Source organism: Hyaena hyaena, unplaced genomic scaffold (assembly GCF_003009895.1).
Source record: "Hyaena hyaena isolate Hyena2069 unplaced genomic scaffold, ASM300989v1 scaffold_99, whole genome shotgun sequence".
Lineage (NCBI taxonomy): Eukaryota > Metazoa > Chordata > Mammalia > Carnivora > Hyaenidae > Hyaena > Hyaena hyaena.
The window spans coordinates 270646-414824 of NW_024080731.1; the positions used below are offsets into that span (position 1 = coordinate 270646).

Consider the following 144179-nt stretch of genomic DNA (forward strand, 5'->3'; position numbering starts at 1 on the left):
CTAACTTCTCCCATTTACGAGGCTCATAAAATCAGAATATTGACTCTGTGCACCTCTTTAAGTTTATTTATTTTGAGGAGGGCAGCTCACGAGCAGGGGAGAGGCAGAGAGTGAGGGAGGGAGAGAATCCCAAGAAGTCTCTGCACCGTGAGATCATGACCTGAGCTGAAATCAGGAGTCCTATGCTTAACTGACTGAGCCACCTAGGCTCCCCTCTGTGCATCTTCTAAATAGAAGTTCTGCAGCTACTATTGCATCTCTGTTACCTACTGCTTGCCTTATTCAGTGAAATCTCCCAAGAAAGGTGGTGGGAATCTTCATTAAGTACCCATACTATGGGGGCACCTGGGTGGCTGGAGTTGGTTACTTGTCCAGCTTTTGATTTTGGCTCAGGTCCTGATCTCCGGGTTTGTGAGACTGACTGCCTTGTCAGGCTCTATGCTGACAGCATGGAGCTTGTTGCTTGGGTTTCTCTCTCTCTGCCCTTACCCCTGCCCTCCCTTCTCTCTCTCTCTCTCTCTCTCTCTCTCTCTCTCTCTCTCTCTCTCTCTCTCTCTNTCCTCTCTCTCTCTCTCTCTCTCTCTCTCTCTCTCTCTCTCTCTCTCTCTCAATAAACGTAAAAAAAAGAACCTAAACTCACACGGGAATGTAGCAGACTGGAAAAAGTTTGAATCTAGCAACTCTGGGCATCTCAGGTTTTAATCTTGGTTTTCTATCAAAACAACCTTTTAAAAATCTCAGTTTCCTCATCTGTTAAGAGCGGGATAATACAAAACTTCCAGGGTTAAATTGAGAAGAGAAAAATGAAACAGTATGTTTTAAGATGCTTGCATAAAATCGGACCAACAGAAATTAGTTATCCATACTTTTTCCTGAGTGAGTGAGGGAGAAATGGGAATTTTCACATACCAAGGATTGGTAGAATGTTAACCTACAAGGATATGCTTTATAGAAGGCGGTTTCACAGTCTTTGACATAGCAGTATTGCCATTCATGTACTTGTGTAGGAGAAGAATAAATTCTTGGGATCTATGAAAAAGGGTGCTCGTGATAGCATTATTTTATTTATTTAATTAATTTTTAATGTTTTATTTACTTCTGAGAGAGAGAGAGAGAGACAGACAGACAGCGTGAGCAGGGGAGGGTCAGAGAGAGAGGGAGACACAGAATCTGAAGTAGGCTCCAGGCTCTGAGCTAGCTGTCAGCCCAGAGCCCAATGCGGGGCCTGAACCCACACACCGTGAGATCATGACCTGAGCTGAAGTCAGATACTCAAGCGACTGAGCCATCCAGGTGCCCTGATAGCATTGTTTTAGATTGCAAATCTAAAACTGTAGACAACTCAACTGCCGATACTTTAGGAATTGATTAAATTTGCAGATCCCTACAGTGAGATGGACAAACATTACAAGGAATGACAGAGACCCTTGGGAAGATGTCCAGAATCTATTAAGTGAAAAGAAATTGCAGGGTGCTGTTCCTTGTAGAAAAATTATAAAAAGAATATGCAGTTATTAAGTGGGTCACCACTGAGAAATAGAAATGGGGTCTAGAAGAGAGGAGGACTTGATTTTATCCCTTCTATACCATCTGAGATTTTTGTTATGAGCAAGCATTAGTTTTCCAAAGTATGTATGTATTTATTTATTTAAAAAATTTTTAATGTTTATTTTTGAGAGAGACAGAGTGTGAGTGTGGAAGGGGCAGAGAGAGGGAAACACAGAATCTGAAACAGGCTCCAGGCTCTGAGCTGCCAGCACAGAGCCTGATACAGGGCTCAAACTCAGGCACAGCGAGATCACAACCTAGGCTGAAGTTGGACGCTTAACCGACTGAGTCACCCAGGCGCGCCAACTTTTCCAAAGTATTTATATCAGTATTTGTGATTGGGAATGTATTGCCTTCTAGCTAAGTACTCTGTTGGATAAAAAGGCAAGCTGGGGGAGGGAGCTCAATATTATAGTGGAGTAATTTTGAAATTTTGCCGTCCAAGAACTACAAAACCAATTCAAAAGCTTGTATACTGTGTTGAATTTGATTCAGTGTGTCAGTTTGGTCTAGGGGTGATTGTTCAGGCCCTTTTACATTAAACAACCCAGTGTTCTATCTACATTGTGATTCAAGCATTTTTGTAACAACTTAACTTGGTATTTTGCAAGGATTCAAATGATTAAAGTGGATACAAAAAATGCAACCTTAAAAAGATTCCATCAATTCTGTTTCTCTTCTCCCATCAGTGTAATGTATACTAACTAGGCCTGACTTCATTTTTCTGGTGGTCAGATTCTAACTCCCTTTATTTACACTGCATAAAGAAAAATGAAAGACAAAATAAATTCAAATTGATTTATTATAGGAGGGGCATACTCTGAACTAGTTTAGCTAAGTAGATACTAAAACAAATGTGGCTTACCAAAAAATACAATAATGTAAGGATTTTTCCTAATCCTGATTAGATTTTAAATTGTCCTTTTAGTAGTTTGCATAATTATAAGGCACTGCCATACAGTGAGCAACAATAGAAAATAACTCATTAATGCCTGTTTCTCTTTGGCATCGTTCCAGGCCATGCAGCTTGATGTTTACAGAGCAGACAGTCTGTAGCATTTCCCTGTCTGATACGGAACATCAAAGATTACTTGGATTTCTCTGTACTCAGACATTCCTGATTTTGTCTGAAGTGGTAATATCCTGTAAAGCCAATAGCAGCATGAAATTTAAAGTATTTTGGCACTTCCTAGTTCTTGTATTATTTTCAAACGCAGTGATATTAGAGAAGTAGATGGGGATTTCTTGGCTTTTAAACAAAGTGAACTGTTACAAATCTAGTTTCTGAGCCCAAGGTTATAAGGTCATGACAGTGCTGGTGACCGAGCTGAATCACGTTCCAGAGCTAGGTTTTAAATATCCACCACTGACAAGCATGGTGTTTGTTTCATTAGCATTAGTGCATTTTCAGTGTTGCTGAGAAATTACCTGTGCATCTCTAATTAATAAATAATGAGATGTTGAATCTAGAGTATTGGAATTTTATTCTTCACTGTGCAATATTTTTCAATATAGCTTGTGCTTCGCCTTAGTGGATCAGGAAATAGCTGTATATAGGGTCGATGCCTTGCAAATACTTACAAAATAAGCAGTTCCTGTATTAATAGGCCTAAACTGTTGCCAGCCTCTATGGGGTTTAGACTGATCAACCCTCTTAAAAGGAGCAGAACCAGGGGTGCCTGGCTGGCTCAGTCAGAAGAGCATGTGACTCTTGATGTTAAGGTTGTGAGTTTGAGCCCCACATGGCTTGTAGAATTTACTTAAATGAATGAATAAGGATTTTTAAAAAAGTAGAATCCACTGATATATGGACATGAATCCAAATGTGGGCCCTAAAATATGTATTCTTTTTGGGACAGACTATATGGACCCAGTAAAGACACTCTTTTTCTAATAGTTCAATAATAAGATAGGGAGTAGATAGTAAGACAATCTTAACCAGTGAGACATTTAATATATAAGTTTTTATCATGTTTTTTACTGGTAAATACTTCATTTATCTGTTTGAACCACTCAAATAATTATTCCTTGGATTTCTGCCTTATTTATTTTATTTATTTTTTTGAGAGTGAGCATGCACATGGGTGTGCATGTGAGCAGGGGAAGGGCAGAGAGAGAGAGAGAGAGAGAGAGAGAGAGAGAGAGAGAGAGAGAGAGGAAGAGAGAGAATCTTAAGCAGGCTCCATGCCCAGCATGCATGTAAGGCTTGATTTCATGACCTGAGCCAAAATAATGAGTTGGATGCTTTACCTACTGAGCCACCCAAGTGCCCTGATCTCTGTAGTTTTAAAAAGTTCTTTGGTGGGTTATGTCTACTTAAAAATACATTCATGTTGTCACTATCACCCAGTGATGGTTGGGCATTCAACCAGAATTACATAGTTGTTAAGATTTTTTTAAAGTTTTCTTCTTTTATTCCAAGAGAGAGAGAGAGCATGCACATGCAAGTGGGGAAGGGGCAGAGAGAGAGGGGGGGAGAGAGAGAATTCCAAGCAGGCTCTATAAGGACAGTGTAGAGCCCGATGTGGAGCTTGAACACATGAACTGTGAGATCATGACCTGAGCCAAAATTATGAGTTAGACAGTTAACCGTCTGAGCTACCCAGGTACCCCAGAGTTGTTAGGTTTTTATGAGTGAGTAGGATATATATCATAATGAGATGTGTGTGTGTATATATATATACACACACACTCATAGGCACTTAGTACCTTTGTACAATAAATGCTATCAATATTAAATTGTTAGTCATAATAACTTAAATGTATTGGATATAGATAGCAGTTGAAACTTTTTTTTTTATTGAACTTGAAGAAAAAGGTTCATACTTTAACTTTTGACAGTGAATGCCAGGCTTAAACATTTGTACAACATCTTCTTGAGAAAATTATCCTCTCTGTTCCTCAACCAGATGTGTGCTTCCCCAGCCAGAACTGCATCCTTTCTGGGTATCACAGTTATAGGCCCTGGATAGCCATGCATATCAGGGCCCCTAGTTACTTATGTCTTCCTAAGATTGGAAGTCACCACTTCTGAGGTAGGATTAGTACAAGAAATACTCTCTTTTGATGATATCTGATTACATGGAAAGGTAACCAGATTCAAGAAGCACTCTTTCTTCTGGGCCTCTTTATTTCTGAATTGTAAAATCAACTTTTCTGTCCACACATGTGGGTCTTGGATCCATCAGCCACTATATGCTTTTCTGACTTCTGAGTAACTCTGTCTCTTAGCTCACCCTGTGAGGAATTTCATTTTGCACATTAAGAAAGTGAAAAAACTTCAATCAACACAGAGCAATATCTCTTTAAAAAATCTCTACACACTTTGGTTCAAATACATAATTGTATTACTCTTGTGACTGTATTTGTTTGGGTTTAAAACAAGCTGACCATGACCTAGAATTTCAGAAAAGGATAATTCTATCAGCATTCTACAGTAGCCACTGTGATATATGGAAAGACGTAATTCTTGTACATAAGTTTTCCAGATGTGAGAGTATCAATCATAGTAAACCCAATGAGAATTTGTGAGATCCTCTCTGTAGACTTCTTCCATTTCAGAGCAGTGCTCATCAGACATTGATAAATATATTTTCATTATTATTTCCCTTGATTATTAGGTTTTCTCCAAAGAATATGGATTTGCTAAACAAAATCTAAAATTCAACTTGTTAGGGGTGCCTGGGTAACTCAGTTGTTTGAGCTTCTGACTCTTGATTTTGGTTCAGGTTATGATTCTCATGGTCATGAGACTGAGCCCCATGTTGAGCTCTGTGCTGGGCGTGGAGACTGCTTAAGATATTTTCTCTCTCTCTCTCTCTCTCTCTCTCTCTCTCTCTCTCTTCCCCCCCCCCACCTCCATGCCCCTCTCCTCACATGTGTGCGCGCTCTCTCTCAAAAAAATTCAATTTATAAAAACAATATATAAATGATCCTGTTACGAAAGATGCTATTAAAGTAATTTATTACTGACATAGTTCATTATATCAAAGTAACATATAAGAAAAGATTAAAACCATGTAGGTGTGCCATCTGTATTAGTTTCCCAGAGCCACAGTAACAAAGTATCAAAAACAAAGTACCAAAACCAGAAATTTATTGTCTAGCAATTCTGGAGGGTAGAAGTCTGAAATGAGGGTTTTAGCAGGGCCATGCTGTCTCTGAGTGCTCCCAGGGACAATCCTTTTCTTGACTCTTCTAGCTTACAGAATTTGCCACCATCGTTGGTGTTTTTGGCTTCTAGATGCATCATTCGACTGTGGCCATCTTTTCTCTTTGAGTTTTTTTTATAAAAATTTTTTAATGTTTATTTTTCAGAGGAAGAGACAGAGTGTGAATGGGGGAGGGGCAGAGAGAGGGAGACACAGAATCCAAAGCAGGCACCCAGGACTCGAACTCAATGATCTGTGAGATCATGACCTGAGCCTAAGTCAGATGCTTAACTGACTGAGCCATCCAGGCACTGCTCTCTATGTGTTTTTATGTCCTCTTTTTGTGCGTATCTTTTTCTTTGTCCAAACTTTTTTTTTGTTTGTTTTTGTTAGCACAGCAGTCATACTGGTACATGCTAGTGACCTCATTTTAATCCTATTTCCAAATAAGGTCATGTTCTGAGGTATAGTGGGGGCGGTTAAGATTTCAGCGTACCTTTTTTTGGATGGGGGGAATGATTCAACCACCTGAGGCTGGTAATGTGGGTGGTGTTTATTCATTTAGAAACTATATACCGAAATTATATTATGGGATACACATGATAAGCCAGGTAGTTGTAAACAAACCTCTGAATAATCTCTATTACTATTCATTATTTATTCAGTTATTTAAATAAGATAGAGAAATCACATAAATTAAAGCAGGAGCAGAGTTAGCAGAAGTGTGTGTGTAACAAATACTATTGCCATGAACTGTAATCATGTGAAAAAAGGTATCAAATGAGAAAAGATGGCTAATAAATCTGTAGAATGCTGGGTTACATAGTTGACAAAGGGTTCTTTACTGAAAGACTGTTCAGAGCCTTGACTATGCTATCATGCTTTGAGAATATGCAGCAGGAGGGTACAGTGTTTCTCAAACTTGATCACATAACTCTTCATTATCAGTCATCTCAAGGAATTAAATTCCTAGAAAACATTGGAAACCAATTTAGTGTCAAACCAAAATCTAGTTTAGAGAGCAGGTCACTTGCTTTTAACTAGATTTTGGAATACATTGAATTTGTTGGATCAAACACAGAATTCTGTTCACTAGTAAGAATTTTCTTGAATCTGTCATGAAAGAAATTTGCACTCTCTTGAGAAAAATTGAGTAGATCTCCATGAGAGTTTTGTAGATTTCTGTGAAAACTTTTGGTCTGGTTTCAAGGGCTCTGGATTATATTCATAACTATTAGATTACTATACCTTTTTAGTGATGTGTGAAATATTATTCTGGGCCTTGAAAATCTGTATATCCTGTATACATTTGAGATAATACCACATTATTGTTTATATCAACGTGTGGAAACATGAAGCTATGTACTGAATTATATTAGGAAAATTATACAGCACATACACTTCTGTTAGCAGTTTAGAGCAGGAATAATATCTGAACTTCAATTCACTAGGAGAATTTTGGAAAATGAGTTGGCTAAGTGGTAGTCCTAACAGCGTTAAGAACCACAGATAGGCTGTGAGATACTTAAGTGAATAGCCTGGCTCTGCCCAATTTGGATAGGGTATAAGTTACAAATGGGATAGGATTGGAATGTTTCTAGCTCTTAGAATTGTTTTACTACTATTTTTTCTACCTTTTGGAAACCCATTTAGAGTCATGAAGGTACGGCCAATCTGAGGATTAGTGGAGACTCTTAGACCTAATTACCCTCCCAGAATATGGGAATGATAGTCAAAATTTCCTATGGCTTCCCAGGGACAGAATTCCCCAAGAATCATTAAAAAATTGCCCTGCCTGTGGTTTCTTAATTATATCTCCTGCCCTCTAATTCTTACCTTCAGTATTCTATACTTATGCAAAGAGCTAAGTGAGGCCACTTCACCTCAGTGGTTCCACAAAAATGGAGATGACATCCCTTCTCTTTAACCACAGGTCAAATAACTGTGCAGAATTAAACATGAATTCTCTTGATGTCTGAGCCCCAGAGTAAGATCTTCCAAACTTCCAGACTCCAGTATATCATTAAATGTATCTATTTTGAGTTTTGTGAATGTCGCTGTGATTAAATTAAAAAAAAATCATCCTCATTGATATTTGTTTTGTAGTCAAAACATTCTGTGTGCTGACACAGTGTTGGTTGAATTGAGTGAAAAAGTTCCTGATGTATATATGTGTATTCATAGGAAAGCTAAGTGAGTGTTCTGTAGTTTGAAAGGAGCCAGACAGCAGTTCGAAAGGTTACAATGTTCCAGAAATTGAAAGCCACTACATAGACAATGATTTCTTGGGGCTTCTATTGAGTCATCCAGCCTGTGGTGTTCTTTGGTTGCTGAGTAATTCTGGAGGCCTTGATGAGTTCTTCTGTTCCGCCTTAATAATGTCTCAGTTTCAAAAATGAATGTAGTTACTTCTGTATTTTCTAAAGAGTTTTATTTTATTTATTTTGAGAGAGAAAGTGTGAGGGAGAGAGGGAGAGACAGAATCCTATGCAAGCTCTGTGCTGTTAGCACACAGCCCCAGGTGGGGTTCGATCTCGCGAATTGCCAAAGCCTGCCCTGAGCTAAAATCAAGGTGCCCTAAGACTCCTGTTTTGTTTTTGGTTTTTTTTTTTTAATGTCTGTCTCTTCAGATTAACAGCGTAGAAATGTAAAATATTTATTATTATTATCATCTTATTCAAGCTACTCCCTGTAAAGAGAGAAAACCAAGAACTTTCTATTTATTAGAAAAGCAGAGGACATGGGTGCTGGCTTCCATCTGCAGTGACAAACCAGTATTTCCTCTCTACTGAGCTCAAGCAGCAGATTGTTCTTAATATCTGGCTTATAAATGGAAATGCAGCTCATCATCTCAGAAATGTACATTATTGACTAGTGTTCAAACAGTAGTGACTGGGTGGAACACTTTTATGAATTACAGACGTTTTCTGACATTTTGGAAGGAGAAAAGAAGGTAAATTTAGGGCTTATTGAAGAATACCATTGTGGAGTGCATTCATCTTCTGGGAGGAATGACCATGTAGTTGATTCATTCCCAAGCATGAATCCACAAGACACTGTTGTTTTTATTGAGATCATATGCATAAGTTTTTGTTTACCTAAGTTATCCTCATTTAATTGGAACAGCTGTGGAAATGTATTTCATTCACTCAGTTAAGCTTAGAGCAAACTTTTCATTAGAAATCCCATTGAGGACTGGAATTGCTCCTTTTCCCTTAAATCAGGACTTCTCATTTTGAATACAAACTATTAAACTGTGATGTCCCAAGCTTTAGGTCTTCTGTTTTGTGTGTGTAACTCATTGTGACCCAAGGCAGTTGTCATTTAAGGCAACCAGTTAAGATGCTTATTATGGGCAACTTGATGTGTTTTCTGCCCAATCTGGAATGTCTTGAAGCATTCCAAAATGACTTCTGTGGAGAGGTAGCACTCTAAGTCAAAGCAAATCGTGAGGTAGCACTTTTGTTTGTCAGGACTAAAACCATTTACACATATAGAATTTTTACCAGAAAAAAAAAATTATGTGGCCTACAAACTTATTAAGTGGCTAGAATAAAAGCTGACCATAGGACATTTAAATGATTTCTTGTCACTTAAGGACAGGGATGTCAGAGACTGCTCGTGTCGCTGACCCTAGCCATTACCTGACTCCAGTAGTGCAGGTGAAACAACATCTTCAGCAATTTTGAGGAGCTTTCTCAATAACAGTGAAATTAAGTTTTACATCTGATTCATTACAGTTTTAATTTTTTTTAATTTTTTTTTTTTTTTTTTTTTTTTTTTTAATTTCTGAGAGAGAGAGACAGACAGCGTGAGCAGGGGAGGGTCAGAGAGAGAGGGAGACACCGAATCTGAAACAGGCTCCAGGCTCTGAGCTAGCTGTCAGCACAGAGCCCGGCGTGGGCCTCGAACCCACGAACTGTGAGATCATGACCTGAGCCGAAGTTGGACGCTTAACCGACTGAGCCACCCAGGCGCCCCTGATTCATTAAAACTTTAAAACCTTAGTTACAGACTTAAAGGGTATGCATATAATTTGACTGCAATGGCTGTCACAACCCTGTGAAGGAAGAAAGATATTTTCCTCTCCGTTTTTCATAAGAGGAAAGCAACAGGAACAAAGAGGGTACGTGATATTTTCAAAGCTCAGCTAGGATCTGCCTCTAAGAATCTACCACTCCAATTGACCTCATACACTTTATGCAAAAGAATAAATGTTCCAACAGTCTTTAATTCTTTGCAGTTACCTGTGATTTATAAGAAATGAATTCTGGATGGCCTATCAGTTTTAAATGTATTAAAACTGGGTAAAGTAGAAAGATACCAAATTAGAATTTTATTAAAAAATGTTTTAGTTTTGATACGTTTATTTAATTATGTATTAGTTTAGTTAATTCTCTTGATGTTTTTGCCTGCTTGTACTTAGGAAGTATTTGGATGACAGCAGTTCTACTTCCTCTACAGAATTCAAGTAAATGAGATATAATGTATATGAAAACAGTTGGAAAAATATAAAGCATGTCATCATGGCTTATTTCTGGGTGATCGGTGCACTGATTTCTCTTACATTAGTTTTTGTGCTTTGCTGGATTTAAAGGTTTTTTTTTTCCAATTAGAAAATAACAAAATACAGCAATGTAAGTCAGTATTATTTTAAACACTGATACAGGTAAACTGTACAGCCCCTAAAACATTCATCCATTGCAGTGTACATTTCAATGCTTTTTAATAAATCTGTAGAATTGTGCTACTATCACAATTCAGTTTTAGAAAATTGCCATCAACCTCCAAATCCCTGTGGGCATTCTTGTAGTCCATCTCACTTCAGCCAATTACTGATAGATTTTCTGTCTTTATAAATTTACATTTTCTGGATATTTTGTATAAGTGTTATCATGGAATGTGTAAATCTTTTGTGCCTGGCCTCTTTCACTTAGTGCTTACCTCAGAAACATACTATCAGTAATTCATTACTATTTTATTATTATTATTTAAAACATTTTTTTAAATGTTTATTTTAGGGAGAGGGAGACAGAGACAGAATGTGATGGGGGGAGGGGCAGAGAGAGAAAGGGAGACAGAGAATCTGAAGCAGGCTCCAGGCTCTGCGCTGTCAGCACAGAGCTTGACGCGGAGCTCGAACTTGCAAACTGCGAGATCATGACGTGAGCCAAAGTCGAATGCTTAACTGACTGAGCCACCCAGCTGTCCCCCTTCCTGTTTTATTATTAAATATTGCTCCATTTTATGGATATGTCACATTCATTTACATATGAACATTTGGATTGTTTCCATTTAATGGGCTATTATGAATAATGCTGCTATGGGCATTTGTGTACAAGTCTTTGTGTGAACATGGGTTTTCACTCTTCTTAGATTCCTAGGAGTGGAGTTGTTGGATCATATGTCTGTTGCATTTTAAGGAACTGCTAGTCTATTTTCCAAAGTATTTAGATTGGTTTCCACCAGAAACATACAAGTGATCCCAGTTTTTCTACATCCTCATCAACATTTGGTATTGTCTGTCTTGGATTTTGGGTATTTCAGCTGATGTATGGTGGTGTTTCATTATGGATTTAATTTGCATTTCCTGATGAATCATGATGTTGATCACCTTTTCATATGCTTCTTAGCTATTCTTTTTTGGTCAACTATCCATTGAGTTATTTTGCCAATTTTTAAATTGTTTTGTTTGTCTACTTACTGAGTTTTAAGAGTTCTTTGTATATTCCACATACAAAGCCTTAATCAGATATGATCTAGAAATAATTTCTTATAGTCTCTGGTTTGTCTTTTCATTTTCTTACTGGTGTATTTTGAAGTGGGAAGCTTTTTAGCTTTAAGTCCGTTTTATGAATTTTTTAATTTTAGGGTTTGTGATTTTGGAATTAAAGTTATTATTAATTGGTCTTACTATATACTTTGAGTTCAGCATCCCTAGTAACTTCTGTTTAGGTAATTAAAAGATGAAAAATGATGCTTAATAAACTAGGGCATGAAAGATGTCCTGTGAGAAATTTTCTTTATAAGAAATATTAAAGGAAAGAAACCTGAACTGATCTGAAACATGATTGTGAACTCTGTGCTGACACTGGGGAATATCGGGTACCTGTGGACAGTGCTGCTGCCCAGGTACCATCCTGGTTTCATTAATGACCAAGTCCTTGTGTTGACATTGGTTTGCATGAGAAAAATGGTAAAACCTCTGTGGGAGAAATAACCACTATATGCAGCCACTCAGCATGAACACTCTTATGTCCCAGCTCTAACACATATAAGCTTACTTTCTTGTTTTTTTGAGAGAGCGGGTGCATATGTACACCTGTGGGAGTGTGGTGGAGGGGCAGAGTAAGGGGAGGAGAGAGAATCCCAGGCAGCCTCCATGCTGTCAGCACAGAGCCCCACACGGGACTTGATCTCACGAACTGTGAGGTCATGAACAGAGCCAAAATCAAGAGTTGGACACTTAACTTACTGAGCCACCCAGGTGCCCCAAACTTACTTTTATAAAGAGCAAAAATGGGGTTTAACACCTTGCAAAGATTGTTCTGCCAAGGATGTGTCTCCACGAAGTCTGTTTTAAAAGTCTTTAGGGTTTGTATTGTTTGCTTAGTAATGAAAAAGAAAAAAAAAGTAAAAGATATTAATGATTCTTGAAACTCCTTTTCGGAAGCAGCGTCTCATATGGTTTATTTTGTTGCATTTCTTACACACAGAGACGCTATACTATAGATTTTATTTTTCTCTCGCTCTTAACCAACATGCTGGTATTAATACATACCAGGATTGAGTGATGCCTGTGGCAGTCATGGCAGAGGAGCGTGCCGTTAGAGCCTGCTGTAGCAGATTCTGCTGCTGAAGAGAGATTAGCATCATGACAGAGGTAGTGCAGGGAAGAGGTCTGTCTTCTCATTGCTTTTTCTACCTTCTTCTATTAGGCCCACATCAAAACTTGTCTAACCCCTTGGTCTTTGGGTGAGGGCTTTAAGCTAACTTTGATTTGATTTCTAGCTCTTGTAGTTACTCTCTGAATGAACTTGGACAGGCTGTTGAACCTCATAGGCCTGCGATTTCATTGCTTGTAAATGGGGATTGCCATAGCTACTTGTACTGAATTATTTTAAGTAGAGAAAACACACATAGATCACCTAATGTCATGATTAGCATGTGGTAGATACTTTATTGGAAATTGTTATTACTGTTAATGTGTTATTTTCTAGATTCTTGATGATCCATAGAACTCTTACATACAGAAATATGAAAAAGGAAAAATGATCATATTGGAGGTAGAACAAATAGACTGAGCCCTATAATGAACTTTCAGTTGTTATATATATATATATAAAAAAAGAGGTGTTGCTAATTTTTCTCTATTATTCCAGATAGGAATTCATGCAATTCTTTTCTCAAGATACATATTTTTCTTTATAACCTTTAAAATTGCATCTCTAAAAAGTTTGATTTGGAGGCAAAAAGACTGTAGCATGAATGTAGCCTATACTGAGATCAGAGCCGTCTATAAAATCTGTGGAGTGTTCTGAGGTCTATGGAATTCCCATATTTGAGTCATTTATTTTTTCTATACAAAGACCCTCAGAACTTGTGAGGTCAAAGGAGCCAAGACTACAGTATTTGCTTTTCTGAAATAGCACTTCATTTCTGATACTGAGTAGGCATTTTTAAGCCTGAATGTGAAATTCTCTCTCAATTCATTATTAAAAAGGTGCTAAGATCTTGCAACTTTAACATAAAATAAAGTTAAAATTCTATTATATTGCACTAAGCAAAGTTCAAACATCATTAAATAACTTAGACATGAAGTGAATAATTTTTCTCTTGATATGTGTGTATCATTCATTATTAAAGTGAGTAATTTATTTAATTAACAGCTGCTCAGAAGATTGGTTTTTCTGTCTTTTAGATTAATTTTATCAAAAGTGTAGGAAAACTGTAAGATAAAATGACTCTGTTCTCATGCTTAAAATTCCTAATTTCTCTCTAACATATATTTTTTCCCCTCATAATTACACATCTAAAATTCTGAGCTCAAGTACAAATTTATCCATACTAATAGAAGTAAATCTTTCCTTCTGAATTATTGCCTCTTATTGAATATTGTAAGACATTTAATTAGTTCTCCTATCTACCGTTAAAAATACTGCTGAGATATCTTGACAACCATGTTATGTGTTAAAAAAATACTCCCAATTTGTATGAATTTAATGTACATGCAAGTCTTAAGTATTAAAATTAGTTATTGCAACATGTAATCCACATAAGCAGGAGCACACCTCGTATAGGCACTACTCCATAAATGGGGTGTAGACCTTGTATGGCTCCTTCAGGAGAACAAGTGTCCCCCATTAGCCAGAGGATCAAATCTTTGCTTATGCTCAGTGGCCTAAATCAGACTGTCCTTCCATTGAAGGACTTTTGTTTTTCGAAGGATACTTTTGATAGTTGATCTCTGTGTTCGTGTTTTCAATATTCAATACTCCAGACAAAAGAACTAGGCAGTCATGTCATATATATCTGCTTGTAATTGAGATGAGACAAAGACAGGAGAGACGTTGGCTGTTATAAGCGGAGTGATGGACAGTGTTCTTTCTTAATGCCTCATCAGCAGCAATTATAACAAATTACTTAATGCACTCATTAATATACTCAAAACATGAATAGTATTGCATGTCTGTTTAAACACCACCTGGTGGATATCAATAGACCACCAACGATCCTTGGACCATATTTTGATAATCACTGCTTTAGAAGTTCAGATGCTTTGGAAGTGACACAAATAATTTAATTTTAATTTAAAAATATTCTAATGAGCTTTATAACTGCCTGCTATATTTGCAAGTAGAATTACTTTCTGGGATGTTTACAGAAATAGGAAGCCATTCATATTTCATGGTTGGTGCAGAATTTTACCTTTATGATATATATATACATATATATATATATATATGTATATATATATCTTTGGAGTCTGAGCCAAAGATTTTTCTAGTTTCTTCTGAATGATCCCGTATACTTACTTTCTTCCACCTGATCAGTATCGTGTTGGTTAAATTCTCTTAAGTTGACTCCTGAGAAAATTGCAATGAGCTGAACATTTTAATGTGAATAGGAAACTGAGAAAACTATGCAGTAAATAACATTTAGGATATAATAAAATGGCTCCAAGAATGCTGTAAATGCTTTCTATTTATTTGTCCCTATGTAGCTGAGATTGAAATAGATCAAGCTCAAGCTGGCATCGCTGCTACTTTAGTCATTAAACTACAACACGTGGATGCCACTTTATTAAATGTCCTTTCAGAGAACACCTCCAAACAATTTTTGCACTATCAAACAATTTTCAGACACATTGAAGAATCAGATAACTTGAAAATATTTTTAAGATTAGGAATTTTATTAAAAATGGCCCAGTGGAGCAAATCGTAACCTTACAAATTTGGATCCACATAAAGGTGGTAGAGGTGAATAAGATAATGTTCTAAGTTGAAAAATGTCTTTGGCAAGGCAGTTGACAATGTAGATAGGCAGGTAAGTACAGCCTTTGGGGTCCTGAAAAAGAGAGTATTAGGGAACTAAAAGGATAGTATATAAGTGGGGTTTATGGTTTAATGAGCAGTTAATATTCATCTTGCTTTTAAACAGCAGAGCCTATACACTAGAATCCATGCATTAAAGTAAATTTCCTGGACATGCTCCCTATGTTTCTTCAAGCCATTTTGGGGGAAAATGTCAATGTTTTCCTGTAAAGAAAACACTATTCGCATGCGGACAGTACTTAGTAAACATCACAGGGTTAAGTAGGTAATCAGAATGACAATTCATCCCGTGAACTGTTCTCTAGACTGTATATAGGAAGAGAAAAGAAAAATCCTTTAGACACTTAAAACACAAGCTTAAACCCCATGTACTCCTCTCTCTTTCCCCAAAGGTAAGTTCCTATCAGTTTTAGATTTTTGTTTACAGCACATTATACTTTTCCAAAGGAAGAATGCTTTCAAAGGGTGTTGAGTTTCTTAACAAGGACTAGATAGGTGTAATGGATAAAGACGTAGTGATGTTGAGTTTCAACTAAAATTCACTATGGTCTAAAATACTAAGATTACACTTTTCAGTATGTGTATTGAATTTCAAAATGACCATATTTCTATTGTAAAGGGAGTTTTAATATATTATAAATTAAAATGCATGCATGAAATTTGATATACTTAAAATATAGTCTCAGAGAGTAATTCACTTACAGCACATATGTTTTAATCAAGGTATTTTTGATTCCAAGTTAATAAAAAAAAGCCCTCTCAATCTATCAGAAGAGATATTTGTTATGATGCAATCTCATGTACATCAAAGGTTTGTGAATGTAGTCCATTTGGATGATCCTGTGCCTGGCCTTGCAGACTGGGAGCTGATTGTCTCAAGTTATTTGAATAAAGGTCAGCCATTCACTTGTCATAAACATGGCTCCAGGGGTGGTAAGTTAGGGTCACCTCCAAATAAGGGAGTATGGATAGGATTGGTATTTCACAATAGAGCTGCTATGGAGCAAGACCAAAATCTACACGTGGGTCTTATCCCAAGCCAAAGCCTCTTTCCCACATACTTGTGGTAAAAGTTAAGTGATTATTCATTTGAAATACTTTGAATAATTTCATGGATGGATCCTAGAATTTTAAGTTTTGATCATCCTTTTAAATAAAATATAGGACCTAAATATTTGAAAGCTTTTAAGATTTGAGGTGTGAAAATTTGAATATGATTTATTCTTTGACTTTTCCTCTCATGAATAATATTAAAACCTGTGAAGGTTAAATAAAAACATAAGAGTAGGGAAATGGAGTCAGACTTCTTTGCTACAGTATTCTGGCTGTAGAGCGTGTGTATAAGTTGTGAAGAGGGTGAGAGAACCATGGGATGCTTGTATATTTATTAACCTCCAAAGTTTAAGCTCTGATGGAAGCATCCTGTATCAGCATAGGCTATAGTGTGCTGCACTAACAACCTTCAAATCTTAGTTCTTTACAAAAATAAAAGCTTATTTCTTACGGAAAATTTCTGTTGTGATTTGGCTATCACATGATTCTACATTTTCTTCAATTGATTCTCTGCTTGAAAGGCAGGAGAATATTGCTGGTCTTGTGGCAAGAGAAAGATTTAATGCACAGTGCACTGGTTCATAAAGCCAGAGATGGCGTCTGTCACTTCTACCTACGGTTCATTGGCTAAATCAGGTCATGTAGCTATGGGTGAGTTAAACTGGTAAACCTTCTTACAGGGAGGGGCATCATGAGGGGTGCCACAGAGTAAACATGTAGATGAACAGAAATCCCATCTGCCACAGCCCCCTTCTAACATCTTCCCTCGTTTCCCAGAATCACCAGAGGCAAGAGGGTCTTCACTGACTTTTTGTTTTTTTTGTAAAGTTAGTTAGAAAGTATATATAAAAGTTTATATACTTTTATAGCATGTATACATGTATGCATATATGTGTATGTATTCACATATGTATACACACATTTAAAAGCTACTTTTTTTGTCTTGAGATTTCTGTTTTTTACTCTTATCAAGACTCACTGCCTCTAGGGTGCCTGGGTGGCTCAGTCAGTTGGGCGGCTGACTTTGGCTCAGGTCATGATCTCATGAGCCGCATGTTGGGCTCTGTGCTGGTAGTTCGGAACCTGGAGCCTGCTTTGAATTCTGTCTCCCTCTCTTTCTGCCACCCCCTTACTTGTGCTCTGTCTCTCAAGGACTGATGGGTGTGGGGGGGAGGGGGAGGGGAGTGATGGGCATGGAGGAGGGCACTTGTGGAGATGAGCACTGGGTGTTATATGGAAACCAACTTGACAATAAACGATGAAAAAATTAAAAAAATTAAAAAAAATAAAAGAAATTTTAAAGACTTACTGTCTCTCATCATCAATATTTATTAAGCATTTGCAGTGTACTAGGCACAATAGAGCATATAGACAATAGACAATATCACCCCTGCTCTTGAGGAGCTGACATTCTTTTTTTTTAAATTTTTTTAAAATTTTTAAAATTTTTTTTTATTTTTTATTTTTTTTACAAATAGTTTATTGTCAAATTAGTTTCCACATAACACTCAGTGCTCATCCCCACAAGTGTCCTCCTCCATGCCCATCCCCCCTCCCCCCCACATCCATCAGTCCTCAGTTTTTGTCAGCATTCAAGAGTCTCTCATGGTTTGCCTCTCTCCCTTTCCCCCACCATTTCCGCCCTTCTTCTCCCCCTTGGTCCTCTGTCAAGTTCCTCCTAATCCTCCTATACGTGCAAACATATGATATTTGTCCTTCTCTGCCTGACTTATTTCGCTCAGCATAACACCCTCAAGGTCCATCCATGTCACTACACATGGCCAGATTTCATTCTTTCTCATTGCCATGTAGTATTCCATGGTATAGATAAACCACATCTTCTTGATCCATTCGTCCAGTGATGGACACTTAGGCTCTTTCCATGTTTTAGCTATTGTGGAGAGTGCTGCTATGAACATTGGGGTCCATGTGCTCCTATGCATCAGCATTTCTGTATCCTTTGGGTAAATTCCTAGCAGTGCTGTTGCTGGGTCCTAGGGGAGTTCTATTGTTAGTTTCCTGAGGAACCTCCACACTGTTTTCCAGAGGGGCTGCACCAGTTTGCATTCCCACCAACAGTGTAGGAGGGTGCCCGTTTCTCCACCTCCTCACCAGCATCTAGAGTTCTCTGATTTGCTCATTTTAGCCACTCTGACCAGCGTGAGGNTTTCATGTGTCTGTTGGCCATCTGGATGTCCTCTTTGGAGAAGTGTCTGTTCATATCTTCTGCCCATTTCTTCACTGGGTTGTTTGTTTTTCGGGTGTGGAGTTTGGTGAGTTCCTTATAGATTCTGGATATTAACCCTTTATCTGATATGTCATTTGCAACTATCTTTTCCCATTCCGTTGGTTGCCTGTTAGTTTTGTGGGTTGTTTCCTTGGCTGTGCAGAAGCTTTTAATCTTGATGAGGTTCCAATCGTTTACTTTTGCTCTTGATTCCCTTGCTTTGGGGGATGTGTCAAGTAAGAAGTTGCTGCGGTGGAGGTCAAGGAGGTTGTTTCCTGCTTTCTCCTCTAGGGTGTTGATAGTTTCCTGTCTCAGGTTCAGGTCCTTTATCCATTTTGAGTTTATTTTTGTGCATGGTATGAGAAAATGATCTAGTTTCATTCTTCTGCATGTTGCTGTCCAGTTCGAGGAGCTGACATTCTAAAAGAAAACACACACACACACACATCTTCATCTTAAAAACAGACTTTATTTTTTTGGAGAAGGTTTAGATTAACAGGAAAATTAGAGGAAGGTATAGAGATTATGCATATATCTCCTGTACCCATAAATGCATAGCCTTCTCCATCATCAACAACCCCTATCAGAGTGATACATTTATTGCAGTTGAGGAACCTAAATTGACACATCATTATCACAAAAAAATCCATAGTTTACATTAGGATTCACTATTAGTGTAGTACATTTTGTGGGTTTGGAAAAATTTATAATGACCTATATCTATGTTGTAATATTATGAAGAGCAGTTTCACTGCCCTGAAAATCTCTGTACTTATTTGTTCCTTCCTTCCCCTAATGCCTTGCAACCACTGATCTTTTTCCAGTCTTCATAGTTTTGCCTTTTCCAAAATTTCATATAGTTGGAATCCTTTAATTTATAGCCTTTTTAGATTATTTTGTTTCCTCCGTTGTCTTATTCATGGCTTTATAGCTTTGTTCTTTCAGCACTTATAAGCATTGTCCATTCACTTATTGAAGGACATCTTTGTTGCTTCTGATTTTTGGCAATTAAGACTAAAGCTTGTATGAACATCTGTGTTCAGGTTTTTGTGTGGATGTAAGTTTTCAGCTGCTTTTGGCCAATACTGAGGGAGGGTGATTGCTGGATCATATGGTTAGGGCATGTGTAGTTTTGTAGGAAACCACCATTGGGCTTCCCAAGCGGCTGTACATCCCCACCAGTGGTAGATGAGAGAGCTCTTATTGTGTCACATCCTTGCTAGCATTTGGTGTCAGTGTTCAGGATTTCGGCCATTCCAACAGGTGTGTAGTGGTGTCTTGTTGCTTTAATTTGCATTTACCTGATGACATATGATGGGGAAATTTTTTTCTTAGACTTATTTGTGATCTTTATATCTTCTTTAGTGAGGTGTCTGGTTAGGATGTTTGACCCATTTCTTAATTGGGTTTTGTTATTTTTGAGTGTTAATAGTTATAATCCTTTAGCAGATAATATCTTTTGCAGATATTTTCTCCCTGTCTGTGGGTGGTCTTTTTATTCTCTGGACAGTGACGTTTGCAAAAAAAAATTGTAATTTTCATGAAGTCCATTTTATCAATTCATTTTTTTTTCATGGATTATGCCTATGGTGGTATATTCTGAAAAGTCACTGCTAAATCCTAGATCATGTAGATTTTTTTTAATGTTATCTTCTAGGAGTTTTATAATTTTGTATATTACATTTAGGTCTGTGATCCACTTTTAATTTTTGTGATGGGTATAATATAATATCTAGATTATCTATTTTGCATGTGGATATCCAATTATTCCAGCACTGTTTTTTTGAAAAAAGAAACAAACTTTTACAATGGCATTTTTGTTAGATGTCTTCTGCAAAGTTCTGAGGAAATATTCTGGAGGGTGATCTTTGGGTATAACTTGGCCCCATCGTTTTTTAGAGAGTAGAGGAAGAAGAGGATTATTGAATGGCAATTCTGTATTAGTCATCATACTATATAGTCCATATATGTCATTTAAACTTTGTAACAACCTGAATTAAGTATTGATCTTCCCATAAACTATAAGGAGTGTCAGAGGTAGAGTTTAAATACTGCTTCCAGCCAGGTTCTCTTAGGACACACATGGCAAGAACACAGGCTCTGGGAATGAGCCTGAATCTGGATCTGAGCCTTGCCATTTTCTAGCTGTGTGGCCTGTCTGGTTGTGGAACTCTCTGTTTTCAGTTTCTTAGTATAACGTGGGTAGCAATCTTGTCTATCCTATCAGAGTTTTGTGACAATCAGTGCATGTGAAGTATGTACTGCCAGGCCTGGTGCACGGTGATTGCTCAGTAAACTAGATGTTAGCCGTCACTCACACCCAGACATGCCAATTCCATCCATCTGGTTATACTGGTCCTGAGAAGTGAAATAGCAACAGTGACATAGGCCTGGTTCTTTGGGCCAAGGAGAAGCTGCCTGTGTTCGATCACAGGAGCTGAGACCCAGGCTTTTCTACATGGAGACGTAAAATAATAAAAGTGGCATAAAAATGCAGTAGAGCACTTTTAAAACATATGTTGCCATAATGAAATAATAAGATACCATGGAAACGGTATTAAACTGTATTAAAGCTCAATGTCAGTATAAGGCAACATCTGTTAGTATTGTAGCAAAACTCTGATTAGCCTATTTTTCATAAATGAAAATGAACCCATATCTGCAGAGGATTGCCAACTGTTAATACACCACTCCTCCGAAGCGCTTTGTTTCATAATAGACTTGCGGAAGGATGTCTTCATCTGATGTTTCATTTGGGAATTTTTTTTTTGAAAGAAGACCTCAATGTAGTAGTTTTATCTGTAGTCAGTCTACATCCTCTAGGAATTCATTGTGTTCAGATAGTAGTTGTGGTAGCTCATCTTTGTGGAGTACTTACCAGGTACTGGCTTTATCAAGTATTTGCTCATTTAATCCCTTCCAACAGTCCAATGAGTTAGGTACTGCTGTCACATCATTTTACAGATTAAGGAACCGAGATACAGAGAGGTCAAGAAAGAGGTCCAAGATCATATACCTGATTGGTATGTGATTGTGGCTGACCTGAGATTCACATCCAGGTGTTTCTGCCCCCAGAGCCTGCCTTTAAGCACTCTAATGGACTGTGTAAATCCTTTTTATCCTCAAAGCTCTAAGAGAAACCATGTTTTTATCAGAGTTTCTGCTGCATATAAAACATCCTTTAGTTTGGGCAGAAGTTACAGCACATTCTTTTGAAATGCAGGGTCTAAGAGGGAAAGTAAAAAATGGGAAGAGCTCACTGAGAAACTATGAGATAAGACTAACTTTTGCAGGAGGAGGGAAGAATGGACGGGCACATGAACTGAACTCTGTGTAGGTACTGGTTTACATCAAACATGTTTTTTTTTTTTAAACTTAAAGTTTGGTTACACGTAGTCAAGGTGTGCACTTAGCATCCCACCTCATTTCCTATCCTTCCCACTTCCTCCTCATTGAGTGTGTGGTTCCTATAAGGAGAGGCTCCAAGTCAGTTTTCCAAAGTCTTTGTTGCTGTTAGGTTTTCGTTATAAATAGTACAGCATTTTTTGTGTCCTATTTTTCATTTACTGAACTTCTTGAGACAAGGTAGCTTTAACTACTATATGTAGTGTTGGTCATTGTCATTAGGAAGATGTGTTCACTGTACCTCTTTTGCATATAATGTGATTAGCTGATTAATATCTTGATCAGTTAATCAAATAATAATGGCTTGTAAGGTCTATAAAGAAAGATGGCCTATAAAAGGGGGCTAGAATTCTAACAGTTGAAGTTAGATAATTCTTAATTCTAGCAGGAAATGCTCCTGCTAGACTTTGTGCATCACCAAAGTAATTTAGTAGAATGTAAATGCAGCACTAAAATTTAAAAAGACAAAAAATAATGTTTACCATTGCATTAAAAAAAAAAACCAAAACTATAGCATGCGCTTTGACTTCTGTGTGAAAACCATGAACCTTGGGCAGCACTTAACTGCTTTCATCAAGCATTTTGAACCTTGTTGCCCATTGACGTTATCACATTCTGTGGGGAGCTAAGACTATAGATATTTATATGAAATGTGTGTTTCATTGCCATGAGTTTGGTACATAAAGAAGTTGCTGAAAAGCTCCTAATTTTCTTTATTTCTTTATTTTTAGAAAGGGGGGGAGGGGCAGGAGAGATCCCAATCTTTATTAGCACAGAGCATGATACGGGCTTTGAACTTAGGAACTGTGAGATCATGACTTGAGCTGAAATCAAGAGTTGGATGCTTAACCAACTGAGCCACCTTGGTGCCCTGGAAAACTCCTAATTTTGATTGTAAGAAATTACTTTGGTACCCTGTTTAAGCTTCAGCTTTATTGTAGAAATGTTGCTAAATTGCCTCATGGGAGATGCATTTTCAGGAAAGAGGTTGAGAAATAAATTTTACTATTTAAAATTTTTTTCTTAATGTTTGTTTATTTTTGAGAGAGAGACAGAGTATGAGCAGGGGCAGGGGAGAGGCAGAGAGAGAGAGAGAGAGAGAGAGGCAGACACAGAACTTGAAGTGGGCTCCAGGCTCCACACTGTCAGCACAGAGCCCAGTGTGGGGCTTGAACTCACAGACTCTAAGATCATGACCTGAGCCAAAGTTGGATGCTTAATCAACTGAGCCACCCAGGTATCATGCTGACCCTCAATGCATGGGGTGCATTTGAGGGGCAGCATGGTATTAAGGACATAGACTCTGTTTTTACACTGCCTGAGATTGAATCCTGGCTTGGCCACTTCCTTGCTGTTAGTCTCTGTACTTCATTTTCTTCACCTGGACAATGAAGGTAATACAGCACTTATGCAGTTGTGGTGAGGTTAACCTGGGTTTAATATATGGAATACACTTTAAACAATGCCAGGCACTCACCTATTAAGAAGACATGACTATTAGCCATTATTAACATTATTCTCACCGAGAACATCCTTGATTCTTTAATACCAGAAAAAAATAGACAACATTACAAGTATCTATACAATAGAAAATTTATTTTCAAACTCCTCGTACTGAAGAGTCATTAGGGAAGTAATCTCTGAAGTCCTTGAGAAGGAGTTTGTATTTACAAGCCCTAGTTATTTTTGAAGTTCAAGCATCTTAACGTTGAGGTCAAGGTTTTTGACTATGAAAGCATTCCTATTTATCAATTCAAGCAGTACTCACTTATGCAAATATTTTGAATGGTATAGAACTGGATTGTCATCTTATTTTTTTTGCCATAGTTTTTGGAAGTAAAATGTGATGACAAAGAACTCTATAGTTGTTGTGATAAGTGAAGGAGAAATAAATGTATAGGTTTTCATACTACACTCTTTCTGGAGCACTGATACACATTAGTTGTTCCACACTGGCACAAAGAGCTTAGCATAGGTCCAAAAAAGAATGAAACAAGTATAAATTCTGCAAGTACTCCCTTTAAAAAAAAATTTAATGTGTATTTATTAGAAGTAGAGAAACAGATCACGAATGGGGGAAAGGCAGCGAGAGAGGGAAACACAGTATCAGAAGCAGGCTCCAGGCTCTGACCTGTCAGCACACAACCTGACATGGACTCGAACTCATGAACCATGAGATCATGACCTGAGCAGAAGTCAGACACTTAACCGACTGAGCCACCCAGGGACCCCTGCAAGTGGTCACTTCTTAATGGTAATCATTGCCTAACGTTCACAGCAGTCCTGTTAGCACTCACTGTACCTGGAGTTGGTGATTGAATTTCAGACAGAATTTCAGTTTTTGGATATTGAGACACTGTGTAGGGTATGCAATTAGCTTAGGATTGGCAATAGTACCTGAGGAGTGACAATCGTCATTACACATTTATCCAAACTCTGTAGCTTCCTGTATTACCATAATTACTTTTGGGCCACAACATTGCACTATAAATTGCTCTGGTGAAGAACTCTAAATTTGGCATTTACTTTGGGTGGGAGCAATCCATGAGTCTGTGTTTTTCTCTGGGCCCAGGAGACAATGGATAGGGTGCTGTTAAATAAAATAGAAATAGAGAATACATGGGAGTTTTCTGGCTTTCTACTCAGTGGGGAAAGTAAAACAGTTCAGGCAGAAGTTAATTTGCCTATGATTCTTTTATAGCAAAAGTCTAAGTGGTCTGCATGATAGGGGGAAGAAAAAAAAGTAGCTCTGGTTTTCACCACCTCCTCCAGCAGTTCGTAGACACCTTATAGAAACAAGGTACTCATGAAATTATACTTACTGTCCTTTGCTCTCACTCCCTACTTGTCTCATTTGGGTGGAAGAGGTGAGGAAAGCCATGAAAATAACTATTATTTAAAGTTATCTTGCATTAATAAACATTTAAAATAAACTTAGAATGTTCTTTTCCTATTGATTCATATGGTTGTAATTCTCTGGGATGGACTATTAACATTGGTTTCAAGTAGATTTTCTGACTTAATGTAGCTTGTGTGAGATTGTGTCAATGTAAACTTTCACAACTTTGCACTGCTCTTCCAAAGTAGAAACTAGATTTTTTAAAAAGAGAAGTTGCTGTTTGTGCTGCAGTTATTTGCACTTCATTACCTATGAGCTTATTTTTAAATTATTTCTGGCCTTGTTTCTTCTTGAATCTAGCAAGATATTTAGAATAAACATGGTTAATGTCCTATGGGGTACATAACATGGCTATGATTTCTATTTCATTACCCACAATACCTGCAGTATTGGGCACTTAGTAGATGTTCAGTAAGTATTTAATTTATCAGTTATACTTTCTGACTTTTCCAAAGAGGAATTAGGGATAACTGTTAGTTAGATTTAATCCCAAGAGAACTAATTTCTAACTAATTTCTAAACAATGGGGTTCCCACTTGCAGCCATTGTTTGGGTATAAACCTTTTGCTTGTGATTACTAGTCTTTTCTAATTTTGAAAGGATTGAACTTTGTTCTTTCCTATGGTTATTCAGTTTCTTGTTTAAACAGAGGCAGCATACAGTAGTGGCTAAGAGCACAGGCTAATCCTGGTTCTGTCACCTAGCTGTGCAACCTTGAAGGCCTTAATAGCACTTAACCTGTTGTTGGGAGAGCTAAATAGATGTAAATAACTTAAAAACTAGATGTGAATAAACTGGAACACAGTTGTGACTGTGTATGTGTTAGCTTTTAAGAATTTTTTTTCATTTTTATTTATTTTAGAGAGTGTGTGAGCAGGGGAGAGGAGCAGAAGGAGGGAGAGAGAGAGAGAATCTCAATCAGGCTCCACCCTCAGCCTGGAGCCCTCCTCAGAGCTTGATCCTATGACACTGGGATCATGACCTGAGCCAAAATCAAGAGTTGGACACTCAACTGACTGAGCCATTCAGATGCCCCTGTGTTAGCTTTTATTAGTGACTTTTAAAAGCTGAGTTTGTAACTGTCATTTACTTATATAAACTATTGGAAAAGGTGTCTGGAAATGCAAGTGCCTATTTTCTTCAGACTAGTTTGAGTCTTTTGCATTGGGTTTATTTCCCTTGACCTTGGGTTCCTTTCTTTATCAAAAGCCTTTTTCTTTAAAGATTTAACTCCCAGGAAAGTAATAATATTTATGTCTAGAAGAGACAGGCTAAGTTACAGAATAGTCCTGATATTCGCCAGGTTTTTCCAGCACTTCACTGAATATGGGTTGATATGACCCTTAATAATACTAATATGTAACTAGTTTACACTTGAAGATTAGGAATTGTTGTTTTGATGAAAAAGGAGTTTGGGGCTTTTCTTCTTAACCGAAACAATTTATTTTATACAAGAAGAGCACTGCAACCTGCTCATTTCCTTTTTAAGCACTTTTAGGCTATTAGATCTTTCTTAATTCTTAATATTGAGGTATCGTAAAGGAACTCATTTAGCTTTAACGAATGTGATAACATTGAGCCGAGCACTGCAGAAAGCCATTAAACATTACCTTCTAAGAGTCTGTATAGACCATTAGTTGAATATTTTAAAAATTGACTTTATAGATTAAAAATGTACCTTTTTTCCCTCATTGGATCTACAGATTCAAATGACTTAGTTTTCATATCCTGATATTTTTGAAGTGAATTGATTGAGATCCATTATGAGGACTAGGGTTTGTATGGCCTCTCTCTTTAACTCCAGGGAAATTTGCCTAACCTGACAACTCATCTGCAATGCTAAGTTCTCAATTAACTGTCAAGTTTGCTGCTTTAGAAATCAAACAGACTCTAAAATCCAACTCTAAATCTCAATAGATTTCTTTTTAACCACGTCTGAATCATGGTCCACTGTTCTAAAGTGCTGAATTAAATCAACCACTGACTCTACTCCTCACTGTCAAAATGAAACTTCTATTGGATCAATTAGGAAATGCATTGATTTTTTTTTTAAAGGCTCTTATCCTAGATAGAACTTATAAACCACAAGAGTATCTCTATGTATTTATGTACAGACTTCATCTGTAACTCAGATGGTTTTCCAGCCTTTGCCAATATGATCCTAGAGTACAATTTGTAGTGAACTATGGTCTGTTTTTCCAATGGACCACCCATGAATATTCAACTGCTTAATGCAAGCAGGAAATAGGGGCACCATATTTAGATTGGGCATTTATTTTTGAAAGATACATTTCAAGATTAGAGATAGTAAAGATTTTAAAATAAATCTGCCTTGCTTATTTATAATCTGTATTGGTTCTTGTCTGAATAAATTAATTCAACAGGAATTTGAGATTACTCATAGTCCAAATTTGGAAAAGAAATCTATGTTCTGTGGTAGTATTTACTAAAAGCTTTTTCAGAAGCATCAATGACTCCATCATATTTGTGTTTAACTTAAAATATGCCTTATTCTGAAATAAACATGTATATAAAATGCAGAACACAGTTGGACTGATTCCATATCATTTTATTTATATTTCAAAGGTGATGCTTATAACTAGTTGCTTTTTCCCTTGTGGGCTCTGGATCTGTGTAATACAACTACTTTTATAATGAACTGTCAAAAACCAAGCAAATGAATATGGCTTTCAAATAATCATTATGTGGAAGGTCACACACTTTTTCAATAAATGTCGCTACTATCACAAACGTTTTCGTCACTATTTTGGAACTGCATACAGAGTTTGAGTCACACCAGTTAACTTCATAGAACTAATTAACTTTTTACTAAGCAATGGTACCAATCTCATCCATGAGCTTTTGTTTGAATGACTTGGGTGTAACCAAATATTAAATCCATTTTCAAATAAGATATTCATGCAACAGTGATATATGGATTCTACAGATAGTTCACCTTTGGAGCCATAATTATTGATGTCTCGGAGACTTTATAAACAGCTTTGCCACTGTCTAAGGAGGCCAAAACTTGGAAAGGGTGCAAGTTGGCTTTTTGTTGGATAGGATGAGAGGGGGAGATTGAATGAGCACTTGTTACCTTACTCCTGTCCTGATAATTTTCACTTTCTTTCCTTCTTTTAAATATATCTTAATGGTGTTTCCTAAATTCTCAGAATTGGCTTCAGATCTTCTAAAGAAATACCAGATTGGCTTTATTTTGGGGGGGAGAAGTGGGAATAATGGAATAGTCAAAACAGTCTTTTGTACCAAATGAACATTTTTAGGTATAATTAATGGCTGTAGGAAGATATGGAATCTAAAGGTGAATTACCTTCTCAGGCAATGGCTGTGATTAAAGAAGTAAAGTAATTAAACAATTAAAAAATATTCATTAAATGTTAAATTGTCCTGGTCATTGTTGAAAACTCAAAATCTAGGAATCCTTTGTCTTCATATAATGAAGACGTGATGGGGATGTGAATATGTAAATCACAACATAGGAACTAAATAATGAGCTATGAAAAGAGAAATAGCAGAAGGCATTTTATGATTTATTGATAATACCTTACATTTCATTTGTGTTTTATAATTATCAAATTACTTCCATGTACATCATCTTATTTGCTTCTCACAATCACTGGGCACACAGGCTAAATGTTACCATCTTCATTAGAGAATAAGTAGGTCTGAGATTAAGGAGATGCACGTGAAGTCTTAATTACTAAATGTAGTACCAGGGGTCAAATCAAGATCTTTAAAAAATAAATGCCAGTGTTCAAACTGATGTGTGCAGAAAAAACTTTTAGAAATGGGAATATAAGGTGAATCTTGAAGAAGATACAGGTAGGATATTCTGCCAAAATATGAAAATGAGAAAGTCTGAGTAATAGTCTAGAATACAGTTGAGAGTCAAGTTAGATCAGAAGCTTTATTTCAGGGCCTGTTGGGAGAAGATTCCTAGAAAGGTAGTTTGGGGCTAGATCAGTGATTTTTCAAACTGGGGGTGAAAGTTAGTGTTTGGAGAGGTTTTTGCTGTTGTAACTGGAGGAGTGAGGTGGGGCTGCTGGCATCTAGTGAGTGGGGATGAAGATGCCCCTAAAGATTGTGCAGTTTGTAGGACAGAACCACATCAAAAATGATCTACCAGCTCAGAATGTCAGTAGTGAAGCTGAGAAATGATGAACTGGATTGCAGAGGGCAAAATGTCCATTCAAGGACTTAGAAGTTACCCTGTATGCAGTAGGGGGCCATTGAATTTTTTGTAGTTTTAAAGAGGGAGTGCTGTACCCAATGGAAGTTGGTCAGAAATGGTAATCTATGAAATAGATTTGATTTTCCAAGTTGGTTTTTTTTTTTTTTTGACAGGAATGAAATTCTAAACTTCTGCCGTATGCATACAGGGCTACAAAAGAGACAACAAAATCATTTTGTGATAAGGTTTTGTAGGGAAGAGATGGGTCTTGAAAGGTACTGAAACCTTATAGGCAAATCCTTTCTAGGTGTGTGAGATAATGAGAATTCAGTTCACAGAAAGATGGGATTGAATAGCCAGTGTAGGTTTCTTTCACTGAAATGACTAGGGAGGCTACTGTCGCGCCCAGCAGAGCTGAAAGGGCACCGTCAGGCTGCTGATGCCTATAAATCACAGAGATGGTTTATAACAAGGGCAGACTGTGCTGTGATCGATGCTCTCCAAACCATCAATGGGACATTCCTCGTTGTGATGAGATGTGAATGCTGCCAGGGGTCATGAGAATCTTGGATTTATCCGACCATCCTGGATTCTGAATAGCTTCATCAAGTAAGAGTTGTCACAGTCCAAGCCCCCATTTTCAACCTTCTGCTGCATGAAATTTCACATCTATGAGCTACAACATGATGAAATGTAGAGGCGAACGTCTGCTGCTTCTGTAATCATCTTCCAGTTTCTTTTCCAGCACTTACTTTTTGCTTGCAAAACGCTAGATTTCATTCTGTCATTCAGCTTCATGCCATAAAAAACTTGTTCCTCTCTACTTGGCTGTTACAGGCATTTCTTTGTAAGACATTGTCACGGGAAAAAGTTGTATACTAACAATGTAAGGTGTCTGTTGCCTTAATGGGGGTAGTGAGAAATGAAAGATAAATGCCAGGTTATCATAGGATGCTGTGCTCGACCAGGATTAAAGAATGTGGTGCTATACCTAAGCAACTCGTTTGGGCCTGCTCTCTGGGAAGACTGTGATTTATGTGATACAAACTTCTCCCAATTTAAAACCGGTAGGTTTTCTGTTACCTAGGAGAGGCTACCATTTGCTTTAAGCAAAAGTACACATTTGCTACAGCTGTAAACTACCTTGAGGGCCCAGAAGATATCAAATCTTATAGATTGCTTTAAACTAATTTAATCCTAGAAAAAGGTCAGTCTGCAAAAATTTAATTTTTATGTTTCCAAATCAGAAGGCAGAGAACGTCTGTGTCCTGAGGCATATGCATTAGCTCTAGGGCTGGAGGAGGGTAGGCGGCGGGTAGAGTGTCATCATCTTTTATTAATACTCACAGTTTTTTGTGACTCTTTCCAGTCTGGCCAAATTCATTCTCTGGACCAATGCTCATTTGCAGGGGAATGTAAATTTATTTTTAGGTAGTTGACTTTACCCAGTCTTTAAGGGACAAGAACATGACCATTATTCAGGAAGATATTTTAAACCTTTTAGGTGGTCACTACAAAAGAAAATCACAAATGCAGGTGGAAAATGACTTAGGAAAGCATAGAGTGAAGTAGGTGACCCTCTTTGTTAGGTGCATCAACTCAAAAGAAATCTATTGTAAGTGCCCAACAAACCATGTGATAATGCAGGGTTAACACAAATTTAGCTGTTATACAAGAAGATGGTTTACTGAATTTTATCAGTTAATATTCTTATTGCATACATACCTATATTTACTAAATATCCTTTGAATATGAGTATATATTGCCAGTTGAATGTTTTCCTTAATATTATGACTATGACAGTTCTCACCTATCCTGAATATATCCTAAAACATTTTATTTTATTTATTTTTATTTTTACAAATAGTTTATTGTCAACTTAGTTTCCACATAACACCCAGTGCTCATCCCCACAAGTGCCCTCCTCCATGCCCACCTCCCCTCCCCCGCCACATCCATGAGTCCTCAGTTTTTGTCAGCATTCAAGAGTCTCTCATGGTTTGCCTCGCTCCCTTTCCCCCACCATTTCCCCCCTTCTTCTCCCCCTTGTTCCTCAGTTAAGTTCCTCGTAATCCTCCTATACGTGCAAACATATGATATTTGTCCTTCTCTGCCTGACTTATTTCGCTCAGCATCACACCCTCAAGGTCCATCCATGTCGCTACACATGGCCAGATTTCATTGTTTCTCATTGCCATGTAGTATTCCATGGTATAGATAAACCACATCTTCTTGATCCATTTGTCCGTTGATGGACACTTAGGCTCTTTCCATGTTTTGGCTATTGTTGAGAGTTATCCTAAAACATTTTAATACACCCAGCCTGTGTGGTTTATGGCGAGGTTTAAATTTTCTATTTTTATTTTCTAGCTTTCTACTTCAACAAATTTAAGTTAATGGGTTAGATAAAAAAGAAATGTAACTAGTTAAAAATTCAGTCATATAGTACTTGGAAACCTTAAGAAAGGAGTTTTTTACATTGCATAGTCAGTTTTGGGAAGACTATTCCTACTTTGAATATGCTTGAAAAAGAAGATTATTTGATTTGGAGAGTGTAGGTTTGCTCTCTGGGAATTTATAACTTAGAAGACAGCAAAATACACCCAGGAAAAGTCTTACAAATTCTTAAGAGGCATGACACATTATTTTGATGATACTTTTCAAAGTATTACTGAAGAGTCCTGTATGAATTTTATGGCGCTAGACTTGATGAGAAATAATAGAACTGTGGTTATACAGCCCCCGGGTCATATAAAATAATATATAATAGAATTGGTTACTACATTGTTTTTACTTCTGTGAATTTTGGAAATTTTTTTATGCTCTATAGCACTGAAAATGGTTAAATATAGCATTTATGGTCATTTCTATAAAAATACATTTGAATCTTGAACATAATAAATACAGTCTCCAATTACAGAGTAATCCTCATATTGCTTAAATGATTCTTAGAGATTCTTCCTTAGAAAATTAGCCAAAGGAGTACAAACCATTTATTTTTCCTTTTTCCTTTGGTTTTGGGTTCTAAAATCTAGAATCAAAGGAGAGACTAGTGTTCTTACACTGTTTGGGGTTGTATAATTGAAACTATATAGTAAGAGGATCCAGGGCTATTACGGAATGAGATTATTATGAACACAATCCTCTATGTGTCTTTTAAAATTCAGTAATGAGGGACACCCTGAGTCTCGGCTCAGTCAGTTGAGCGTCCAACTTCAGTTCAGGTCATGATCTCAAGGTTTGTGGGTTCGAGCCCCAAGTTGAACTCTCTGCTATCAGTGAAGAGCCTGCTTTAGATTCTCTGTCTCCCATTCTCTCTGTCCCTCCCTTGCTTATGCCCTCTTTCTCAAAAATGAATAAACATCAAAAAAAATCATTAAGTGAAAATAAAATTTTAGGCAATTCATACTTGTTGAGACCTAACTTAGTTATGCGTTGAAGTCCAAATTATTGTCAACATCTCATTTAGATAACACTCGTCTTCCATAAATAATATACCTAAAAATATAATCATTTGCTAAATTATATTTGTTTGCTAAAAAAGTCAGTTTGAATGATAACCTTTGCCTTTCTACTACATTGGTTTATCTCTGATATATACTTTGATACGTACATAAACACATGCTCTTCACTGAGATTTTCTCCCCACTTATTTAATTTTTAAAATCAGTTTGTATAAAGGGACCATGATGTTATCAGGCCTATTGGTGGTAATACCATAGATATTAGAAGAGTAGAGCTTTGACCTTGAATAATAGAAATCATTTATGTAAAGTTTAGTGTATTCTCTGCCAGCATGTAATAGATAATAAAAATATTTTGGTATATTCAAATTGCACTTTAGCCAAATTTAATCATCCCTGTTGCTTTCTTTTTACTTCACTGTGGGTGAGCCCATACTCAAGATGGCTCTCTCTATGGTCAATGTTGCTTTTCACAGGGATTGCTGTATTAGTTTTTATTAATGCCATACCCCATTAGCACAGATTTAGTGGCCTGAAACAGCATCCACGTATTATCTTACAGTTCTGTGTGATAGAAACCTGGTTACAATATGGCTCAGTTGGGTTCTTTGCTTACAATCTCTGATTAGCCTTGTGTGTTAGGTGGGGTATGTTTTTGTAGGTGGATGAGTCCACTTACAAACTCATTCTTGCTCTCCTTACGGTTGTAAGATAGAGGTCACTCTTTTCTTGCTGGCCATCAGCCGGGAGCCACCCTTTGCTTCTGGAGTCTGTCAGGATTCTTTCATGTGCTTTCTGGGTTCCATGTCTCCTCTTAGCAACAGTGGGTCAGGTCTGTTTTACACTTCAAATCTCTCTGACTCTAGCCAGAAAAAGTTCTGTTGTTTAAGAGCTTATGTGATTAGACTTGGCTCACCTGGATAATATAGGCTAATGTTTCTCTTTTAAAGTTTGTAACCTTTACCACATCTGCACGATCCCCTTTGCCATGTAACATATTCACATATTCCAGGGATATGTGAATGTTCTTTGAGTGTCATTCTGTCTAGTGGGATGGCAATAATAACAAACTAAAGAACTAGCTCAAGTTGTCTTTAGTCTCCTTCACTACCAGTTATATGATCGTGGTCTTTCAGTTTTGCTTATGGGTATGTTGGGCCATGAACTCTTAAAAGTCCCTTTTAGCTGTTTACACCATGAAAGCGTGGACCTAGCTCTCCACTTGCCTTCTTTCTCTCTTTATTCTTCTTTTCTCCCTCATATCATTGAGTTTTTACTCAAACCTTTTTATTTTCTCTATTATATTTGTTTTCACATTCCTTTGCCTTTATTTTCTTCATCATTTGTATGCAATTCAAGGGCCTCTTGACTGGTAAAATATTTTTTTTCATATGTCATTTAATTGTAGTATCTAACGTGAATCAGATGTGATGCTATTTTATAGCCTTTATTCCAGTTGATGTGTGTTGTATGTGTTGCTGCAGGATATTAATGTGTTTGATTATAGCATGGTACTCCAACCCTGTCCAGAGTTGTGTAATAGACAGACTGTTGTTACCATATTCCCTTCCTAATATCTGAAAACTTTTGAGTTCTGCCATAATCTGACCTCCATCATTTTGGATAATGACAGCTCATTGAGTGCAGTGGTCCTACGTTCCCACAGTATGCCAAATGGTTTTATGACCTTCTTTCTCTCTTTAGGATGCTAGGTGTCAGATGCTTGTTTAAAATGAATCAGGGAGCCTGGGTGGCTCAGCCAGTTAAGCATCTGGCTTTGGCTCAGGTCATGATCTCACCGTTCCTGATTTCGAGCCCCGCATCGAGCTCTATGCCGGCAGCTCACAGCCTGGAGCCTGCTTTGGATCCTGTGTCTCCCTCTTTCTCTGCCCCTCCCTCACTCATACTCTGTCTTTCCCTCTCTTAAAAATAAATAAAACATTAAAAAATTAGAATGAAAATGAATCATATTTGACTGTGTTTTGTTTAACATACTTCTGAAAATTGCCCACCCCCTTGTGCTAATAACACATGTTGCTTTTGAGAACTAATGTCACAGAGCCAGGCCAGAGAAATACTCCAAGAATCTGTTGCCAGAAACTATTGAGACACAAAATGTGCAATAACCATGGAGGGAGAGGACCTTTATTTTTCAGGGATATGCTTGGTTTTCAGTTAACAAGAATTTCTGGGCATTGTTCCAGAATTTAAATTTACAGCATTGATAGTAACAGGTGAATTTGAAGGTTGGAAGATTGTGCTAATCATGATGGATTCCCATAAGATGCACTGGACCTCTCCTGTGCTAGATAAAAATTGTGATGGGAAAATTTACTGTGTATATCTAGCAGCCTTGCTAATTTACTGATTTGTTTCACTTAGGATGCTGAAAATAATGCTCTACTTATCTTATTTGTTTGCATTTAGCTACTGCTAACACTTCATTTGCTTAATTTCTTCCCTTGATTTTTATTATATTTTTTATTTTTTAAAGTTTATCGGGGGGGGGGGGGGGGAGAGAGAGAATCTCAAGCAGATGAAGCTAGATGCCATGACCATGAGATCATGACCTGAGCTGAAATCAGGAGTTGGATGCTTAACCAACTGAGCCACACAGGAGCCTTTCTTGACTTAATTTTTTTTTTTTTTACAAATAGTTTATTGTCAAATTAGTTTCCATATAACACTCAGTGCTCATCCCCACAAGTGCCCTCCTCCATGCCCCTCCCCCCTCCTTCCAGCATCCATGAGTCCTCAGTTTTTGTCAGCATTCAAGAGTCTCTCATGGTTTGCCTCTCTCCCTTTCCCCCACCATTTCCCCCCTTCTTCTCCCCCTTGTTCCTCCGTCTTGACTTAATTTTTAAAAAGCTAAGAAAAGCTCATTCAAAAATAAATCCATGGCTGACTTTTAGATTGTTAACTTGCAGAAAAGTAATTGCATTTATTTTCTGACAGCGTTACACAATTAATGTTTAAGCCTAGAATCTTGTATGTTGGAACTGTTGACATAGAGTTAAATAGCTTCCCAGAGTAAGGGGTCACTGATATGTGAAAATTCCCTGCCCCACCCTTATCCTTACTGGAATTTTATCTGATAAGTTCCAGGTTAGTTTTGTTGTCTATAAATCTTAGACTCTTGTATTTCTATCACAATTTATTAGGATCTGGTCCTGAGAATGTCGCTTGGGTGCCGTGGGGTATATTCTAAAAGGATGAGAATGGACTCTGAACTTGTAGTTCCTTATTTATGATTCTCCACGACTGCTATGTTTTACTTATGGTTCTCTCTGACATTCCCTCAGAGTACTAAGGATGGGGATAGTGGTGCAGTTGCTATTGTTACTGTTTTTCTTATAACCTCGTGGACTGATTTCTGGACTGAAATAACCTCATTTAGATATCCAAGTACTCCTTTAAATGATACCTTCTGTGGCAAATGATTATTGTCTAAAATATGACTAATCATAAAGTTCTGTTACAGCAGTAATTATAAATAATTTGGTATTTTGACTTTCCTTTTCTTGGCTGACTTTTCTCTTCCATAGAAAGCAGATAGTAGGTAAAATGAAGAAATATTTTTTTCTACTTGTCTAGAACATTTTCACTTCTTTTGGGTACAGAACATTTATAGGGATTGAAATGCTGCTGTATTTGCTTAGCCATCATGAATTTATTGCCTATTAGTATTTCAGAGTGTCCTTTGAATCAAAATTATCGAATCCCTTTAAAGGTATTTATTTTTTTCACCTTCTGTATATTCAAGCTTAAGATTTTCATCTAATGATAAAAGTAGCACTTTTTTTTGTGCGAAAAACTTTATCTTTTAAGCTTCAAGATGGGTGTGTAGCACAGGTGGAAATTACAGTTCTGGTGTTCTAGAATTTGAGTGGTATTCAGATTACCAGACAATTCATTACACTTTTGATTAGATGCTTTTTCAGCTTTTGAGCATAAAGAACCACTCCTCTTTACCAGTGATTCTCATAGTTTGGTCTGAGGACCCTAGAGGCTCCCTAGATTTTTCTGAGGTCCACAAAAGCTTTCCTTTGCAACTACATAGCTACGTGAGGTTAGATTATCTTCATATACTTCAACTAAACATATATCTTGGTAGAATCCAGCTGATTTTTATGAAGTCAGACAGTAAAAAGATTTACAAAAATGGAGAACAAAGCAACTCTTCTCACTAATTATTTTTGTTTTAGAAAATGTACTTTTTCCTAAAAGATATTTATCTACATTTTAACATGCAGTGGACATAATATTATTATTTAAAGTGCATTAACAAATAATTAAATACTTCTCACTTTTAATATTTATAGGCAAATATTGATAGATATGACCCATATAAATAAAAGATCACTGTGGTCCTTAACAATTTTTAAGGGTTTACAAGGCTTCTGAGACCAAAAATTTGAGAGGGACCTGCCTTCTACACTTTTATAAGGCCTCCTAAACCTGTATTTCCTTGAATTCTTTGAGTTCGAGCACCTGGATATAGGAGGCTTTATAAATATTTTCTCTTTAGTGTCTGATACTTTTTTTTTTTTTTAATTTTTTTTTTTTAATGTTTTATTTTTTTCTAGGAGAGAGAGAGACAGCGTGAGCAGGGGAGGGTCAGAGAGGGAGGGAGTCACAGACTCTGAAACAGGCTCCAGGCTCTGAGCTGGCAGTCAGCACAGAGCCCGACGCGGGGCTCGAACCCACGAACCGCGAGATCATGACCTAAGCGAAAGTCGGACGCTTAACCGACTAAGCCACCCAGGCGCCCCTGATACTTTTATGTAGTTTTCTGATCTAAAAAAAAGATCAGAAAAGCAATGCTCTGTTTTCTGATCTCCAGGAATATTTGACTGGTTTCAGGAGTTGCAATATGCGGAGGGGAGTTAGCACAATGTCAGATCTGAAATTGTTCAAGTCAGCAATGAGTAAAGGAAAGAGAATGTCAAAAGTTTGTGTACTCACTGCTCAAGTTTACAAATCTCAACACTACTGTATTTGCTGTCTGACCCTGACTGTCCTACTTCCTTCTTGTAAGGACTCTTGTAATTACATTGGGCCATCTGGATAATCTCCCCATCTCCAATCCTTAGTCAAATCTGGAAAATCTCTTTTGCCATGTAATGTAATATATTCACAGTTTTCAGGGATTAGGAGGTAGATATCATTGGGGATGCCATTATTCTGCTTGATATCATGGGAATACATATCTTTTACTTGACTAGGTGTTAACACATTGCTCTCCAAAATTGTTTAGCTAAGTTTGTCTTCAGTGTAAAAATTGGTCACATTCCTTGTCGCCAACTGGTATTATCAGAGGTAATATTTTTATTACTTTTTGGTATAAAAGACTTTAAATTTTCTTTGTTGTTAGTGATGTATTGTGTAATCATTCTCTTATATTGTAAATCACTATCATACAAGTATACTTTGGATTATTTTGGCTAAAAAAATTTTTTTTTTTTGAGAAAGCAAGCATGAGAGGGGAGGGGCAGAGAAAGAGGGAGACCAAGAAGCCCAGGCAGGCTTCATGCTGTCAGCACAGAGCCCGACGCGGGGCTTGAACTCACGAACTATGAGATCATGAGTAGAAATCAAGAGTCAGTTAATGGACTGAGCCACTCAGGTGCCCCATATTTTGGCTAGGAATATTGGCTCACATTTCTTTGCACTCACATAGTGTTGTGCAGTCTTTTCACAGGTTATTTCTGTGATTGACAGTTTACTAGCCAGAAATACTTAGCATAATCTGCAAACAGTAAGACATTCATCAAGATGAGAAATAAAACCAATATCAGATTTAATGATAATTGAAATTAATCCAAGACTTGCCAGAAAACTACTACTTATAGAATGCTATTCTTTTCAAATGTATCCTTGGTGATTGAGTTTATATATATATATATTATATATATATATTATATATATATATATTATATATATATTTCTAGACTCATTATAATTATATACAGTATAGTAAGGACATTGCTGCTGATTGGTTTCATTCATCAGGAACTCTTTCTGTGCTATCTGACTTACATGCTGTCTGTATCCTTTCTAGCCTGGGCATTTCCCATAGTCTTCTAACTCATTTCCCTTCCTTTAGTGTCACGTACTATCTTTCTAGTGTATACACAGTCCTAGCACATTTCATAACATTTCTTAATTCATGGACCCCTTTTAGAATTTAAAGACCATTGTAGATCCTTTCCCAGTGTGTATATATATATGTGTGTGTGTGTACTCACACACACAATGTAATCATAGTCTCAGAGTGTTCAGAGGCCACATCTAGAGTCGATGTGTCCTGAATTAAAACATCTGACTTGAAGGAGAAAGACGGAACTGGTTAGCCCACAATCCTATTAGGATGCCATTTATGATCTGATCCCTAGATGCCTGCCTCTCTAGATCAATTTCCTACCACTATATCCTGCATTAACATTTTACTACTTGAAATTCCTCAAACATTCTGTGTTCTTATCAGTTGAAGCTAACTCTGAGATTTTCTTATAGGATACTGATAGCTGTTTCTGGATGTCTCATGACCATATTAATAGGTAGAAAACTGTTTATGCCTTTGCCAAATGCTTTACACAGCTTTCATTGATTTTGTTTTCTCAATCTGTACTCTTAGTAGCTATTTATCAGTATGTTAGATTTGAATAGTTTTGATGTCAGCAGCCTTAGACAATGGAAGACTCTTTCATAACATGTAAAAAACACTTTGGGATAATTATCTATTGCTCATTGCCTTCTTTCTTTTCCTCCTCCCTTCATCCTTTTCTTCCTTTCTTCTCATTTCTTGATTTCTTGTAGTGCTTCACAAGTCATAGCTTTTGGGTACTGGGAAATGGGGAAGGTGAGAGCCAGTATAGTTCACTGGTTATGAAGATGTGTTCTGGGGGCGCCTGGGTGGCTCACTTGGCTGTGTGTCTGACTCTTGATTTCAGCTCAGCTCATGATTCCAGGCTAATGGAATTGAGACCCTTGTTGGGCTCCATCATGAGTTTGGGGCCTGCTTAAGATTTTCTTTCTTTCTCTCTTTCTCTCTCCCTCTTTACCCCTACCCCACTTGCACACACCTTCTCTCTCTCAAAAAAAAAAAAAAAAATGTGTCTTAAAGCCAGAAGGACTATATGAATCAGCATCCTGAAAGTTGCAAGTTTCAGAAAATGCATTGCAGATTGGTTTAATTAAGGGCGATTGTTTTCACTCATGTAACCAAAGTCTGCTAATAACGTTCTCCTCAGGTACGGTTTGATCTCAGCTATAGGACCATTTATCTGTGATTGTCTTATCTGTGACCTTATTTTTTTAAGTGTCTTCTTTGAAATACTCTCTTTTTTTAAAAAAAAATTTTTTTTAATGTTTTACTTATTTCAAGGAGAGAGAGAGAGACACAGCGTGAGCAGGGGAGGGTCAGAGAGAGAGGGAGTCACAGACTGAAACAGGCTCCAGGCTCCGAGCCGGCAGTCAGCACAGAGCCCGACGCGGGGCTCGAACCCACGAACCGCGAGATCATGACCTAAGCGAAAGTCGGACGCTCAACCGACTAAGCCACCCAGGCGCCCCTGAAATACTCTCTTGTAGGAAAACGACTGGCCTAGATCTGGGCCTTATACCCTATATCATACAATCTGAAAAAGTACAAAATGTTCTTTTCCAACCCTAGAATGGGAGCCTTAGGATTTATTTTATTTGGAACAACTTAGGCCACGTGCCAACCCCTGTGGTTAAGGAAATCTCATGTACTAGTTGGCTTATAAAGGGATTAGTGCTCATCAATAAAACAATTGTCTTTGAATAATTAAATAAAATTAGCATACTTAACAATGAGTGGGCAAGAATCTTTGAAATCAAGCCCAGGGGCACAGATTCCCAATGCATTAGAGCTGGATGCACAACCAAAATAGCTTGATTGATCAAGAAATTAAATGCATAGTTTAAGACCCTACACTTTACTTGTTAGGTTCTAATCAGAAAAATGTCTACCTCAGATGGTTATGAGTGTTAAGAAATGTGAACAATCTGCAATTCTACCCTACTCCACAAGGAAATAAGTTAGCCTGCCACAATTCATGGCAATACATTTTGCTGGCCAAAGGCACAAGATTCCTCATTCAGATACAGAGGGTTTTATTACACCGATAACAGTGGAGGAGTTTTAGGATTTGCACGAGTTACCTCAGCCCCTATTCCCACAGGGCAGTGCAAAGAAGGCCAGATGATACCTGCACATGCAGTGGGTTGCATCATATAAAAGGGACACCCCAGCCAACATTAGGGAAACTGAACCTTTTATGATGTTCTCTAGCAAACTGCCTGACCTTTGCCTTGGACAGTCATTACCCTTATTATACTGGACAGTAATCAAACCTGCCTTTGGTTCCAGAGAGAGATGGTATTTCTGTCTCTTAAGGCTGTTTTCTACACAAGCATCCTTGAAAACATAGTCTAGAACAAAGACTGTTTTTGCCTTTGCTTGCAAGAGATGCATAAATGTAAGGGGCCTGTCTGTGGAAAATTGTTCCCCAGTAATATCTATCCCACATTTCTGCTCTCTGTCAGGTTCTGGAGACTTGACCCATGAGTATGCTGCACCATGGGCTATTCTAACCTGAACAACAGAGGTTGCTGCAAATCTGTTTAATTCTCTAATAGGGTATTTAATTAAGTCTACTCTGAACAGGATTCTAAGCAGTGTGGTGAGGCCAAACTCATCTTCCAGGGGTCCAACCATACCCTCCAGGGTCTGAAACCTAGCTAGCTGAACAAATGCCATAAAACATCCGGGTCAATGAAAACCTTCTGCTTTCTCCTTAAGTTTCTGTATTGACCTTTTCACTTGGTTTAGCATTGGTGCAGGCATAGCAGGATGTATTGGTGATTGTGTATACTGTGCCTTAGCCAAAAATGAGTAAGTCTAGGGTACCTCTGTCATCCGTGACAGCCTTGGCCAGTGAGCTGAAGCTGACTTGAATGCTTTCCAAGGCCTAGCTGGTATCATTGATCACTTTACCTCAAGTCAGAGCTCCATTTCACAGCACTTTTTCTAATTAGATGGCTCCGAGTATAGGGAAAACTGCCCTCAGAGTGTGCATAAATAGCAAGGCTGTTATGCCGCTGGGCAGCTCCCCCAGGTAATAAGGGAAACTTCATTTTCTATGGATTACAGCGATTTCCTCATAGCCGTGTGATCTAGTGGTGTACTTCTTGAGGCAGTCGTAGGGTTGCTTAAAATTTTCTGTGGCTTCCCATATTTAATAGATTCTTTGAATCCTATGGATTCTGGCCTTTGCCCAACTTACCAGCTTTACTTGTTCTAGCTTCCTTCTCCTTCTCTATTTTCTCTAATTCCCTTATGTTTGCTATGCTCTCTCAATATATAGCCCCTGTACCAGCTGGGCTTTCAATATAAAATGCTGAGTTTCTACTTACTCTCTCTGTCCCCTCCCATCCCCATTATCCTGTTGTACTAGATCTTGTACTTGTGGTGTATTATGTATGTACTGCTTCATAGTACTTAGCATGATCTCAGTTTGCATCTATTAGAGTTCTCTTAGTGTCACTTCATTGCTAAACTCTATGCTCTGTGATGGCTGGGAATACATTTATTGTTGCTTATTTTTATATTCTTGTAGCTTCCTAGCACAATCTGGGAAGTGGCCAGTATTCACTAAATATCTATTAAGTTTATTAGTATTTTTTTAAATTTATAATTAAATATTTGGAAAGGATATTGGTGTCAAGCTCTTGGGCTTCAGACCTGGCTCACCATAGTTGGCTGTAGCTTGATTGGTCAGGAAAGGAGATCTGGGTATAAGACACCCAGTAAAATACAGGATGGCATGGTTAGCCAAGAAAGCAACAATTAGGGTGGGCCAAAGAGACTTTTGCAGCACTTAGGGAAACAGGGCTTAAGCTTGAAGAGTGTAGAATTTGCTTCCTTGAACTCCACAACGGTTCCCTAAATGTGAAGGCAACAGTTAATGAAGAGGCAACCTAATATGTAACTAAATCCCAGGCTACTGGAAGTCTTAACAGAGAAGTTCTTTAAAGACATTTCTTACCGGGCATAGGAAATGGATGTTGGACGATTCTGTTCCTAAGCTGGTTGTGATCCTTAGGAGTTGGATCTGTTCCGCCAAATGAACAATAGTGATATTATTCACTCAAAGCTGCCATTACAAATTGAACTAGAAGTTCTTTTTATTTTACTTGCACTTTTAGTTTTTTACTAAGGTAGTTAATTACTAGGGGATTGATTAGGATAGTTAGTGAAAACAGTTAAAATGTTTACTTTCATTTGTGTCTCCAGTTCACTGTGAGCTCTTCCAAGTCAGGCACTCTCCTTACTCTCTGTGTCTCCATTACCTGGGACAGTGTCTAGGATGTACTGAGTAGTGACTCCATTGGCTTTTGTTCTGTAGGCTCCGGAGAGAGACTGCCTATTTTCATCCAAGCTCTGCTGCTTCTTGCTCTGTAACCATGGAAGTTGACTGAATATCTCCTGGTGTCAACTTCCCTGTAGAGATAATAAAGCTTAGAGGATTCTCAGGAGAGCTGAATATAAGAAGCATTTAAGAAGTGCCTGGTACATATTTAATGCTCAATGAACATTAGCTTTCATTTTTAGAAACAAAGCATCACACTCTCCCTACATTTGGATCAGAGTGTGGGAATCTTAAATCATTTGAAATATTAATACCATGTTAGGACAGGTAGGTAGTAGTAATTGGAAGGTGAGAGGCTTACCTGGGTTATTCTTCAGGGATGACTTGGGGAACCAGAATCTTCTCATGATTTTGTCTTCTCTCTAGAACCTCCTTGGAACTGCATCCCCCTATCCAACTGGTTAATGAGCGAAGAGAGAGAAAGTATGCAGGGTCAAGCAGGGAGATGTAGGGGCCAAGTGTAGCTGTGATAGAATTCTCTTCTACCCATGTTCTATTGGCTAGAATTCAGTTACAGAGCCCCTTGGAGATGCAAGAGGACTGGAGACTGTAATCTTACGTGCCTAGGAAATGCTAGGAGGAACTTCCTGTACATCTATTAAAGATTTCATTAATAATCATCAACTATCCATAATCAGCTTGGAATAATATCATTTGTACCTAACTTAATCTAGTTTTGTTGATGTTGCTCTTGTTGTTTTTGTTGCGTTTGTTTTCACAGATTGACTGGTATGACCATGTCCTGCCTATGGGCAGATACAGTTTGACAGCTGGAAAAACAGTAGGAAAGCAGAGAAAAGAGGGGACCTGCCTCCAAACAGGCACCATGAAATTGTTGGAGCCATGTTATGTCTTGGAAATCATAAGAACTGCAGAGATCTATCTTTATGATGTCTATTGATTTCTCATTAAATTCTCCTTTGATTTAATCATAGTCTTACATAGATCCCATTTTAGACATTGATAAACTCTAGCAGTTTCATATTTGACTTTGAGATTCTAGTTAATCTGAATCTTTATCTAGTAGGAATATATATATGGTATGTCTTATTTATTACCTATATGCTGTATTTATTTATTTATTTATTTATTTATATGCTTTAGCAGTTATTTTTCAAGAGACTTGCTCTATAGGTCAGATGCTATCTCCATTCCACCAAGTAGAGGTACTTAGTTCTTACACTAAGGTAATTGACCATGTTAATTTGACATCCACAGGCTCTTTGGGATTATTTTTAGTCATTCTTTAGTCTCTCTGTATTCTTACTGCATTTGATGAAGAGAGTTTTGGATTCCCCAAGCTAAGAAACAAAAGTGGATGAGTGTCCTCCTTATTGCTTTTAAACCTGAGGGATTATCAGATGCATTACAACTCCATAAAGCTCAAGGCAATTTAATAACTTGCACACTCCAAATCATAAGAACATATAAAACAACTAGGACAGTGACAGCTTAAGTAGGCCATTTCATTTCTAAACACTGAAAAGTAGCAGCACTAGACTGAGTCATAATGGAACTAAAACTCTACTCCTCTACCTTGAACCTTTGTAATCACTGAAACTATTTGTAGCAACTGGCTAGTGTACCTTAAGAGTCTTACTAAGTGCTTTTCTTGTATATCATCAAAAGTATATGTGATATATTGATAGACTTATATGTGGGAAAACTTAGGTCTGGGTCATAAGGTTATGCTAATACTTCTGCCTCTTAGGGACACATGTTTTTATTAACGTAATACCCTGCTGTGGGACCTCTGCTCTGGGAGCAAGAGGCACACAGAGTTGGGGTGCAAGCCTCAAGATTTCTCTTCCTAAGAATTGGCAAAGAGGAAGTCAAACTTCCACTCTTCGCAGATGACATGATACTCTACATCGAAAACCCGACAGACTGTACCAGAAGCCTACTAGAACTGATCCAAGAATTCAGCCAAGTTGCAGGGTACAAAATCAACGTACAGAAATCGGTTGCATTTTTATACACCAACAATGAAGCAACAGAAAGAGAAATCAAGAAATTGATCCCATTCACAATTGCACAAAAAACCATAAAATACCTCGGAATAAACCTAACCAAGGATACAAGAGATCTGTATGATGAAAACTATAGAAAACTTATGAAGGAAATTGAAGAAGACACAAAGAAATGGAAAAACATTCCATGCTCATGGATAGGAAGAATAAATATAGTTAAGATGTCATTACTACCTAAAGCACTCTACACATTCAATGCAATTCCAATCAAAATTGCACCAGCATACTTCTCAAAACTAGAACAAACTATCCAAAAATTTGTATGGAACCACAAAAGACCCCGAATAGCCAAAGTAATACTGAAAAATAAAACCAAAACGGGAGGTATCACCATCCCAGACTTCAGCCTCTACTACAAAGCTGTCATCCTCAAGACAGTATGGTATTGGCACAAAAACAGACACATAGACCAATGGAACAGAATTGAGAACTCAGAAGTGGACCCAAAAGTATACAGCCAACTGATCTTTGACAAAGCAGGAAAGAATATCCAATGGAAAAAAGACAGCCTTTTTAACAGATGGTGTTGGGAGAACTGGACAGCAACATGCAGAAGAATGAAACTAGATCATTTTCTCACACCATGCACAAAAATCAACTCAAAATGGATAAAGGACCTGAACGTGAGACAGGAAACTATCAACACCCTAGAGGAGAAAGCAGGAAACAACCTCCTTGACCTCCACCGCAGCAACTTCTTACTTGACACATCCCCAAAAGCAAGGGAATCAAGAGCAAAAATAAACTGTTGGGACCTCATCAAGATTAAAAGCTTCTGCACAGCCAAGGAAACAACCCAGAAAATTAATAGGCAACCAACGGAATGGGAAAAGATAGTTGCAAATGACATATCAGATAAAGGGTTAATATCCAGAATCTATAAGGAACTCACCAAACTACACGCCCGAAAAACAAACAACCCAGTGAAGAAATGGGCAGAAGACATGAACAGACACTTCTCCAAAGAGGACATCCAGATGGCCAACAGACACATGAAACGATGCTCAGCATCCCTCCTCATCAGGGAAATACAAATCAAAACCACACTGAGATACCACCTCACGCCAGTCAGAGTGGCTAAAATGAGCAAATCAGAGAACTCTAGATGCTGGCGAGGATGTGGAGAAACGGGCACCCTCCTACACTGTTGGTGGGAATGTAAACTGGTACAGCCCCTCTGGAAAACAGTGTGGAGGTTCCTCAGGAAACTAACAATAGAACTCCCTTATGACCCAGCAATAGCACTGCTAGGAATTTACCCAAGGGATACAGAAATGCTGAGGCATAGGAGCACATGTACCCCAATGTTCATAGCAGCACTCTCCACAATAGCTAAAACATGGAAAGAGCCTAAGTGTCCATCAACAGATGAATGGATCAAGAAGATGTGGTTTATCTATACCATGGAATACTACATGGCAATGAGAAACAATGAAATCTGGCCATGTGTAGCAACATGGATGGACCTTGAGGGTGTTATGCTGAGCGAAATAAGTCAGGCAGAGAAGGACAAATATCATATGTTTGCACATATAGGAGGATTAGGAGGAACTTAACAGAGGACCATGGGGCAGAAGAAGGTGGGAAATGGTGTGGGAAAGGGAGAGAGGCAAACCATGAGAGACTCTTGAATGCTGAGAAACAAAATGAGTACTGATGGATGTGGGGGGGAGGAGGGAGATGGGCATGGAGGAGGGCACTTGTGGGGATGAGCACTGGGTGTTATATGGAAACCAATTTGACAATAAACTATTTGTAAAAAAACCAAAGATTTCCTTGATTTTAGAGCGCTCTAAATTGAGATCATAAAACTGCAGTGTGCCTGGTGAATATTTTTGTGTTAGGATTCATAATATTAGGAATAAAGACTCCTATGATTGAATACATTTCCCTCTAAGCCATATTCTTTCATATTCTCTGTCCTAAGAATTCCTAAAAAATGGGCTGAAGTTGAAGTATTGCAGCTTTTATATTCATGGTATCCAAGTAGCTCTTTATTCAGCTGTATTTAGTGACCACATCGAAGAGCTGTTTCAACCAAGTGTATGTTACTAAGATTGTCTTAAAGAGGTTTCTTTATCAGCAGGAAACTTTCACTATTCAGTAAGATGTCAAAGGCATGTTTTTGTGGGTGGGACCTTTCTAGACCTTGTTTGGAACCTGAGGATTTAGAAAGAATGGCAGTGTTGTTCTTCTCTGATTTATTTTTTTCTCGACTGTTATATTTTTGTGTTTTATGTGTGCTCAGCAGCTCTGTGCAGTTTTATTGACTTCTAAACTAAGCAAATAGAATAAACTCTGGTGGTATAAAGTGTTAAGTGAGTGAGCCACAGGGAGCACATTATAAAGGCTCTTCACTCACTCGGCTCTGGCTGCCAATTTGCTTTCAAGTGCAATTCAGGAAGCCGGTTGTGCTCTACCAAACCCTAAATAATCTATGCCATGTTCACTTCAGAAATTAGCTGCTGCTTTTTATACCATCACCACAATTAATCATGGCCCATCATTTCATGTCCTATGTGGGAAGTTTCGGCAAATATTGCACTTGATGAACCCTTCCTATACCCTGCCCCCTTGTTTATAAGGAGCAGTAGTGCAGAGGAGAGGTTAAGAGTTGGTCTATTGGAGACTGGGGTTCAAAATTCAGTTTTACTGTGTAATAGCTGTGGGACGTTGATCAACATACTATGACCAATGTTACTGTTAATTTGAAGAGCAGTGTGTCAGAGACTGTTACAAGTTTTAACACATATGCTTTCAATTATCACTCCTAACCCTATCTTGTAGGCATTATTACTTTCCCCATTTTGTAGATGAGGAAACAAAAAATACTGAACCTCTGACTCTCTGATTCTGCAACTGGAAAATGAGAATAATAGTATTAATATGACAGTAATATGGCAAGGATTAAATGAGATTTTGTATATAATAGTGTTTTTCACTAAGCATGTACTCAATAAGTATTAGCTATTAATATTATGGCCACAGTTGTATTAGGTTTTCCAGATTAACGGAACTAATAGGATATATATATGTTTATCCATTTATTATAATTTATTATATATTGTAGTATAACTGATTAATATAATTAAGATGTATATATGAATATGTTATGTGTGACATAAATAAATACACGTATGCGTATATAAATTTACTGTAAGGAATTGGCTCATGTGATTATGGAGACTGGGAAGTCCCAGAAGTTCAGAGGTGGGCTGGTGGTGCGGGAGACTCAGGTAGAGGCAGTGCTCCAGTTCAAAGGCTGTCAGGTAGTAAAAGTCAATGTTGCAGATGAAGTTTGAAGGCAGTTAGCTGAATTCTCTCTTACCTAGAGGAGGGTCAGACTACAGCTACTCAGACTTTTGGCTGATTGGATGAGGCCCACTCATGTTATAGAAGAAGGCCATCTGCTTTACTCTGATTAAAAATGTTAATCTAATATAAAGGTGTTGCCATTTAAATGTTAATCTTACCCAAGAACACCCTCATAGAAATACCAAGAATAGCATTTGATCAAATATATGGGCATTTCATTGCCCAATCATGTTGAAACTTAAATTAACCACCATCACAATAGTTTATCTGATGTAATAATCAATATGATGAATACATTTTTCCATTACATAGAATCTTCTCAGGAGACTGACCGTGTCTAATGTATTTTTGATATTTTAGGGGTTTATTCTTACCTGAGATAATGTCAGGGGTGTGTGTGTGTGTATTTTCTTTTGAATCTAAAATCATCCATTTCATCCATGTGGACAATGAGTATCCTTGTAATTTTAATTTTTTTAATGTTTATTTCTGAGAGATAGACACAGAGTGAGCAAGGGTGAGTCAGAGAGAGAGGGAGACACAGAATCTGAAACAGGCCCCAGGCTCTGAGCTAGTTGTCAGCATAGAGACCAACGTGGGACTCGAACCCACGAACTGTGAGATTATGACCTGAACTGAAGTCGGACGCTTAACCGACTGAGCCACCCATCGCCTCAGTCCTTCTTAACTCCTGGATTCCTGGGAATGTGGGTATCCATGAGGGATTTTGAGCAATGACTCTATTTTTCTCCAGATGTGACTATTGTCAGGAGAGGATATACCCATCATTAGCATGAGTTTTCTAAGGCTGAGACTCAATAGAGCAAGCACTCTTAGATCAAAAATATACTTGACCAGGAGGTGGTTTTATTCATTTACCTTAATGGAAGAACTCAGTTGAAATCCACATTTTTAACTGTAGTTTGATTCCTCTGTTTTAGTTATTTTTTAAAGAGGAGAGGAAATGGCCCTATTTGTCCAGCTCTTCATGTTTTATGATGCTCTCATCACTGGAATAGCATCTAGTTATTTCAGGGCCTTGAAATGGACCCTGGAAGATGTAATTTAACTGGCTTTGTGTACAACCATGCAGCAACCATAATGAAATTGATATTTTGTCTGGTTTTCTATAATACCACAGTAACCTGTATCTTTGTATGCAATGGGAGTAATTTAAAAGAAAACACCATTTAACCAGAAGACATCTGATAATTAATCATTTCCTATATCTACATTATCCCCCTGCCCAGACTTGTTTACAAAACTCAGTTCACTTTTCCTCCATTTGGTTCATTGTTTTATAATATATTTTCAGTGCTGAAGCGGCTCTTGAACTTAATCTTTCATATAATAACATTTTTCCTCAACCTGTTTTTGGACCTTCAGAATCGTACTAATACTGGGATTGTGGATTGTAAGAGACAAGTCAGAAGCAGGGATGAAATATTGAAAATTTGATTCCATTTAGCAGGTTGGACCTCTCTATTTAAAGATAGCAATAGGATATGGTGAATGGGGATGTAACTATTTTACATTGGGGAAGCCAGGGTAGAAAAATTATAAAGAGGGACAGTAAAAACTAAAACAAAACAAACACAAAATATTAAACAAAAGGCTAATAATCCAGTCTTCTGTCAGCCTCTATTTTACGCGAAATGAATCTGCCTAATCTCCCTTAAAAATATTTTCAGTAAACAGCTGTAGGAAGGGAAAAGGACAAAAAGAACACCCTGATACAAAAGAAAGTTTCCCTGTAGCAAGTAGAATACCCAATCTTTCTTTCTTAGAAGCAATATGGTCCCCTATTGTGACTTTCTCTGTGTTATGGGATTTGTGTGTAAGGACTCCCAGTTGATTCCACTTTGTTAGTAGTTAGATTCCCAGTTCATTCTGCTTTGTCTTTGGCCGAAAAGAATGTTGCTTTCTTACTAAGAGACTGGTACAATACAGATTTATATACAGAGCCTGCTGACTCTTGAGTGGATGCATCTAATAGTTTTACATCCGGGCAGTCATTCTGTAAAGAATGTCTTTAGAATTTATCAGTGGCTCATTGTGACTCCTTAATAATGGGGACCCTCTGGTGTTTGGGTCCATAGTCTTGACTAAGGATTAATTTACCTCGTTTAAAATAATCAGGGTAGTGGGGAGGAGAAGATCAAAAGGTAGATGGAGTAGAATCTATTTCTGTTGATCTGACTTGCTTTTTTCTTCTTTTCTTTTCTTTTCTTTTCTTTTCTTTTCTTTTCTTTTCTTTTCTTTTCTTTTCTTTTCTTTTCTTTTCTTTTCTTTACTTTACTTTTCTAACTTCTCTTTCTTTCTTTTTTTCTCTTTCTTTCTGTCTCTTTCTCTCTCTCTCTCTCTCCCTCCCTCTCTCTCTCCCTCCCTCCCTCCCTCTCTCCCTCCCTCCCTCCCTCTCTCTCTCTCTCTCTCTCTCCCTCCCTCCCTCCCTCCATTCCTATTTTTACAACAGTGTCCAGATACAGTGACCCTGCAAAAATTTCACAGGTTGGCTTTTCTGTTGACCTCAGAAGTCTCCTTGACAGCCATCTTTAACAATCAACTTTGGGGAAAACTTAGTAGGTTCTATCCCATTATTTGCTTGGATAAAGTCCCAGAACAATGCTTTTCTAAACTGAAGTGTGATAGCTACATACCATAATGAGGAAAAAACCCAAAAACAAATGTTAACTATCAGCAAGGTGAGATTGTTGTGGAGCTTTGAGAGAAGAAACACACATGGTGGTTTATTTTGTACACTGCACTAAGTGATGGATGTTCTTGACTGAGACTTCCTGTTTAACATACAGCAGTGAACGGCAGAAACCTCTCCCTGAAGATTTATGTTGAATATTAACAAAATAGTTTCTATTGGTACCTACTCTTCTGTTATGATAATTCTAGGGGGGGAGGGGAAGCTATTCCAAAGGCCCCTGGGGCTCCTTTCTGCCTTAGGGCCTCACAACATAATATTCTCTTATCCAGAAGCTGCTGACCCAGATCTTCACTAGGCAGGTAGCTTTCTGCTCTTTGGAAATCAAATATTTACTTTTCAGCCTCCTTTCCTGGCCCCAAACTAAAGCAGCCTTCCATGTAACTCTGTCACTTCAGCTCCGTTTTATATAGCTTAATGTTAAAATGTAACAAAACATGTTTTAGCAGAACACTGTCACTGTTTGTGTGTCTGTTGTCTATCACTCCCCATTCCACCACTAGAATGAAAGATCTAGAATAGTTGGCGCTGCATTCCCTATATATTTGTATAGTAGGTGCTTTAAAAATACTTGTTGAATGCATTGTTGACACACAAAAAACAGAGCCACCTCAGGGTTTTCATTTGCAGCTTTTTCTTTCTTTTTTTAACATCATTTATTGTCAGATTGGCTTACATACAACACCCAGTGCTCATCCCAACAAGTACCCTCCTCAGTGCATTTTCTACTCTCCCCCAGCCCCCATCCACTCTTAGTTTGTTCTCTGTATTTAAGAGTCTCTTGTGGTTGGCTTCCCTCCCTCTCTGTAACTAATTTTTTCCCCTTCCCTTCCCGCATGGACTTCTGTTAAGTTTCTCAAGATCCACATATGAGTAAAAACATGTGATATCTGTCCTTCTCTGGCTTATTTCACTCAGCATAATACCTTCCAGTTCCATCCATGTTGCTGCAAATGACATGATTTCATTCTTATTGCCAGGTAGTATTCCATTGTAAATATAAACCACATCTTCTCTATCCATTCATCAGTTGATGGCCATTAGGCTCTTTCCATAATTTGGCTATTGTAGAAAGGGCATGTAGCTTTTTCTTTAAAGATTTTATTTTTAAGTAATCTCTGTATCTAACATGGGGCTCGTACCCATAATCCTAAAATCAAGAGTTGTGTGCTCCACTGCCTGAGCCAGCCAGGTGCCCCTTGTTTGCAGCTTTTTATGAGTAACATGAATAGCACTAGAACAAAACTCTCTGACATATTTTGACGGCAGTGCGTCAGGCATTATGCCTCAGCACAGTGCCTTACCTATATTTTCTTATGTCAACCTCAGAATAATCTGAAAGTTTAGACACTATCATTATCCCTGTTTTATAGAAGCAGAAACGGAGGTGCAGAAAGGTTCCTACCACTTGGCCAAGCTCCTGTAGCTGGTAAGCAGCAAAGCTAGGATCTGGTTAAGTCTTTGCAGCTAACTACATATTTCAGGTCCAGAGGCATATTTCTCTGGAACATGACACAGTTCATGAGCTTTGCTTTTATATGAATAATTAAGGATACTTGATGCTTGGAAGTATGATGTGCTATGATAGTTTCAGAATTTCATTCTGAGTGATACTGAATGACAGCATCTCGGACAGTGGCTCTTTTTTCCCATCGAGACACTACAGTCCATGTTGTTAACCTTTTGTAGACTGTGCAAATGGCAGTTTTTATTGTTTGAGGCATGTTACGAAGGAAATGTTTTCTGTCTTCTGTCTGCTAGCAAAATTTTTCTGCTTGTATATATCAATTATTTGTATAAGATGATTCTGTGCTTTTGGCGGCTTGTAGTAGTCTTACTGGTTAGAAGCTGCTTTTCATTTGTTACCACATTGAGTCAAATTGGGTTCAGTCAAGAGCTTTAGGAAGAGTTTACCTGTGATCTTCATATATAACCCAAACCACAGGTTATCCCGTTAAAAATCCTCAGATCTCACTGTTGAGACATTTGCCAGGTTTGTGTCAGATAGAAGTTGTAGGACCCTGCTATCCATAAGAATGATACTGTGAAATGGAAACTGTACCTTCAGTTGACCCGTAAAATCACTGCCCTAATCTTCTGTGATTAGGGTGTTGAAGGGGCGTAGCATGGCAGGTATGTGATGGATTCTTAGAAAAACATCAAAGTGCGTAGCTTCTCTGAGTCTCCCTCCATAAATGTAAAGGTAGAGAAAATACTGCATTTCTTTATATTCTGCAATGAATGGAATTCCCATTTGTGGGAAATTTAAGCTCATTTAGAAATTTCATGTGCTTTCCTTTCTCCACAGTTGTGCAGAGTTCCCAAGGTTACGCACTCCAGTAAGATAATGATGTGGGGCCTCTTGTCATTGGCGATTAGTCTAGTGGTGGTGATTAGAGGGATACCCACATTTCTAGGCAGATGTTTCCTTTGGGTCCACTCCAGTATGGACCCAACTCCATACTGTAATATGGGTCTAGGAATTGTAAGCAAAGTTGAGAGTCCAGGATCCATGTTAGCCAGGACCTCCTCTCCTTTTGTGTCCCACACAGCAGTTCCCCCGCTTGGGTCTGCCACCTCCCTAATGGAGAACAAGCTGCTGGTCACCAGACCTCTGTCCCCATCTCAGTCTCTAGAAATCTTCCTTCCCCACTGCAGGTCTTCTCACATTCACTTTCCGTGGGCCAGTCCAAATTTCCAGAATAAGGAATTACAAAGGAAGACACAGAATTTAGTATTTCAGTGGATTACTGTGTCATAGTAAACTGAACACCTTTTAGAAAAAGAATCCCAGGAAGCACTGTGTCTTATGTCCATTTACTTTATATAACAAAGATCCATTGTGGAGAGAAAGTCCAGGTCTAAGTGATATCTAGGATGGAGATTTTAGTAGATGTTTATCCCCAGTTGTTAAGGGCAGGGTTCAAGATACTGCCTTGAAAAATGCTGTTGACATAGGAACCCTGTTCTCATCATGAGTAAAGTTATTATCTTGGGTAGCACAAAACCACAAATGAACAAACCAAGGAAAGCACGTTTCTCTTACTGGGAAGGCCTTTGTGGCTCCCATCTAACTTTGGTTGATCCTCATTTCCAATTTCCATGAATGGACGGACAACTAAAGAATTCAAAATGGTAAACATCCTGTAGTAACACTGAACCACAGAGCTCGGTGACATGTATCCTAGAGCAGGTGGGTGGAAAGATGGGAGGAGAGCCCCACTTTACCCTTTCTGGTCTCCTCAGAAATAGCATTCTTTGGAAGAACACTTTCTCCCATTTAGAGGATTGAAAAGGCAAGGCTGGCAGATAGATACTTGACCATTATAATAGCATAAGCACCCTCTGGCTATAGACTAAATTGAAACAGACCTAGAAAGAGGGCTTTTTATTGGTATTCATGGACAATTGATTAGAAAATATCTCTCCCCCCACCTTTCTGCCTTTTTTTTTTTTTTTATTATTAACAGCATTCTGAATATTGTCAGATGTGTTTGGTATTTGGGTAAGAATTAGTATTGGTCACATTGTTTACTTGTGACAATTCTCTTGCCTTGCTTCCACTGTTATTTAAGCCTTATTTCTAATTTCACTTTGAAAAGCACATGATAGTGGAGTTAATTTTGCTTTGATCTAAGGCCTTCTCTGATGACTGAATACTATAATTTACCCAATGTAGTGACTTTGATATGTTTTTCTTGGTTAAGCTTACATAGGTATTACATGTCACAACTGGTAAGGCTGTAATAATTTTACTGTTCACTGAATGTCAAATTAAAAATGTATGTGAGATAGCTAAGGATCCTATCCCATTAATTATTCTCTTAGGATTTCTGAAATTCTGTGTTAATGAGCTGTAACATTCTGATGACCAAATGTCTGAATGTATTAAAAGGAAGAGTGAGAAAAATATGCAACCTGAAAAATATGCATGGAGGAGAATGAGATAAAAATAAATGTGATGCTATCATTTGACTTTTTGTTTTAATGAGGAAGTTGGTCACTTGGAAATGAAGATCACTCTTGTATTAATAAGTATAAATCTGTGACAGTGGCTGTGAAGTCCTGTGCATTATAAAAATCTATTCTCTTCATTGAAATTCAGTACATAGTGCCTGGCAGATGAATGAATGAATGAATGAATGAATGCATGAGCGAGCCAGTAGGTTTTTTATTCCGTTGTTCTCTTCATTCTAAAACTGGGGCAAGTTATTTGTTTTCCTGAACCACTATTTTCTCATTTCACAGAATAAAGAAAATGATTCCTACCTCTTAGTGGCTGAGGCCTGCATAGGTTGATTTACATATAATTGTTACATATTTTCTAAAGTGATTTTTGCAATATAGTGTTTTTACCTCCCCATTTGTGTTTGAATACTATTAAAATTTCCCAGTAGTCTATGGTCTTTCTGATTCAGCTGAAGGAACTTTGTAGAGTATGTTTATACTCTGTTTTGGTTACTCTTCTAGTTCATCGAAGGACAATCTGATAATTGCTTTTTCTATTTTTGGATAGGACTAGTTTATTGTGAAGTGTAGCTTTAGCAGTTTATTTTGGGGAATGTCATAAGAATCCTGAAGACATTATGGAAAGTTTGAGCTTGGTAGTCATGGTGATACGATTTTGCTGTAAGCAGCCAGGTGGTCCCATATGGCAAAGGACCACTCTAAATGAAAGCTTTATCTTTGAAACTGTAAAGAATCTTCATTTTTTGTCTCTCATTCATTTTCTCATGTGAGTCCCCGAAAGCTTTACCCGGAAACTTGTAGATGGTTATCCTAGCCTGGATTTCTCAATTATACGGAATTATGATATGTGGCTTTATTCTGAGAATGAATTACTGCAGAGGAGTTACATGATGTAAGCCTGTATCTACTGTTGGAGGAGCATTTTCTTGGATCTCATTTTATTTTTATGAACTCTGAAAACTAAGGGCAAAAAGAGGGTAGCAAAGTTCTACGGACTAGAAGTGATGAGGAGCCCGGGGTCAAGGCTGACAGATTCTTAGATAACTGTGCTTTCTGTAAATTGTCTTTAGATGAGACATTAAAGAATTAGACATTAAAAAAATTTAAACTTGAAGACACTTTTGTGCATAATCCAAATTACTTGGAAAGAGGAGCAAGTGCTTAGAGTTCTTTTATGTTTTGAAGATCCAATAGGGAGAATATTCTGCAGGTGTGCTAGCAGGAACTGCCTGTTAGTGGCATTGTTACATTTTTAGCTCCATTCTTGCCTCTGTAGGGATCCCTACGCCCTTACCTTTTAGCTCACATTAAATTTTATGCTGCATGGTACTCCCTCTGAACTTTCATCTTAACCAGAATATACCTGTGGTTACCGTGCAATTTCTTTTCTTTCATTTTTTAAAATGTGTCTGAAAAAGTTTTCATATTCTTAAATTTCACTGAAACTGTGCATCCATCTGAAGGCAGGTTTTCCATGAAACTACCAAAGCTTCAAAATCAGGGCCTCTCATTTTGTTGAGCCTTTACCTAGGCCTTCATAGGGGCCTACCTAATTGTGTATTGGTAATTTCTTTTTTTTTTTAAAGTTTATTTATTTATTTTGAGAGAGACAGAGACAGCTTGAGCAGGCTGGTGGGGGGGGCAGGGAGAGAACCCCAAGAAGGCTCTGCACTGCGAGCACAGACCCCATAAGGGACTCAAGCTCATGAAACCATGAGATCATGACCTGAGCCGAAATCAAGAGTCTGATGCACCCAACTGACTGAGCCACCCAGGCTCCCCCATAATTTTCTTCTTTTAAGAATTAAAAATTTTTAACATTAATTTATTTTTGAAAGACAGACAGACTATGAGCAGAGGAGGGGCAGAGAGAGAAGGAGACACAAAATCTGATGCAGGCTCCAGGCTCCCAGCTGTCAGCACTGAGCCCAATGTGGGGCTCGAATCCATGAACCATGAGATCATGACCTGAGTCAAAGTTGGATATTTAACCGACTGAGCCACCCAGGCACCCCTATAATTTTATTTTAAAGGAGACTCTAAAAGTGTTTAATATTTATGCCCCACAAGATCTGAATATGCCCCTCGTTCTATTGCCCAATACTACTGAAAGGTGGCTGCTAAAATTGTAACTGCAGGATTTAAGGTTTTGCCTAACTGGGCTTTCTTGTATTTTATACTATTTATTAATCTGTTTTTCATGCAAAGCTTTTTGCTTTGGTTTGTATTTTTCACCCAGTTAGTGTGTTTTGTTGAAAGTTCCTCCCCATCTGAGATACAGGCTGTTTTCTTATCATCTCTATTGGCATTATCCATTTCTAGTTCTCCCTTCTTATTCAGTTTATACTTTCCATCTAACACACACATTCTCAAGTCTTCAACCACCCCCAATTCTGTAGTTACAATACAGTAGCCACTAGTCACATATGGCTACTTAGCGATTGAAATATAACTAGTGCCATATGCTGAAAAAATATTTTGGATACACTGGTAAAATAAAATATAACTTTATTTGTTATAAATATGTTATAACTTTTAAATATGTAGCTACTAGAAAATTTGAAATTTCCTATGTGAGATGCGTTGTATTTCTATTTGAGAGCACAACAAGATGCTGATGGCTGCCGAGTCCCTGTCCCCAGTCCAGACCTCTCGCTGGAATTTCAAGTGTGAAATCCTGCTGGTATCGTTCTGGCCAATTTAAGAAGCCTCAGACTGAACCTCTCACCTTCTTAGTCAAATGCTCCAGTTTCCTTTATGTCACCTGGAGAAATGTACTATTCATTCACCCACACTGGAGACCTGATATTATACTTAATTCCACCTTCTTGCTCATGCCCATAACAAATCAGTCAGAAGTAGTCAGTCAGGTCTTATAATTACATTTCAAGTGTATCATTTTAATCCTCACTGTATCTAGCCTCATTTGAGCACTCATAAATTTTTACCTGAAGTATTGTAACTACCTTCCAAGTGATTTTCCCATTTGGTACTTCTCACGTATATTCTCTGGTGACTGATGGTTTGAATAGGAGAGGCAATAGAGGCCAACTGTTGAAAAAACCAAAAACCATGAGGCTTATCAGGGATTGCTGTAAGTGTGTGAGTGGAGAAGTGCATGCTTCTAATATAAGGCAGGTGCTTTATATGTGTGGAGTGGATTGCTGCATCTAGCCATTAATTGCTAGCCTCAAATTGCCAATCCAGTCACAAGATATGCAGGTTTCTCCAAATTCATGACCCAGTAAAGTGAGTATGATTGCATTTTTCTCCCCTTATAACAAAACTTAGGAACATTTTCCCCAAGACTTTGCTCTTCACTTTAGCCTGCTCACTGGCAGCTGCTCACGTATACCACAACCATTATTTTAATACCTTTCTGTTGCTCCTCTTGTACGATGTCTGGTTTGGTGACTATTTAAATTTTAATTGCCTAGAATATTGAAAGTGAATTGCTTAAACAACATGGTGTGTGTTGGAAATTAATAAATTTATGATAATGATGTCATATTAACATTAAGGCAACCACTCAGAAAAGTGAACATTAGTTTTCAAATAGTAGTAGGTACTTGGTGAGAAAACTTGAGTAACAAATTAATCAAGTATCTTCTTTTTTTCAAAATGTTTATTTAGAGTGAGAGAGTGTGCATGCATGCATGAGTTGGGGGAGAGAGCGAGGGAGAGAGAATCCCAAGCAGGCTTCTCAGCATCATCTCAGAACCCAACACAGGGCTCTTCCCTATGAACTGCGATATCATGACTTGAGCTGAAATCAAGAGTCAGAGGCTCAACTGACTGAGCCACCCAGGTGCCCCTTAACCAAGTATCCTCTAATTGTTAAGTGTTACATTAAAGTTCTCCTCTTTTTTGGCAAAGCATGAATTCATCAATACCTTCACTGACTTTTCTCCTTCTGGATCTTCACATTTTGCTGAGTAAAATTGTTACTTAGCATGTAGTGATTCAGAGTTCTTTGAGATAGAAATACTAGTGATACTACTCTGTCTTTACCTGACTTGGTGGAGGATTGCTTTATTCATAGAATATGCTCAGCCTAGTAAAACATAAAAGGAACTTTTATCTTTCGATATAGAAATAAATGATCTTGGCTATAAATCATGAATACAGTGGTACATGGTTGTAATCATGCTTTGTCTTTCAAAGGTATAAAGGATCTGTGTTCTCTAATGATGACCCTCTCCTCTGGTGTGATCCATTTCAATTTAAAATTTGTATCAAATATGCATTCAATTATTTAGATTTCAATACAACTTAATAAGTATTCTTATTAACGTTCTCTCTTGCAAACCCTTCAATTTTACTTCTGTGCTAAACCAGGCTTGTCGGGATGATTACATTAATAATACATCTCTATCCAAAACTGAAGTGCCGAGCAGAGAACATGCTAATGGGTTTCATTGATTTCAACTTGGAAATGGGTGCAGGCAATCAGAAAGCAGGTGCAAACCTCACTAGCAGTGAACTACTGGGAGAATATTGAGCCAGGATCAGTGGCAAGATTCATAGCTGTGATTTGAGTTGGAAAAATGTTAAACATAATGAAGTTAAAGCGATTAAAGCCTTCTGGGAGAAATGCGAATGCTTCATTATGCTTCTCAGATGGCAGCTTTGAGTGATGAGTTCTAAATTCTGTCTTAGTAATTTTATTAGTTTTCTTGTATTTTTTCCTTGGAGTTAGCTGCATATAGATTCACTCTTAGTTTTCTAAAAACTTGCAAGATGAGGTTAAGGACAGAGCTCCAAACTTTCAAACAGTCATACTACCCATGCACTGTTCTTTAAAATAATTTGGATTTAATTTCACTGTTTGTAAAACTGCTGTTTCATTAAGGCTAATTCTGTACTTGAGTGTATACTCCTTTGTATTTATTCCTTTATTTCTGGCCCTAAAAATTTGAAAGAATGGATGATACTATACATAAAAAGTGATTTTAGAGTAAGTTGAAGGGAAGGGCTTCTTAAAATGTAAGGCAGAAACAGTAGTAATATTCCTAGTTTCTCTTTTGTTTTCTTCAATCCTAATTTCTCTTCTTTTTGAGGCGTGCCCCTTCGGCTTCATATGCACACTTTCAGATATTGTACTTTTCTCTGGTTTTGCAGGGGTAATGATTCAAGTGATTATCATCAGAAACTGTCAATAACACATAGAAATGGACTCATTTACCGGAAATTTAGTAGGTTCATTTGGTTTATTCAGACAGCTTCTGAGAGGTGAGGAGAGGAATAGGTTAATAAGGACCAGGCCTCTGTTTCTCTACTTGAAAATAGTACATAGGATTTAGGAACTGCTCTATGGACATGGTCTTTATAATTTGGAGCACATGCAGAGAATCTGCACTACCCGGGTATTAATCTCTGCTCTAGCTACTTGCTGGCTCAGTGACTTTGTGTCTTCCTTAAGAAATGGGGCTAATATTGATACCTATTTATAGTTGTGAGAAGGAAGTGAGTCAATTCACTTAAATCTGTTGGAGCAATGCCTGGCACGTGGTAGGCACCTGTGAATGTGACCATGTGTGGTAGTAGCTGCTGGTGCTGTTACTGTTCTAATAATATAGCAATAATAATATCATATAATAATATAATAATTGTTATTACTATAAAATCCTCATACCTTCTTTCCCAAAAGTGGCCTTTTAGCAGGTGCTGTTCCATCCTGACACAGTCCCCACTGTGAATAAGTCCCCACTTATTCATTCTAGCTAAGTCTCTTTCTTTTGCACACCTGCTAAAATACAATACTACATCTACATTTCTTTTTATTCCTGAGAAATTTAAATTTGACATTTTGACACTATCTACTAAATCCTTATGAGTGGATATTGATAATGCCAGGTAATGCATTGTGTTCGCTTTATTGAATGAGAAGACTGTCTGGTGTGACCAAGGACCAAATCTACCTCAAAGCTTGATTCTTACACTGGGAATGTTGGAAATATATAAAAAAATAATTTGGGCAAGTACCTGGGTGACTCAGTCGGTGGAGCGTCCGACTTCGGCTCAGGTCATGATCTCTCGGTTCTGTGAGTTCAAGCCCCACACTGGGCTCGCTGCTGTCAGCTGAGCTGAGCCCTCTTTGGATCCTGTGTTCCTCTCTCTGCTCTTTGCCTGCTCATGCACACTCTCATTCTCTCAAAAATAAGCAAACATTAAAAAAAAGAATAATTTGTTCACAGACAGAATTATCACTGCTGACGCCGCCTTCCTGCCTGAACCTTCTCAGCTATTATTTTACTGGTATAATTTTAACTTTTGATGGTCTTTTATGTTTTGAAAGAATAGGAGATCTTTTTGGTTGTTAATGCCACATACCGTTTGTGTGGTTTTAATCAGGTACCTTAATCTCTCTCTGACTGTTTTCTAATCTATAAAATAAGGAGAAAAATAGTATCTCCTTCATAGGATTGTAGCTGGGTTTTACCGATTCAGTGAATATTATGTCCATAATACATTGTTATCCTAATAAATTGTCACTAGTTACTATCCCAGAAAGAAACATCCCTCATAATTAGATTCTTGCCAAGATTCTGCCAAATCCTTCAGGCTACAGGTCTACTCCTCACTGTAGCACTTGGTGAAGGGGCATTAGAGCCACACATGCAAAATCAATGTAGGCTCACCCCAGACTGGAGTGGGTGCACAGTGTGTTTGGTGGACCACACCTTCTTCTTTTCTGTCACCTATTCATGGCTGAGAATGGTCCTGAGCCCTTCTGATTTTTTCACACTTGATTATGAATATTAATTTGTTAATGTGTCCAATTGTAAGCATATCTTCTTGAGCCAGAGTTCAATCTTGACTTTCTTCAGAAAGGGGTACTAATATCTTAATACGTAATAACTAAAGCAAAAAAAATTGTGAAGAGTAATAGCAGATGAAGAGGTAAAAGGCAAGCAAGATACATGGTTGCCAGCATCTTTATCTGTTCCCTACAAAAAGAGTAGCAAAGCAGATTCTCCTAGATCCATATTCTTGATTAATGACCAGTTAAAGCCTAAAGCCATTCTGGTAAAACCTTTCATGTGGTTTTCCTCCTTCTGATAACTAAAATGAAAAAAAAAAAAAATAGGCCTACTTCTCTGTGTAAAACTTTCACTATAGCAAGGACAAACCCAGAAGTTCAGCCATTAGGTCATCATACTCCAATTATTCCCTTGTGAATTTTGTCTTCTATATTGGACAGTTAGTTCTTAGTGTCATTGTTAGGCATCTTACGAAACTCTGTATCATTGTCCCTCAATTTACTTGATCATAATATTCATCAGAGAGTTTGTGAGGTGTAAATGAAAGGTGAAATTATCTATAGTTAAGCTACCAACACACATGCTATGGTTTTCAATTATATAATAATTTCTCTAACTATTCATTTTAATTTGTAAAGTCAAGGGACACAAGAACACATTTTCCTTGAATGAATAAGCGCTAGGGATCATTTGAGGCCACTGCATTAAACAGGATAGTCCATCTTTCTACCAGTGCAGAGAATCCAAGAGGCTTTGGGAAATAATGGTTTCATTTTGTTATGGCTATCTGAAGAAAACAAAAAGGTTGCAGAGTTGCCACATATTTCTTTTTTTTTTAATGGTTTTTTTTTTTTTTTTTCTTATTTTATTTCTAGGAGAGAGAGAGACAGCGTGAGCAGGGGAGGGTCAGAGAGAGAGGGAGACACAGACTGAAACAGGCTCCAGACTCTGAGCTGGCAGTCAGCACAGAGCCCAACGCGGGGCTCGAACCCAAGAACCGCGAGATCATGACCAAAGCGAAAGTCGGACGCTTAACCGACTAAGCCACCCAGGCGCCCCATCCACATATTTCTTTAGCTACCTTTGAGAAAGAAATTCAACTTGGTCAGTTATGGATACATATACTCTTTTATTAGGTATTTGTAGACATATTCTTAATTTTGTAATACTACAGTACATTAAATGAAATTGTGGAGAATACCTTAGTAAGTAATACCACTGTTAGAAAAAAGATTTACTACATGATCATATACATACTCATTTCTGATTTTTCTCTTGCTGTCATGAGTGTGTGTACGTGCATGTGCACACATAGGTATGTATTTGTGCTAACTTGAGCACTTTGTCTTGGATTCCCCTCAACCACATTTCAGTTGAGGGACAATCTGTTTCTTATTGATACTTGACTATATATTTCTATTTTTGTGACCTCACTGGTGTTTGTAGTGTATCTAGAAAGCATCATATGCTAAATTTGTTTTCCTTCCAAATCATTAAATTAAAAACATGAAACAATAGACCCAAAGCTGATTTGCCCAGTGAGCTGATCACTGCTACAGGAAACAGATATTATCAAATTGACTTGATGAATTTCCCACCCTCCCAGCCTCTTCTCCCTTTTCTCATCCATTGATCTTCATTTAAGAGTATTTTTTGGGAAATTTTTACATTTCACTGTCTAGGGGCCAGTGAGAATCTATCACACAATTAATTCATAATTTTAATAAACACTATTAAAAGAAAAATCCAGGCCAAAAGTTCTTTACTTTGGCATTTATTTATCATTCATTCAACAAAGAATTACTGAATACCTAAGTTTCATATAGGAATAACATAGATAAAATCATGTTTCTGGAATGTGACTACTCGAAATTCTTTTCAGTGTCCATTCTAGATTTGTGTACAACACAGTAAACATACTTTCAGATATGTCCTATATATGAAAAAATACAGAAATTAGAATATAGACACAAAAACATAGAATACAGAAAAAAATATAATTCATGTGTATAGTAACAAGTATACTACTGTACTTTTACACTTTCTTGTCCAACAATTTTCTAATATATATATATGATATTGCTCTACACATTTCACATAGGCTTCTTATTATGTACTTTTATTTATTTTGCAATGTCTAGAGTTGTTGTTGTTGTCATTGCCTTCATTTCAATTGCTTTAGTGTTTGTGTCTTGACAACTACTGATCATTCCTGAGTACACAGATACAGATTCTATGCAGACTCTTGCTTCCAAATATACTTCCAAATGAATATAGTGCAAACAGGAGGTGATGTGTGAAATGCTGCAGCAGTATTGATTGCCCTGCCACACGAACAGGAATAAACCAAATTACTGCTATTATGCAGGCCTTTTATAATTATGGCAAAGGCCAAGCTTAAGCTGGAAAGTGAATTGCTTTCAGAATACTGTATGATATATGGATTTTTCAGAAAGGATGGAGATTGAAGACTTGGAGAGATTGTGATCTTTGCCCTGTTACATGGAACACATTTGTTGGACCCAGATTAAAAATCAGTTATAACAGGCAGACACCCCTTCTTATTAAATGCTGTCCTTTGAATTGTAAATAAGGTGGTTGAAACATCATTACCAAATAAAAATCACAAAGTTGGTGATCAATACACATGATTGACAAAAGTTTGTGAATTGACATAAGTTGACCAATTTTAAGCTAAACCAAACAAAATGCTGGGAAAATATTCTATCCGCTCAGATTGATAGCAGTTTGAACTCTGGCTTGTCTCTTTCTCAATATCAAGTAAAAAATTTCAAGTTTCCTGCTTTGAAGTTTCCTCAGAATTCTTTTAATTTCTCAGGAATCTAAATTCTACCTGCATAAACATTGCATTTTCTTGCAAGCAATAAAAAATTGTGCATTTGGGGCGCCTGGGTGGCTTAGTCGGTTAAGCGTCCGACTTTCGCTTAGGTCATGATCTCGCGGTTCGTGGGTTCGAGCCCCGCGTCGGGCTCTGTGCTGACTGCCAGCTCAGAGCCTGGAGCCTGTTTCAGTCTGTGACTCCCTCTCTCTCTGACCCTCCCCTGCTCACGCTGTCTCTCTCTCCTAGAAATAAATAAAACATTTAAAAAAAAATTGTGCATTTGTATGTGGTTATATGATACCTAAGATGATATTCAAGTCATTACTTCTAATCACCAAAATGTTAAAGTCTAATATTTTTCTTTTGTTTTTCTGTAAATGAATACTTTCCCTGTTTCTCCCCCTACATTTTAGTCAAATGTGTTGGAACAGTATAGAGATAAGCTTGTTGACTCTGGTTAGCAATGACATTTGGGATGGAGAACTTGATAGGCAAAAATTTATACTATGTTTTTAAAGGAAATCTTTATGGTCTGTGGTTATGGCCCATCCCACTAATGTCACCATTTGATTGCATTCTTCCTTTAAATTTGGTCTTATGTTTTATATTTAAATGTCTTATACATGATGGTAAAGTTCTTCAGAGCAGGGATCATAGAATATCTGAAAAATTATCAGCTTGTCTGAGGCCAGTGCTCAGTAATATAAGTTGTGTCTTGCAGAGAGAAAATAAGAAAGATTATGGGAGAACAAATAACAAGTCCATTACTGTTTTAAAAGGCCCAGAATGAAGGGGCCTTCAAGTAGGAATATTCCAGTCTCTAGTGCTGGATAGTAGTGGCAGGGGGAGTGATGGAAGAAAAGGTGACATAGATCAGGAAAACAGAAGAGGCAGCATTACTGGTAGAAATGGAGGAAGGCAGAGACAAGGCAGTAACCGTAGTTTTTCGCATCCATAGATCAGGAATGCACTCTGAGTCAGGTCTGTATTGCCTGTAAGTGAAAGATTGACAATCCAATACTATTGTAGGATTAGTTATATAATGAATAGCTATTGATTTGCGTTATCTAGACCAGCACTGTCCAGAAGAAGTATAATAGAAGTTATATATCTAATTTAAAGTCTTCTAGTAGCTATGTTTTAAAAGCAAAAAAAAAAAAAAAAAAAAAAAAAAAAAAAAAAAAAAAAAAAAAAAAAAAAAAAAAAAAAAAAAAAAAAAAAAAAAAAAAAAATTTAAAAAAAAAAAAAAAAAAAAAAAAAAAAAAAAAATACAGAGGAAACAATTTTAGTCATATAATTTACTTTATCCAGTATTTCCAAAATATCATTTCATCATCCGATTAGAAAATTAGTGAACTACTTTATATATTTTTTGTACTAAGTTTCAGAAATCTGTTCAATTAACAATGTACATCTCCTTTTAGATTAGTTGTATTCCTAGTGCTCAGTATCTCTACATGGCTAGTAGTGACTCTTGGTCAGTGAAGGTGTCTGTGTGTGTGTGTGGGGGGGGGGAGGCTTGAAATAAAATGTGTTCTTTCTTATATTCTAAAAATGGAAGTGTCCACAGTTTCTGGGCATTTCTCACATTTGTATGTTACCACTTAAAATCTAAGAAGGGTTCTTTCATATATAGGGTGAAAGGCTGTTTAGAAATTTCAACAGAATAGTCCCAGTGTTATTGAGGTCACACTGTGTCCTTGGGGTCGTACTCTGGCCATGAATAATTAGGAGCTCTGGGGAATCCCTGAAGTTGTGGGTGAAATTCTTCATGTGGATGTATGATATGTACATGTGAGGGTTCCCATCTGCTTCTCCTGGAGGAGGGGGTCTGTACCTTTTATCCACCTCTCAAAGGGATGGTTATACTCCCACCACCCCACCGAAAAGAGTTAAGAGCTTTTGTCAGTGTTTATTTCCTTCAGGTAAAGAGACCAAATAGTAAATTAAAGTTGGTGAAATGAAAATCAGGACTGTGGTTGATCCTGGCTAGAAATCCGGCCGCGATGACTCGTATGGACAGTATAACAAATACATAATTAGGAGTCTGTGGGTCTGATGCACAGAATGAATGAATTAAATTATGAGATTCTACAATATTGTATTCATCATTAAAATTTGACAAGTAATTGTTTAATCCTTTACAGTTTTTAATGAGGTATTTACATAACTTGTAAATGACACATTAATTAACATAACTTATCTGAGGGCTCCACAGTTTTGTTCTTTAATGACACATTTCTGGCAAGCCTACCTATTCATAGAGTGTGATGAAAATAACTTCAGTTCATCCAGGATGCTTCGTTTCTGATTTAGCGTATGCTATCTGCTTTCAATCTAACTTTCCTGTGGAAGAAAAAAAACATTTAATTCTCTAGTTCTGTGATCTGTGTTCTAAAATCTGTCATTTTGTTTTCAGGGGAATATTTTGTTGATTTAAAGAAACCAGAATTATAGTCCCACCTTGATGGAATTTGAGGTGATGAGAGGTCTGTATTCCATTTGTGTGCAAGAGGTGTCAGATGGTAAAGTCGTTATCCTCTTATTTCTCTTTTCCTTTTCTAACTAATGCCCCATTTGTAAATGCATTTGAATTTGCAGAGACTGGAAAACGTTTTTAGTAATCTGTAATTATTAATTGATTACCTTTATATTATACACGCTCCCTGGTGACTTGGCTGGAGACAACTGTAATAAATCCCAGCATTAACATAAATTAATCACGAAAGAAAATATGAGATATGTGCAGAGCTGAAAATGAGATTAGAGGTAACATTGTTTTTTCTAGAAAATACAAAACAAGAACAAAGGTTTTATCTCCCATGCAAGGAGACACAAGAAGCAAAGCCCAAAGATTGGGTAATGTGAGTGTGAAGAATGGAAAGAGAGAAGGGTCCAGGTTGTATGGACAGACTGCCAAGGAAATGGAGGACAGTGAAAAGCCAGTTGGCAGATCAAAAGGTGAGAAGTGTAATCTAATACAAAGCCATTTGGAAAGGATTAGAATGTAGTAGAGATCATTGTAGTAGAGAAGAAAGGAGAAAGTTACACAGGATAAAAAAGGGAAAATTCAAGAATGGAGCTAAGCACCATAACCTGGTAAAGCTAGCTGTCCTGAAGCAGAGCTCTGTCAAGAAGTTTTGATGGGCTCTTTTCATGTGGCATCTGTCTCTAAACCTCCAAGGGATAGAGGCTAAAGTCATGGTCATAATTACAAGAGACATATTTGGAGCAGTAATTGTATCTTAGTCTCTTTGGGCTGCTATAACAGACTATCATAGGATGGATGCTTTATTTTTTTTTTTATTTTTTTATTTATTTCTAGGAGAGAGAGAGACAGCGTGAGCAGGGGAGGGTCAGAGAGAGGGAGACACAGACTCTGAAACAGGCTCCAGGCTCTGAGCTGGCAGTCAGCACAGAGCCCGACGCGGGGCTCGAACCCACGAACCGCGAGATCATGACCTAAGTGAAAGTCGGACGCTTAACCGACTAAGCCACCCAGGCGCCCCAGGATGGATGCTTTATAATAAACAAATGTATTGCTCACAGTCCTGAAGGCTGAGAAGTACAAGATCAAAGTTCAAGCAAATACCATGTCTGTTGAGGGTCCACTTCCTGGTTCAGATGGCTGTGTTCCCATTGTGTCTTCACATGGTGGAAGGTATGGGAGTGTAATCTGGGGTCTCTCATATAAGGGCACTGATCCCATGCACGTGGACTCTGCCCTTTTCATTTAATCACTTCCAAAAGGCCCTACATCCTAATGTGACATTGGAGATTAGGTTTTACCAGATTAGATTTCACCATAGGAATTGGGGGGAGGCACTGTTAGCTTATAGCAATTTGCCCTTTTTCCCTCTTGTGATTCTACTGAAGGGGTTCAGTTTGGAAATCACATTGAATACATGGACGCACACTCAGATGCACAAGCACTGAAATCTTCTGGGGTTGAATGGATTTGAGGTGCACATCACCTTGGCAGTGCTGTCATGCCTGAATCTGATGGGTTTCAAAGGAGTCTAGAAGCCAGTGTGTTGGGGCCTTTCCTGTAACTCAGGCAGATTGGTTTATGGAATGTGGGCTATAGGTAGGAATTTAGCTTTAAGGTGGTCAGAATCATTAACAAGAAGATGGGGTTGGTTGATAGTTAAAACATCATTAATACCATCACTGTCTTTCTCCTGCTGACCATTCCTTGTGTGTGTGTGTGTGTGTGTGTGTATAGAATAAATAATGGCTCAGAAAGGGGAACGGATAGCTACATTTAAACTAAACCAACACTTAGATATATGGACAGTGTGCTTGAGAGTTGATTTATGAGAAGGCATTTAACAGGTCAGATGCTCATATTTTTATAGCAAATATTGATGTATTATATGAATTACAGCCAGAAAAGTCTGAATCCAGACAGTTCCTGCAAAGACAGTCAGAAATTGATGCTTTGTGCTCCAGAGTAGGCAGAAAGGAAGGCTTCTGTCAAAAGCTTGATAGTATTGTGCTTGCCTTTTCCTTACGTCACAAAGCCTGATTTGCTTCATTTTGATAAAAGAATTCATCCGGGATCTCAATAAATCGTTCTGAAGCTCTGCTTTGAAAGTTCTCAACAAAACTTTGGTTAACTTCCTCCCCCTGCTACAAACGTGAGAATCTTCTCTAGCCAGTAGTGCTTCTGAGACCACTGCAGTAAGATTCTAAGAGACAAGATAGGTAGATACAGCTCCTTTTTAGCATTAATCGACCTGCCTTCTTATATCCAGAACTTCCTAGAGACGTTCAAAGCTGCTAAGTTTTATACTAGTACATCATTACATTTTGAGTTCTTTTTTTTTCTTTCCTTTGTTTGCTTCTTTTTACTTGGAAAATGGAATCTTAGTAGAATATAAAGTAATCTTTTTTTTTTTTTTAAAGTTTTATTTATTTCTGAGAGAGAGAGAGAGGCAGCATGAACAGGGGAGGTTCAGAGAGAGAGGGAGACACGGAATCCGAAGCAGGTTTCAGGCTCTGAGCCGGCTGTTAGCACAGAGCCCGATGTGGGGCTCGAACCCACAAACCGTGAGATCATGACCTGAGCCGAACTCGGACACTTAGCCGACTGAGCCACCCAAGCGCCCCTAAAGTAATCTTAGGTTTACTTTATATAAGTAAATAAGATTACTTTATATAAATAAATCTTACTTATATAAATAAATAAGATTAATGGAAGCTGGTAATCAATGTGTCTTATTCTGTGTAATAAAGTTTACCAATAGAAAAAATTTCTCTCCAGTAACCTTGTCAAAATAAAATATTTATTAATCCTCCTCATATACATGGTTGTATTCTATGGGAAATGGTTTTCTCCTCAATATTTCAATAGATTACATATTTTCTTCTCTGCATGTGGTATATTTTAAGAGAATATTGGCTTTGTTATTTTAAAATATTGTGTGTCTAGAAACAGTATAATGTTTCAACTTCAGCCAAAATATTTGCATTTGAGAAATAGGCCATTTGTTTTATTTCTTGTCTCCTATTTCTTCCTGTGTTCAGTTACTTACAAGCTCAGTCAAAAAATATTAATGGTGCTAACGTCTTGGATGTAGTATCTCAAACCAGTTGGATTTGTGTGCATTTTGGAGTGCTTCAGACATAATGTTTTTGGATGTCCAAATGTAGATAAAGGGCTGAAAAAAAATTTAAGGATACCATTTTCCTTCTAATTGAGACAGAAAACTGCGTGACCACTTATCCAATCTTCCTTTCACTGAATAAGGGAAAAACTTATTGATTGTACTCAAGATCTGATCAATTGTTCATCAGAAAAATGTAAAATCACCTTTTCCTTTGTGTTTCCAGTGTTTTATGTGGTGCAGTGTATTAACATTTGTCCCTGCTGATTTAAATTTAGAGACACTTGCCCAAAACATTTTCTAGGAGTTAAAGTAAAATATATGGAGTGTATTATATTTTTTAAGGTAACTAATGATTTGAAAGTAACTTTTTCCTGTGTTCCCAACTCTTCATTTACATTTATACAGCTTGTACATGTATACAACATATATCTTGTACATACATACAACTATGTTTCTTGACCCTGCAAAGTTGAAAGATACAACCGAATGCTACTAATTTAGGTAGTATGTGAATGATGAATAGAAATTTAAAACTTAGGTCCAGCAAGGTTGTGGATTGTCAGACAGAATGGTTTCAAGAGAATTCAGGTTTAAACTGAACCTAAGTTAAATAAAGTTGGAATGGCATCTAAAGGAGTGTTTCTTCTGCATCCAATTGCTCATATACTTGCATCCATATTTCCTGTGTATTCTACTCAAAACCATTCAACTCTGTGCAGTGGGATGCTTCCACATCCCCATGGCTGTGCTTACTAGTGAAACTCCACTGGACTATATATATATATATATACATATATATATATATATATATACACATACACACACACACATACATATATATACATTTATATATGTATATATAAGCATATATATGTATGTATATTTATATATGCATATATATACACATAGAACACCTGACAGCAAGACATCCAGCAAAGTAGCTTTTATGGAGCCATAGAGAATTCAGAAGAAAAGTATAATCAGAAATTAAAGCAGCCTGCTCACTAGGCATGGATATAAATTCTAGGAGAGTCACTTTTTTGTGCCTCATCTGATATACCCAAAGGAAATGAAATGAGTACCTTGAAGAGATACCTGCACTCCCACATTGATTGTTTCATTAATCACAATAGCCAATGTATGAAAGCAACCTAATGAATGGATAAAGAAATTGTGATACATCTATTGTGTCTGTGTGCCTATGATGTTTACGTATGTCTGTGTACATATAAATATATAGATACGGTTATATATATATGTATATAAATCTAGAATGTTATTAGATATAGATATATAAATATCTATGTAGGTATGTATGCAAATAAAGGTATTATGGAATATTATTTAGTCTTAAGAAAGAAATCCTGCCCCCATTCCACCAGTTGCCTTTTGTTTTGGTGATTGTTTCCTTAGCTGTGCAGAAGCTTTTTATCTTGATGAGGTCCCAGTAGTTAACTTTTGTTTTTATTTCCCTTGCCCTGGAGCCATGTCAAGTAAGAGGTCGCTGTAGCGAAGGTCAAAGAGGTTGCTGCCTGTTTTGTCCAGTAGGATTTTGATGGTTTCCTGTCTCACATTTATGTCCTTCATCCATTTTGAATCCATTTTGAATTTATTTTTATGTATGGTGTAAAAAAGTGGTCCAATTTCATTTTTCTGCATGTCACTGTCCAGTTCTCCCAGCACCATTCGCTAAAGAGACTGACTTTTTTTCCCATTGGATACTTTTTCTTGCTTTGTTGAAGATTAGTTAGTCGTGTATTTGTGGGCCCATTTCTGCGTTCTCTGTTCCACTGATCTATGTGTCTGTTTTTGTGCCAGTACAATAGTGTCTTAATGATTACAACTTTATAAACAGCTTAATGTCCAGAATTGTGAGGCCTACAGCTTTGGTTTTCTTTTTTTTTTTTTAACATTTTTTTAACATTACTTTTAACCCTACTCAGGGTCTATTGTGGTTCTGTACAGATTTTAGGATTATTTGTTCTAGTTCTGTGAAGAATGCTGATGTTATAAAGATGATGCGACATATATAAGAACAATGGGATACTACTCAGTGATTAATAAGAATCAAATCTTGCCATTGGCAACAAAGTGGATGGAACTAGAGGGTATCATGCTAAGTGAAATAAGTCCATCAGGAAAAGATGCCCTATGAGGAGTTTGAGAAACTTAACAGATGGCCACAGGGGAAGGGAAGGAAACACACGATAAAAAAACAGGGAGGCAAACCATAAGGGACTCTTAAACAAAAACAACTGAGAGTTACTGGAGGGGAGGTGAATGGGGGTATGGGCCACATGGGTGAGGGGCATTAAGGAGGGCACTTGTTGGGATGAACACTGAGTGTTGTATATAAGTAATGAATCATTGAGTTCTATTTCTGAAGCCAAGACCTTGCTGTATGTTAACTAACTTGAATTTAAATAATAATAGAAAAGAGATCCTACCATTTGCAACAACTTAGAAAAACCCCAGAGGACTTTATGCTAAGTGAAGTAAGCCAAACACAGAGAGAAAAATGCTGTACATTCTCACCTGTACGTGGAATCCACAAAAGTTGAATTTATAGAAGCCAAGAGTAGAAGGATGGTTACCAATGGGGAGATACTGGTCAAAGGGTGCAAAATTGCAGTTACGTAGGATGAAAAAATCTGGAGACATAATGTGCAGTGTGATGAGTATAGTTAAGAATACTGTACTGACTTCTGGCCACTAGCTGAGGGTAGTTTCAGGTGCTTTCAACCACATACAGAAAAGGTAACAATGATTGAAGCAGGTGGAGAAGTTAATTAGCTTTCCTATAGTAATCTTTTCACTATGTCTATCAAAACATGTTGTGCACCTTGAATGTATACAGCTTCAATTTTTTTAAAAGAGTAAAATCTATTATTCTTGCCAAATTAAAGGAAAAAACAAACTTCCAGTTAACCAAGAGTCTAAGAAGCTAAGTTGCAAACTGTAACAAGTCGCAGCACCAGCCACAAGGCAAGGGACCACCCTCCTAGGCCTGTCTTTAAATGTGTCTGGATTATATAAGAGATTCTGGAACTTTACTATGTTCTTTTAACAAATGGCACTGTTTCCAATAGAATATTACTTAGAATTTGGAAACAAGATCTTTCCCCAGTATTTTCCATCTATTATCATTTTTAGATAAAAAAGATATTTCCTTAAAGAGAATAAGAAATATTTTCATGTCTTGCCAGTTATCCTGCTGGGAGCTCACTCAACTAAGCCCTGATGTTAACATCAGCTGTTGAGAGGGGGTGGGGGTGCCTGGGTGCCCCAGTCAGTTAAGCGTTCAACTTAGGCTCAGGCCATGATCTCACTGTTCGTGGGTTTGAGCCCCACGTTGGGCTGTCTACTGACAGCTTAGAACTTGGAGACTGCCTCAAATTGTGTGTCTCCCTCTCTCCCTGCCCCTTCCTCACTCATGCTCTTTCTCTGTCTCTGTCTCTTTCTCTTTTTATCTCCCAAAAATAAACATTAAAAAAATAAAAGAAGGGGGTGCATGGGCGTATCAGTTGGTTAAGCATCTGATTTGAGCCCCACACTGGGCTCACTGCTGTTAGTGCAGAGCCCACTTGGGATCCTCTGTCTCCCTTTCTCTCTGTCCCTCTCCGGCTCATGTTCTCTCTCTCCCTCATTTTCTCTCTCAAGATAAATAAACTTAAAAAAATAATAAAAATAAAAGAAGAAAAAAATCAGCCAGGAAGTCAGCTGCAACTTTGTAAAGAAATATGAATAGAGTTTGCCCAACAAAGAAATTTGGAAGAGGAAATGTAAGACATTAGCCCATAGCCCTCCTATTAGGTCAGTGCATCAGATCCGGCAGCCAGGTAAATACCGAATGCTGCTGCCAAGTTAAAGGGATATGCCAGGTAGGATGAGTCCAAGAAGTATCTTTTGCTACCTTTTCCAGAAAAAGAAGATTCAGATCAAATCTTTCTTATTGATGTTTAATTGAAGATGTGTAGGATGGCACCCTTTGGATCATACTTGGATCATATTTGTTTTAAACCAGAATTTGCAAACTTGAAGCCTTGAAGCCAAGAGTCCCAGTTTGTCTTACAGAGATGCTTAGGGAAAAAAAAAATAAGCTTACAGTGAAAAATTAGAGGTTTTAATTTAAATACTTGGGTTTCTGACTTCCTAGACTTGGAAGATTAACTATGTAGAGCCTGCATTCTTACGTGGCAATATTTTCCCAAAGCTCAGTATTCCTGGCATTTTTATTAATTTAAAAAAATTTTTAATGTTTACTTATTTTTGAGAGCAAGAGAAAGTGTCAGCAGGGGAGGGGCAGAGACAGAGAGAGACACAGAATCTGAAGCTGACTCCACAGAACCTGACATGGGGCTCGAACTCATGAACCATGAGACCATGATCTGAGCCGAAGTTGGACGCTTAACCGACTGAGTCACCCAGGTGCCCAGTATTACTGCCATTTTTAATGGGAACGTGCCCCATAACTTCCAGTAGTCTCTCTAAAACTCAGGCCATGTGTAGTGGTGTGCTCGCTGATGTTTACTACTTGGCTCTTCACAAATAAAAAGCCTGATTTATAACATTTTATAATTTTCCAGCATGGCCAATTTTAGATTACCAATGTGATATCAGTTAACAAGGAGTGGGGAAAAACAGCCGTACAATCTAGTATCAGCTGGTTCGAGAATACCATGGGTAGCTTTACTTATCATCACACTTAACATTATTTTTCTTAAAGTAAAGAAATATTTCTTTACTCTTTGTTTTATCAAAATTGGAAACATAAAAGACAAATCAAAAGACTACATTGTTCAAAAAAAAGTGAAAGATGTGTTAACTCTGATTTACTATCCAGATAGCTGGAACAATTTATTAGTTTGTGGTTCCTCTGTGGGTCCTCTGGTATTTGCTACCTGTGTCTAGAGGACTCTAAGGACATTTTGTGGATTCTAGGGAGTTTTATGAGGCTGTGCTATAGTGGAAAGAACACCAGACAAGTTCTCGGGGGTTCATGTTTTGATCTTCTGCTACTAACTTGGTTGGTTGATCTTCAGCAGGTTATTAACCCCATTGGGATGTTTTGAATCAGAGGCCCTTAGTATTGGAGGGAGCATATGAATCTTTGTAACCAGCTGTATTGGACGCAGCTCTGTGCTGCATCCCCAGACCTTGGTAACCTGCCTAATGAAGGACTTAGCACATTGTCACCACTTTATCTTATAAGACATCCTCTGCCAGGCTGAGGCCTGGCCGCAGCAGCTCTGACACCCAGGTCCAACTTTGGGGTCTAGGCTAACAAGGCTCATGGAGGGTCCTTGTAAAACCTCTAGGCTTAGAACAGGTGCTGTCCAAACAAGTTCTAGGTTCTGGCTTCTGCTCCAGCAGTTATGCAGAAGGGAAGGATAAATAAAACAGGAAATATTAGAGGGTTATTATGACTTGGGGCTGACTCAGACCAATGGGGGAAAAATGACTGGAAGAAATATGTTGACAAAATGCTCTCCTATCTGATTGACCTAAGGGGCTGTGTTTCCATATAGTGTCCATGTCTGAGGTCCTCTCCCTGCCATGCTTGGGTCACTGGCTGTATTTTCTTAAGAAGCTTTGTAATTCTGGGGTGCCTGGGTGGCTCAGTCAGTTAAGCATACAACATCGGCTCAGGTCATGATCTCATGGTTTGTGGGTTTGAGCTCCACGTCGGGCTCTGTGCTGACAGCTAGCTCAGAGCCTGGAGCCTGTTTCGGATTCTGTAGACACAGAATCTCTCTCTCTGACCCTTTCCTGCTCACGCTGTCTCTCTGTCTCAGAAATAAATAAAATATTTAAAGAAAAAAAAAGAAGCTTTGTAATACTGTCTCCACTACCTTGTATTTTCTTTCCCCCTTCCCTACTTTTTCCTTTGCTTTGGAATTTGTACCTTCCATTTAAGCTTAATTCTGAAATACTTGCCTCAGACATGGATTTTTAAAGACTTAAATATTTATTTTTAAATTTTAATTCCAGTGTAGTTACCACACAGTGTTATATCAATTTCAAGTGTACAATATAGTGATTCAACAATTCTGTGTGTTACTCAGTGCTCATTGTGATAAATGTTCTCTTAACCCTCTTCTGTTTCACCTGTCCCCTCACTCACCTTCTCTCTGGTAACCACTGGCTTTTCTGTATAGTTAAGTGTCTATTTTTTGGCTTATCTCCTTTTTTCTTTGTGTGTTTTGTACTTAAATTCCACATGAGTGAAATCATCTAGTATTTACCTTTTTCTGACTTATTTCTGTTAGCATAATATACTCTACTTCCATCTATGCTGTTGCAAATGACAAGATTTTGTTCTTTTTATGGCCGAGTAATATTCTGTTTCCATCTTCTTTATCCGTTCGTCTTTTGATGGACACGTGGGTAGCTTTCATATTTTGGCTATTGTAAATAGTGCTACAATAAACATAAGGATGCGTATATCTTTCTAGTGTTTTTATGTTCTTTGGGTACATACCCAGTAGTAGAATTACTAGATGATATGATAGTTCCATTTTATTTTTTTGAGGACCCACCATATTGTTTTCTACAGTGTCTGTACCAGTTTGCATTCCCACCAATGGTACACAAGGATTCTTTTTTTTCCACATCCTCACCAACACTTGTTGTTTCTTGTGTTGTTGATTTTAGCCATTCTGACAGGTGTGAGGAACTATCTCATTGTAGTTTTGATTTGCATTTCCCTGATGATAGTAATGTTGAATATCTTTTCATGTGTCAGTGGGTCATCTGGATATCTCCTTTGGAGAAATGTCTGTTCTTTGTATTATGCCCATTTTTAAATTGAGTTATTTGTTTTATTGGTGTTGAGTTATATCAGTTTTTTTTAAATATTTTGGATAATAGCCCTTGTCAAGTACATCATTTGCAAATATAAAGAATGAAATCTTTAAAAGAGACTAGTATCTTTCGGGATTAAGATACTAGTCTCTTATCCAAACAGAAATTCTAACAGATGACTGGGTGACTTCTACTTGAGTAAATATTTACTGTATTCTAAAAACTAATTTAATTGTTAAGAAGTCAGGATTTCAAGAGGCATACAGAATAAATGTAATTCCTATTTCACATGTATTTAAAGATAGAGAACGTATTTCACAAAAGGTTAAGAGTAGGGCCTTCTGGAATCAGAGAGACTTGGGATCAAATCCTCTTTCTGGTACTTGCGAGGTATTTGATTTGGGCAAAGGTACAAATTGTCTCCCAGCTTCAGTGTTCTTAAAATACAGATCTATGATGAGTTGACTGTGCATCCCTGGGCTTTGTTTGAAACTGTTAAGGTATTGAGGGACTTGGCCATTGAGTAAAAAGGAAGTCTGGTGGTGGTTGGTGAATGTGTGGTCTTGTTTGCTGCTTTGCACTTTTATGTCAAATGGGTTCAAGTAGGGAGATGATCAGACAGTAGAGTCTGTAGTGGAGACTGTAGTTAAAAGATTACAGTCAAAACTGGAAACTGCAATTGTGCTCATCAGCTTGTCAGCTGAAAACCAAATAAGAGTTAGTAAAGGGTATCCAGAAATGTAAGATAAGATGAAATGTGACAGCTTTGCCAGGAGGTTGTCTTGGGGCTGTGGGAAAAGTAGATGTGGCAAAACACATTTTGGTTTCTCTCCCTTCTCTTTTAGGTATAGCCTGGGGAAAGCCTGTAAGTTGGAAGCATTACCTTGAATATTGTGTTTTGTTTCTTCCAGGCAATTTAGTAATCCCTGTTTTTCATTTTGAATGACTGAATATTTCATTTAAAATATACAAAATTCTAAGAAGAGGAAGAGATGAGAGAGGAAGAAAGGAGGGAGAGAAAACATCTTCAACAGAAATTCATTTTCTGGATAGCTGATATCCATCAAAAGTAATTTTTTGTTTGTGAAAAACTACCCATTACTATATTTTATCAGATTAATAAGCATTATGAAATTGGAGCTTTGTGACAGAAGACATTTGAGGTTAAAAATATGTTACAGAAAATCTTTATCTGTATAGTAAAACATATGATAATCCACGCTACATCAAAAAAAATTTTTTTTGAACTACTCTCTATGATGTAGTATTTTCATTTTACAGAGAAGCAAATTAGTATTAGCACACTTTTACGCAGCTCTTTTGTGATTTGTAATATATATATATATATATATATATGACTTTAATGTATCAGGACTTTATAAAGTCGTAATAACTTACTTTACATGAAATACATCTAATGGACAGGTTTGTGAAGCTGAGCTCTTAAGTGAAGATGGTAGAGTGCCAGAGACTTCTAACTCCTTATATTGCAGTATATTGCAGACCAAAAGTTTCCTCTCTTATTGCACCATAAAGGCTAGATCTCAATTTTGTATTTGGAAGTGTGAATAAGACTTGGAATTAAGCATTTGTGTGTATGTGCTTTGGTCTTTATGAGTTTAGAACTACTGGTATGCTCTAAATTCTTAACTATATTTACAGTGGTGAGGAAAGAAGATGATGGAGCAGATTGAAAAGTCTTTAATCATTCATGCATTCATTCATCCATCAACTACTTACCAACCAACCATTTTGGAATTTGGAAACCATTGTTCTAGTGACCACTTTTAGGCTTGAGTTGAAAAACAAACAAAACAACAACAAAACATTGCAGAATTGAAGTATTCACATATGTATCATATATGACTTAATGTTCAAAGGCAAAAATCACATAAAGTATTTATAACAAAATAAATGGCTAAAACCAAGCCCGGCCTTATTTTGTGGAAAGAAAAGAAAGATATAATTTGAGAGGCACTGATAGTTACTGAGAATCTATTTGGACTGAGTTCATTACTAGTAATTTTTTAGAAAGTATTTCATTTACTCTATAGGCAGTGAGAGGAAGGTGTGCTGTAAGATGAGAACTGGTGACACAAAGCTGATGAACAGGCCACTGCCCTTGCCCTCAAGGAATTTATACTCTATTGGGGACAGATGTGGATAATTTCAATGTAACATCTCAATCCCACAAGAATATCCATGCCTATTGATCTATACGAAGTGAGGGAAGAGGTCACATGCTAGACACATGGGATTCAGCCCAGGCCAAGTCAGGGGACACCCTGTTTCATCAGAATGTGTATGTGTGGGGCTAAGTAATTAGCCACGGGCAGTGTCTTAAAGGAGTATTCTGCGATTTGGGTGCTGCAGAATGAGAAAACTGGAGTCAGAAGATGTAGGTATGTTATTCAGTATATGAAGAAGGGCTAAGAGTGAAGGATCAGAGCTACCCAGGGGCGTTCCCTGTGGCCTTGGAATGATAACAGTATTGGGATATATACACAGTACAGGGGAGCTAGTGAGAGTTGTGGGGTAGCTACCTGCTGTGTCTTTTGGACTTAAAACTAATGGGTAGGCACATTTATCTCTGAGACACAGAGATAAAGTAACAGGGCAAAGGTAGCACAATCATTAAGTTGTAGGGCCAGGATTACTCTTGAGTTCTGCTTTTAGCCATAATATTAAGCTGTCCTTTTAATGACCACAGGTATTCTATACATATTTTATAGGAAGAGAAAACTGAGGTTTATGGAGATTGAGTATGACTCCTTGCTTGTAAGTGTCAGAACCCACTGGGCTTAATTCCATATTGATTTTGCTCCGAAGCCATACCACAATTCCGTTAATTATTTTCAGGAAGAATATTTTTTACTTCAGTGGTGCCAAGTGTTGGTTATTGTTTCTGGCGTATAAATTGCCCAAATTCACATGGACAAGATTAAATAATTTTCAACAGTGCAGCTGGGAAGACAACTTGAGTATCATTTTGGGGGCTAATTCGTTCTGGCAGGCCTTTCAAGAGGTGGTATGGTGTGCTAGGAGAGTGATAATAAAGGATGTTAACATTTTCCTGGCCCAACTCAACATTTGTTTGTGTTCCCTGGTACAGAGCTGTGTAGGCTCAGCTTTGTACTGGGCCCATCACTCGAGCGATTCCTACTTTTATTCCTTTAGAAAAATTTGAGTCTTCTTTCCTAAGGCATCATGACAGCCTGTTGAGAGCTGAAGTGACCTTTCATTTGAGTGGAATCAGCTGCCACAGTTTTCAGGTAAAAGGCCTGCTTGCCACTTGCCTCTCTTGTTTCTGAAGGCTTTCACTCTCTTTCCAATGGACAGTATTATGTTTGTACTTTGGGGGTTCACTAGAAACTAAATCCTGAACGTACTGCTAATCAGGTGGCTTTGAAACACACATGATACCCACAGTATTTTAGGCAGTATTTCTGAGTGTAGGCTCTTATGAGATTGGATAGGTTACTTGCCCATAAAGCTGACCCTGAATTTCAATTTTATTTATTTATATTATTATTTTAATGTTTTCTTATTTTTGAGAGGGAGAGGGAGAGAGAGAGTGCACGCAAGCAGGCGAACAGGGGAGGGGCAAAGAGAGAGGGAGATAGAGAATCTGAAGCAGGCTCCAGGCTCTGAGCTGTCAGCACAGAACCTGACATGGGGCTCAAACTTACGAACTGCAAGATCATGACCTGAGCTGAAGTTGGACACTCAACTGACTGAGCCATCCAGGTGCCCCTTTTAAAAAATTTTTGTAATGTTTGTTTATTTTTGAGAGACAGAGTGTGCGCGGGGGAGGGGCAGAGAGAGAGGAAGACAGAGAATCCAAAGCAGGCTCCAGGCTCTGAGCCCAGTGTGAGGCTCAAACTCATGAACCATGAGATCATGACCTCAGCCAAAGTTGGATGCTTAACTGACTGAGCCACAGGCACCACTTCATCAGGGTATATCTTAAGGAAAGCAATGTAGTATTGAAGCTTAATGATACTACTTACTGTATGTCTTTTGTCTTCATCAAACACTGTGATAAGAAATGACCTTAAAAAGATAGTTTTCCCATCTCTATTCAAAATATATTTTTCATCTCATTTTCAGCATCCCCCTTACATATACACAAAATTCATTCTTCCCAGGACTCAATGCCAAGGAAATCTGCCTCTCAAATGAACTTACTTGCAAAGAGTATTATAAAATCCATCACAAAATTTTAGCTAAGTGCTACATTTGATCTTGAATTGCATAACTGTTTTATACCATCTTCCTAGTATCTTTCTTCACTTCTTTTAAATGGTTTCTGATCTCTCAGAAATTTGTATTTTAACTGCTCTTACTTCACTTTAAATGTTCTTACTGTAAAAATTTTTAAGTCGATCCTTTTATTAAGCTTTAGATTGACTTAGGTAATAGTCTAAAAATAGTAGATGCTGGGTGACAAGAGCTGTGAGTGTAGAGAAACATTCCGGTGAGCTTGTAGAGCTTGAGTAATACTCATATCAAAGTTAGATGCTTTTTCGTCCTGACACCTTCTGTATCTGCCTCATTAGCATTTTTCTCATATGGTTTTGCCAACTGGTAGTAATAGAAGGAAGATGAGGATGAGGATGACGTAGCTTCTTGAGGTATGTGTGAATTCTAGGTGCTGAGATATTGATGATGAGGCGTCATTCTTTTTCCTTGGGTTTGTAGTCCATGTGATGTATGCAGTATTATTTCTTTCTTCTCCGGGATTTAAGCTGCTTCTCTAAATTGTGATTTGAAACCTGAAGAGTGATCCTGGGTTCAGCTTGAAAATGCATGGGCAAAAACTGATGTGTCTTCAGAATAGTGTAGAAGGGAGCCTCCAGCTGGCATGGTGCTACCTCACCTACCTGCCTCTTAAACATACAGCTGTACAAATGTTTCCTTTAGTTTTTTAATGGATGACATATAGTAAAATAGGTAAAAATTCAGTAAGCAGTACTCTATAATCTTGAGAGGCTTATGTACATTTTTACTTGAATTTTCATGGTGGATTGCATGCAATATTCATTAGGAGACACTGTACAATGGTGGTTACACTTTCCAAAAGAGAGGGAAATAACCTCATTCACTACTACGTGTGCTTAATTGTCAAGAATTGTCCATCAAGAATTGTCCATAAGTTATTTAATTTTCATAACTTCATGAATATATATTATGTCTATATTTTTGTGTGTGTGCGTGTGTTGGAAAAAGAGGCTTAGAGAAATACATTGTCCGATCTGACAAGGCAGAACTAGTAATTTCTACAACTATGATGTGGCTGTGGAGCTCTTGGATTTCCTCTGATTCCAGAGACTACACACTTACCCCTTAGAGTAAGGTTGTAGCTGAGTTGGGCATCTGAAGCCTTTAGGCAGCATGCAGGGAAGAAGTTGATGATGTTAGCTATTGTATGACAGGTCTACTGTCACCAAGCCATACTTCACTGCACAAAGACTTCCCTACCAGAGCCAGCCCAGCCTTCTTGTTAGAACTATCAGAGCTCTTTGGAAATTATACTTGTCATCCCGGAGAGAAACAAAGTTGGGAAGCTTTGGATTTGAGAGAAGGCATCTTTCTCCCAATGGCCTGTTTCTGTGACCTCTCATACCTTGATTTGGAAGAAAAAAAAGTCTTAACTTTGTGTGGAGTACTGTGCCACATTACAGCATCCTGAAGATACTGTGATAAGAAGTGCATGGTCTCCTTTCTCAATGAATTTATTGTTTATTGGGATAAATAGCAAGCTAATAATCCCACAAGTAAGTCATTAATTGGAAGGGTGATGAACGCTGCAGTGGAGGACAGAATGTTAGGAGTGTGTAAGAAAGGAGAATTAAGTCTGACCCTAAGTAGTGGTCAGCTGAATGAAAGTGGTGGGATGAGCTGAGCATTCTAGGTAGAGGGTCCAGGAGAGTTATAAAACAGTCACATGGAAATAAGCAACACATCTGGGAGGTTACAAGATGCAAGAATAAGAGGATCATGGCTACCTGGGCCATCGGCCACTTTGAGTTAATACTTGGGGCAGCTCTGAATTCCATCCTTGCCCCACATAGTTTTGTAGCACGTAGTGTAAGCTAGCATAGTATCTGCATGTTGTAGGGGTCACATGTGTTTCTCCTGTTATCTATTGCTGTGTAATAAATCGTTACCGACCTTGGTAACAAATAATTAACCTTTTAGCATTTAGCTCTCAGGGTTCTGTGAGTTGACAGGGCTCAGCTGGGTGGTTCCAAGAAGCCCAGGTAGAAGCTGCAGGACTTTTTCTCTGGTTTTATAAGTTCCAGAATTTCACTTCTGCCATAATCTGGTAGTCAGAAAACTCCCTAAGTCCAGTTTGGATTGAAGGGACGGGGAAGTAGACTTCACCTGTTTAAGAGCGAATAGGTCCCATTGCCTGAAAAGCATGCCGGCAGAAAGACACTGTTGCCACTATCTTTGGAAAACACAATCTGCCAAGCTGAAGAAAGGAATTGGATGCTAGTCAGGACTGAGATACGCCCAGGAGGCTGGTTTGTCTGCTCCTTATGGTCTCAAGTTTCTGATCTGATTCATATTTTAGGAACTGCCAAGATTAGAGATGTCTCCCTTCTTTTAATCAGACCCTACTCTGATTCATTTAATCCCTGTGAGATGGCATTACAGAATACATTCTTGCCAAGTATTTTTGATTAACTTATATTATTTCTCTAAGTTTTAAAAAAGATGTTAGTAAAATCTAGACTATGAGAGTTTCTTATCTTCCAGATTAAGTTGTGGTAAGGTTGCCAGTGATTTACTCATTTGTTCAGCAAAACAGGACAGCAAAGGCTTAGGGTGCTTACTTTAGCCTGTAGCTGTTCCACTACTTTGAAGACTATATATTCAGTAGTATTTTTTAAAAATTATTTTTATTTATTTTTGAGAGACAGAGCACAATCAGGAGAGGGGCAGAGAGAGAATGAGACACAGAAAAGCAGGCTCCAGGCTCTGAGCTGTCAGCACACAGCCCGATGTGGGGCTCGAACTCAGGAACTCTAAGATCATGACCTGAGCTGAAGTCGGATGCTTAACCAACTGAGCCACCCAGGTGCTCCTGTTCGGTAATCTTTAATAGCAGGACTGAGGGCCAGCTGTATGCCAGGTAGCATATTCCATTCTGGGATGTAAATATTAATAGAAAAATGTGCAGCACTGCCCTTAGGAGTTTCTAGTTTCAAGACTAGTGAAATGTTCACACAAATGTGAACTTGTGTCTCAGACACAAAGTCATGTGATCAGAAAATAACTTGGTTTAACGAAGATAGGCAAGTGCCGACTTTGTGCCAGGCCTAGGTGAATTTAAATCGGTAGATGACGGTGTCTACTATGGTTGATGCGTAAAGGTCATTACTTATGTGTTTCAGGGAGTTTGGGAGTCACCTGAATAATTGTAAGATTCTGACTAAGTAAACTTAAGAAAGAAGCTAAAGTAGGGATTTTACAATGAAATATTTTTGAGTGGTTCTGAAGAGTTTGCACCTTGTTTTAATTTACATGGACACTGTGACTGAAGCATGATGAAATTGCTTAAAAATGGTGTTTCTTAGCAGATTCTGTAATTTTTATGACAAATCTGCCCACTTTTCCCTCTTAGAAAATAAAAGAAAATAAATTTGTCTTTCTGGACCCATAACTTAGAAATGTTTCCATCGCATAAAATAAGGAAAGCTACTTTAGCCATTTTGCTAAAAAAAAAATATATATATATACTTAGGAATATTCTTTAAAAGGCACAGTGGCACTGCTTAGAAAAGTAAAACTTTTCTATTTGGAGGCATGAAAATCTGGCTTTGAATTTTGTCTCTGCCTTTTCCTAACTGAACATCCTTAGATGAGTTACCTAGCACTCCTGAGCCTCTATTTCTACTATCTGTAAAGTCGGGATATAAGATCTTATTTTTATATAAACTGCACAACACTATGTAAAGCATTTCAGTATCACACAGTTATCACTTAATACTATTTGGCAGCAATTGGGACTGTAAAATGTTATATTTCTAGGTAAGACAAAAGCCTTTGTATCTCCTGTATGTTCTATTTTAAGGTCAGTAATTGATTTCAAAATAATATTGGACCACGAGATCACTTGATGTTAGGGCCGGTGGCTGTTTTGTAGGTGAGATCATCTTTAATATGGTCTTTGGAGTAACAATTAATTTGGTCATCTGTGGATTCACTGATGAATCAGCTTATTTTTCTCTATGATCCGAATACACAGAGGGTGCTTGATATCCATATATAAAGTTGGGTAGAGAGCAAAAATTGGTATAATATTAAGCTCTTTACTGATAATTATCTCAAAAAGTAGTCTCCATTCAAACATTTCATATGCTTAATGATGCCATCTTTCCTTACACCTGGTATCAGATTCCACAATGGGCAGTTATGTGCTGAAATCTAATGTGGATTCACTGTGAATCCTTGGAAATTGAAATCATCATTTTTGTGAGTCAATCCGAAATGCACAGTGTTTTGTAAATGTTTCCATGCAGTTTTGTCAGAAAATAATGTCTCTGAAATTTATATCTGATTTATTTTTGGTCAATTTAAAAATATAGCACTTTCCTTATTCTCCCAAGCTCCCACAAATGTTCATTTTTTAATTACTTATTAAAGTATAAATATATTGATATATTTTAATTGACTGCTTTTGGTAGCATTATCCTATAATACAGAGCACCAATTGTATATTAAATTAGAAGCTGGCATTGGCATGGCTGGGTGGCTCAGTTGGTTAAGTGTCTGACTCTTGACGTAAATCAGGTCATGATCTCACAGTTCGTGATTCTAGACCCACTCTGGGCTCTGTGCTGTCAGCATGGAGCCTGCTTGGGATTCTCTCTCTCACTCTCTCTCTGCTCCTCCCCCTCTTGCTTTCTGTATCTCTCTCTCAAAATGAATAAACTTGAAAAAGTAGTTTAGAACCTGGCATCCAGTTTACCAATGTGGTAGAGAGATGATAGGATTCAAGAAAAGAAATTAAATTTTGAAGGATAAGGTTATTTTCATGAAGTTTAAAAAAAATGGATTTTCTTTTCTTATTGATGTTAATTTATTTATATTTATTTGTTATAGTTTACTTATATTTAGTTTATTTGTAACATATACCAAAAAATAAGGCAGCTTCTTAAACATAGTTATTAGTTTACTCTGAAGTTTTGTTAATGAATTTGGGCTGTTTGGTCATAGGTACTTTTAGGTCAGGACCTGAATTAGGTCAGGAGGATTGGATAAAACAGAACTTCTAATTTTTCTCCTAATTAATTTGACTTTCTTATATCTTGCCCTTGTTGCAAACATTTCAGTTTAAATTCTACCTTGATCAGTATTTACTTGAGCAATGGTTCACAAAAACTTTAGAATCAACTGGAGAACTTCATAAAAGTACTTTTAAGTAAGACCCCACCCAGTCCATTTAAATAAGAATCTCTGGGGGGTAAGGCCTGGCTACTTAAAAAAGTTTTTTTTAATGTTTATTTATTTTTGAGAGAGAGAGACAGACAGAGAAGACAGAGTATGAGCAGGGGAGGGTCAGAGAGAGAGGGGAAGATACAGAATTCGAAGCAGGCTCCACGCTCTGAACTAGCTGTCAGCACAGAGCTCGACGCGGGGCTCGAACCCACCAATGCTGAGATCACGCCCTGAGCCAAAGTCAGATGCTCAACCAACTGAGCCAGGTGCCCCTAGGCCTGGCTACTTTTAAGGCTTGTCCAGGTGACTCTAATGTATGACAAGGTTGGGAAGTCTTAATTCTGCAGATCCTGACAGCGGGATCACTCCCAAGGGGCCCTGGGATGGCAGTTAGCAACCGTCCATTTTGGAACCCGTTGTTCACAAATGTCTGCAGTATTATTCTATCCTCTCCTCTCAGCTTTTCTTCCCATTGCTCCCACTTAGAAGATGTAACTGTCATTATTTAGAGCACAACTGGCCCCAGGATGCAGTTTTAGCAAGATTCCAGCTTGGCTGCCATTATTGACTGGAATTGCTTGCAATAGAGCCAAGCCATTTTTCTCTCAAACAACTTGAAACTTACTATCACTGTAGCATGGTGAGGATGAAACAGCTGCCTAATTTTCTCTCTACCCCCAGACCCTGATGTAGCTTTTTAGCTATTATATATTGCCCTTGAAATGGACCACTATGAGGTCATGCTGGGAATTTTGCTGATTTTACATCAAGGAGCCACCCAGACAGGCTGTGAAGTGAAAAGACCCAGCTGCTGAGAAGGATGAAGCTGCCAGTAACAGCTTTGGTTCTGAAGCCTGGAACCTGGTCTGTCTTGTTCGCTGTGGGGTCCCTGGCTCCTAGAACAGCATCAACCACAGAGGAGGCACATGATGAAAACTTGTTGAATGAAGGCACGAAGCATGAAAAACCCAAGCGCTTAATGGCTTTGGGAAAGGCTTTTAGACACTATCAGTCTTCCCCCATACTACTGAATAATAATAATAATAACAATAATTGTTACTACTGAGTGCTTTACATATACCAGACAATGCACTAACTTATATGTACACCTGCATACATGGGCACACTTAGGGGCCCAGAAATACAAGTATGTTATTCCCTGTTTACAACTCATAATAATCCTATTAAATAATCATTATGTATTATTATCCTGTCACAATTGGGGAAACTGAGACTTAGAACATATAACATAACCAGTTAAAAGGAGAACTGGTATCAAATTTCACATCTTCCAATTCCGAGGCTGCATGATAAAATCACCAAAAGAGGCTAATAAATCTAGGTCTCTAGCTTCAGTTTGCATAAACATTTCCATAAGCATCGGCCCTTCGTAGCAGCTACTACTCTCAGAAGTTAATGATATTCCTGCCTCTATTTACCTGCCTGCCTCTGTTAGCTTCTAAGTTCAATGAGAGAAGGAAATTGGTTTTCTTGTTCACCACATGAACGCCTAGAGAGTGGTTAAGTGTGTGTTGGATGAATGTGTAAATGAACCCACTCTCCTCTATAGTCCTTGTTTGATTGATAACCCCACCGTCCAGTTGCTCAATCAAGACAGTTGGGGATTATCTTCGAACCATCATTCATTCTCATTGATCACCTGTGATTGGCCAGGTTATGTTTATTTCATAAATGTTACTCAGATCTGTCCCCACCCCACCCCCACTCATTCCCCATACTACTGCATCAATTCTGGCACTTACTGCTTCCTCTTTTGTGGTAGCGTCCTGATCTGTTTCCTGGAACTGAGTCAGCATTCTGATTCTTGAAGCTTCTAGTGTGGTGGTTCTCAGCTGGGGAAAATTTTGCCCTCCAGGTGAGATTTGGCAACGTTGGGAGACCTATTGTGTTGTCACAATTGGGTGGTTGTTACTGGCATCTAGCTGAGAGAGGCTATCGGTGCTGCCAAACACCCCACAGTGCATAAGACAGCACCCCAAAATGAGGAATTACCTGGCCAACGTGTCAGCAATGCAGGTGATTCACTTCCTCCTTACTATTTCAGCGACATCTCTCATTCTTCTACCGTATGTGCATGAAATTCCAGTTACTTTAAGCAATTTGCATGTTCTTGAAAGCTTTCTAGTATTTCCTATTGTTGACTTGTTAAAACTCTCAGCAAGCTTCTGAGGTGTCCTCTTAAACTATCATAGCTACAGTACCTCAGGTAATGCTGAGTGCTCAGTGCATGGACGCTATGGTAGGCACTGAGGATTACAGCAGTGAGTAAAATAAAGGTGGTCCCCTCCCTTCTGGAGCTTCCTGTCTTTATCCACTGGAGTTAGCTGAGAGCTACATAGCACTTAGAACTATCACTTCATCATTAGTAGACCATGAAATAAAATTCACTTGTCACTTCAGATAAAATGAGCAAGACTTAAGTCTCTTCACAGCAGACTCACATTTATTTATCTAAAAAAAGTGTGTATTTTTAAGCAGTTGATTTCTTCAAATCATGTTCCAAACCAGTTCCATTCTTTTTTTTTTTTTTTTTAAGAATTTTTAATGTTCGTTTATTTGTGAGAGGGAGAGAGACAGAGAGCTAGCCTGGGGAAGGGGAGAGAGAGAGAGAGAGAGAGAGAGAGAGATACAGAATCTGAAGCAGAGAGAGAGAGAGAGAGAGAGAGAGAGAGATACAGAATCTGAAGCAGACTCCAGGCTCTGAGCTGTCAGCACAGAGCCCGACGTGGGGCTCCAATCCACAAACTATGAGAACATGACCTGAGCTGAAGTCCGGTGCTTAACTGTGTGAGCCATCCAGGCACACCCAAGATTCATTCTTTTATTTGGTTATGTCCTTTGTCTGTTGTAAGTCTTTTGGGTTCTTTTAATCTAAAGACCAATTTCTTTCCATCATCCCTCATTTTCTCCCCTTACTTCCATGGCTTCTCCTTTTATTCCTTCTTCATCCCTCTTTTCTTTTTGCCCCTTCTTCTCTTTCTCCCATTCTGTTGTTTTGTAGAAGCATTCAATCAGTTGTCCTATAGAAAGTCCCACATTTTGGAGTTTAGATTTCTGACTGCTCTGTTAACTTATTCCTCTGTTCTTCATGTTCCCTTGTAGACTAGATATTTGATAGAAAGGCTTAATTAGACTTATGTACTTTTTTTGCAAGAATATTTATAACAGGTGCTGTGTATTTCACATGATGTCATGTAGGTGGTAAACAAGTGTGGTTGTTGCACCTTTATTGATGCTTAAATTGGGTTCAGATGGTGACAGGTAACAACCTGATATTTTCCTTATAGACTTCCCTGTCAACTTTGCATCTAATGGTTTTACCATTCATTGAAGAGCATTGTGTGAATCAGTTAATTAGATACTTAAAAATGGTTGCAGCCTAATTCTTCTATTCTGCTTGCATTTATTAGGCAAAATTCCTTTATATAGAACTTGCATCATGGTTTCTGTGAAATACAATTTAAACAAGATTGGCAGCATAGATTTTAATTTTCCTCTTTAATCATTAGTTTTCAGAGAAATAATTTAGTACCTTAATATCCTCTGGTGGTATCCAATTAACTTTAATTTGCTTTTCTCTTATCCTTCCTATTTATTTTCTTCCATAAGTATTATTATGAACTAATAGCTCCTTAATGCCTATACCTCTTTTTAAATGTATGAGGCTCTAATATTTAGTACAAAGCTTTGTACATAAGCAAATTATATTTGTGGGTTTTTTCTGGAAAATTAAAGAAATAATCATTGTTTTAGCATTTGGCAACAATTTTATTGGATGCAATAAAATAGTTGTGGTTACTTAAGACAGTAGATCTTGTGCCTGATTTCTTGCCTACAGTAAGCATGCTGTGACACGTATTAGACAACAGGCTAGATGCTATTTTTGCAGATTTACTTTTCGTCATATTATCTATGAATTATTTAAAATCAAATCAAATACCACTGGACTGTGCAACTTACTAGATAATTTAGAGATGTCTCAGAAATTATACCCTTGGTAGGAGCCCTAAGGATGATTATGGGTCACTGTGGATCTAACATTATATAATTCCCTTGTGTGAACAAGCATTAGAGGACCTTGGTCAGTGACATTTTCTAGATGAGCTGATTAGAAAGGGGTTAGCTAAGTTAAAACAGGACCATGAATTCAGAGTAGTTGCTTGAATTTTTTTTTTTGCAATTGATTTCTAGACATGCTTGATCAAATCTTTTGATCTCCGTTTTCCCCAATTTCCCCACATTTAACAAATGGTGTTTATGCCAGTCTACTTAGCTTTCAAAGGTATGGTATAGTTTAATCAGTGTTATTAAAAAATGCATAACTTCTAATTGAGCTTCCATATCCTAGTCCTGTGTATGTTTTGCTGCCAAATAATTTTACCTGGCTGGTGCCCACTTGGAGTTTTTCTGTACTGTTAGTGGACTGTTACATAGTTGATTACAGCTTAAATTACCTTTCATTATTGGAAATTGGAACACAAGGAATCATGTATCTTCTTTTATTTGCCACCTCACAGTTTAAAAAATTATAATGAATATAGTTTTGTGAACTGGTAGTAATAATGGATTTACTGAATGCTCCTGGTCCTTGTCTGATAGCTTACACCAGTGATATTTTCTTTTGTATCCAATTATTTTTTTCTTGATTAAAATTGACTATATCTTTGGATTATCTGCTTTAAAATATTTTTAAGACTTCTACAATAATTTAAATAAAAGTAACTTTAATGTATTGATTACGTACTATGTTCGTGATCCTATGATATTATACCTAATTTTAGAAATATGCCTTATACTTACTTTAATTTGCAAAATAGCCTAATGTGTTTCCAGAATAAATTTGAGTATTATAGAGATTGAATAATTTTCCTTGTGTACCACATATAATGAGAAGTAAAGTTGAGATTAGCTAAAGTCTGCTTAACTCTAAAGCTTATGCTCTTAACTATAAGCTACTGCCATCCTTGAAAAAGACCAATTCTTTTTCCATAAGGAGCTTGTAAGTCATCTCTTCCAACCATAGTAAATGCTTGTTTACATAAGTGAGCATATTTTTGTAATATGCACATATTATGTGGCCCTTGATAACTTAGAAACCCATTCCTTAGTATCAGAGCAGCATGGCATAAATCGAAGTGTGTGGCCCAAGATCCTTAAAAATACATTCTATTCTTAACTTGCTCTGATCTTTAACAGACATTAAAAGAAGCTAAAGGTATGGCCCAGAGCATTTATTCACCTTCCCTTTTCTCTTACAGCTCTTTTCTCCAAATTCCCAAAATTCTCTTTCACAACTTGCCTTTTTAAAAATACTCCTTTTTTCTGTTTCCATTCTTCCAGTTTGGGAGAGAATTCCTTGGATTTAGGAAAGAGGTAAGGGAAAATTAAATATGTGATTTCAGCAGTGGCTTTCACACTTTCTTGACTGCATATAATGAACGAAAAATGTCGGAAAACAATGCAGTGGCTTTAACACTTCTGTGTTATTCCAGTCCATTCTTCTGCACTCTTACTCTGCCATCTATCTCCCTTCCATCCCCCCCCCCCATTTAAAATTTTTGGTTATGACACATCCACTTGATTTTATGATTCATGAGTGGGTCATAGGCAGAAGTAAGAAACTCATACCCACAATTATCTTCTATTGGAGAAAGAGAGAAGTCTTTGAACAGGGCTAAATTACTAATTTTGCTCCTATTATCCATATAAGTGCATGTCACATTAATTGCTTTGCTAAGAATTACTTCAGTGGGAATTTATATTTTGAGAAGTCATAGTAAAGTGATTATTAAGAAAAAAAGGATAATGATTAGGTCAGAGGGGAATGAAGTAAAACACTTAGAAAATAATAGGATTAAAGGTGGATTATGGGTTTAGTGTATTTTGTTTCATTTAAAATGTGTTTGGTAGAGTTGTTTGACAGCAACAACTTCTTCATGGGACGGAGGGTAAAACAGCGAACAATTTTGATGGGGAGTAAAATGACCAAGAGAAATTGGAAGTATTAATATGCATGTTTTATGACAGATAGTGAGAAGTGTTGGTGAGAATGTCGAGAAGTTGGAAACCTCGTAGATTGCTGATGGGAATGTAAAATAGTGTAGCCACTTTGGAAAACAACTCGGCACTTCTTCAAAATGCTCAACGTAGAGTTAATATCGGGTGCAGCAAATCTACTCCAGGTATACAGCTGAGAGCAATGAAAATGTATGTCCACACAAAACCTTGTTCACAAATGCAGGTTCATAGAAGCATTGTTCATGATAGTCCCACATTGGAAATAATCTAAATGTCCTTCAAGTGATAAAACGTTGTATATTCACTCAATGGAGTATTATTCAGCAATAAAAAGAAAGGAAGTGGTGATATATATGCTACAAGATGGATGAATCTTGAAAGAATTAGGACAGCTGAAAGAAGCCAGTCACACAGGACCACAAGTCGTATGATTTCCTTCTCAAGGAATGTCTAGAATAGGCAGATTTGTAGAGATAGAAAGTGGATTAAGGGTTGCCAGAGCTGAGGGGAGGGTGGGGAAGAGCAGTGGTGGCTAAGGGATATGAGGTTTCTGTCTTGGATGACAGAAGTGTTCTAAAATTAGATCATGGTGATGATTGCACAACTCTGGTAATAGACCAAAACCCACTGAATTGTGCATTTTAAATGGGTGAATTTTATAGTAGATGAATTATATTTCAATAAGGCTGTTGAAAAAGGATATACATGTTCTAGAACACATAAATAAGCACTATCATTTGATGAATCAAGGGATAGTTTTTATGTTTTGAATATTGCTTACATGTTTATTTTTCATATTAGAGCCCTTGCTCAAGGTGCCTTCACATTCTAAAGAGCACAGCTAGCATAGCAGTTTGGCTCAGGTCTGTATAAAATCTACATCCATAAGAGGAGAGTCAATTGATAAAAAAATATTTTCAGAAGGACATTTAAAACTAAGTCCAATAAAATGGCAAAAAAAGCTCGAGAACAGAGGGAAAGAAACTATAAACTGAGTTGATTTTACAATGTAGACAGGGTATTTCATTTGCTAATTTTGATTCAAGATTTTTATAACTTCAAAATTAACCTTTTATTTTGTTCTCATAATTTACCTGGGAACTGATTACTTCTGTTTTGCCAGTAGTTTAATTGAAATCCGAGGTAATTCAGAAAAAGACATCGGGGTTTTCATATAATTAAAAACAGTAAGCTTAATTTTAAATAAACTTCATTTATTTGGAGTAATTTTCTCTTTATAGAAAAGTTGTGAACAGAGTAGTTTCCTTAAACCCTTACTGATGTTCCTTAAGGTTAGCCATGGGTAAATACTGGTCAAAACTAGGAAATTTGTATTAACTAGCACATTGATAATAACTAAACTCCATATTTGATTTGGAATTCAAGTTTTTCCACTGAGGTCCTTTTTTCTGCTATTGCTCCAATCCAAGTTACCACACTGCATGTAATCATGATGTCTTCTTAGTCTCCTCCTATTTGTGACAGTTTTTTAGTTTTGTCTTTTGCATGACCTTGACATCTCATAGGGGTGCTGGTCAGTTATTTTTTAGAGTATATGCTAACTTTGTTTTGTCTGATATATATTTTTTATCATTATTAGATTTGCGTGACAAGGGTTGGGAAAGAATATCAGAGAAGTGAAGGTTTCTCCTGGTCACCTCTTGTCTGGAGATATGTGGCATCAACGTGACTTATTCCTGGTGGTATTAATCTTGGTCACTTGACTAAGGTAGTGTGTGCAGGGTTTCCTCACTATCTGTATTCTGTTCGTTGGAAATGAGAAACCTAGTTTTAAATGATAAACTGAGTACTTCATTTTTATTTCTCTGCTTTTTATTTATGCCCTAATACATCTTTTGAATCTGTGAGGTAGTTTCTTTTTTTCTAAAACTCTACTTAAAACATCTTATCCTTCTTATCACAAATTACAATGCTTCTTAATCAAGCGAATTTTGATTTTCATAACAAAGATTCCACTCTAAGTTAGGTAGTTTTTTATAAGTGACAGTGAAGATATTAAGACAAAAATTCTCATATCAAAAGGAATATATTTTTAGGGCAATCCAATACGAAAGCTTTTCCATGAGTGTTGTTTCATACGAACACTAAGGGGCAAACCCTGCCATAAGTGGCATTTTGCACTGTGTTGGGGAAGATAGGTAGCTCTAATTTTCATGTATATTTTTCATTCCATTTATGGAGTTCTCTTCTTCAAAATAGGAGTATTTCAGTTTTATTTACTCCTTGCACTTTATAATATAAAGTCCTGCATAAAAAATTGTATTTTTTCCTCCCAGAGACATGATGCTTCAATAACCTCAGGACTTCTCCTATATAAGGTTAATTTCTCTTAGTTCACTTCCTTCCTTCTCCAAGAACTGAGTCCTTCAATTAGTTCGTCTTTTTATTTAATTTTCAACCTCTCCTTCGTTATGGGTGTTTCACCCAGGCTAGAAACAAGCTGTCTGGCTCAGCTTTAAAAAAAGCATGTGTGCCCAGGCACACGCATGTGTGCACACATGTTCTTGCACTCTTGGGAAAACACACACAAGTTGCTTGAGGCTTGACATCTCATGGTTTCTCTGTCTGTCTGTCTCTGATTGTATCTTTACTTTTGTCATTCTTTTTCTGAATCTCTTAAGAGGTTACACTTAGACTTCATGTCACTGAATTGTACACTTGAATTTCACATATAAAAATTGGTTAAAATGGTCAGTTTTGTTGTATCCCGTTAAAAGCTAAACAGAACTAACACAAGGTAACATTCGTCTCTTTTATGTCCCTATTTGCCATCTCTAACCCACTTTCATTCTGAATTCTACCATACTCCCTCTGCTGAAACTATTCTGTCTGCACTACCAGGCATCTCTAATTTCCAAATTTTTCCTACTGGACTTTGACAGTCACTGATGTATGGTGTGTATTCAATAAATATCAGTTGATTGAATGTTGAAGGAACTTTTAATTCTCCATAAAATGTTGGTATATATAGAAATGCCTCTCACAAATGCACTTTCTTCATTTATTTAATGGGTAATGACTAGTGACTCCTCTCCCATTTCTGTGTGGTACCTACTCGTGCCTGTGAATGAAACAGGAATATGTGGTATAGTCAGACAGCGTTACAGCTTTTGCAGTGTATATTTGATTATTGTGTATTTTTAGTTCTCCACTGATAATTTTAGTAACTGGTTTGGGGCCTGTTTTGTTAGTCCCCAACAACAGTATCACTTTCCAGTTTCCCCTTTGGGTCCCCAAAGGCATATCTGTGCTTGTTTTAGACCAGATATATTCTCTTCCCAGAATAGCTCCTTTGTTCTCTTTCCCAGGAAAGACCAGCTAGTCACCTGACCTAAGACATCAATGCTTAAAACTGAGGCAGTAGTTGTATCATAGGTCTTATAGTGGAGGTAAAGTAAGGTAGGTCACAGAAGCATAAAGTAACCGCACATAATGGAGTAGGGTTTTTAAGCAATGTTAGAGAGTCTTTCTCTGGTCACCCCTTAACTTGAGAAAATTTTTCCCAGCTCCAGATAAGGACTCATAATGGGACACTTCTGCATCTTTAATATAAAGCCAAGGTGGTTTTCACAGTGAAGTTGTATCTGTGCTTATGGGGTCCTAGTGGTCTGCTTAGTGGTTACCTCTCTTCCTTCTCTCATAATTATATCCCTCTTTAAACTTCTTTATTTCAAGAGACATTGTAGAGAGAAATGGAATTATATATTCCTATTGGAGAGAGGTGCTTAGCTCTAAGCTCAGTATTATCAGCACTTGACTGGGCTGAGAATAATACTAATATATATCAATAATAGTGGCAGAATAAACAGCCGTTTATTGAGCTCAGACCATGTGCTTATGAAAGTCACCCAGGAATTTTGCAAACACTGTGAATGAAGTCAGGAATCGTGTCCACTCTATCGCCACTTTTGGCAGAGTCACTGGGACATAGAAGGCACAAATTTTTCTCATCTTCAGAACCATCCTGAGCAGGTCTATTATAGTTTTTCTTCTACAGATGGAGAAACTGAAGCTTACAAGTAAATAACTTGCACAATGGCATTCACTTAGTAATTATAGTGTCAGATTTGAGCTCAAGTATATACAGCTTCAAGGCCAGGTATGTTTGCACTATTCCATGGTGGCAAGTAAGCAGATGGTTAAAATAACAGAAGAGTGAGCGAATGAATAAATTGCTCTAGCCTTATTTGTATTTATTACTTAACTATCCCTGGGCTACCTTTGCTTAGAATTATAGAATTGTGCTTGCCACTGGGTAGAAGATGGCTTTGATTTCTGCTTCCTTGTTCTTAAGATCCAGAGCATCTGTGGAGGTCAAAAATGAAAACAAAACAAAGCAAAATAACAGAACAAACAGTGGCACCATTGGACTCTAGGAATGTGCTCACACTGTGGAGGTCAGCCTGTTAGGTAGCTACAGGTCTCCGAGGCCTCTCTGTCTCTCACATATGAGCGCATGTTCCAAGGGTGCTCAGAAATATTTTGTCGCCAAAGAACTGGGTAAGGGTAGTAGTGGAGGGGGTGAATGAATGGTCATTCTGTCAGGTGCACCACATCACTCTTGGTGCTCTGAGAGTTCAGCTTCCAAAGAGTAATTCTGCTCTTTGCTTGGTCTAGCCCAGAATCTGTCTAACTGTCCAAACCTGGGGAGCTCACAAAGCAAACCATCAATTTCCAAGAAGACTGGCCTATTTAAGTTCAATTCTAGGAAGGTACTGGAATCAGGGGGTGTATAATAGGGCAGGTCAGAACAAAAGACCAAGATAGGCAAGGGCAGGAAAAGGCATTTCAGGCAGAGAATAATGTATTTATTATCACACTTGGGTAACTTTAAATTTTGATCCTTTTATTTCCCTTTCTGCTTTTTCACTAGAAATTGCTAAGGAAAACTGGCCAGAAAGTAGAAGGAGAGAAAAGGCCATAAATCATCTATAAGTGTAATAATTCATATTTGAGCCTGAAAATTTGCTTAATTAAGATATTAGATATTTAGATGGAATGAAATATGGAAGCAAAACCAAAGGATCCGACGCTGCGCATGCTTTTGAGTGACGTTGAGCGAGAGAGGCTTTTGTGTCATGGAGAATTGTTTGCAGATTTGCAGCCCAAGAGAGTTCTGGTACTAACAAGGGTGATCTAATATCACTTCCCCTTTGTTAGAGAATTGTAGTTGGTTAGCTGGAAACACAGTAATTTAGTTGCTAGGCAAAATACATCTGTTGTAAGCAGTAATGCTTTTACATAAATTTATCTGAGATTTTGGAAGAAATTAAATTTACCCTGTCCTCATTTCCATCTCTAATGCATGCCTTTTGACTGTGCAGATTCTAAAACATTGGTTATGACTCTACGTTATGTTGTTAATTTATACAGTAGCTCACTGTTTATAGACCACTGGCTTCTGGGATTTGAGGCAGTATGAATAGAGCATACTGCTATTCTTTCTATAACCTGTTGTTTAAATCGGTAAATATTTGAGATTGCTGAAGTAGGATTTTTTTGAAGATCACTGAATGTACCTTATTTTATATTAAATCATTGGCACTTTGTGTCTTTCTTGAAACCTAGTAACAAACACTTTAGGAAAAACGTGTTCTCAAAAATTTTCTTTTTTATCAATTTATATGTCTATTCAACTTAATATCTATAAAGATGAAATGAGGCATCAGTCCTCATTAATAGTGTTTTGGAAGTGGTTAAAAGTATGTTCTGAAGCTGGGCTTGCAGAATTCTTATACTACTTTCTTCATTTACTGGCTGTGAGATTTTTAAGCAACTTACATACATCTTTGTGCCTTAGGTTTTTCAAGTGTAAGGAGATTATAATAGTACCTACTCTCTAGTCTTGTTCTGAGGGTTAAATTAGATCCTTTTGATAATGTGTTTATGTAGTACAATATCTGGCACATAGTAAACACTATTTATATAATCACACGTCTTTGAGGTTTAATGGTTTCTATTTAGTTTTGTCTGGTAATTATATTTCTAGCAATGAGAGTATTTGAATTAGACTATTGGATTATTGATCAAGCAGGTTTTCATTTACTGTACTTACTTGAGATCTTATTTCGATTTGTAAAGAATCCTTTTTGAGAGATTCCAAAGGTATTGTACACGAAAATCAAATATCAAGTAGAAATATACATACATCTGTGAAATCATTTGGTCATATTGTATTAATTTGGAATGTTAAACTATTTCAGCCTGTTTCATCTCTTTGCAAGGTTTTCAGGTTAAAGTGCTTCCCTTGGAAATTCTTGTTAAAACTGTATGCTGTATTATTTTCTTATTTTCCTTATTAATCTTAGCCATGTTCTTAATAGGTGGGGACTTTACAATTATAAAATCACTGAACTAGAATCATTAATCTTTTATTTTGGTAATTTATGTTTTCATATTTGTGCCTGTTCTTTAGAGGGATTTTTGGAAAGCAAGTTGTATTTTTGAAACTTATAGATTCTACTTTTTTAATGTTTATTTTTGAGAGAGAGAGAGAGGCAGTGAAAGCAGGGGAGGAGCAGAGAAAGAGAGAGAGAAAGAGGGAGACACAGAATCCGAAGCAGGCTCCAGGCTCCGAGCTGTCAGCACAGAGCCGGCACAGGGCTTGAACCCATGAACCGTGAGATCATGACCTGAGCCGAAGTCGGACTCTTAACCGACTGAGCCACCCAGGCGCCCCTTATAGAGTCTATTTTGTATTTTATTTTAGTAAGGTATATGATGCAAAGCTCTGAGAAATGGTAATACCTTGATTTTGCAACATGTTGTTAGGAAATGATGTATTTTAGATACACACATTTTTAAGGTGATTTTTTTCCCCCTATAATGTATCCTTTTTTCCTTGTCTCCTGAAGCAGTATATAGTGAATATAAATTTTTCTTTTAATACAGGGTCATCATGAGAAATTTTTATTATTATGCTGCCCAGTGACATAACACTATTCTCAGGATATACTAAAATATTTAATTCTGCTTGGCCATGTACTAAATGAGTCCAGACAGCTGCCTTTTTGTGAATTCTAACGTCTACTCGTTTTCCTTACCATTGGCAATATGCTAGTTTCTAGAAAGCTAGTCCTCTTTATTTGCTGGTTCTGACTATAAGCCATGCTACCTGGAATTGTGTCTAAAATAACACTAGAATAGAGCTTGAGTAAGGACTTGTTTTCTCAAGTGCAATTCATACGATAAGGTGTTATGATGAGATGTTGACTCCCTTAGACAGCTCTGCTGGAAGAACTACTTTTGATGTCTGGTACGCTATCTGACATACCACCAGAGGACCTTTATTTATTTATTTATTTAATTGTTTGTGTATTTGGGGGGGCAGGGGAGGAACAGAGGATCTGAAGAAGACTCTGTGCTGACAGCACAGAGTCCAGTGCGGGGCTAGAACACACGGATTGCAAGATCATGACCTGAGCTAAAGTCAGATGCTTAAACAGCTGAGCCACCCGTGCACCTTCTTATTTATATTTTAAATAGATAGCTAAGTGATGAACTTGAGTATAAATGTGAATGTTACAGATATTATTGAGTAGATTTGCTAAGTCTGTAAATGAGAGAAACAGAATTCTGAATTCATAAATTAACCATCTTAAACATAATGATGCTAAAACTAAGAACAGGTATAATACACATTCTGGAGGAGTCCCTCTCCCTGGAGATATTTCACAGCATAATTCAAGAATTACTGTCAGTTATTTTTAGTCAGTAGTAGAGGGTTTTATTTATTTTTATTTGGTGGTAGAGGCTTTATGGGTCAGATGACTGTTGGAAAGCTTTTGGCTCTGACTTTGTTCTCTACTTCAGATATGAACACTGACAGATTGATCCATTCAATGATTATACATGATTTTATTTACTCAATTAAAGGTAGAGTGGGAGGTACTGGAGAGGTAACTAAAACATACATGGCCCTTGCCCTCCTGAAAAAAGGGGAAAATAATCACACAAAAGAATCCATATGTATCAATTGTAATAAGTCTTATAAAAGTATTGGGTGGTGTGAGCTTAAATATTAGCCATAAGACATAATTTAGATTGGAAATTTAGAGATGAGTTGATGATCAAGTTGCTATCTGACCAGTGAAGAGAGACTAGAAAAAAACAATGCTCCTAACAGAGGAAGCAGTGTGGGAAAATTCTTAGAGATGGGAAAGAGTTTGGCCCATTATGAGAACTGAAAGAAGGCTCAGGAAACTGGAATGCAGAGAGCCAGGAAGAGTGAGTATTCTTTATGAGGTAATAGATGGACATGTGTGTAAGTGATGGTTCATGAAGGACCTTGGAGGCCATTGGAAAGGTTTTGAATTTTCCCCAGTATAAAGACATTGAAGAGTTTTAAGTAGGGGGATGGCATCATCAGAGTTTAAAAAAATAAATATTTTTGTCCATCAACTGATGAATGGATCAAGAAGATGTGGTTTATCTGTACAATGGATACTCCATGGCAATGAGAAGGAGTCAAATCTGTAGCAACATGGATGGAACTTGAGGCTGTTACGCTGAGTGAAGTAAGTCAGGCAGAGAAGGACAGATACCCTATGTTTGCACGTATAGTAGGATTAGGAAGAACTTAACGGAGGACCATGGGTGAGAAGAAGGGGAAAAATAGTTGGGGAGAGGGAGGGAGGCCAACCATGAGAGACTCTTGAATGCCAAGAACAAACTGAGGGCTGATGGGGGTAGAGAGGAGGGGAAGGGGGGGGTGATGGGAATGGAGGAGGGCACTTGTGGGGATGAGCCCTGGGTGTTATATGGAAACCAACTTGACAATAAACTATTTAAGAAAAAAAATAAAATAAAAAAATATTTTCTTCTGTGCTATTCACTGATTAATGGAAGTTGGAGAAGGTGTAAGGAAGTGTGGAGACTGGCAGAGAGGCTATGGAAGTAACAGAAGGGTGGTGAAAATGATGATGGGCATAAGTGGACAGAGCCAAGATACACAGACCAAGTCCTCAGTTCCATTATCTGTAAGATGGCGATAGTTGCTGTGTCTGGGACAGGGTTCCAGGCTCAGTAAATGTTAGCTATTGTAGTCCTTTGTGTTATCCAGTGGAATTTTACTCGTTGATTAGTTAATTGAAAAAGCTGGTTAAGGAAGGGAAATAGTAAATAATGTGTAAATATGTTCTGTATTTTAACTTAAACCACGTGGATACTCATTGCTAATCTTTTTTTTTAAATTTTTAATGTTTTATTTATTTCTGAGAGAAGGAGAGAGAGATAGCATGAGCAGGGGAGGGTCAGAGAGAGAGGGAGACACAGAATCTGAAACAGACTCCAGGCTCTGAGCTGGCTGTCAGCACAGAGCCCGATGTGAGACTCGAACCCACAATCTGTGAGATCATGGCCTGAGCCGAAGTCGGACGCTTAACCGACTGAGCCACCCAGGTGCCCCTCATTGCTAATCTTTGAATGCAGTGTTGGGATCATTCGTTGAATATAAATCTGTGAATTGGAGTTCTCAACTGATTACATTTGGTTTGGTTTTGTATGACAGAAACCCTTAGATATATCCTCTGATTTACTGGTGGTGTTCATTTAAGTTCCACCAAGAATTTATAGACATTTGTAAATGTCTGTATAAAGCAAGGATGAAGATGAGAATAGAGAAACTTCTAATTTGTTTTCCAGTGCATAATTTAAAAACAATTCATAAAACTATTTTTCTTGAAAGTTTTTCAAAATAGTTTACATAGCTTTTGTAGAATTAAATGTTTTAAAATTCAAATTTTACCATTTTACATAATATTTAATTAAAATATATGATTTCAGTAATAAACACATACTGATATAAGCAGGTTTGGAAAAAAAGACAGCTGACTTCTGGCACCGATATCTTTGACTGGAGGGACTAATAATGTAGGGTGATACTAGAAATTAACTTTGTACTGGTGCAGACATTCCATGTGCCATGGCCATGTCTTTTTTATAGAAGTGATGGAGAATATAAGTAAATCTAACAAGTAACTGGAGAGTAGTTAAGAGTGCTTTTACCGGGTTTTGGAAGTACTATTGACAGGACAGGCTTTGATGAGGTGAGGGAAAGGAGAGTTCCAAGCATGTCTCCCATATTTCTGTGTAAGCAACCATTTTGAAGAAGGAATTATTTATCAAGATGGGTGGGAAGTTGGGGGATAGGCTTCAAATGTAGTTTCCAATTTAAGATGCCTGGAAGACATTCAAGTAGCATATTAAATAGGCCCTTGGCAATTCAGCCCTAAAATTGAGAGAGATCTTGGCTGGCTTTGCTTTTGGAGCTGATGGGGAAGGGAGAAGAAGGCTTGAACCAAGACAGAGTGGCCCACGTGCCAGGCTGAATTATATAGCACACGGAATTATGGTGGCTGGAGGCCAAGTGGTGAGAGGGAGGGTCTCAATGGGCCTTGTGTAATAAGGCAGAATGACATAGCTGCAGAAGTGGAGTGACTGCAGGGTACAAGGGTCAAAGTGGAGCTCCAAATGTAGAAACTAATCAGAAAACCACAAGTCTACCGAATTAGGAGATAAGGAAGTGCAGCAAGAAACAAATTAAGGTAAAAGCCTCAGCAGTAAGACATAAAACTGCTGGAGTGTTAGAACACCAATTTTTGTGTTGTGGTGATTGAACAGTGTGTGGGCCAATATAAGAGTGCCTCGTACACAGCCACAAGGCATAAACATTGATTCGATTTCCTAACGATGTCAGTGGACTTTCCATGGTGCGCCTCGATGCAAGGCTGCTCTTATAATCAGTGGTATACGTTTATGAACATGTTAACTTCTGCTAGGGGTGCTAGACTAAAGAAAGCAATTCCAAATTCCGTAAAAAGGGAGTATGCTTTTAACGTTGGTCGTAGTAACATTATTCCATTTCACACTAAACAAACCAATCTTACCAATTTGTTATTCTGCATGCGCAACAATATAGACGTTGGTTATCACCAGTGCCCGGGATTCATACTGATGTACAAGTCATTCCATTGTGTTGGAATTCATATGGAAAACACAACATGTTTAGAAACTGGTAGAAATTATAATCAGATCTGAAAGTCTTTTGTCAATCAAAATGAATGTTGTGTTGTTTTACCCAGCTGAGTTTAGTGGCAAATTGTGGTAAGGAAGGAAGTGTTTATTTTTAGTCGATGAGTATAACTAATCTGGCCTCTCAGGGTAGGGGTGGCTGTGCTGTGATATGAGAGATAATTTGGCTGACTGGACACGTGATAGCTTGTTAAATAGTTTCAAACACACCAGGTTGAAGATTTTCATTGATTTTCCATTTCCTGGAAGACTAGAGAGCTGAATCTGGGTATCTTTTCTTTTTGAAGAGGCTGTCTCTTAAAGGATTTGTTTCTTCCTTCTGATGTGAATATTTAGATACTGAATGTTAAAACTGGAAATAGCCATGATTGATTTTTTTTGCAGAGCTTGCTACCTTACGCACATAGTGAATTTCTTTAAATGTTTAATTTTTTAAATATTTATTTATTTTTGAAGGAGAGAGAGTCAGAGGATGAGTGGGGAAGGGGCGGGCAGAGAGAGAGGGAGACACAGAATTGGAAGCAGGTTCCAGCCTCTGAGCTAGCTGTCAGCACAGAGCCCGACGCGGGGCTTGAACTCACAATTCATGAGATCATGACCTGAGCTGAAGTCGGACGCCCAACTGACTGAGCCAGCAAGGTGCCCCTTAACTGTTTTAATCTTTACAAATATTTGGTGTTTCTTAAATTTTTTCTTTACCTATTTTAAAAAGATCCCTGAAGAACTGTTTCTATATGAGAAATCTGTCAATATCTCAGGCTTATAATATAACTCTCCCCCATTTTATATTTAGAAGGAGCTACACATCTCTTACGAATTACCAGCTCTTCTTCTTGGTTCCCTTTCTCAGGATCCGATGCCATCTTTGAGTCCCTTGCCCAAGTGGAAAACTGGGCTTCATTGTTGACTCCTACTTTTCTTTCTTCTGTATTTAACTCATTCTGGAGTCTGCTCAGTATTCTCCATCTTCATAGCCCTACTTACTTCAGTCCTCTGTTTCTTTGTTTCAGTGGCTTCCTGGATTCTCTCTGTCACTACTTTTCAACTGATCCTTTCTCCTTTAGTCAGCATGATATATAATCATGCCATCTCCTTATTTAAAACATCCGTGGCATTGCCTTTAGGATAAGACACAAACTGCTTCGTGTGTTGTATGAAGTGTTTTGAGGTCTGACCTCCTATTTCTTCAGCTTCAGACTCCATTTTTATTCCCTTACATTCTAAGCTCCAGGCATACAGAGACTTAATTTATGTTCTCAAATGTTAGAAGAACATGTTCTCAAATTTTAGAAGAGTGGCAACTCCACTCTTCACACATGATCTTCCTTTGGTTTACTGTCTTTCTGCCTTCTAGTCTTCAATTTAGATGTCACTGCACAGAGGAAATTTTCTCGTCTCTGCACAGACGAGATTACATATTCATGTTACACATACCCAGTGCAACCATTTCATCCATATTGTAGCACTTTTGATTCTTCATTGCTGTTGCTTCTTTACTTGTCTGTACTTCCCAAGGGACTGCAAGAGATGATACCATATGTATTGTTCTGGTTATCTATTGCCACATATTTTAGTTTTGTTATGGTGGCACCCCACTTCTAGGAACCCACATCTGTTCCAGATACTATTAAAACCAACAGACAAAAAACAAAAAACAAAAAAAAACCCTTAAAACTTAATGGTATAAAACATATATCATTTTATGTGTTCATGGCTTACATGGGTCAAAATTTTGGACAAGACAGAGTCCAAATATGGGATGACTTATCTCTGCTCCAGGGTATCTGAGGCATTAATTAGAAAGACTAGAAGGGCAAGGAATACAGGGTGGAATCATCTGAAGGCTTCCTTACTCATGTGTCTGGTACCCAGACGGAAAAGACTTGAAGACATGATACAGCCAGGGTTGCCAACCAGAGTGCCTACCTGTGGCCTCTCAGTGTGTTCTTAGTGTCTTCAGAGATTCAAACTCAGAATGCCAGATATCTCACATGCCATCTCAGGGCCCCAGGAGCAAGTCAGAAGAAAGTAGAAGCTGCGTATCAATCTCAAGGTCAGCTGATTGTCAACCTTAATCTACCAACAACTTGAATTTCCCCTTGTCATATAACATAACATATCTACAGGTTTATTCCAAGAGGAATATTTTCCACACCACAAAACTGTACATGAATGTTCATGGGAGCATTATTCACAGTAGCCAAGTAGTGGAGGCAACCCAAATATCAATCAGTTGATGAATGGATAGGCGCAATATTATATGAACCATACAATGGAAGTTTATTTGGCATTAAAAAAGAATGAATTAGTGGTATGTATTACAATACAGATTAGTCTTGAAAACATGCTAAGTGAAGACAGTCTTAACAGGCCACGTATCATATGATTACTTATATGAAATGTTCACATCAGGGAAATGCTCAGAAACAAAAAGTAGATTAGTGAGTGCCAGAGATTGGAGGGATGAGGAAACGGGGAATGACCACTCATGGGTACAAGGTAGTATGTATGTATGTATGTATGTATTTATTCTATCTTTTTTTTTTGGCTTTTTGAAGTGATGAAAAACTGAATTATATAGTGGTGATAGTTGTACAATTTCATGAATATTCTAAAAACCATTGGCTTTTTTACACTTTAAAAGAGTGAATTTTATGGTATGTGAATTACATGCTAATAGAAGTATATATGAAAAGTGAGTTTAGCCAATTACAAAGGCTCAATGCTTGATATTCTTTTCAAAGAGAATTTGAATGCATATCTATCTGAATATTTTGAGAAGGATGTAAATGTCACTCTAGTATTTTTAATTCATGTGTTGTATAATTTCTTGGATTCAAATCATAGCAATAAGGTATCACAAAATGTTATAATGTAATACTGTGTATCAACTATACTTGAATTTAAAAGTGTTACAGTGAGGAGTTAGGATCAAAAGTATACTTAATATTTTTCAACTTAATATTTTTCGAGGACACTTGGGTGGCTCAGTTGGTTAAGTGTCTGACTCTCGATTTTGGCTCGGGTCATGATCCCATGGTTGTGGGATCAAACCCTGCATTGGGCTCTGCAGTGAGAGTGGAGCTTGTTTGAGATTCTCTCCCTCTGTCCCTGTGACCCTCTTCCACCCTCTCTCTCTCAATAATAAAAAAAAAAATTTTTTTTCAACATCAGCGCACATGCATAGGAGTGAAAGGATGTAGAAGCAGACACAGAAAGAAAAGGAGAAAGATGGATTTTGCTGATAAATCTTCATTTGAGTTTAATATATGTCTACTCTGTGTGGCTATATGAGAAACTTATGATTCTTCATATAATGTTTGGCATAAGCCAAAAAATTTAGTCCAACCAGCTTTGTTCAGCAATATCTATGTTCAGTGACACTCAACATAAAATTGAAAGAGGACGTGAGGATAGTCCTATTTTTGTATTTGCTTTATCTTGGAATTGGAAGATAATGGGTAGGAAAAAGAAGGTATACTGTGACCTATTTAAATGCATAATATATAAAGAAAAATCTTCTGATTACTGCATGCCTTTGCCACAGTTTGCATACTATTTTCAGTTAAAAATATGGATATTGTAGAATTTCTGATTACCAAACAATACATTACTAAATCACCATTTACATATTCAAGATTTACTGGATATGCAAAAGAATTGGAAATAGAATTCTGAAGAGATATTTGTTCACCCATGTTCATTGCAGCATTATTTAGAATGTCCAAGAAGTGTCCATCAGTGGGTGAATGGATAAAGAAAATGTGGTTATATATATATCCAATAGAATATTGGAAGGAAGCCTTTTTATATGCTGAAATATGAATGCTCCTGGAGGACTAAGTGGAATAAGTTAGTCACGGAAGGACAAATACTGCATGATTCCACTTAGATGAAATATCTAAAGTAGTCAAACTTGCAGAAATAGAAAGTAGAATGTGGTTACTAGGGACTGGAGGAGAGGGAGAAATGAGGTGCTGTTCAGTGGGTATAGTTTGTTTTGCAAGATGAAAAAGTTGTAGAAATCTTTTCCACAACAGTATGCATATAGTTAACATTAGTGTACTGTACACTTAAAAATAGTTAAGGTGGTAAATTTTGTTTCTTTACCACAAAAAAATTCCTTATAAAATGTATATCTGGAGCACACAGAAAAGGTATGGCATTGTATTTAGATTCTTTCTTTTCAGTGGTGGGTGGTAGAGATATTTTCTCTGGAAACTTGGATAAAATTAGCTATTTTACAGGTAAACAATAAAAATGATACATGAGTCAAACCTTCATGATGAAAATGTAGAACGGCAAAGTTTGAGCTGGAAAAATTTTACTTTATAGAAAAACAGCCAGAAAGTAAAAATTGCTATGCTTATTCATCCAGGAAGTTCTTCTATTGTGAGTCTGATCAATAAATAATATCTTTAGGTTTAAAAACACTGGATGTGCATGGACAGGCAGAATTCCGACTGACTCTGTCTTACGTCTGACTAGATGTAGCACACCATCTAGTGTGGGGAAACAGATGCCTAAATAAATAACACTGCTCGCAGCCAGTGCAGGGAGAGCTCAGATAGAGAGGCAGTCTTGGAGCAAGAGGTCTCAGTCCAAGGCACAGGCAATGGAGTCATTGTGGTAGAGTTGGGACTGAAAGAATGAGCAGTCACTTCCCACAGTATAGAAGAATAAATGCCATTAGGTAAAGCCCTGGAGTTATGAAAGTAGATCATACCTTGAGGATGATGAGAGGGGCAATGTGTGTAGAGTTTGAGGTGCATAAATGAGAACATTTGGAGCCAGATTATTGTGCCCTCCAATGGGACATCCTGTGCACTTTATAATCTGCTCTTAAGGTGTTGAGGAATTGTGCTATCACTGACTATAATTGTACTTCAGCTGCCATTTACTGAAGGCTAACCATGGGCAAAGAATTAAGTTATTTGCATATATTATCTTATTCCCATTTGGTAGACAAGGAAGCTAAGTTTCCCGGAAGTTAAGTATTTTAATGCCACGTAACAGATGACTGATAGAGCTGGGTTAGGAGCCACATAGTATCAAATTCCAAAGATTCTGCTCTTAAATTACATAACACTTGACAGCTTTCTATGACAATATTTAAAGAGGGAAAATATAGGTCAATGTGAGATAAGTTTTTGGAAGATACTGCAGCAATAATGTGGAGGAAGCTCTTGAAGAAAGGAAGGTCACAGCAAAAATGCAGGTGGAAAATCGTCAGTATGAGTAAAAAGCATTAATGGGAAGTTGTTGAATCTAAAAACTGTACAGATCTGAGATGTCACTCTACTGAGAAGCTAAGAGGCTCGCCTGTGAGATAATGTGTGCATATATATGCTAACAGAAACACGAGACCTCCGGGTTAGAGGGCAGACCATTTCCTCACAGAGCATTTTAGCAACACTAATTCCTCATGCTGCAATTCTCCATGGGACAGTGCAATGCAGACTAGATATATCTGTGCATGCAGGGACTGCACCAAAGGAAAGGAACCCCCAAATTATGAAACTCAAGAGTTTATGTAAGGCAGCAAGCTTAATTGTAAGTCCTTAGTCCCCCACAGAGACATAAGTCCTGTCTGGGGAGGGGAGGGAAAAGTCCCTAGATTTTTATTACCCTTTAAATGTACACAAGTACCTCTGAGGGAGATAAGCCCTTAAATCTCTCTAGAAAAAATTATCTCTAACTTCCAATGTGTGGTTACTGTTCAGGCATCCTTTAGTCTGGCTGCCAGTAATTTTTACTTAAAAGGTTTTGAATGGGGAGAAACGTGAAAATATTCACGAAACATAGATTCTCAACAGTGGTATGAACAACCCCTTGAAAGCAGATAGAAGTTTTCTACCTTTTATAAGATGGTTGTACAAGTTTTAAAGAAACCCTCTTGATTATTCACGTGATAGTCCTTCTATGTATATTCTGAATTTGAGTGTCAATAAATTATGTTTGAGGAGAATTCTATTTCTTCTCTACTTGAAAGTTACTGAGGCCATACTGATTAGTGGTCAAGAGAAGGACCAAGGAACCCTGCTTTTATCCTGAAACCCAGGTAATTAACACAATTTGAGGAACTTTGCAACATATCTCTGGAATAAATTGCATATAATAAAGTTACATCAGATGTGAAATTTTAAAAAGAGAGTTTCCCTACTTTGATAATGTATAGTGTAAACTCTCGTCTAGAACACATAGTGGCACTCAGTTCTGTTTTCCTTAAAAAATAAAAAGATGTGAGGGGCGCCTGGGTGAGCGTCTGACTTTGGCTCAGGTCATGGTCTCATGATTCGTATTTAAAAAATAAAAAGATGTGAGGGGCGCCTGGGTGAGCGTCTGACTTTGGCTCAGGTCATGATCTCATGGTTCGTGGGTTTGAGTCCCGCATCAGGCTCTGTGCTGACAGCTAGCTCAGAGCCTGGAGCCTGTCTTCAGATTCTGTGTCTCCCTCTCTCTCTGACCCTCCCCTGCTCACACTGTCTCTATCTTTCTCTCAAAAATAAATAAAAATTAAAAAAAAATAGATGTGAAGATGAATTTTTGTCTTGTTTCGTAAAGATTGCCTAGGCAGGTACCAAAAAGAAGAAATTCAATAAGAGCATTAAATCAAGAGCACATTGAACCAAGCTGAGTCTGACATTTGGAGAGTTTAAAAAAAAAAAATTGTTATCAGTTCCTAGTATAATACAGTGACCTTTCATTTCCAACTGTTTTCTTTGTGGGGTGTGAGGGTGGGAGGTTGGTTAAGGAGTAGATATCAGGGAGGAAATAGGATGGAAATTGGAAATAAGCAGGACATAAAAATGAAACTTCCAAGGATTTTTAAATGTTGGCTTGACAGCATGTAACTTTTCCAACATGTTACAAACAAAATGAAACTTTTAGGTTTTGTGTTTGTTTATTTTCATGTTTCTCCCTCCTTCTCTCATTGCCAGAGGTGATATTAGCCTTGATATTATCATGTAGGTAATAGACGATCCTATCACTTACATGCTAATGAGGAGAGGGTATCAATACCCAAAACCAAGAGGTACTTATTGGTTGAAGACCAGACTTCAATGTGTAGATCTTTTTAGTTTTTATACTTTTTAACTGGAATCATGATAATATAGAAGTATTTTTTGGAAATAAAAAGTTCTGTTTTGTCACCGTCCGTTTGCTTTTCTGTTTCAGATATACACACACATCCACACACAGCAAATTTTCAGTAGATATTAAGTACTTAATACATCTTTCCTATTAGCATTATATTTGTTTATTGAAGGTCGTACAAAAAGCCCAAAATTGAATACTAAAAATTTGATTTGAGTGGAGTGAGTGTTTTTAAGTCTGCTGGAGTAACCCTAGGCTAAGTTAGTCCTGCCAGTGACAGGTTAAAGTAGTAACAGGCATAAAATGATATCTTGCCGCAGCTGTTAGGCAATATGAAAGTGCCAGTTTTACATTTTTATGTTGCTAACCTCATAATAATTTCATAAGACATATTTGTAAGCTTGATTGTTGCTTCATGAGAATAATTTAAAGTTTCTTTAAATTGTCAATTAGTTTTGCATATATATTCATACATGAATAACAATTGGAAGAGAAATGATTTTGATCTGTAAGTCAGAAGCTCCTAGAACTGTTAAAAGCACTCAGACCTCTCCTGTATCAAGGCAAGTCTCAAATTTTGGTGCTGAGCCGGGGTTTCTGCTTTAAAGTGGAGGTTCTGATCCATCTTGGAAGATCTGGTATAGTAGGTCAAAAGTAAGGCCTACTAAATTTACATTAAAAATATTTTTTTGATGTTTATTTTTGACCCAGAGAGACAGAGCCTGAGCAGGGGAGGGGAAGAGAGAGAGAAGACATACACAATCTGAAGCAGGCTCCAGGCTCTGAGCTGTCAGCATGGAGCCTGACGTGGGGCTTGAAATCACAGACCGTAAGATCATGACCTGAGCCGAAATCAGATGCCTAACCAACTGAGTCACCAGGGTGCTCCTTAAATGTGCATTTTTAAAATGTGCCCAACTGGTTTTGATGCATGTGGTTGTTGGACCACATTGAGAAAATATCAGCTTACAGCTTGTCTGTTCAAGCACTTTCTTTACAGATAAGTAAACTGTGGACCAGGGAGAGCAACTATCAGGAAGGCTGGAGGTAACAAAACACAGCTGCCACTGGGTTAAACAGCAAGAAATTTTGTTGGCTCTTGCAAAGGGACATAAAGGTACAGTGAGCTTGAGGTGCAGTTCATTTAGGGCCCCAGACCAGATTCTTTTTGGTCACTGAGATTTTTCCTTCTCCTTGTGTAACATCACACAATGCTTCTTGCAGGGGAGCAAGATGGTACATTGGCCCTGTTTCCTCATTCATATTCAACAGTCATTTCCTTTGATCCTTTAGCCTTTCCTGAAGCTTCCCATCTCATTGGCTAGAAGTGGGTCACGGGTTCATCTCTAAAATAATTATTAATGGCGGAAATAGAATTACCATGATTGACGCACACTAATTCTTTCTTAGGCTTGGAGCTGGAGTCAGATCCATGATCTGCTTTACCTACTACTCAGTGGGCAAGGGTAGACTAACTGTGGTAGCATTTTAAAGCTAATAACGCCCTGTTTAAGAAAAGAAAGAATTATCTTGAACTTAATTTTTGATTGAAATTATGCAAATAGCAGTTTATCTCTAGTCTCTAAACCTTTAGTGTTACCATTCTTCCTTTTCCAGACATTATGCTTGGTAACTTTATTCTAGGATAACAATGTGAACTCCAAACTTTAAAGTGTTTTCAATACGTAAGAAAGTACCAGAGAATTAACAGTATTTAATGAAGGTTCCATTAGGAAATTTAATTAGTATGTTACATCAGCTTGCTATTTTTATTAAGTTTCATTATTGACTATATTGCTGTGACAGAAACCATGTCAATGCTAAGACTATGGTGTTGAACCCGGAGTTTCAAATCCTTGTGCCCATGGAGTGTGCTTTTCAGTTGTGGATTCACACATGTATACCGGTAATTACAATGTTGTTTCAGTCCAGGCTGGTGTTACAGCACAGACTCTGGGTGGCTTAAATAACAGGTATTTCCATTCTGGAGTCTGGAGATCTGTGATCAGGTTACCATCATGGTCAGGTTCTTAGTAAAAGTTCCTGTCTTGGTTATATCCTCACAGGGCTTTTCCTTGGTGCATGGAATGAGAGAGAAATCTTGTCTTTTACTGTCTCAGTTAGGGCATTAATCCCACCATTGGGGCTTTGCCTTCATGACTTCATCTAAACTTAATTACTTCCCAAAGGCTCCACCTCCAAAAACCATTATGTTGGGGCTTGGGACTTCGACATAGGAATTTGAGGGGTAGAGACACACATTTAGTACATATGAAATATAATGTAGTAACTGAGGTAACAGGAAGAGGCAGCAGGTGCTGTGGCAGTTGGGTAAGGAGGGACACCACACCAAGAATGAGAGGTCAGTGTCAGGAACCTGGAGGGAGTAACATTTAAGCCAAGTACTGACCTTTCAGCAGAATTTAGGTAAAAAGGGATATAAGAGGGAGTTTCCAGGGGAAAAAAGGCAAAAACAACATGGTTTGGTTAAGGGAACGTGGCATTCAACATTTCAGTGTGTCAGTGTGTTTGGAGCAGAGATGGGATAGGTGAGGTGCGGAGTTATCTGTGATGGGTGTGAAGAGATACTTGGTGCCAGATTCTTAGGGACCTTTGTAAGTTACACGGCAGCATTGAGATCTCATCTTGGGGTAAATAGGGAGTCAATGAATGCCACTTAAGGAGGGAAGTGCCGTTATGGAATCTGTACTTTCCAAAAAAAATTTTTTTAATGTTTATTTTTCAGAGGTAGGGGGAGGGGCAGAGAGAGAGAGAGGGAAACACAGAATCTGAAGCAGGCTCCAGGCTCTGAGCTAGCTGTCAGCACAGAGCCTGACATTGGGCTCGAACTCTTGGACTGTGTGATCATGACCTGAGCCAAAGTCAGATGCTCAAACAACTGAGCCACCCAGGCATCCCTGGAATCTACTTTCAAAGGTGACTCTCCGTGAATAGTGAATTTCAGAAGGGTTAGGTAAACCATTTAGAAAGTTCTTCGTGATCCCTGTGAGGAATTAAGGAGGCTTAAGGTAAGTCTGAGGTAGCAGAGGAATAAGAAGTTAGGCTGAAGAGGAATTTGAGAGACTGAATCAGCAAACCTTTGTGATTAAGTGACTATAGTAATTTGGGAAGAGGAAGACTTGTAGGATTAATGCACAGGTTTCTGATGGGGAAAACTGTGTAACTGGTGGTGCCAGCCACTGTTATGACCATAAATTGAGTGATACCAATGGATCCTTTCCAGCCCAGTAGTATCTTCAGGACTTGAAGATAAACGCGGTGGAATGGAATGGGCAAAGTGATACATTTTGCTTATGTATCTTTTTGTTCTTAAGTTTCCAGGTTTATGTTGATATTGCTAAAATGTTTTAAACATTTAAAAATTGTTCATACATATCTTTTCAAATCTTCCTTGAAGACCTTCTCACTTCTGTCATTGAAAAAACAATTATTAACTTTTTCTTTGGCACTTAACGCATGTGTTACCACACAGCTATGTCAGTTTTGAATGGTGTTGGGGTTTTGCTTATATTTTCTTATGTCTTTGTTTTTGATTTATCCTGATTGCCTTTGTTATTAAGCAGTTGGGAATGCCTTACCTTCTGTTCCTTCTGTATCTTGTTAAAAGATACCTGATTGTTTTGATTTAGTAAAGATTTTGACCAATTACAATGTACATAATATAGAGTATGAATGTGGATTCTGGCAAAGATAAACATTATGTCAAGTTAAAACAAACTTACACTCCAGACCTGGGAGGTAAGATATATTGGAAATTATTTCTATTCCCATTAATGTGTTAGGAAGCTATCAGAAAGTTATTGCATATGTAATTTATTGTTACATACCAGTTAATATGCAGAGGACCAATAAATGAATGAAATATTTGTTGATAAAAGCTTTTGCACAGTGATTATTTTCTCATTACTGCAATGGAGAGAACTTTCTGAAATAAAGTATAATCAAGTCTCTATCAATAAATCCAAACCAATCAGACTCCTCTCACTCAAGTGTTTCTTATTGCTGATGGTGATCTTGAATTTCTTGCCAGCTGTGAAAAATTGTACTGCAGCCTTTAAAAAAAAAAACTATGAAGAAAATGAAATGTATGATAATTCTTTCAGTTTTCTAAGTTGAGCATAAATGTTGTGTCCTACATATACAAACTCTTCCATACTCTGATTTAGTATTCAAACCCTCAGAATCTTCTTATGCTATCAAGTTGCAATAAGTTTTCTTCAAAGGATCTTTTTTTTTTATTTAGGGTTTTATAAGGTGCCTGGGATACCACTGTAGTTTATGGCCTTTAAAGTTTTTGACAAAAATAGAGAGCAATTAAACTCTTGGTTTCTTATAAATCCTATGAATATTTTTGTTTGTAGAAAAACTTGCATTAGGAATACCATTTGGCTGAGTGTTTAAAATTTTGAGCCACAAGGCCATATTTGGTATCCTTCTTATTTATTTCTTATCTTTTGAATGTATTGTCTCATTTGTATGCAGATATCTGTGGCCTGATTTCTCTCTCTTTTTTTTTTTTTTTGCATGTTTCTTTATTGGAATGATTCTTTCATCCAACTCAGCCCCATTGTTCTATTTTTTATTATTGACTTGTATGTGCTGTGTTGTTCCAACTGATCCTGCAGGTAGGTCATTATTTAGCTCTGTTTAACAGTGTGTTAGGTAATTATATGTTCTATTTGTCTTAGTCTCTTCATCAAGACCATAATGGATCTGTTATCCATATGCTAAAAATCATTTATCTTTGGGGTGCCTGGGTGGCTCAGTCAGTTAAGCGTCCAACTTTGCCTCAGGTCACGATCTCATGGTTCATGAGTTCGAGCCCTGCGTCGGGCTCTGTGCTGACAGCTAGCTCAGAGCCTGGAGTCTGCTTTGGACTCTGTATCTCCCTCTCTCTCCCCTGCTCACACTCTATCTCTCTCAGAAAGAAAAAAAAAAAAACATTAAAAAGTTAAAAAAATTATCTTTAATTTTATCATTAATTTTTTGGTGTAGTCAACTTTTGTATTTTTCCTTTACAGTTTTGGAAAGCTCATCAAATTTGATAGTTCTTTATTTGAATTTTACAGTATTTATTACTTACCCTCTCTAGTGTTCTTTTGAATTCCACTGTGGCTTTATAAATGACCTATCATTCTTTAATCCAGCCCTGTCAGTACATTATTTTGCCATGGTAGCATTTATACTAATTAGGATGGACTAGCCTATGCAGCATGGATAAATAACCAAACCTGAAACTCTGTAGCTCAATGAAAATAAAAAGTGTATTTTTTCCTCATGCTGCACTTCATCTGAAGGTGACCACGTACTGTGCTTCACATAGCGACTCCGTGACCCAAGCTTATGGAGCCCTCCTGCTGTTTACCAGCACCATCTGCAATATGTTACATTTTTGGTCATAGCACTGTGAGTTTTTCTGTCTCATTGGCTGGAGGCTGTCACTTAGCCCGGCAAACTGTATATACTTGGAAAGAGAGGAGAATTAGATGTGAGTAGTACTAGACATCTCGACCAGAGCACTTGGAGGCTATTTTAAAGTTAGTTAGTTAGTTTGTTTATTTATTTATTGATTTATTGATTGATTTATTTATTTAGTGCACATGAGCAGGAGAGGAACGGAGAGAGAGAGAATTTCAAGCAGGCTCCGCACTGTCAGTACAGAGCCCGATGTGGGGCTCAAACCCGCAAACTGTGAGATCATGACCTGAGCCAAAACCACGAGTCAGAGGCTTAGTTGACTAAGCCACCCAGGCATCCCAGGGACTATTTGAAAAAAATCTTTTTGGGTGTATAAAGCAGATACTATCTAAACATTACCTGTGTTTTTGTTTCTGATTGTAAAACATTCTTAGAGGTATGATTGTCTTCTCCTTTGCTTTGGCAGAATCTAGAACACAGAGTATGAAGATATCATGTTTTAATTAATGTGTTTTAATATACTAAAATATTTATATATAAATATTACAGACATCTTAAATTGTTTTCCCAGATTGAGTACTAGCCAGTCACTACTGTGCCATTTATTAGGTTATTTCTTCTCATCGCTGATTTGAATTGAGTGATCATCTTTGTATACTAAATCCTCATGTTTTTAAGCATCTGGTAGGGAAAAGCATTGTGTTTTTTCCTCCTGAAGTTTTCTTACTATTTGTATATATTTAACCTTCAGGGGAATTTTAGAATCATTTTCTCAGTCTAAGCTTTCTGAAAAGTTGCATGAAGTGGTTTTACCTCATCAATATTCATGACTAGTAGAAGGTGTTAGCATGATGTTTTCTGGAGTCAGATTCCTAGATTCTAATCTCAGCTTTGCCTCATAACAGGCCTATGACCTTGGGAGAATACTAGACTTTTTATCTCCATTTTCTCATCTGTGAAATAGGGATGATAATATCATCTATATTATAGGGTTATTATAAAGATGAAGGGTTAGTACTTGTAAAGCTCTTAGTACAGTGTATGATGTGTATTTTGTGTTAGTGATTTTTTAAGGATAAATAGAGTACAATTAAAAACGTTAATGCTGGAGCACAATAGACATATATGACAATTTTGAACATACTATGCAAGAAGATATATATTTGTTCACCCTGGAGGAAAAAGACATCACATGTGAATGTAGGTAGTATTGTTCTTTCTGGTGTTGGTTTTCAGGGCTGATGAATTGTCGTTGTACCTGATGTGATATGTGGGGTCATCTGAGATTACAACATTTGATATTTCTGAAGAAATACTAAAATTCTTGTCAGGAGACCCATACATTTTTGGGGAAAAGCTACCCAACTCCCAGCTTCAAAGCACTGTTCTTTATAGTAAAGCTCGCCTCTAGAGGTCTGTAAGTACTCCTCTTCAGCAGAAATAAAGTTGTAGGTTGTGAATTTCTTTGACCAAAGACAGCACTTTATTAAAAAGAATTAGTATGTGTAGACAATCTATATATTATTTTGAATGTTTTACTTTTATATCTGTTTGTTAGGGAATGCTAAAAGTTTTATGTGATTATAAGATTGTTTAAATATAGAGTTTTTAAAAATCAGACTTTATATTGAAGCATCATGAGATTTGCAAAGGCATAGAAAGATCTGACTAATGTCCATTATAAATTAATATTAAATTACAGAGGTATAACAACTGAAATGTGGGTATATTGTTTGCATTGGCAACTGGGACGTCACCTGAATTGTCTCATTTTAAATATTAAGAATTCTTTGCCTTCCACTGACATAGCGAGAAGTATAGAGATGAACTGTTTATTGCTGTGCTCGCACAAAGCAATATACCTTTTTTATTACGGAATCAGGCAACAATCCTCTGAGATTCTTATTGAAGTAGAATGGAGTGAATTTTTATTGATTTGTTATTTCATTTAAGACATCATTTTGCCCTCTTGCTCTCTTGTAGTATGAGTGTTCAATAAATAATATGTTCTCCCTGTACATGGTGCCACCTAAGAATTTGTTTGGCTTCAAATAAAACAGGTGTTTCTAGAGCCCACTGTCTGGCTTCTCTGTCATTCTGCATACAGAGGACTGATCTTCTGTAAGGACTGATCTTCCTAATTGTTTTATGTGATGTGAATTCAGGTTGTGATATCAAAGGTGGTCAGAGGTTAGTAGCTAAAATGCCCTTTTCTCGACGGCCATGTTGTGCACATGTGCTGCTCGAACTGTCCCTGGCTGATGCGTGGTGATGGTAGCTGACTTCTGCCTGTTGTGTGTGCCTGGTAACTGATTGATGAAATCACCTCAGAATGATGATCAGTAGCTGGGCCTGACAGCAACCAGATGTAAAAGCAGCTTTGCAAGTGAGATGCACATTTCACAGTCTGTTTCTATAGGGAGCATGGCTGTCCCAAAGCTATATTTTCATAATCCAGAAGACAAGTGACAAGGTGATTCTTTCCAGAGATGGTTATTTATATATTTCCTCAATGACTCCTTTAGGTTTTAATTAGAAATCCTAGCAACATCACTTTTTGATTGTTTCAGGAGGATTGAAAAAGAAGGCAAGAAGATACAATTCTAAGTTACTTTTTTAATGTTTTATTTATTTTTGAGAGAGGGGGAGAGGGGCAACCAGAGAGGGGGGACAGTCGGCTCTGCACTGAAAGCAGTGAGCCTGATGCAGGGCCCGAACTCAGGAACTGGGAGATCCTGACCTGACCCAAAGTCGGATGCTGAAACGACTGAGCCAGGTGTCCCAAGAGGATACAATTCTAAAATGGCAGATAGTAGGATTTCAGTAATATTTGATTGAAGTCAGGATTCGATTATAAAGCATCTTTGGTTATTTCCTGAAGTTCATTCCTCTGTGAAACTGTGAACACTGGAACTGCCTGATGAAAATAAATTTATTTTTTTAAAAAATTTTTAATGTTTAATTTATTTCTGAGAGAGAGAGAGAGCATGAGCAGAGGAAGGTCAGAGAGAGAGGGAGACACAGAATCTGAAATAGGCTCCAGGCTCTGAACTAGCTGTCAGCACAGAGCCCGACACGGGGCTCAAACCCACAAACTGCGAGATCATGACCTGAGCCATAGTGACTGAGCCACCCAGGCGCCCCTGCATGATGAAAATGAATGTAAATGGGAGCTACCACCCCTTTCCCATGGGAGGTCTAGGGTGCCCCTATCTCAGGCTTTTCTTCAGGTAAGGATTACTCATTGTGGAGAAGGGTATGTGGTTTGTATTACACTGACTTCATTAAACTAGGGGTTAGAGTTTTGTTGTTAGCTATCAAAGTTTTGGAGAGACTGTGTTCATTCTTAATGTATCTCACTTGGTCCTTTACTCTTTTTTTTTCTTAATGTTTTTTATTTATTTCTAGGAGAGAGAGAGACAGAGTGAGCAGGGGAGGGTCAGAGAGAGAGGGAGTCACAGACTGAAACAGGCTCCAGGCTCAGAGCTGACAGTCAGCACAGAGCCCGACGCGGGGCTCGAACCCACGAACCGCGAGATCATGACCTAAGCGAAAGTCGGATGCCTAACCGACTAAGCCACTCAGACGCCCCTCACTTGGTCCTTTACTCTTATAAGAACCTCATTTACTGTATTCCCTACTTGACCCCTAACACAGTTTGGCCCAAGCTGGAAGAATACAATTGAGTGCAGTTAATGCACATCTCTTCAAAGATGCATTTGTAATGATAGGCCTCTCTGGGACGCTGCTTACTACAAATCACCTTTCATTTTCCAACAGGTGGCCAATAATGGATTTAGGTAGTAGTTTTAAGTAAAAGCTCATTTTACTTTCTGCTTAAGATCTCAAATTAAAAAAAAAATAAATTTATTTATTTTGAGAGAGAGAGAGAGCATGCGTGAGCAGGGGAAGGGGAGAGAGAGAGAGAGAACCTGAGAGAGAATCCAAAGCAGGCCCTGTACTGTCAGCACAGACCCTGATGTGGGCCTCAAACCCATGAATTGTGAGATGATGACCTGAGCCAAAATCCAGAGTCAGATGCTTAACTGACTGAACCACCCAGGTGCCCCTAAAATCTCAAATTTAATATGATTCTTAAAAAGGTCATGGCACTGGGGCACCTTGGTGACTCAGTCAGTTAAGCATCCAACTCTTGGTTCAGTTCAGGTCATGATCTCACACTTAGCGGGATTGAGCACCATGTCTGTCTCTGTGCTGACAGTGTGGAGCCTGCTTGGGATTCTCTCTCTCCCTCTCTCTGTCCCTCCTCCACTTGTTCATTCTCTCTCTTTCTCTCAAAATAAATAAGAATTTTAAAAAAGGGTCGTGGCATTATAACCTTTATAAAATAATGCATATTTCAGTTAACAAATAGCATATTTAATACATACTACTTATACATAGTAAATACATATTTTGAAGCTACTCTGAATTGTGCCCAGTTTTCATTAGGCTTTAAATACATAAATACCGTAGATCATGACTCGTTCAGCATTTGAATTCTTTTTGGATTACATAAGAATGTGCAGATGATGCTAATGGTGATACAGAACCGAGAAAACAGAGAAGGCATGAGGAAAATAAACAGCCAGATATTGAGGAAGAAATCAGTATTTTAATCCTTGTTTCATGTGTTATTTACTGTCAGATGAAAGGTCTGTCCATGATCCAAATTTGAAAACAGTAAGATGTAAAAAGATAATTGAAGTAAGCAATGTTAGTAAGAGATCTCTAATGCCAAGTCAATAAATATTATAATCATAAGCTATATTCCTTATTAATATTGGTTTACAATTTCTCTTTAGCTGTTTATGGTCTCTTGGTACTGCCTTGGATTTCATATTTTTATTTGATAGCATTTACTATTTTTTCTCCTAATATAAAAATAAATAATTATATTAAAAATCCGGGAAATATGTACAATAAAAAATTAATGAAAAGCATTTGTAGGAAAATGATAAATGATGAGGTTTGCTTCAAAATGATTTTAAATGAGAAAAGAAGTGGGATCTAGATGAAACTGTATTTTCCATGATAAATTTTGGGCACACAGGTTCATTATGCTGTTCACTTTACTTCTGTATCCCTTGAAAATTACTATAAGTAAAAGTTAAAAGACCTCTAGTCCCACTTCTCAGAGATAAATGTTTCTTCTTCTGCACATATATGTATTGATAAGAACACACCTGTACATACTCACACTTGTCAATTTAAACAAAATTGGACTCCCGCTCCCTTGAGAGTGGTATATTCAAGAGAGACTGAGTCTGGTAGAGATCAGGCTGTTTTTCTTAAATGTTCTTGGCAGCCTTGTGTACAGAGTATCCATTTGAAGTTTGTGACTTGTCATTAGATGGTTAGGTTTGGTGAGTAAGTGACTTGTGTATTCAGTTCTGTGGGTTCAGCCCTAAAACACCATGCACTGCTACATACATTGACACTAAAATGTGGGGAAAAACTTAGAATTTGCTTGTATTTGGTACTGCATGTAGACAGCTTGAGTATTTTGTATAGGGTATGTGGGGAAAAAATTAAAAATCAGTGAGGCTACCTCATTTTCATCATCTCTTCCTTTGTACTGCTTTCTCCCTCTTCCTCTGAAAGAAATGGTGGGGAAACTGAGTAAAACCTAAGAATGATTTAACTCTGAGAACAATGTATGAAAGAACTGACTGCCACCTGCTTTGCCTTTTCCCAGTCCCTCCATATCCTCCACCCCAAGTCCCAGCATGTGTCCAGTTCATATGTACAAGTTCTTGTACATAGTCCAGCAATAAAATATTTTTGTAAACATAAAATTTCCGGGGCAGATCCTAGGTAACATGACTCGAGGGATCCTCTAGGTGCTACTGCTGTTTTCAAAATGATAATCCTTATATAGACATTTAATTATAAATCTTTTATTTGCTTCAAAAGTATTTTTTAATTTAGGTCCTTGGAAGAAATTCACATGCTTTCAACTTCGCATGAATGGCTTTTTTCTGGAGGTTATATGAGAAGCATTCTTAGTATATTTGGCCCTCATCTGTGCTAATTTTCAGAACACTTGAGGAAAGTTCAGGTCCAGGTGTGGAAAAGAATCACATTGATTATGGGAAATTCATTTCAATTCATGATGCAAATGGCTGCATAATTTTAAAAGCCTTTTCTCAGTAGAACTCCTATTCCTAAGACTAGCCTTCTTTGCATGGGTAGTCTTTCTTTTTCTTTCTTTTTTTAATGTTTGTTTATTTTGAGAGAGAGAGAGAAAGAGTAGTAGGGGAGGGACAGAGAGGGAGAAAGAGAGAGAATCCCAAACAGGCTCTATGCTCAGTGCAGAGCCTAATGTGGGACTCAGTCTCAGGACTGTGAGATCATGACCTGAACCAAAATCAAAAGTTGAACACCCAGGCACCCCTGCATGAGTACTCTTTCTTGAATAATTTTTTTTCAGTACATTAGGCAAATACAAAGTTCTCACCACACTGAGATACCATTCCAGATACCATGTATTCTCCTCATGCCTATTTATTTTAAACATTTACCATTACTAAACTTGTGTGTATTTCTTCTACACGGTGATGATAAGATTTGATGTAGCGCTTGTGAAGCAGTTCTGGGCACTGAGGTCTGGTGGCAAGACACAAGAGAAAAGGGAAATGAAATGCTAAGGGAACAGTCTACAGTGCAAAAGCATTAGTGAGTTGCCTTTAGTATTTTTGAGCAAATACGATTTATGTGTGTCTTTAACAAAGTGTATGACCCATGTTTGTTTATGGTATAGGAGAGAACTTAGAATATTATAAGTAATAGAATATTTTAAATCCTAGCCTGGGTTTTTAAAGCCCTATATTTTTAGATTTGGACTTATTATGAATTATACTCACAGGTTAGTTTTGTGGCTTGGGACTACTAAATGACATCACTGCACAACCAGAATTTATGATTAGTGACTATTTTGTTAATGCCTACTTTAAAAGTCTGTGCTTGGTTGACTACAACTAAAAACAAAGTGTTTTTTACTAGTGTTATATTCTGTCATATTTTATATTGAATTTGGCTGTCTCTGCAGTAAGATATGTCAACGTGTAGTAAAAATTTTAATGTTTCCTCCAAATATCATTTAAGGTTGTCATTGTTTTGTCAACTTGTATTTTAATTTTCCAACTTCAATCCTGTAAGAAATTAGTAAAATTATCATGTACTTTGCATTTTCAGTTGTGATACAATAACTAAATTTCTTGAAAATGTTCATTGATTCCTGGACCCAAGTAAAATGTAGCAAAATATTTTTTTAAAAATATTGCCCAACTGTTTGGGCCAGCTCCTCTGAGGCCAACAGACCTGGACTCTTCCTGGCGTTAGATTGGTAGCTTGCTATAAAAGTAAATGCTTGATTGACTTACTTCTTGGAAATAAGGAATTTCCATTACTTCAAAAGGATTTTTTTTTTCCTTGTTCAGGTTTTCATTTAAATTCCATTTAGTTAACATATAGCGTGATTTTAATTTCAGGTACAGAATTTAGTGATTCAACACTTGTATACAACACTCAGCACTGAGCACTACAAGTTCCCTCCTTAATGCACATCACCCATCTAGCCCATCTCCCCCTCACCTCACCTCCAGTAACCATTGTTTTTTCTCTGTAGTTAAGAGTCTTGTTTTTGGTTTGCTCCCCTCCAACCCATGTTCATCTGTTCTGTTTCATAAATTCCACATATGAGCAAAACCATATAGTTTTTGTCTCTCTCTGACTGACTTATTTCACTTAGCCTAATACTCTAGCTCCATCCACGTCATTGAAAATGGAAAGATTTCATCTTTTTTATGGCTGAGTAATAGTCCAGTGTGTGTGTGTGTATAAATATATATATATATATATATTTATACACACACATGTGTGTGTATGTATGTATATGCATCTCATCCACCAGTCAGTGGGCATTTAGGTTCTTTCTGTAATTTGGCTGTTGTTTATAATGTGGTTATAAACATTAGGGTGCATGTATCCCTTTTGAATCAGTATTTTTTGTATCCTTTGGTTAAGTTCCTAGTAGTACAGTTGCTGGATTATAGGGTAGTTCTATTTTTAATTTTTTGAAGAAGCTTCATACTGTTTTTCAGGGTGGCTGCACCAATTTGGATTCCCACTAACAGTGTAAGAGGGTTCCCCTTTCTCCTATCCTCACCAACACCTGTTGTTTCTGTGTTGTCAAGTTTAGCCTTTCTGACAGGTGTGAGGTGATACCTCATTGTAGTGTTGGTTTGTATTTTCCTGATCATGAGTGATGTTGAACATTTTTTCATGTGTATGTTAGCCATCTGGATATCTTCTTTGGAAAAACATCTGTTCATGTCTTCTGCCCATTTTTTTAAACTGGATTATTTGTTTCTTTGGGTGGTGATTATATTAATTAGTTCTTTATAGATTTTGGATACTAACCCTTTATCAGATATGTCATTTGCAGATATCTTCTCCTGTTCCATATTTTCCTTTTAGTTTCATTGATTCCTTTGATGTGTAGATGCTTTTTATTTTGATGAAATCCCGATAGTTTATTTTTGCTTTTGTTTCCCTTGCCTTGGGAAATATATCTAGTAAGAGGTTGCTATGGACAATGTCAAAGAGGTTGCTGCTTGTGTTCTCCTCTAGGATTCGATGGTTTCCTGTTTCACATGTAGGTTTTTCATCTAGCAGTTTGAATTTATTTTTGTGTTTGGTGTAAGAAAGTGCTCCAATTTCATTCTTGTGGATGTTGCTTTCCAGTTTTCCCAACACCATTTGTTGAAGAGACTTTTTTTCAATTGATAATCTTTCTTGTTTTGTTGAAAATGAGTTGACCATATAGTTTTGGGTCCATTTCTGGGTTCTGTAGCTTGTTACATTGATCTTTGTGTCTCTTTTTGTGCCAGTACCATACTGTCATGATCATTGTAGTTTTGTAATAAAACCTGGATTCTGGAATTGTGATGACTCCAGCTTTGCTTTTCTTTTTCAAGATTACTTTGGTTATTCAAGGTCTTTTGTGGTTCCACACAAATTTTAGGATTGTTTGTTTTAGCCCTGTGAAAAATGGTGGTAGTATTTTGATAGGGATTACATTAAATGTGTGGATTGCTTTGGGAAGTACAGACATTTTAAGAATATTTGCTATTTATGGGGCACCCAGGTGGCTCATTTGATTGTGTCTGACTTTGGCTCAAGTCATGATCTCACAATTTTATGAGTTTGAACCCCACATTGGGCTCTGCGTTGACAGCTCAGAGCCTGAAGTCTGCTATGGATTCTGTGTCTCCCTCTCTCTCTGCCCCTCTTCCATGCATACTCTGTCTGTCCCTCCCTCTCTCTCGTTCTCTCTCAAAAATAAACATTAAAAAAATTAAACAAAAATATTTGTTCTTTCAATCTATGAGCATGGAATGTTTTTCCATTTCTTTTGTCTTCTTCAGTTTCTTTCATCAATATTTTATAGTTTTCAGAATACAGGTCTTTGCCTTTGGGTAGATTTATTCCTAGGTAGGTATCTTACGGTTTTTGGGTAAATGGGATCTATTCCTTGATTTCTCTTTCTACTGCTTTCTTGTTGATGTATAAAAATGCAACAGATTTCTGTATGTTGATTTTATATCCTGCAACTTTATTGAATTTGCATATCAGTTCTAGCAACTTTTTGGTGGAATCTTTTGGGCTTTCTATAGAGCACCATGTCATGGGCAAATAGTGAAAGTTTGACTTCTTCCTTGCTGATTTGGATGCCTTTTAGTTCTTTTTGTTGTCTGTTTGCTGAGGCCGAGACTTCTAGTACTATGTTGAATAAAAGTGGTGAGAGTGTACATCCCTGTCCTCTTTCTTATTCCTGGCTGTGGGTTTTTCATATATAACCTCTATTATGGTGACTTATGTTTTCTGTATTTTGTTGAGGGTTTTCATCAGGAATGGATATTATACTTTGTCAGATGCTTTTTCTGTATGTATTGAGAGTATCATATGGTTCTTATTCTTTCTTTGATTAATGTGGTGTATCACACTGATTGATTTGTGAATATTGAACTACTCTTGCAGCCCAGAAATAAATTCCACTTGATTATGGTGAATGATTCTTTTAACGTACTGTTATTGAGAATTTTTACATCTATGTTCATCAGAGCTATTAGCCTATAGTTCTCTTTTTTAGTGGAGTCTTTGGGTCTAGTTTTTGAATCAGCATTATGCTGGCCTCACAAAATGAGTTTGGAAATTCTCCTTCCATTTCTCTTTTCTGGAATAGTTTGAGAAGAATAGATATTAACTCTTCTTTCATAGTTTGGTAGAATTCTCCTGTGAAACCAACTGGCCCTGGACTTTTGTTTGCTGGGAGATTTTTGATTACTGATTCAATTTCTTTGCTGGTTATTGATCTGTTCGAGTTTTGTATTTCTTTCTGCTTCCGTTTTGGTAGTTTGTTTCTAGGAATTTCTTTCTTTCAGATTGCCAGTTTGGTGGCATATAGTTTTTCATAATATTCTTTTATAATTGTTTGTATTTCTGTGGTATCGGTTGTATTGTGGTATTATTCCCCCTCTCTCATCTGTGCTTTTATTTACTTGGGTGTTTCTCTTTTCTTTTTTTTTAATATTTTTTTTCTTTTTATTTTTTACAAATAGTTTATTGTCAAATTAGTTTCCACATAACACTCAGTGCTCATCCCCAAAGTGCCCTCCTCCATGCACATCCCCCCCTCCCCCCCACATCCATCAGTCCTCAGTTTTTGTCAGCATTCAAGAGTCTCTCATGGTTTGCCTCGCTCCCTTTCCCCCACCATTTCCGCCCTTCTTCTCCCCCTTGTTCCTCCGTCAAGTTCCTCCTAATCCTCCTGTACGTGCAAACATACGATATTTGTCCTTCTCTGCCTGACTTATTTCGCTCAGCATAACACCCTCAAGGTCCATCCATGTTGCTACACATGGCCAGATTTCATTGTTTCTCATTGCCATGTAGTATTCCATGGTATAGATAAACCACATCTTCTTGATCCATTCATCTGTTGATGGACACTTAGGCTCTTTCCATGTTTTAGCTATTGTGGAGAGTGCTGCTATGAACATTGGGGTACATGTGCTCCTATGCCTCAGCATTTCTGTATCCCTTGGGTAAATTCCTAGCAGTGCTATTGCTGGGTCATAGGGGAGTTCTATTGTTAGTTTCCTGAGGAACCTCCACACTGTTTTCCAGAGGGGCTGTACCAGTTTACATTCCCACCAACAGTGTAGGAGGGTGCCCGTTTCTCCACATCCTCGCCAGCATCTAGAGTTCTCTGATTTGCTCATTTTAGCCACTCTGACTGGCGTGAGGTGGTATCTCAGTGTGGTTTTGATTTGTATTTCCCTGATGAGGAGGGATGCTGAGCATCGTTTCATGTGTCTGTTGGCCATCTGGATGTCCTCTTTGGAGAAGTGTCTGTTCATGTCTTCTGCCCATTTCTTCACTGGGTTGTTTGTTTTTCGGGCGTGTAGTTTGGTGAGTTCCTTATAGATTCTGGATATTAACCCTTTATCTGATATGTCATTTGCAACTATCTTTTCCCATTCCGTTGGTTGCCTATTAATTTTCTGGGTTGTTTCCTTGGCTGTGCAGAAGCTTTTAATCTTGATGAGGTCCCAACAGTTTATTTTTGCTCTTGATTCCCTTGCTTTTGGGGATGTGTCAAGTAAGAAGTTGCTGCGGTGGAGGTCAAGGAGGTTGTTTCCTGCTTTCTCCTCTAGGGTGTTGATAGTTTCCTGTCTCACGTTCAGGTCCTTTATCCATTTTGAGTTGATTTTTGTGCATGGTGTGAGAAAATGATCTAGTTTCATTCTTCTGCATGTTGCTGTCCAGTTCTCCCAACACCATCTGTTAAAAAGGCTGTCTTTTTTCCATTGGATATTCTTTCCTGCTTTGTCAAAGATCAGTTGGCTGTATACTTTTGGGTCCACTTCTGAGTTCTCAATTCTGTTCCATTGGTCTATGTGTCTGTTTTTGTGCCAATACCATACTGTCTTGAGGATGACAGCTTTGTAGTAGAGGCTGAAGTCTGGGATGGTGATACCTCCCGTTTTGGTTTTATTTTTCAGTATTACTTTGGCTATTCGGGGTCTTTTGTGGTTCCATACAAATTTTTGGATAGTTTGTTCTAGTTTTGAGAAGTATGCTGGTGCAATTTTGATTGGAATTGCATTGAATGTGTAGAGTGCTTTAGGTAGTAATGACATCTTAACTATATTTATTCTTCCTATCCATGAGCATGGAATGTTTTTCCATTTCTTTGTGTCTTCTTCAATTTCCTTCATAAGTTTTCTATAGTTTTCATCATACAGATCTCTTGTATCCTTGGTTAGGTTTATTCCGAGGTATTTTATGGTTTTTTGTGCAATTGTGAATGGGATCAGTTTCTTGATTTCTCTTTCTGTTGCTTCATTGTTGGTGTATAAAAATGCAACCGATTTCTGTACGTTGATTTTGTACCCTGCAACTTGGCTGAATTCTTGGATCAGTTCTAGTAGGCTTCTGGTGGAGTCTGTCGGGTTTTCTATGTAGAGTATCATGTCATCTGCGAAGAGTGAAAGTTTGACTTCCTCTTTGCCAATTCTGATGCCTTTGATTTCCTTTTGTTGTCTGATGGCTGATGCTAGGACTTCCAGCACTATGTTAAACAACAGTGGTGAGAGTGGACATCCCTGTCGTGTTCCTGATCTCAGGGGGAAAGCTCTCAGTTTTTCCCCGTTGAGGATGATGTTAGCTGAAGGCTTCTCATAGATGGCTTTGATGATGTTTAAGTAGGTTCCTTCTATCCCAACTTTCTCGAGAGTCTTTATTAAGAAGGGATGCTGTATTTTGTCAAATGCTTTTTCTGCATCTATTGACAGGATCATATGGTTTTTATCTTTTCTTTTATTGATATGATGGATCACATTGATTGATTTGCGAATGTTGAACCAGCCCTGTAACCCAGGAATGAATCCCACTTGATCTTGGTGGATGATTCTTTTGATATGCTGCTGGATTCGATTTGCAAGGATCTTGTTGAGAATTTTTGCATCCGTATTCATCAAGGATATTGGCCTATAGTTCTCTTTTTTTGTTGGATCTCTGTCTGGCTTGGGAATCAGAGTGATGCTGGCTTCATAAAATGAGTCCGGGAGTTTTCCTTCGACTTCTATTTTTTGGAATAGCTTGAGAAGAATTGGGATTAATTCTGTTTTAAATGTCTGGTAGAATTCCCCAGGGAAACCATCAGGTCCAGGGCTCTTATTTGTTGGGAGATTTTTGATCACTGATTCGATTTCTTCACTCGTTATGGGTCTGTTCAGGTTTTCTATTTCTTCCCGTGTGAATTTTGGTAGTGAGTGTGTGTTTAGGAATTTGTCCATTTCTTCTAAGTTGTCCAATTTGTTGGCATATAATTTTTCATAGTATTCCCTGATAATTGCTTGTATTTCTGAGGGGTTGGTTGTAATAAGTCCATTTTCATTCATAATTTTGTCTATTTGGGTGCTCTCTCTTTTCTTTTTGATAAGCCTGGCTAGAGGTTTGTCAATTTTGTTTACTTTTTCAAAAAACCAACTCTTGGTTTCATTGATCTGTTCAATTGTTTCTTTGGTCTCTTTGTTGTTTATTTCTGCTCTAATTTTTACTATTTCTCTTCTTCTACTGGGTTTAGGGCGTTCTTTCTCTTTTCTTTTAGATAAGTCTGGCTAAGGGTTTATCAATTTTATTTTATTTTATTTTATTTTTTGGAGAGAACCATCTCCTGATTTCATTGATCTGTTTTTTTTTCAGTTTTTATATGATTTATTTTGCTCTAATCTTTATCATTTCCCTTCTTCTGGATTTAAGCTTTGTTTGTTCTTTTGCTAGCCCCTTTAGGCTTAAGGTTAGTTGTATATTTGAGAATTTTTTTTTCTTGCTTCTTGAGATAGACCTATACTGCCATATATTATCCTTATGACTGTTCTTTCTGCATCCCAAAGGTTTTGGACCTTTGTGTTTTTTATTTTCATTATATATTCTTTAATTTCTTGGTTGACTCATTCATTCTTCAGTAGCATGTTGTTTAAACTCTGTGTATTTATGGTATTTCCAATTTTTTTCTTATGGTTGAAACTTCAAGTTTCATAGCATTGTGGTCAGAATATATGCATGGTATGATATCAATCTTTTTGTATCTGTTGAGGCCTAACTTCTGATCTAGTATGTGATCTGTTCTGGAGAATGTTCCATGTGCACTGAAATGAATGTGTTTTCTGGTGCTTTGGGATGTTTTGCATATATCCAAAAAGTCTGGCCCAGTGTGTCATTCAAAGCCATTGTTTCCTTGCTGATTTGTATGTTCCAGGCATTTTTCAGATTGCTCTTTTCATGTTACCTGCCTGGATAAGCACAGTGCACTTTGGGCTCTATCCCAGCCACGCCTGCTGACTTTTAATACTCCAAACTTTAGGACCTGGTGTTGGGGTCCCTGTCCTGCTCTTTTGGGGAAGTATCTTGCTGCATTGGGATGGATGCAGGTTTTATCGAGAAGGACAGTCATACCAGAGCACAGGAACATGGGATATGGAAAAAAAAAAACAGGCTAGGGTGCCTGGGTGGCTCTGTCAGTTAAGCATCAGGCTTCAGCTCAGGTCATGATCTCTAGGTATGAGGGTTTGATTTGCGTATCGGACTCTGTGCTGACAACTCTGAGCCTGGAGCCTGTTTCAGATTCTGTGTCTCCCTCTCTCTCTGCCCCTCCCCTGCTCAAGCTCTGTCTCTCTCTCAAAAATAAATAAACATTAAAAATTAAAAAAAAAAAAGCTCGGGCTAAGCAGCTGGTGTCCAGGTTAGCCTCTCTCAGAAGGTTTCTCTGATTCTATACTGAGGGGAGGGGGAAGAAAATGGCACCCACTGCCTCCTTTATCCCTGAAGAGGGGTCTCTGCAAAAACCACCTCTCACAGATGCAAGAAGAGTGAACAGTCTCTCCCTCTGCACCTTAGACTGCAGTGTCTGCCCTAGGCTTTTTTGATTTCCTTCTTTGCAGGTATAGGACAGCACCCTCAAGGCTTTATACCAGCCAAGCCTGCTGGCCTCTAAAAATCCAGTCTTTGAGCCCTGCTGTTTGCAAAAACTCATGAAAATTCGCCCCATTCCTTTTCCCAGCCAGTGGCTTTGGGTAAATGTTCTCCTTATGTGTATCTCTGTGCCCTACACTTACTTGCTCTCACCTTTGTCTGTGACCAGGGTTTCCCTTCCCTGCATAGCACCTGTGATCCGTTTCTCCCCCAAACCAGAACTCCCCTTCTATCTTCCTTGATGTAGCTTTTCTGTCCCTCTAATTGTGCAGTTTGTTCTACCAATCTTTGGGTCGATTTATTGGGTATTTGGTATTCATATATAGAATGATAGCTTTCTAGCTGTGTTTGAAGGATGAGGTGATCCTAGTGTCCTCCTATGCCTCCATCTTACTTTCTCAGCTCTCAAAAGGACTGGTTTTTAATCAAGCTCAAATTCTAAAACATCTTCTCAGAATTCTGGGTTTGATTTCCACAAGTTTTGTTTCTTAGGATTTTTTCTTTTAGTAGTCTTCCTTTCTGAATTTCATTTTCCTTTAGCAAGGGAAAAATGTTGCTTTTCAGATTAAATTATAGTCTGAAAACCAGAGTAATAAAGGAATAAAACCTTCTATTCTTCCAACTTGGCCAAAAGAACTCCTTTACTTTATAGTATTTGAATCAATAAAACATATGCTACTTTATTTGTTTTTGTTTTTGTTTTTTTTTGTTTTTTAGAAAAAAACTTAATATTGTGAAAATGTTAATACTACCAAAAGTGATCTATAGATTTTGTGGAATCCCTATCAAAATCCCAATGACTTTTTTTTTTCTTCTTCAGAAAAGCCATCCCAAAATTCATATAGACTCTTAAAGGAACTTTAGCCAAGATTGGGCACGTTCAGGGTGGTATGGCCGTAGACTGGACTCTTAAGGAACCTTAAATAGCCAAACAAAAAATTTTTCACAGCAAAATCAAAACTGGAGGATTTTTACTTCTTGATTTTAGCACTTTTAAAAGCTACAGTAATTAAAACTGGTGGTATTGACTTAGAGATATATAGACCAATGGAATAGAATTGAGATCCCAGAAATAAATTCTCACATACTTGTTCTAATTATTTGTGGAAAAGTACCAACACCATTCCATAGGGAAAGGGCACTCTTTATAACAAATGGTGCTGGGGAAAGTGGATATCCAAAATTATGAAATTAGACTTTGATCTAACACCGTATATACAGATTAACTCAAAATGAATCACGGGTCTAAATGTAAGTCCTAAAGTGAGAAAACTCTTAAAAGAAAACAAAGGATAATAGCTTTATGACACTGAATTTGAAAATGATGTTTGGAAATGACACCAAAGGCATTTACTAAGGAAAAACTAAAGAAAAACATAGACAAATTGAACTTGATAAAAAATGTTAAATGACACTTTAAACATTGAAAAGGCAACTCACAGAATGGGATAAAATATTTGTGTATCAAGTATTTGTTAAGGGATTGGTATGTAGAGTATACAGACACTTCCCAGCTGGGTATCTCTGCAGACTACATCGGAGGAGGCTACTATGTGATACAGCCCCACGACGATAAGGGGGATGGCATGAATGATCATGAAGACACAAATGGTTCAAAAGAAAGTTTCAGAAAACAATTACATATCTTCCAATTGCAGATGTAGCAAGGAAAATGAAAAATGCCATACCTCAAACGTGAAAGATTGCAAAAGATGCCAAAGAATGTGTTCAAGAATGTGTGAGTTCATCAGCATTATAACATCAGAAGCAAGTGAAAGATGCCATCAAGAGAAATGGAAGACAGTCAACAGAGAAGATACCTCTTTGCCACGTCTACCTTAGGCTTTGACAGTTGTGTAGAACCTCTAAAATTAGACCTTCAGAAATTTTGAGAGGCTATGAAAGAAGAGAAAGGAATTGGTGGAGCAGTCACGACTACAGATGGATTAAGTGAAGAATTTACAGAGGAGGCATTTACTAACCAATTACCAGCGGGCTTAATAACTGCAGATGGTCAACAACAAAATGTTATGGTTATACAACGTCATATCAAGAGATTTCTGGTGTTCAACAAATTCAGTTTTCATGATCTGAAGAAATGGTGGAATGGGGAGTGGAGAGAAGTGAGTCTGTATGATTTCAGAACAGAGACATTAGAAGGAAATGACTGGGGAAAGATGTCTCTTTTTATATTAAATAGCTGTAATGTAGCTTCCTGATGCTTAACTAATTGAGGTGTTCATTCTCACTTGAGAATCTTTTTCATGAATGATTTTGAAGAAAAATTTGAATTTTAAAGGTATTAAAATATTTTTGTTTTATACAAGAGTTTGTCGCTCTGTACGACTTCTGTATGTGGTGTATATTGCAATTCATTACTGTCAGATTTGTAGACAGTTTCTTATTTTCATATTGAATCAGGTTACTTTTGAAATTCAAGCAAGTAGCTGGGTTAATTCATGATGTTTGCCCTTTTAGTAAAATATAAGGGTAGAGTACATTTTGAATGCAAGTTGCCTTTATTATAAATTTGAGTTTGTCTTGGTTATATAATATCTGGCATGGTAACCTAGCTAGATTTTTAGCATTTGTGATATTTATTAAAGTAATTTTTTGGTAAAACATTCATAGCTTAAGCAGCACCATTTTTTAAAAATATAATTGAACGGGCGCCTGGGTGGCTTAGTCGGTTAAGCGTCCGACTTTCCCTTAGGTCATGATCTCATGGTTCGTGGGTTCGAGTCCCGCATCAGGCTCTGTGCCAACTGCCAGCTCAGAGCCTGGAGCCTGTTTCAGAGTCTGTGACTCCCGCTCTCTCTGACCCTCCCCTGCTCACGCTGTCTCTCTCTCTCTCTCTCCTAGAAATAAATAAAAAAACATTAAAAAAATGTAATTGAAAACTTAAGTGTGAATGCAGAAGCAAATATTGTCTACCCTATTAAACTTGGTGCCTTAAAAAAAAAATCTGCATCTCCCTCTCTCTGTGCCTCCCCTTTTCATGCTCACTCGTGCACTCTCTCTCTTAAAGGAAAATAAACATTTAATTTTTCTTTTAAATAGCAGTCATCCTAATGGTTGTAAAGTAGTATCTCATTGTGATTTTGATTTGCATTTTTGTGAATGCTTAATGCTGTTGACCATCTTTGCATGTGCTTATTGGCTACCCTTATATCTTTGGAGAAATGCCTGTTCAAGTCCTTTGCCCATCTTTTTTTTTTTTTTTTTTCCTTTGCCCATCTTTTAATAAATACTGTCAGAACCATGTTGTCCATGGTTTTCAGGAACACCTGTCTAAAAGGTGTCTAATCTTCGCCCAGTTTCTACCTCCAATGCAGCCCTGGTTGGCTCCCGTCTCCAATTGGCTGTTTGGTTGGACAGAAAATGGCTGAGAAGGAGCCAGTTCCAGCACCGAGCGATGCTTCCAAACTTGGCTTCCCCTCTCTCCTCCGCGGGCTGTGTCTCTCATGAGACCGGAGACACAGATTCTGAAGCAGGTTCCAAGCTCTGAGCTGTGAGCACAGAGCCTGACATGGGGCTCGAACCCATGAACTATGAGATCATGACGTGAGCCGAAGTCAGACACTCAAACAACTGAGCCACCCAGGCACCCCAGGATGACTGCTGTTAAAAACAAACAGAAAACAGATGTGAGGATGTGAAAAACTGGAACTTTTGCATACTCTTGATGGGAATAAAATGGTCTGGCTTCTGTGGAAAACAGCATGGAGATTTCTCAAAAAATGAAAAACAGAGCTAGGTATTTTGCAATTCCACTTCTTGGCAAATACCCAAAATAATTGAAAGCAGGATTTCAAAGAGGTATCTGTACACTCATGTTCATAGCATAATTCACAGTAGCTAAAATAAGCAATCCAAGTGCTCATTAACAGGTTGGTGAAAGAAAATGTGGCATACACATACAATGGAATATTATTTAGTGTTTAAAAGGAAGGAAGTTCTTCACTACTCTATTACCTGGATGAACCTTGAGGACATTACACTAAGTTAAATTAATCAATTATAAAGAGAAAATTATTGTATGAATTCATTTATATGAGGTACTTAGATTAATCAAAATCATGAAGACAGAAAATGTAAAGGTTGTTACCAGGGCCTGGAGGCAGGGGAAAATAGGGAGTTATTATTTAATAGGTATAGAGTTTCAGTTTTACAGGCAAAAGAATTATGGGGATGGATAATTCTAATGGTTGCACAACAAAACAACTGGATTAAAAATGGGCAAAGGAGTCATAGGGGTCATATATTCCATATATTCCAAGTTTATCTAATTAATCTGTCATCCAAAAAATGAAGTATCAAGAAAGCATTGGCATGGTTATTTGAGTGTTTAGGAGTAACAAGTGAGTCCCTCATAAATAAGATGGAAAAAAAAGGATAAAGCACAAAATGAATTTATTAGTTGGAATGGAACAGCTCAAAACTTTATAGGAACCAGAACTCTTGTGGGAAAATGTGTAGCTAAGAGATTTATCTGGGAAAGATTTGGGTTTGCAACACATACATGCCCTGAATAGCCATAAGCAATTATTTTAAGTTAGCTAATCATAGAAATTTACTTCTCCATTAGGGTTTTTATTTTACAGAGGAAAAACCTGAAGATCAGATGGAAACAACTGACTTAAATCATAACTATTTGCTAATATATTGTTAATCATTGTACAGTAATTTGTTTGAAGAGCATTTTTCAGTGAGATAAGGGGTGGGAAAATACCTTGGAAATTAGAGCATAGGGTATGAAAGTGGTGACTAAGTTTCGTAAGTCACTTCTTCTGTACAGGAGGATTTCTTTTGTTCCCTCCATCTCCTTACCAACACTTGTTATTCCTTGTGATTTGGATTTTAGCCATTCTGAAAGGTGTAAGGTGATCTCTCATTGTAGTTTTGATTTGCATTTACCTGCTGATCAGTGATGTTGAACATCTGTCTTGTCATGTTGTTGGCTATTTATGTATCTTTTTTGGAAAAATGTCTGTTCAGGTCCTTTGCCCATTTTAAAAACAGATTATGTGTTGTTTAGGTGTTGAGATGTGTAAGCTCTTTATATATTTTGGATTTAATTTCTTATCACATATACTGGTTGAAAGTCTCTTCTCACATTCAGTAGGTTATCTTTTTGTTGGTGTTCATGGTTTTCTTCACTGAGCAAAATCTTTTATTTTGGTGCAGTCCCAATAGTTTAATTTTGCCCTATTGATAGGAATGCAAATTGGTACATCCACTGTGTAAAACAGTATGGAAGTTCCTTCCAAAACATTAAAAAATAGAAATACCATATGATCCAGTAATGCCACTATTAAGTACTTACCCAAAAACAAGAACATAAATTCAAAAAGATATATGCACCCCTATATTTATTGAAGCATTAATCACAGTAGTCAAGGTATGGAAGCAAATCAAGTGTTTCTTCATAGGTGAATAGATAAGGAAGATGTGGTATGTATGTGTATATATCAACATATGTATATATCTTTATATACATTGGAATATTATTCATAAAAAGAATGAAATATTGCTATTTGTAACAATATGGATGGATCTAGATTATATAATGCTCATAAGTCAGTCAGAGAAAGGCAAATACCATGTAATTTCACTTATCTGTGGAATTTAAGAAACAAAACTAAAAGAGGCAGACATGCAAAAACAGACTCTTAGAAGAAACTGATGGTGGGTGAGGGGAAGGATTAAATAGATAATGTGGTTCAAGAGTACACTTATCTTGATGAGCACTGAGTAATGTACAGAATTGTGGAATCATTATATTGTACTGAAACTAATGTAACACTGTATGTTAATTATATTCCAGTAAAAAAAAAAAATTAGTGTCCCCTTCCCCCCCGCCTGTACAACAAAATCCAAAAATCAATTCTTCTACATCTGAGAGGTAGGTGTTATTATTGTCTTCCATATTAATTCAACAAATATTCCCTGGAGGCCTCCTGATCCAGGGAAAGTAAAGTGGTTAAAGGCACACTTTCTCCGCCACCTAACATTTTTCTTTTTCATGAGGGGGAGAGAGTGTGTGTGTGTGTGTGTGTGTGAGAGAGAGAGAGATCATGAGAGCAAAGAATCAGGGAGAGGGACAGAGGGAGAGGAAGAGAGAGAATCCCAAGCAGGCTTCGTGTTCAGCACAGAGGAATTGAGGACCCTGGGGTCATGTCCTGAACTGAAGTCAAGACTCTGACACTCAACCAACTGAGACACCCAGGCACCCATAAGATGTTTTAAAATTGGATTATAGGTGACAAACAGTGTTAGAATAGTCTCATTGTACATAGTACATAGTGATTCCACAACTCTGTACTGTATTCACCACAGGTATAGCAACTGTCACCATTCAGTAAAGGCATACTGTTTTAAAAGATTTTTGTTTAGTTTATTTAAATTTGAATTTAAGTTCAATTGATAAATTTAATTAATTTAAACAAAATTAAATTAAAAATTAAATGTATTCAAATTTCAGTTAGCGTATAGTGTAATACTAATTTCAGGTGTACAGTATAGTGATTCAACATTTCCATACAACAACCACTTCTTGTCACAACAAATGTACTCTTTAAGCACCTTCGCTGATTTCACCTATCCCCCTCCCCACCGCCCTTCTGCTAACCATCAGTTTTCTTTCTGTAGTTAAGAGTCTGTTTTTTGGTTTGCCTCTACCTCTGTCTCTCTCTCTCTCTCTCTTTTTTTGCTCACTTTTTTTGTTTCTTAAATCCCACATATGAGTGAAATCGTATGGTATTTGTCTTTCTCTGACTACCTTGCTTGTTAGCATAATACTCTCTCGCTCCATCCACATTGTTGCAAATAGCAAGATTTCATTCTTTTTTATGGCTAATATTCCATTGTGTGTGTATATATATATATATATATCTTATTTATTCAGTCATCAGTTGATGGACCTTGGGCCATTTGCATAATTTGGCTATTGTAGATAATGCTGCTCTACACATCAGGGTGTGTGTATCATTTTGGAATAGTATTTCTGTATTCTGTATTCTAGTAGTGTGATTGCTGGATAGAGGTGGGTTCTATTCTTAACTTTTTGAGGAACTTCCATACTTTTTTCCAGAGCAGCTGTACAAGTTTGCATTCCCACCAGCGATGAAAGAGGGTTCCCTTTTTTTCATATCCTCACCAACATCTGTTGTTTCTTATGTTGTTGACTTTAGTCATTCTGATAGGCATGAGAGATGATATTTTGTAGGCGTATCTCAGTTTTTCTGCCCATTTTAATTGAATTATTTGTTTTTTGTTGAGTTTTAGAAGTTCTTTATATATTTTGGATACTAATCCTTTATTGTATATTTCATTTTCAAATAATCTTCCCACATTCCATAAAAGCATACTTTTAATTCAGAAATAAGCTGGCTGCTTGCACCATTTACTATACAGATGACCTGTGGTAGGTTATTTAACCTCTGTATGCCTCAGTTTCCTTCTCTGTAAAAATAGAAAGAATGAAAGTCTCAAATTCACAGGTTTTCAGTGAGATGGTAATGAACCTGGTAAAGAGTGTGGCTTATAGAAAATGCTGAACTTTTACGCTATTATAATCTATATTCCATTTGAAAGGAGAACTTAAAGGCTGAAGAAAAACTACCACTGACAGCAACAGTATATATTCTTCTATAGGATCACCATTGAAGCACATTTTCAATCAGAATTTATGTTTCTTCCTTTCTTCCTCACCATGTGTTTTTAGGTCCTGGAAGAATACTAACTAGTCCTTACAAGCAAATCAAGGAATTATATTTATTGGCAAGCTAAAGAATTTTTGAATACTATTGCTAAACAAATTGAGTAAGAAATTGCCTTTATGAAAGGCCAGCAAAAGGAAATGTATGTAGTACCTTAATATAACCATTTTTAAAAATCAAAATAGTACTCTGCCATGTGAGCTAAAATATTACTGCTGAAATAATTTATGTAATAGAGTATGCATTCATATTTTAATACAGAACTAGGGAGATATTTCTGCAGTGTTTCTTGTTTGCAATTTAAGGCAAAAGGATATACTATCCTTTGGAACCAGTGTTTTCCTCCAGAGATTAGCATCAAGGTCACCTGGTTTTGGTTGTTCTTTTTTTCTATTTTGTTTTGTTTTAAAATTGTATCATGCTAGTTGCTCCCTATAATTTGACGGTCAAGGTTAAAGCCATGACGTTTAATGAGGAAAGTGATGGGTTGATTTTTTAATGAGTGCTAGATCTAAATGTATGCATAAGCTAATATAGGCTCACCACTGCTCCTCAAATAAATCATTCCTTCTGTCCCTGTACTAGAATTTTTTTCCTTTTATGTACCTCTCTGAGTCAGGGGTTGCAATATCAAATGCATTAATCATGTTTAGGGAATAAGTAATTATAATTAATGTGTGAATGACTAGTTTTAAGACAATAGCAAGTGGCAAAGCCAGCTTATGGCAAATTGAGAATGCATGATTTGCCTAATAACAATTTTTTTAAAAAGCCAGAAAATAAAACCATAACACCTGTCCTGACAACCTCACACCCTGAACTCAGACACTCTGATACTTAACCTTTGGGTCAGGTAGGCTGTCATTTTATAAGCCTTGTTAATGTCCCTTTTCTCTCTTTAAGCTAATAGATCTATTAGTTTTCATGGACACTCCCTTGGTTTCTTCTCTTCTCATTTGAAACTACCTTAGTTTTACCAGTGGCTAATGTAGATAATCGGGATCAGAATTTTATTATTTTCAACTTTTTTTTCTAGAATATATTTCAGAAAGTTTCATTTTATTGTGCTTGTATAAAGTAAATTCCTGGCATTTAGTGGGTGCTCAATGCATATTCATTGAATGAAGAAATACCTGACTTGCTTCTATGAATAATAAGAACCATTTGTAATCAGCACATTCATTACTTGTAAACAAATTACATGTAGCTGAAGTGCTCTGAAGCTAGTTCTTACTAACGTGCTATTTATACTGTTGATTTGCTCTGAAATCCTTTTCAAAAGTAACATTAAAGAAAAATTAAATCCAATATAATTTTAATTTCTAAAATATAAATTCTGTATTTGTGTAGATGCATTAATGGTGATTCAGATGTTTTTAAATACTCTATTACCCCATTATTAGGTAGTCTTTCTTGTTCATTATCTTGACCTATAATGTGAAGAACAAGATTTTCAGAAAGACAAGTGTAGCATAGGCCTTTACAAAAGAAATGACTATTAAATTTCTTTTGTTGGCTAATGTATTCTTACTTTCTTCCTCTCTTCCTTCTGTTTTTCTTTCTGATTTCTACAATCATGTGCTAAAATAACTTAATCCTGAAGAATGAAAATGAGGTATTTTTAACTTTCTTAAGTGACTCATTGTCTAGAGGGGTACTGCAGTGATTGTGAATATACTCATTTGATGATATTTCATATTTCTCAAAATGTTCATTTTCAGTGGATCATGAATATTTGTATATAAAAGAGTGTATCTTTGTGTATTATTTTATGACTTGAGACCTAACATTTATAAGCATATTAAAATTAATTATTAGATTTTATTGAAAACTTTTCCATAATGAAATTAGAAGTCAGTGTAAAACCAGACCATTTGAAAATTGACAAACTGTGGGGTGCCTAGGGGGTTCAGTTGGTTAAGTGTCCGATTCTTGGTTTCGACCTCGCAGTTTGTGGATTAGAGACCCACATTGGGGTCCAGCTGTGGGGAGCCTGCTTGGGGTTCTCTCTCTCCCTCTCTTCTGCCCCTCCCCCACTTGCATTCTCTGTCAAAATAAATAAATAAATTTAAAAAGAAAAGAAAATTGATGAACTTCTTAAAAGCATACAATTGCCTGAGTACCTTGTGCAGTGGCATGTTGTATATGCCAGCAGAAGTCAGAACTTTTAAATTATTCTGTTTTCTGAACAGACTTAACTGTTCAACAAAATTTCGCTGATATATGTGAAAACAAAACAGATAGGTTTTCAATGTGTGGTAAAAACCTACATTCCAGTAGAGAAGTGGAGTAGTGTGCAGTGCTATGGGATGATAGAGCCAAAGGTATCCCTATTGTATCTATCAGGATAATGTGATGATCAGAAATTTCAAATGGCTTAACAAAACAGGGGCTTGTTTGTTTGTTTCGTTTTTTGTTTTTGTTTTCCCCCTCACTTGTATCATTGTCTGATGTGGGTCAGGCCACTTTCCTTGTTGACTTTCTTTCAACAGTAATTGAGGGATTCAAACTCTTCACTCAATTGCATGGATGGGAAAGAGTTGTCAGAAGTTACTGTCATACTGGACTGTCTGCTTCCAGAGGTGACACCTCACTTTTGCATTGATGAAAACTAAGCAATGTGTTCCCAACCCGAGGAACCCTATGGCTGTGAAATGTGGTCTTCCTGTAGGCAGAGGAGAAGAAAATGCTATGAATATTGCGATTCTTCAACTGTGAATAGTGAAAAATAAAAATTTTCTGGTGTTATCAAGAAAAAATATGCACAAAGTAGTGGTTTTACTAGACACCAAATACTACTGACTGTTGCCTAAAGGGCTTCTCTCCCCATCCTTTTATAAACCTCATTACATAAAGGAGTGACTCTCCATTGAGTGCTGGTCTTTGGTAACTCTCTTCAAAATATACCAGTGGACCCTCAAATAGAAATTTCCAGTTTTATATGCTGGGTAGACTTTTCATTTTCTAGTTAACATGCAGTTTGTGATATTTAATAGTTAGCATATATTCCTTTGTGTTGCATTAGTGTCCAAAGATAGGATTTAATAGAAAGTAAAGTGTAGACCATTGGGCTATAAAATAATAACAAATGTGGTTATAATGACCTGAAATCAGGGAGGGCTGAGAATATCTCTTAGCAAGGAGAATGTTCTAAAGGTGCAATGCACTGATCAAGATAGCCTTGACTAAGAAAGTGGCAGAAATTTGGAGGCAGTGTATGAAATCTTAGAATATTAAAGTTGTAGGCATCCTTGAAGATTGTGTACTGTACCTTTTTATTCTGAACATCAGAAAATTGAATTGGAACCATGATGAGTTACACATAAAAGTTCTGTTAATTTCCAGTTCGTAAAGTCCAGATTGTTTAATATGTCATCAGTATTCTTTTCAATATTGCATGTTGCTTCAGTACTGTTGCCCAACATCGCTCTCTGCCCTTCTTCCCAAATTCAATTGCTTAGAACAACAAGCATTTGTGTTCTTGTTAATGGAACAGCCATGCCTCAGCCAGGCTTGTGTGGTTTTGGCATGGATACAGGTCTCCCTTGCATTTCCCCTTTTTTCATGGACCAGTGGCCACCTGAGACAGACTTTTCTCAGGGAAGATTATAGGAAGGCAAGAAGGCAAACTGATTTAAAATCTCTGCTTGCAGGGGTGCCTGGGTGGCTCAGTCGGTTAAGCATCCGACTTTGGCTCAGGTCATGATTTCATGGTTCATGGGTTCGAGTCCCGCATCAGGCTCTGTGCTGACAGCTAGCTCAGAGCCTGGAGCCTGTCTTCAGATTCTCTGTCTCCCTCTCTCTCTGTCCCTCCCCTGCTCGTTCGCTCGCTCGCGCTCTCTCTCAAAAAAAAAAAAATAAAATAAAAATAAATAGTCTCTGCTTGCAGTGATCCCTTGGGCAGTACTTATACTAAAATTGAAATGATACAGAGAAAATTAGCATGACCCCTGTGCAAGGATGACATACAAATTTGTAAAACCTCTGCTTGTGTTAATTCTCTCTCTCTCTCTCTGTAGAGCAAAGCAAGTCACTTGGGCAGTTTCTAAGTGTTTGGACAGGGGAGATGAGAGAATATTCAGTGAAAACAATCCAATCTATCATGTTCTCTATAAGGCCAAGATTTCTGAATTTAGGGTAAATTTGAAGTTTGAAGTTTATTTTTCACTCTCATAACGATTTAGACTAGGTCAGTGTTACAGGGCAGGTGGGAGATTCTGTCCCAGGGACCCAGATTCCTTCCATTTCATTGCTCTACCTTTCCATAGGGTGGTGTCCTTGTCACATGGCTGAGGCTGTTTGACTGGTACATTACATTATATCCCTTGGAAAGGGAAAGAGAGAAAATTGCTATACAGGCAATATCCTTTTCAAGTTCTTATTTGAAAGTGGTACGTGCAATTTCTTCTTGCATTCCATCGACCATAGCATCATGGATTGGCAAGACCTAGGCAGCAGGTAAGCTGGTTAAGCTAGTCTCTCATTTGTGCATAGACAGTTACAATGCTGCATATAGTTAGAACCTTAAGGATAAATAGAGAATAGATATTGGGTGACAATTAGCAGTCTTTGCTCTCAAGATAGTTTGAGCTAATTATGTATATGATGGAATGAACATGGGTAGAAAGGGTGAGGAATACTCCCTTTGCATAGGGGGAATTATGTAGATAACTACCTTCCACAGCATGAAAACTAGAAAAGAATTTAAAACCTTTTTTAGCTCACCAATTCTAGGTATATTTACTTTTATGATTACCTAGAAAAAATAATTGTTCATTTGCACTTCTAACAAGAAACAGCCGTTATGTTCCGTATCTCCCTTATGGGAGCTTGTATTCTGTAAATAACCAAGTCCATGCACAGACTAAATGTAAGAACCTGATTAAATAAAAAGTTTGATTAAAATTACATAATAAGGCACCGAATTTTTTAAGCATACGTCATTATTTTATGCACATAATGTGTGCCATATCATCTGGGCTGTGACCTGAATTATTGTGTATGTGTGTGTGTTTTTCCCCTTCTCCTCAAGGCTTAGAAATTCCCATTTCAGAACTATTACCGAAGATCGAATTGATGTCAGCCAGGAAACTGTAATTTCCTGTCACTTGGCCTTGAATTACTACATTGAGTTTTCAGACAATAAACAGTTTAGCTAAAAGATGCAAGCTTTTTTCCTACTTATCATTAATACCTAAGAACATGAATGTTTTGTACTTTTCCATCTTCATTACACCTACATTTATGGACTCAGAATGATATTCAACTCTCCTTGTGTACTTTTATCTTGAACTAATCAAGTCCAAGCTTCCTGCTGATGAAAACCCATGTATGCT

At 37.5% G+C, this 144179-nt stretch overlaps 2 long non-coding RNA genes, 1 other non-coding gene and 1 pseudogene across 5 annotated transcripts; 2 read left to right on the plus strand and 2 right to left on the minus strand.

Annotated features, from left to right (window-relative positions):
• Positions 1-15139: 15139 nt before the first annotated feature.
• Positions 15140-60994, minus strand: LOC120233978. Of its 3 annotated transcripts, none has more exons than XR_005528954.1 (6): positions 60963-60994; positions 57926-58028; positions 43252-43347; positions 42797-43021; positions 42567-42632; positions 15140-15266 (listed from the first exon to the last, which is right to left on the minus strand). It is a non-coding gene; the product is annotated as an uncharacterized LOC120233978 (long non-coding RNA). The 3 variants fall into 3 exon arrangements; XR_005528953.1 differs by lacking the exon at positions 15140-15266 and adding an exon at positions 39282-39339; XR_005528952.1 differs by lacking the exon at positions 15140-15266 and adding an exon at positions 42245-42463.
• A 106-nt stretch (positions 60995-61100) lies between these two features.
• Positions 61101-88288, minus strand: LOC120233979. Its single transcript, XR_005528955.1, has 3 exons — positions 88213-88288; positions 66838-66929; positions 61101-61129 (listed from the first exon to the last, which is right to left on the minus strand). It is a non-coding gene; the product is annotated as an uncharacterized LOC120233979 (long non-coding RNA).
• Positions 88289-114327: 26039 nt separating this feature from the next.
• On the plus strand, positions 114328-133240 carry LOC120233957 (annotated as a pseudogene).
• Positions 133241-142731: 9491 nt separating this feature from the next.
• On the plus strand, positions 142732-142838 carry LOC120233981. Its single transcript, XR_005528957.1, has one exon. It is a non-coding gene; the product is annotated as a U6 spliceosomal RNA (small nuclear RNA).
• Positions 142839-144179: the final 1341 nt, after the last annotated feature.